Here is a 120,015-nt window from a genome sequence, read left to right on the forward strand (position 1 = left end):
TGTTCCAAGAAATCCCCAGCAGAGTCGCCAGCCTGTGGACCCCGATCCGGGAGAGAGGTGGGGGACGAGCCCCCAGCGGCCTCTTAGGATCATCCATGTGAATGGAGAGCTCTATCAAGGAACTCTCGAAACGAATGCCACCCTCATAGCATAACACGAGTGGCGATATATAAGAGATACCTTTCGATTCAGGAACAAGTCCGGATTCGAAACGTACCTAAACAAACTCAGAGTCGCCATCCACGGTATTTTAAACAAAAATATGCTTTGTATACCATGGATAACCAGAAATATATATGCGTTCGTGCCTGATTACGAATGGAGAAGGTCTGAGAGCACCCCCAATTCGTCCGAGTGCAAGCACTTGGTCTCTTATGCCATTTATTATTAAATTTAAAGAGTTTCGGGCGAAAATCATATGAAATAGGAACAATTCTCAGGAATCGTCTACCTAAGCATGCATTTCCTGAGGAAAAAGAAATAAACATACACAAAATAAAATGAAAACAATGTGTCACCTAAGCAAAGCTAGGTTATAAGTGACATGCCTAATGGGGGTCTAAATTCTGGTGGACATACACATGCAAGCTACAGCTAAAGGTATACGTCTGTACAGGAAAGGAAATCTAAAATTAGCAGTTTATCATGAATAGTAAATGAAATAAGGAACAAACAAAAATGCCAAGCAAATAATAGAAGAATGAAATAAAACCTATGGCGTGCACATAGCGCCTATCTACAATGGGGCGAATACATAGCGCCTAATATAAAATCCTAACACATCTCATCTAGAAAGCAGTAAATGACAGATAGCAATTGCAGTAATAAAAACCTACGGCGTGCACATAGCGCCTATCTACAATGGGGCGAATACATAGCGCCCAATATAAAATCGTAACACATCCCATCTAGAAAGCAGTAAATGACAGATAGCAATTGCAGTAATAAAAACATACGGCGTGCACATAGCGCCTATCTACAATGGGGCGAATACATAGCGCCTAATATAAAATCCTAACACATCCCATCTAGAAAGCAGTAAATGACAGATAGAAAATGCAGAAATAAAAACCTACGGCGTGCACATAGCGCCTATCTACAATGGGGCGAATACATAGCGCCTAATATAAAATCCTAACACATCTCATCTAGTAAGCAGTAAATGATAGATAGAAAATGCAGAAATACCGTAAAGTGTTACAGCTAAGAAGATAAACCTGCGCAATGAGCAAACATCAGTAGATGATAGTAAAGGATAATAATCAGTAACCTAATAAAGATAGAGAATTACAGCTAAACATGCGAGAACTACAGCTAAACAGGTAAGAACTATAACTAAACAACTAGGTAAAACACATAAACAGGTAAATGTTACAGCTAAGTACGTAAGTAAGGAAATGCACACACGCTACCATGATCTTACGCTAAAATCATCAACAAAATGCAAACACAAACCCTAAAGTACTATCAACAAAACTTAAGACTCTAATGTTTTAGCCCGAGTCTTTAGATGATCTGATATTCATCCAAAGAAGCCTACGTATCCCCGCCTCCACGAGAATCAAGGCAACGTAGTTCTTCGCGCCTATTCTAAGCTATGATGCCTAGGACATCTAAATCTCTATCCTAGACACGACCTAAAAGACCGGACTAGTTATTAAAGCTTCTTAAGCGATCATTTAGATTCTAATGAATTGTAGATTTTAGGACACCCTATATGCCCTAACTAAATGCAGATTAGCCCTAAGCTAATGCAGGTGGTTCCTACAACCTATGTGTAGCTAGACTGTGTTTCCTAAGGAAAACAATGGGATCACTAACGTATCCAAGACCTAGTCATCAGTCGGCGATGTGAATCGCCAACTGACCGGACGGAGGCGCTCCTATAACTCTAGGACAGACCCCTAACTCTAAAACAAGCACACAACTAACAAACAATCAAACACCCTATCAAAAAGAAACTCCTAACTCTAGAGGAAGATCTTTTGAAAACAAGGTTTTAAAGGTTTTTGAAGAAGGTTTAAAACATTATTTACAAAAAGTTTGGCTGGACTTGGGATATGGATCCCAAGCTGCACTACGTACCTCGTGAAAGAGGATCAAGCCAACGTAGTTCGGAACGAACTCTCCTAACACTTCAAATGATTTAACGGTTTTAATGTTTTTCAAATGTTTTTGAGTTTCAAATTTCTAATGTTTTTGGGATTTTAAAGCTTTTCCAATGCTTCGGACCTTTAAATATTTTCACTTTTAAAGGGAACACGCAAGTAACACCACAAACTAGGGCAAAGCCCTAAATCCAAAGGGGAAATCCCGAACAAGCAACTAACGCCTCAAAGAGACGATCCACAACAAGTAACTGGTGTCCCAAGAACAATGAAAATGATCTAAGATCCCTAGCAGGTAAAAGCATCTTTTAAAGGATAAACTCCTATCTAACAGACGAACCAAAAGGCTAAGGGGCAAACTCCTAACATATAGGATAACCAACTCTAAATGGGAAGCCAATGAGTCCAAGACTCTCTATTGCTCTATAAGGGAGGGCAAATGAGTCAAAGACTCGCTCTAAAAAGGAGGGCTCTGACATGAGGCTAGGTAAGCCTTCTAAAGGGAAAACTCTCTAAATGAGACAAGACTTGTCTCCAAGAAAGGAAAACATTCTAATGAGACAAAGTGTGTCCCCTAAAATGAGACTCATGGAATTTGGAAGGTCTGGACATGATTTGGAAGTGATCCTAGAAGTTTAGATGTCTAGGTCGACATGTAGCACGAGTTCCACTCATTTAGCATAAAAAAAAATTTGAAAGCACTCTACACAATAGGCAATTTTTGCAAATAAGGCTCTAAAATATAAAGTAAATCATGAAAATTGATCAATATATAATTTGTGACTTGCTAGCATGCCCATCATGTCTCAATACAAGCATTATAATCAATATAGGCTCAAAACAATCTAAAAAGAAAGAAAGGGTGAAAATTATTGAGATTGTTTCACCCTTTCTTTTTTTTAGATTGTTTTGAGCCTATATTGATTCTAATGCTTGTATTGAGACATGATGGGCATGCTAGCAAGTCACAAATCATATATTGATCAATTTTCATGATTTACTTTATATTTTAGAGCCTTATTTGCAAAAATTGCCTATTGTGTAGAGTGCTTTCAAATTTTTTTTTTTTTATACTAAATGAGTGGAACTCGTGCTACATGTCGACCTAGACATCTAAACTTCTAGGATCACTTCCAAATCATGTCCAGACCTTCCAAATTCCATGAGTCTCATTTTAGGGGACACACTTTGTCTCATTAGAATGTTTTCCTTTCTTGGAGACAAGTCTTGTCTCATTTAGAGAGTTTTCCCTTTAGAAGGCTTACCTAGCCTCATGTCAGAGCCCTCCTTTTTAGAGCGATTCTTTGACTCATTTGCCCTCCCTTATAGAGCAATAGAGAGTCTTGGACTCATTGGCTTACCATTTAGAGTTGGTTATCCTATATGTTAGGAGTTTGCCCCTTAGCCTTTTGGTTCGTCTGTTAGATAGGAGTTTATCCTTTAAAAGATGCTTTTACCTGCTAGGGATCTTAGATCATTTTCATTGTTCTTGGGACACCAGTTACTTGTTGTGGATCATCTCTTTGAGGCGTTAGTTGCTTGTTCGGGGTTTCTCCTTTGGATTTAGGGCTTTGCCCTAGTTTGTGGTGTTACTTGCGTGTTCCCTTTAAAAGTGAAAACATTTAAAGGTCCGAATCATTGGAAAAGCTTTAAAATCCCAAAAACATTAGAAATTTGAAACTCAAAAACATTTGAAAAACATTAAAACCGTTAAATCATTTGAAGTGTTAGGAGAGTTCGTTCCGAACTACGTTGGCTTGATCCTCTTTCACGAGGTACGTAGTGCAGCTTGGGATCCATATCCCAAGTCCAGCCAAACTTTTTGTAAATAATGTTTTAAACCTTCTTCAAAAACCTTTAAAACCTTGTTTTCAAAAGATCTTCCTCTAGAGTTAGGAGTTTCTTTTTGATAGGGTGTTTGATTGTTTGTTTGTTGTGTGCTTGTTTTAGAGTTAGGGGTCTGTCCTAGAGTTATAGGACCGCCTCCGTCCGGTCAGTTGGCGATTCACATCGCCGACTGATGACTAGGTCTTGGATACGTTAGTGATCCCATTGTTTTCCTTAGGAAACACAGTCTAGCTACACATAGGTTGTAGGAACCACCTGCATTAGCTTAGGGCTAATCTGCATTTAGTTAGGGCATATAGGGTGTCCTAAAATCTACAATTCATTGGAATCTAAATGATCGCTTAAGAAGCTTTAATAACTAGTCCGGTCTTTTAGGTCGTGTCTAGGATAGAGATTTAGATGTCCTAGGCATCATAGCTTAGAATAGGCGCGAAGAACTACGTTGCCTTGATTCTCGTGGAGGCGGGGATACGTAGGCTTCTTTGGATGAATATCAGATCATCTAAAGACTCGGGCTAAAACATTAGAGTCTTAAGTTTTGTTGATAGTACTTTAGGGTTTGTGTTTGCATTTTGTTGATGATTTTAGCGTAAGATCATGGTAGCGTGTGTGCATTTCCTTACTTACTTACGTACTTAGCTGTAACATTTACCTGTTTATGTGTTTTACCTAGTTGTTTAGTTATAGTTCTTACCTGTTTAGCTGTAGTTCTCGCATGTTTAGCTGTAATTCTCTATCTTTATTAGGTTACTGATTATTATCCTTTACTATCATCTACTGATGTTTGCTCATTGCGCAGGTTTATCTTCTTAGCTGTAACACTTTACGGTATTTCTGCATTTTCTATCTATCATTTACTGCTTACTAGATGAGATGTGTTAGGATTTTATATTAGGCGCTATGTATTCGCCCCATTGTAGATAGGCGCTATGTGCACGCCGTAGGTTTTTATTTCTGCATTTTCTATCTGTCATTTACTGCTTTCTAGATGGGATGTGTTAGGATTTTATATTAGGCGCTATGTATTCGCCCCATTGTAGATAGGCGCTATGTGCACGCCGTATGTTTTTATTACTGCAATTGCTATCTGTCATTTACTGCTTTCTAGATGGGATGTGTTACGATTTTATATTGGGCGCTATGTATTCGCCCCATTGTAGATAGGCGCTATGTGCACGCCGTAGGTTTTTATTACTGCAATTGCTATCTGTCATTTACTACTTTCTAGATGAGATGTGTTAGGATTTTATATTAGGCGCTATGTATTCGCCCCATTGTAGATAGGCGCTATGTGCACGCCATAGGTTTTATTTCATTCTTCTATTATTTGCTTGGCATTTTTGTTTGTTCCTTATTTTATTTACTATTCATGATAAACTGCTAATTTTAGATTTCCTTTCCTGTACAGACGTATACCTTTAGCTGTAGCTTGCATGTGTATGTCCACCAGAATTTAGACCCCCATTAGGCATGTCACTTATAACCTAGCTTTGCTTAGGTGACACATTGTTTTCATTTTATTTTGTGTATGTTTATTTCTTTTTCCTCAGGAAATGCATGCTTAGGTAGACGATTCCTGAGAATTGTTCCTATTTCATATGATTTTCGCCCGAAACTCTTTAAATTTAATAATAAATGGCATAAGAGACCAAGTGCTTGCACTCAGACGAATTTGGGGTGCTCTCAGACCCTCTCCATTTGTAATCAGGCACGAACCCATATATATTTCTGGTTATCCATGGTATACAGAGCATATTTTTGTTTAAAGGATCCATGGCCGTATACCGTGGATGGCGACTCTGAGTTTGTTTAGGTACGTTTCGAATCCGGACTTGTTCCCGAATCGAAAGGTATCTCTTATATATCGCCACTCGTGCTATGCTATGAGGGTGGCATTCGTTTCGAGAGTTCCTTGGTAGAGCTCTCCATTCACATGGATGATCCTAAGAGGCCGCTGGGGGCTCGTCCCCCACCTCTCTCCTGGATCGGGGTCCACAGTGAGCAAGGTTCGCCGGTTCCATCATTGAGTTGTCAACCCTTCGATGTCGGACATCACGGCAATGGTCAGGTGGTGGGCTGGTGATGGAAGCAGACCCTTGTTGACGTTGATGGGGTTTTGACTCCTAGGGTTTCGCCCTTCTGAGGATCCTTGCTCTTCTGGAATCTCGACGGGACGAAGTCCTCTGCCCGGCGTATTCACGGGCGGAGGTGGCGCCGCCGGTTGGAGGGGGATCCTTTGGAGCACTTGCTGGAGGGCGACCACAACACTTCCAAGTTGTTGTGTGAGTTGATTGAAGGCGGTCATTGTCACCGGAGTGTCGCCGGAGGTAACCATCTCTTCCATCTCCTCAAGTGGTTCGTGGTCTCGTTGGCTTGCTTGCTTCTCGTAACCATTCCACCGTTGAGTTAGGAGGTAGCTTTCGACTTTGGCATAGTCGGTCCCACGGATGCCGCCAATCTGATTACGCCCAAAATCTGACTACAAGAACTAGTTTCGCAGAACCTGTAATCCTGTGCTCACAGAAAAAGCGTTAGCGGGCCCAGAGTTGTGGCTCCGGACGGCCACTTCGACACTCAAGTCAGAGACGAGCAATCACAGACCATGGACGGGGAATGGGAGAGGGCTAAGTCAACTTACCAGACCAGTTAAGAAGAGAGAGAGAGAGTCAAATCCCCTTGCTTGAGTGCGTAGTCCCCTATTTATAGGGGTGCTGATCAATGATCTTAGAGATATCAATCGTGCCTTTGATTTCGCCCACATGGAGCGTGATGGCGAGAGAACAAGATCTTGGAGATATCAATTATACCCTAGATTTAACCCACGAGGAGCTTGGTAGCTGGCGAATAAACACGTGGAGATACGATTTTCGATGATTCTGGGTGACGATCGCGGATGGTGACTTAGGCGGGATGTTTGGAATTCAAAAGCCGCGCCTTACGTGTAACGGCTGTCCGAATTTCTCGCTTGGGGGCGAGATCCCCATGATTGTGTTTGATTCCCTTCGTATCTCGGTACCACTCAAGGGAGAAGTATCAAGAAGGTTCAATCAATGTTCGTTACCGAGTGTTGCTGCGAGGACTGTGTCGATTCAGCTGAGTAATAGAGAAGGGGTTTCAGATTCGGTGCCGGATATACCGATTTTACCCCTAACGAAACCCATCTCGGATACACGCATACTTTGGATATAAGCCCCTGGATGTGAGTTTATTCTACCACTAAAAATACGTTTTGTGGGTAGGTTTAATTTTCCACAAAGATACTCTTGCTTGGGCGCGTTTTCTAACGTGGGTTCAAGGAACAAAGAATAAGAGAAGTGTTGCGTTCCAACTGGTGTTTCTCCTTCCCCATCACAGTTTTGGATTTCTCAAGGGTTTCTGCATAGGATGAGTGCAAAGCACGTAAAAAAAATCACAAATCCAATTTAAAAACCCTTGTTGTAAATACTTTGCAGAGGAAACTTCTCGTTTTCTGGGAGTGGGTTTCTATTCCCACAAGATCGATTTGGGCGTGGCCTAAAAATTAGTTTCTGCTAGTGGGTTTCTTATCCTCTGTTTTTCGGAAACAGTGATCGAGCCCAACTCTCTCTCACAATGAGATCTTGAGTTTCTTGTGGGCTGAGATTGTGCAAATTCTTGTGGCCGAGTTCTTCGAACACTCTAAGCTTTGGTGCTACAAGTTGCTGAATTTCACGTGTGGATCTCTCGGCTACTATTTTGGTGGGTGAAATCTTTGGTCTATACGGCTTCTTTGTGGAAGCAAATTCCATTACCGTATTCTATTTTTGGGCACAAAACCCATATCGTATTCTTAGAGTTTGTCTTGGATTCGATTCTTGGAGTTGTCTTGGATTTGTTTCTTGGCGTTCGTATTGGATTCGGTTCTCGTGATTCACCAATCAGGTGCACTCTTTCCAATTTTTATTTTCCTCTAAAAATACAATGGATAAGAACACTATTCCGTTTGAGATGGTCAAACTTCAATCCTTTGGTGGGTCAGAGTTTAATTCATGGAAGCGAAAGACTCAATTCGGTCTAAAATATATGAATTATTTTTACACCGCTTTGAGTACCTTTGCTGAGACAGATGAAGAAGTTGATGAATCTTAGTGGCTTAGAGATGAGGATTTCTGCAAAGTCTATTTGTTGAATTGTCTTTCAGATCCTCTTGCAGAAACCTATAGTAAATATAACACTGCTAAAGCAATATGGGACAACTTAGATGCTCAATTCAAGAAGGTGGAGGAATTGTCCAAGACCCATCTGATGGACAAATTCATGGATTTCAAGTTTCAAGAGGACAAGGAGATCACTCCTCAAGTTACTGATCTAGAGAATTTGAGATCTAAGTTGCATAATGAAAAAATAATTGTCTGTGATTCATTTCTTGTGGGTGCAATTATATATAAGTTACCATCTGCATGGCACTCTTTCAAAACCGTGATGTATCGAAAAAAGGTGCAAGTGGGACTGGATGATCTCAAACGATTCATTCGAATTGAAGATGAGAATCGAGCTAGGAATAACTTGGAGATGGTTGGACAACAACAGTCTGCTGTTAATGCGGTAACAAATCCTAAGAAATTTTCTCGAAAATCCAACTCACCTAAAAGTGAACATCCCAAGTTGGAGGCCAAAAAGACTATCTTTCAGAAAAAGGGCAAATGCCACAACTATGGGAAATGGGGTCACTTTGCTGCAGAGTGTAAATAACCTAAGAAGGTTAAATCTGACACACCACAAAAAGAAGCTCATATGATGGTGGCAGTGCTGAGCCAAAGAGTTTTGTTGCCATGTTAGGCAATGGTATGGCCAGTACTTCTTCAGACTGGTAGTTAGATACAAGAGTCACCTGCCATGTTTGCAATTCGAAGAAACTACTTACGGATGCTATTGGCGTGAAAGAGACCGTTACAGTGGCTAGTGGAGTCGAGACAGAGGTAACTCACACTGGTACTGCGAACTTGGTCCTTTCTTCAGGTAAAATACTAACTTTAAAAAATGTTAAAGTAGTTCCTACTATTCAAAAGAATTTAATTTCTATTAGTCTTTTAGACAATGCTGGCATGTGTTCATCTTTTTTGGGTGGTAGAGTAACTTTAGCCGTTAACTCTTATTATTTTGGCTGTGCTTTCTTAATCGATGGTATGTATAAATTGAATTTAGCAAATGATTCCGTTAGTCAGGTTAGTTCCACTTTGATTGATCCTAAGTTGTTTCACACTAGATTGGGACATGTGAACTATAAGAAAATGGTCACACTTGCTAAAACTTATAATATACCTTTAGATACGTCGATTAGATTTGACAGATGTGAAGTGTGTGCACAAACCAAGATCATTAGAAAACATTTTCGTTTGGTTCCTAGGAACACACAACTTCTTGAGTTAATATATTCTGACCTCTATGACTTTAAAAGTTTCACTACTATAGGTGATCGGAAGTATTTAATCACTTTTATAGACGATTTTTTAGATATTGTCATATTTATCTCCTAAAATTAAAAGATGGAGCATTTGATAAATTTAAGATTTTTAAGAATCGTGTTGAAAATTAAGAGATTTAGGAGTGATAGAGGAAGAGAATACACTCTGACAGAGTTCAAGAAATTATGTGCCTTTATTATGACCATCCCTCATTGGTTGCCCGCGGATCCCATTATCAAGAAGTGTATCTACGGCTTCTTGTACCAATTTCTCCTGACACATTACTGATTCTCAGGGCATAATACTTGAAACTACTACTCCTTACTTGCCTCAATCTAATGGCATAGCTGAACGTAAGAATAGGACGTTAACTGAAATGTTAAACTCTATGTTATTGACAGCTGGCATGCCTAATAGCTATTAGGGAGAAGCAGTTTAAACTGCAAATCTCATCATGAATAGAGTATTACACTCTAAATTGACCTTTACTCCTTATGAGTTATGGCATAAACATCCTTGTAGATATGACACTCTTAAGACTTGGGGTTGTATTGCTTATGTGAGGATACAAGACCCTAAGAGACCTAAGGGAGGACCTAGAACCAACACTTGTGTTTATCTAGGTGGTGCAGAAGATAGTGCTACTGATCGGTTTTTGGATCTATCTACCAATTTGGTTATAGAATCTAAAGATGCCGTATTCTTTGAGAATAAATTTCTCAGAAATCATGGTTTGAACCTACCTGGCGATACTGAGATGGTTACAGAATCGCATGTAGAGTTTGAACAGAATATTTCTGACACCTGTAGTTTCTAAATCAAAACCTTTAAGAGTTTCTACAAGAGATAGAGTACCCAAGAACTTTGGTGAGGACTTTGTGACCTACCATGTAAAGAATGATCCATCAACCTATAAGAAAGCGATGAGATCTAGGGACTCTTTGTTGTGGGCAGAAGCCATTGATGATGAAATGAGCTCTCTGTTACAAAATCAAACTTGACAGCTAGTCAATTTGCCAAAGGGGCTAAGACTGTGGGCTATAAGTGGATTTTGAAGAAGAAACTTAATCCTGATGGATTCATAGCTCGGTATAAAGCACGTTTAGTAGCTAAGGGCTATCCTCAAGTAAGTGGGATAGACTACTTTGATGTTTACTCACCGGTCTGTCATTTGGCAACGATAAGAATTCTTCTTGCTTTGGCTTCTATTAAGAAGTATGTTGTGCATCAAATGAATGTAAAAACGGCTTTCCTTAATGGAGACTTCACAGAGGAAATCTAAATGAACCAACCTTAAGGGTTTCTCATGGAAGGTTTTGAGAACAAGGTTTGTAAGTTACACAAATCTTTGTATGGTCTTAAACAAGCACCTAAATTGTGGAATAAAAAATTTGACATGGTAGTAAAGAGCTTTGGTTTTCAAACCAGTTACTCAGATAAATGCCTTTACTTTCGTTCTGTGTTGAATAAGGTTGCGATTATTTGCTTGTATGTTGACGATATGTTGATTCTTGGTTACGATCTCTCTATAGTGAGTGACGTGAAATCCACTTTGGCTAAAGAATTCGACATGAAAAATCTTGGTGTGGTTGACACCATTCTTGGTATGAAAGTAAATTTTTAAAGGCAAGGGATTACTCATACCCAAACCCATTATATTGAAAAACTACTTCCTACATGGGGATACAGTGAGTGTAAACCGATTGAGACACCATTTGATTATACCAAGAAGCTGATCTTTAATGAAGGAGACAGTGTGAATCAGTTAGATTATTCTAAACTAATTACTACTCTCATGCATGCTATGAGTTGCACTAGGCCAGACATAGCTTTTACAGTTGGCATGCTGAGTCGTTTCACTAGTAATCATGGTCATGAGCACTAGGATGCCCTTATGCTGCTGATGAGATACCTTAAGGGTACTCAAGAATATGCTCTATATTATAATGGTCATCCTCCTATCCTGGAAGGATATTATCTTATAGAACAAGGTATTATTACTTTGGTTGATATGAGATCGAAGGATAATATGGCCGATGCTCTTACGAAGGGACTGAACAAAGATCGAATATTCAAAATTGTGAGGGAGATGGGGTTAAAGACTGTGTAGACGTGTCATAACCTACATCCATGTTATTTTGAATTTTTTGAATCTCCCTATCTTGGCCAAGATAAGCACGTGATATGTTTCAATGATGTTTACAGTTGTCTTTATGTCATTCCACATTTGATGACATGTCCTTCTTGGAAAAGGTTGTTTCATTCCAAACTTGATGATACAGCTTAACTCAATTTGGATATGATACCTGTAACATTCCAAATGGAAACATGGAATGATTCTTTGTAAAAGAAATTGTTCAGGTCTTGTTCTTGAAACTTGACATTGATGCTTATTGATATTGATATTTATTTTTTCAGCCATTATGAAATTGTACTAAGTTCTTCTCGTAGAACTAGAAGAACTTATTTGGTAAAATACACAAATGATTGGATTCATTTTTTAATGAAATTCATATTTGGTAATTTACAAGAATTGGTGAAAATGGAGGAGATTGCCTCAATTTGGATCTTGATGAGGATGACTTGATGAGTGGATCCTCATAGTGCAGTGGGAACTATTATTTTTTTTAGTTGATTAAATAGTTCAGCTACATGTGAAACTGCTTATGTTTTAGTTTAGATTATTTCTAAAACTCCTGGTTATTCTTTAAAGTATTTTTGTTTTCAGTTGGATTACAGATCTTTATTGATATGGTGATATGGATGATTCAATAATTTTGTCTGGACATCACATTAACTATCTATTGGATTGTGCTATATGTAGAACATAGGAGGAGATTGTTAATATAACCCTATTATGTTCTCATATAAGCCCAATAAGATAATGGACAGGTGTAGTGGGCCTATTTGGGCTAGAGCCCATTAACCTATTAAAACCCTAGTGTATCTCTATATATAGGGGCTGGAGGCAACAAACTTGGTATTCTAAATTCCTTGGGTGTAATGCTTCAAGCAACCTCTTACTTGACCTAAGTACTCTAACAGATAGTGCTCGCGCGTGCGCAGCATGGGTTGTAGGGTGTTTTTTGGCACACTTAGTGCTTCACACATTCACATCATGAAGAAAATTTTCAAAATTGAATCTGAGTTGTTGATCTTCAACTTGGATGATCAGGGTGTTTTTTGGCACACTTGGCTCTTCACACATTCACATCATGAAGAAAATTTTCAAAATTGGATCTGAGTTGTTGATCTTCGACTTGGATGATCGCTGAGATCAAAAGATGATTGGTCCGAGTGGGTGAGATCTGAACCATTGGACCACGATGGGATGTGCTCCAATGGCTAGTGCTTGATTGGGTGGGATATGGAGCATCAGATCGCGTGGTAACAACTACTGTCTGATTGGGTGCGATTGGGACCACAGATTGGCAATAAGTCGCCATCTAACGATTACGGGGGAGGACGAAGGTTTTACTTAAGCGAACAATCACTTTAGAACCGATATGGACCGAAAGAATCGTGATCTAGTAGTCAGATAAGCTCATCAAAGTACCGAAAGAATAGCGATCTAGTAGTCAGATAAGCTCATCAAAGTAATCAGGGGCTATAAAAGGGTGCTTTTCAAACAAAAAAGACACCATGTGGTCTATAAAAGGACTAGAAACCACCATTTGCAAGGACATACAAACTTCTATTGTGGTAACCTTACTTGGAGGATTCCAAAGCCTTTCTCCTTGATTTCAATGTCTCCCGAAATTCCTTCTTTCTTTATTTTGTCAATTTTCTCTTTGGTTACTATTATTTTGCAGAAATAGTAATTAGTTTCTCACAGGTTTGTTATATTCTGAAGGCATTTCAAGTTTTGTTTCCTCTTGTGCATAGCGTCGACAAACATCAGTAGAACCATTCGACTAGGCTTCATTGTAGGCCTGTTTGATTGCACGATAGGTTTAATCTGGAATAAGCTCTTGTCCCGAACTGTTGTTGTCATGGATAACTTATCCTAAGTTGGTTTTATCTTTTGTTTGTTGACATTATTTTCTAACCTTTTGTTCGCTGTTTGTTGAACATTAAACTATCAAAGGCTACAAGACATCCCTTACTCTGGCCAATGAAATTCAGATTTCATATTCCAACACAAGGAAGTTCCCACATAGTAGCCTCCTAATAAGACATGATATTTCCATCACAGCCCCATTTGATCGGCATCATGGAAATTTGAGGTTCAAAAATGATATCATGACAAGGAAATTGTCAAGATAAACTACATGAAAATGTTAATGTGCTCCTAAGCAAAAGCAAGAAAGATGCTACTTTTATGTCCATAAGATAGCATCAGCAGGACAAAGAGCATCTCAACAAGCCCTAGTAAGGACATGGTTGAGTTGGGTGTCTTGAATACAAACCTGTTTAGGGTCCGAAATATTGTGTGCGACCCGGATTAGGCCCGTTTACCCGGCATGTTTTATGTGTTTTTCGGCGCGATAAGACTAACTTAAAGCCCGCTTTATATAAAGGGGCTTTTAGGGCTTATTTTGTGAGCAAGTCTTGTAAAGAGGGTTGAGAGCTCTAAAGAAAAGGGAAAAGGGTGTGCTAGGGTTTGTAGAGGGTTTGGTGAGAGAGAGAGCGATTTTCTCTTGTAATCTCTGAATCTTATAGTGGATTTTCTCGTCGCCTCTGCCGTGGTGTAGGCTTTTGCCAAACCACGTAAATCTTTTTGTCTTTGTGTGATTGCTTGTGTTTATTCTTTTGTTTTACTTTGCCATTGAAATCACATATTGCTATTTGGGGTTTTTCACATCAAATTGGTATCAAAGCTCTAGGTTGTTCCGCCTTTGCCTGGGCTTCGTTCGATTAACCTCTGTTTTCGCGATTTTGGATTTCTGTCATGGCGGGTGGTGCGAAGCTTGATGTCGAGAAGTTCGATGGAAAGGGTAGCTTTAGCATCTGGAGAATGAAGATGTGTGCCCTATTAGTAACGTAAGGGTTGTTAAAGACGCTAAAAGGTAAAGGGGCTTTGGCGGAGAAAATGTCGGACGATGAGAAGGATGATTTGTTGGAGAAGGCCTTTGGGTATATCCATCTGTATTTATCAGATGAGGTATTGCGAGAAGTTGCAGAAGAGACTGAGGTTGTTGGATTGTGGAAGAAGCTAGAGTCTCTGTATATGTGCAAGTCTCTCACCAATCGTCTGTATTTGAAGCAAAAACTCTACGCGCTGCGTATGAGGGAAGGTACACCTATTTTCGAACACCTTGATGAGTTCAATAAAATCATTATAGACCTGAGGAATATTGATGTCAAAGTTGAAGATGAGGATCAAGCTCTTATTTTACTGTGTTCTTTACCTCCTTCATATGAGCATCTTGTTGCTACATTATTGTATGGAAATAATACGATCTCCATGGAGGATATTAAGGCAGCCTTGAACTCTAAGGAGTTGCAGAGAAAGGTGTCTGGTAATAGAAAAGAGGGCTCAGGTGAGGGGTTGGTTGTAAGGGGTAGAAGTGAGAAAAAGGGCTTCAGTAAAAGAGACAAGTCTAGATCAAAATCTAAGGGTAGAAAGTTGAAGTGTTTCCAGTGTCATAAGGAAGGGCACTTTCGAAAGGATTGTCCAGAGAGAAGAGGTAAAGGGAAGAAGGAGGATAACTCTTCTGGTGCTGCAGATGCAATTGTAGCCGAGAGTTCTGATGATGGTGATAATGTTCTTTCAGTCACAGTTGACCCTTCGGGGAATGAATGGTTGCTTGATTCGGCTTGCTCCTTCCACATAAGTCCAAGGAGAGATTGGTATTCATCTTACCGGTCAGTGGATGGTGGAAATGTGTTGATGGGAAACAACATTGTTTGTAAAATTGTGGGGATTGGAACAGTTCGAATTAAGATGCATGATGGTGTGGTGAGGACATTGACTGATGTCAGGCATGCTCCAGATTTGAAGAAGAACCTTATCTCTTTGGGTACATTAGACTCCAGTGGGTACAAGTTCTCAGCTGAAAGTGGAGTTTTGAAAGTTCGTAAAGGTGCTTTGATTGTGATGAAGGGAAAGCTGCTACATGGTCTCTATCATCTTCAGAGAAGCACAGTTACGGGTGCAACTTCGGTAACATCAGGAGATGATACAGATAGAGATACTACTCAATTGTGGCATATGCGTTTGGGTTACATGAGTGAGAGAGGTATGACAGTGTTGAGCAAACAGGGGCTGCTATGTGGGCAAAGTACTGGGAAGCCGGACTTTTGTGAGCACTATGTGTTTGGAAAACAGTGTAGGGTGAAGTTCAGTAAAGTTGTTCATAGAACCAAGGGTACATTGGATTATATTCACTCAGATCTTTGGGGTCCTTCTCCTGTGCAGTCAAAGGGTGGTTATCGTTATCTTCTCACATTTATTGATGACTATTCTAGGAAGGTCTGGGTGTATTTTCTGAAACACAAGAATGATGTATTTGTCACCTTTAAACAGTGGAAAGCCTTGATTGAGAAACAAATAGGCAAGATGGTAAAGAGGTTCAGAACTGATAATGGCTTGGAGTTTTGTGAGGGTGACTTTAATGAGTTCTGCAAGAATGAAGGCATTGTGAGGCACCGCACAGTTATGAAAACAACTTAGCAGAATGGGGTTGCAGAACGGATGAATAGAACTCTCTTGGAAATGGCTCGTTGCATGCTGTCTAATGCTGGGATGTCTAAAGATTTTTGGGCTGAAGCAGTTAACACGGCTTGCTACTTGGTGAATAGGTCTCCATCCACAACAATTGACTGTAAAACTCCACAAGAGGTATGGTCTGGTACTCATGCAGATTACTCTAATTTAAAAATATTTGGTTGTCCTACATATGCTCATGTTAATGATGGTAAGCTTGAGGCAAGGGCAAAGAAATGTTTATTTCTTGGATATGGATCTGGGGTGAAAGGATACAGATTGTGGTGTATTAAATCATCCAAATTCATGCATAGTAGAGATGTGAAATTTGATGAATCTGCTATGTTGAAGCCGAGAAAGGAGGTTGTTAGTGCAGGAAAAGATCAGAAAGTCAGGAAGCAAGTGGAGCAGGTGAAGTTTGAGGTTGAACCTTCACAGTTAGTACCACAAGTAACCTCATTACCGCCTATTCATGATGAGGTGGGGAATCCTACAGAGGATGACGGTGCAGTACATGATGTTGCCGATGAGCAACAGTATAGCATTGCTGCTGGGAGAGAGAGGAGGCAGATTAGGCCGCCTCAAAAGTATGGCTATGCAGAGTTAGTGGCCTATCCATTGACTGTGGCAAAGACTATAGAAGTTCAAGAACCTGTTACTTACCATGAAGCTGTCACAGGTAGCCATTCAGCTCAGTGGAGTATTGATATGAGTGAGGAGATTGAATCTCTTCATAAAAACTAGACTTGGGAGCTTGTGAAATTACCTAAAGGTAAAAGAGTTGTTGGTTGCAAGTGAGTCTTCAAGAAAAAGGAGGGAAACCCAGGGACTGATGATGTGAAGTTTAAAGCTCGTTTAGTGGCAAAGGGCTATAGTCAGAAAGAAGGTGTGGACTTCAATGAAGTGTTCTCACCTGTTGTGAAACATAGTTCTATTCGAGTGTTGCTTGCTATGGTTAGTTTGTTTGACTTAGAGTTAGAGCAACTTGATGTCAAGACAGCCTTCCTGCATGGTGAGCTTGAGGAGCAGATTTACATGCGTCAGCCAGAGGGGCTTGTTATCCAGGGAAAGGAGGACCATGTTTGCAGTTTGAAGAATCCTTGTATGGCCTGAAGCAATCGCCTAGGCAGTGGTACAAGCGATTTGATACTTTCATGCTTAGTAACGGTTACACCAGAAGTGATCATGACAGTTGTGTATATTTGAGGAGGCTATCAAATGAGACATTTGTATACGTGTTGTTGTATGTTGATGACATGCTCATTGCTGCTAGAGACATGTCAGAAATCAACAAGTTGAAAGCCAAGCTTAGTGATGAGTTTGAGATGAAAGATTTGGGTGCAGCAAAGAAGATTTTGGGGTTGGAAATCTTGAGAGATAGAAAAGCAGGCAAGTTGTATTTGTCACAGAAGAAATACATTGAAAAAGTGCTGGAGCGTTTTGCTATGCAGAAGTGCAAGCCTGTGAGTACGCCACTTGCTGCCCATTTTAGACTTTCATCAGCTTTGTCACCACAGACCGAGGAGGAGGTGGAGCACATGTCGCGTGTTCCATATGCGAGTGCAGTTGGTAGTATCATGTATGCTATGTTTGCAGTCGCCCGGACATTTCACATGCAGTTAGTGTTGTTAGCAGGTTCATGGGGAACCCGGGAAAAGAGCATTGGCAGGCAGTGAAGTGGATCCTCTGGTATCTACGTGGAACTTCATATATTGGTTTGGTGTTTGACAGGAGCAGTAGTATTGGCAGAAATGTTTGTGGATATTCAGATTCAGATTATGCTGGTGATCTTGATCAGAGGAGGTCGTTGACAGGGTATGTGTTTACTCTTTGTGGTAGTGCTGTTAGTTGGAAGGCAATATTGCAGTCTACAGTTGCGTTGTCTACCACAGAGGCTGAGTACATGGCAGCGACTGAGGCAGTGAAGGAAGCCATTTGGAAGAGAGGGCTACTTGGTGACCTGCGATTGCCACAGGAGTCTACAGTTGTATATTGTGACAGCCAGAGTGCTATCCATCTGACTAGAGATCAAATGTATCATGAGAGGACGAAGCATATAGATGTCAGGTACCACTTTGTTCGAAGAGTTGTGTCTAAGAGAGATATTGCTGTAAAGAAGATTGGTACTGCAGAGAATCTAGCAGACATGATGACCAAGCCTATTCCTGTGGCCAAGTTCAAGCATTGCTTGGACTTGGTTGGTGTTAGCAGCTTGTGAGTGCCCCGAGGGGGCTGTTGCAGAGGTGATTGGAGAGAATTCAAGCCAAGGTGGAGATTTGTTGAGTTGGGTGTCTTGAATACAAACCCGTTTAGGGTCCGAAATATTGTGTGCGACCCGGACTAGGCCCGTTTACCCGTCCCGTTTTATGTGTTTTTTCGGCCCGATAAGACTAATTTAAAGCCCGCTTTATATAAAGGGGCTTTTAGGGCTTATTTTGTGAGCAAGTCTTGTAAAGAGGGTTGAGAGCTCTAAAGAAAAGGGAAAAGGGTGTGCTAGGGTTTCTAGAGGGTTTGGTGAGAGAGAGACCGATCTTCTCTTGTAATCTCTGAATCTTCTAGTGGATTTTCTCGTCGCCTCTGCCGTGGAGTAGGCTTTTGCCAAACCACGTAAATCTTTGTGTCTTTGTGTGATTGCTTGTGTTTATTCTTTTGTTTTACTTTGCCATTGAAATCACATATTGCTATTTGGGGTTTTTCACAACAGACATTAAACACATTCATTGACAAGGTTCATCTTTGAGCACATGAATAACTAACTTGTAAAAACATGACTTCTATAATTAAAGAAAAAATACAAGAGAGTCAGAGGACCCTGAACCTGATTGGATGATTTTTAGAGATGAAGACAAATGTAAAGAATAAGAACTAGAGATTCAGATAGGGGTGAATCATAAAATATGTGAGGTGCTGAAAATCCGATTGCGATAAATCCTCAAAACACATTCGAACATTGGAGTTGAAGGAAAATAAAATAAAAAATAATTAAAAAAAAACCATTTGCATTGAAATGCCCTTGTTTCTTAGATGACCATCATCAAGAAGCATTTGAAATTTGGAAAACTTCTTTTTGGAACAAATGTTTGATACATCTGTCAAGCATAGCTGTTGAAGATGAAAGATTTCTAGATGGACACTCCTACTCTCTGGATCTACAATAAAGTGGATGATTGAATAAGGAGAGGTTTCTGTTCCAAGCAGAAATAAAGGTCTTCTCTCTGTTCTCTATGATGAAAAATGATAGTTTGGAAGAAAAAATGGGGATACAATGATAATCCCAGTCATGTCTTGCCCTGGGTAAGTGAAATCCCACCTTTCTTTAGGGTTTTCAGTTGTTCTACCTTTTAGGCTAAATCGCAACTTCGGATAGGGCATGCCCGGGATATTTGTGAGATACATACAAAATAGCAACTCGTTCTAGAACAGTTCTTATTCGGGATATCCAACCCAAGAGTGTACCGGAGCGAGGGAGATGTTTCTATGGCTAGGGGTGAGTTAACGGATCCTCTTTGCACATCAAATATTCTACTGGTGGGGGTGAATTTTGTCTCAAGGAAAGCAGCGACAAGTAACACGTCTTGAAGCAAAGTCATTTCCATTTCCCATCAACATTTTCAACAATTGTTGTTCTTTCTAGTAGATTAATCAAGCTCCATATTTGCTATTATTGAGTGCATTTCCTTGCTAATTTTAATGGTTGAGGAGTTATCTTTTTCTCTCTTAGCTTGGAGTATATAATCCACTCTTTTCTGCTCGATCCCTTGCGTTAGACCAAGGGTTCAACTTTGGTCACTTTCTCAAGGAATATTTTGATGACAACAAACACAACATGATGTTTTATTTTAGTTATTGTGCTAATGAACGAATGTTGTTTAAGTATTCTTCCTAAAGGTCAAAGTGGAAAACATAGAAGCATAGATCAAGGCATGAATATTGGAGCTTAGAGCCAAATGTAGAAGAAGAAGATCCATGGAGCATGAAGGACAGGAGTGAAGAGTTGACGAGGTTCATGAAGAGTTTGAATGTCCAGTCAAGTCTAGAATTTATAAACTAGTCCCTCTATGTACACGTGAGTAATAGCACTAGGGTAGACATAAAAAAATGGTAATTGAACTTGAACAAAAAATAGTTTTCATGCAGGTATGGAAAGTAAGAATGGAGTCTTGACACTTGAAGGTACATTCTAAACTTTGGACGGACGACCGTGAGAATGCACAGCCGACATGGAAGTGAGATGTGCAAAACATGGAAACAAAAGAACCCTTCCTTACAAGTAGACCTGGCAAACGGGTACCCCACGCGGGTACGGGTACAACCCATGCGGGTACGGGTACCGGTGGGTACGGGTAAGAAATACAAGCGCGGGTACCGGTAGCTTTTCATGAACTTGGAACCCACCCAGGCAGGTACGGGTATACCCGTGGGTAACCTGGCAAATTTAAAGAAGAAATTATATATATATATCTACCAAAAGAAATTATATGATGAATGAGTGTATGAACACATAAAGGTCATACGATGGATGTACAAGCCTTGATATTTAATCCAACAGCAGCTTCTTAACAAGTCAGCTGCTATTGGATCAAATATCAAGGATGGGATGATGAGTACATGTTTATACGCCCATTCATCAAACAATTTTTCATTTACTTTAACGAGTGATTGTTTTGGTACGTACAACCAAAGATACCAATCACAAAGTCTGATTGCTTTGACTTGTTTTGTTGGCCCACCCACATAGTCTATTTTTTACTGTTTAGTGTTTAGGCCTTAAGAATAAAAAGTTAAGCTTGAAGAAGCACGGATCTGAGAGAGTCCACTAGGGCAAGTAGGATCCCAATGCTCCCTGCTAGAGCAGATCTCGCATGCCACTGATGAACCTGAAGCATTGGAGAAAAGAGGAGATGCCTATTTGAATCTTGGAAGGTGCCATTTTAGGTTTGTCTTTCCCAACGCTCTCTTGGAGAAAAGAGGGGGTTTGGAAAGACAAGCCTAAAAGTCAAATGTATGCTCATTTGGGGCTAGAGGGTCTTTTAGCTATATATAAGCATAAGAAGATCCAAGGCGCTTGCAAAATAGGGAAAACCAACATGGTGGGACACACTTTTGGTTGATTGGGGCCGACCTACTAATCAGCTTTTGATTTCGTTTCAATTTGAATCACGAAAAATCAACTGAATCAGATAATCCTTTTTTTAAAAAAAATGGGAAATCAATCAGATCATCCTAACATTCAATAATATGTATTTTGGGTCACATTTTCCAGATGGATGTGATTGGAACCATTGATCTGAAAGACAACCAAAGTCCAGCAAAATTACATCTTTGTATTCCCTTTATCTAACGCATGGGGTGTCCGTTCGGCATGGGACCAAGACCAAGTGGGTCGACTCATGATGCTCTACAAGATCAATGGTCTCTATTATACATACATGTCCCCACATGGGATGCAAAAATACATGCACATATACAGTAATACAGACATGCATACATACATACACAAATGGATGTCGAGGATAGGATAAATGCTAATGCAAAGGGAAGGAATGGTTGGGTCCTTGGCATGATTAAAGAGAATAACAAAAGGTTGTGTTTCCCTTTCTTCCATTGCTTTTTGTAGACCATAAAGTGTCTTTGAAAGAGGTGGGAGTCTGCCCCCTTCCTTTTTACTTTTGCCCTGCAGATATAATGCAAAACCAAGTTTTCCCACCATGTGTTATCATCATCCAAAAGTCCTGACCACTTTCTACTTTTGACTTCTCACGCTTAGTTCGGCAACAAATAAACCCAACACCTATTTGCCATGAAAAGACAGTGTAGCCTCATGTGCTTTTCTTCTCTAGGACTTATGGTTAATCAACCAAACAAATGGACTTATGGTTTCTGTGATCAATTTGGCCCGATAGCACATGGTAAAGTAAACATCTCAACTCTGATATTACAGGAAAGAACAATACTACTCCTTTATCTTTTAAGATATCAAAGGCCTATAATTTTCAAATTAACAAGCAGGTTTCAAAATATAATTGCAAAATGACAAGCGACAAAAATGAAAAGAAAAAAGAGAATACCAATTCTCTCACTCATCTACAACATTTATTTCAAAGGCTGAAACAAGAAAAAAAAACTGATAACAATTATCAGACTAAATTGGATAAAATAAAATAAAAATGAGTAGAAAAACTCAACAGTCTCCCATTTACTAAAACTGAATTACAGAATAGAAAATTAGAAGGAAAAAGAAGACAATATAAAATTCAGTTTACCACCCCAATCAAAATTGATGAAAGAAAAAAGTTTTTTTTTTTTTTTTTGTTCTAACCCATAGAATAATCCAGCGTTTCAAAACACGGTTGAAGAAAATCCTAGTCGACTCGGCACGACACGGTCGAGTACTCGGTTGATGCATCTGAGTGCTTAGTTGAAGCAGACATAACTTGGAAGAGTCAAAGGAGTTTTTATTGACTCTGTATGGCAAAATGCGGAATGCAGCGGCAAAACGAGGAACACGGGCAAGGGAAAAGGGAGTCCACGATGATGCGGGGAAAAATCAACAGAGAGAGAGAGAGAGAGAGAGAGAGAGAGAGAGAGAGAGAGAGAGAGAGAGAGGAGAAGAGGAAGAATGGTGAGGAGAAGAGGAAGAATGGTCAGTGTGCCATAGCAACAGGAGGTGAGAAACCTATGCTCCTCTGAGTTGGGAGTGCAAGCATGGCAGTGTGATCCAAGAAATCCTTCAGTGCAACAACAGACTGCAAAATTGTCCTAAGATCTTCTCCACAAGAGAACCCTTTGACACCAACACCCCTCACAGCATAGAGATAGAAGGTTATACAACCCTTTCTGAACTTAAACCGCGCCATTTCACACCCAGACAGTCCCCGTATGAGCTTCTTGTTTACTTCTCCTAGCGGAATTGCTGACGGCCATAGGTGTTCTACGGCCGATTTCATGCTTTCAGATTCAAAGATGAAGAGAAGAACTTTGGATTTCTTCGTGCCGAAGCCAAGGGTGAGGGTGTGCCAAGCATGGTGGGCCAAAATGGTGAAGTTGGTAGGCAAAAAGGCGATAGTTGAAGGGAAGGGATGCGAGGTGTTGAGGTGAGTGTAATGAGGAAGAGGGAGGGAGAGGAGGGGTAAGAGTTCAAGGGGAGTGGCACGTCGGACTGTGAAGGATTTCACGATGAATTGGCTTCCAAATCGGAGACCTTTGACGTCGGAGCTCGGCTTAAAAGAAGGGTCAGTTGTTGATTTGTTGGAGTGTTGTTCTTGTTTCTGCTTTGGGAGTTGGTGTTTCTGTTTCTTCTCCTCTTCTCCCATGGTGGTGTGTAGGGGTACTTGTTTTGTTTTGTTTTGTTTGATGATCAATCTATGGGGTCTGGAGACAAGGGGCTTCCTTTTTTCTATTTTGTAACCATATAATACAGTCAAAAGGAAATGGTCCTCAACTTTACAGAGATTGTTCTTTTTCTTTTCTTTTTTTTGCCTTTGTGATGCAAAGTTCGGTGTAAATGTTGGGTGTTGGGACGGTTACCTATCTGGGAGGGAGTGGTTTTTTCCTTTTTTAGAATGTAGTCTGTACCTTCACATATTACCTTAGTCTAGCATGTTAGTTTTATTAATCAAACTTAATGCAGAAACCGATCGTACCTCCAGGCATGGTGATCAGATGGTGATGCTGTGCAATCCATGCAATTCGGCTGTTGAAGATGCTCCTGATGAACACCGTCCGTCGAGCATGGGAGGATCTTCCAATCTAACTAAGTATAGATGTTGTCCTTAATAGATCAGGGACCACCTAAAGAAAATCCTAAATCACACTTACGTAACTTTATGTGTGCTGCTCCCTCTAAGCAACCAGTCTTATTTATAATTGAGGATTAGGATTAGATCTCCCCATGCATCACATCTTTTTCTAATTATGGACTCTTAAGACAGATTAACTTTAATTGCCTTAACCCTTGTTTAGGAAATCACTAAAGGTGTCAATGTGGGCCTCCATTGTGGAACATTTTTAACGTTGCATTCTTAGAACTCATTTGATTTTATTGTAAGAGCCTTGATGCTTTCTTCTTTCTCATGCATGCTATAGATCTTTGTATGTATCTGTATACATGCACATGCATATATCCATGGGTATGCGAAAAAGTGGAAGAAAGAAATACACTCAAGATTTATCCATGAATTATAAATTTCATGTAAGGTTATGAATGTGTTGATAATATTATGAAAATGAAACCCATGAAAATTTTCATCATCTATTTGCGCTAAACCACCACACACCACCCCCCCCCCCCCCCCCCCGTGGCTCTCTCAGTTACCCGCCTCATTATACATTCATGAAGAACACTAGGTTAAGTGTGGTGGTAGTTTCCATTGTGTTGTAAGCAATGTCCCTTAACTAGACTGAGCAACGGCATACTGACCACTAAGCTTTCTCTTGGTTCAACAAACCATGTCATACCTATGAAAGTAATACTGACTACTAAGGTTTTTCTTGATTTAATCCATGTCATGCCTATGAAAGTAAATACAATGCAATGCAGGCGTGTATGAGTGTACTCAAGAAATGGGTGTGCCCCAAGCCTTTTGGAAATGCCCTCATTCATTCATTCATGACGAAAGAAAAGATTCCATAGCAAAACATAGTTCACTTATATTCTATTAAAGAACGAAAATAATGATTCTAACAACAACAAAAAACATGCTAAATATGATAATTTTACACTTGAAACAATCTAATGGGGAAAGTTAGGCTGGTTGGCTTCTCGAGAGGTAAGAAAAGGCTTTGAATCCTTACCATAAGATGAAGAAATGAAAATTTTCTTAAACACTGTTGCATTTAAGAAAAGGTATAAAAATGTGATATACAAGCAACATCATTTTCCTCTATATATTTAAAGAAAATTCCTTTTTAAAATCCAAGTGCTTACAACAGACAAATTGTTAGTTTAGCACAACATGAAAAAATACATAGGTAGAATACAACCAACAAGAATAAAAAGGTAGTGACCAACCGGTGGGGGACACATTGGCATTTCCTATATATTAGTCTTTCTAAATTCCCCTTTTAAGATAGAAATCCACCTCCAGGCATGTTAGGAGGCACTTGGGATGATACTTGTCCTTGAGACATGATTTGCGACCTGGGCCCTTGAACAAATGTCTGGTTCATGCCCGTACCGACCATATGTTGTTGTTGGTGTTGCTGCGATTGTTGTTGCTGGTGCTGCTGCTGGTGCTGTTGCTGTTGCAATTGTTGCTGTTGCTGCTGCTGTTGGAGTTGTTGCTGCTGACTAGATATCTGTGGTTTGAATACAACCATGTCCTGGGTTGATAAATTTATATAACTTAGTTTCAAAATGCACGCTATAATGAAGAAATCCCTAGGTTATTAACCTACGTCACAAATATATCCCATATTTAAATGTATCTGACGTATCCCTCAGATAGTTTATCTTAGCTAGTGCTCAGAAATAGGGTAGGTACCTATGTTGCTTTGGTGATGTTTGATATTGATTCTATAGGACCTAACATACAAAGGGTGTTACTAAAAAATCAACTCCATAGGATCATGCTAACCCTTGATTTGTGGAGCTTTAAAATGGATGGCTATAAAATGGATCCATTTTGTGCCTCCACAAAGTGAATGGTTAGGATGATCCTATGGAGATGGTTTTTTATGAACACACTATCTATGTTAAGCCGTATGGAATGAATGGGTTGGATGAGTCAAACAAAATGGGTGACGGCTTATTTATAATTGTCAGCTCAAATAAGCTATCTGAGGCACCTCAGATACATCACCCACTTTCAAAATATAGCATTTTTAGCGCGACATTTTGATAAAACAACAAAATTCCAAAATAATCCCGAGATTTTAAATATATAGCGATATTTTCATTTTTATCATAAAATATACCGATAATATTACGATATTGTCCCGATATTTTTACAATATTTTTATTTTATATTTTTTTCTTAAATTTTAAGTTTTATATATTTTTCAAATAAATTTATTTTTATCATTTTCCCGATATAAACCCGAAAAAATAAAAATAAAAATAATTAATCCTGAGATTTTCTATTGCTGACAAATTCCCGAGAACGATATTTGTCACATAGTTATTAAATAATCAAATAGCTCACCCCAGGGAAGAGCATGCCTATCAAGCGGCTCGCCTTATCTGAAACGGAAAGCAGCAATGTCTGTGAAGGTAGTTGGATGACTGCACACTGAACCAAAGACAAATTACATCCGGGATTATTCATAACGGTACATATGATCCTGATTATATCAGCAAAATGGTAACATAACAATCCTCAAACAGCTCATCTAAGCCGAGATATATGGGTAATGATGAGAATGCATTGCAAGTTTCCTACAATGCATTTAATGAGTATTTAGTCGGGAACATGAACTTTTTAACAGTGAGTTCTATTGCCTTTGTGATTGCATACACAGATTTCCGAGATCCAACCCATTGATTTCATAAGGAATGAGCATGTTGAAGTCATAAATGGTCGTCCATTTACTGTCTCGTGGCGTGGCAACAGCATGAATGGCTACAAAGTTCAACCTAACCAAATTCAATTCTTTCAAAGCTTATAATGTTCCATTAATAGTGTTTAGGACTACATCTTTTTTTTCAATGGGCATGGTTAGGTATACATCGATAACTAATGATTTTAGAATAGACTAAAGCACTAAAGCTAGCTTGGCATGATTTTGAAGAAATAACCAACAAACAAAATATGCAATTGAAATGTGAGCACAACTGAACCGACCGACAAAATAAAAAACGTAAAGGAAAATTGAAGTGAAGAAATGCTTCGAATGAATCCAAGGCTAAAACTGTAATAGCCAATGCAGTATGAACCCCCTCTTTGTTACCAATAGGTTAGTATTAGGGTTGTCACCCTGCAGGATAGTTCATTAGGGTGGATAAAAGAGAGTTCCACCATAATGTTCTTTATTACCAATAAGAACACAGAGTTTCTGGGGTATTCAGCAGGGATAAAAGAAAGTTACAGATCAGGAAAGGTCTGTTAAAGATGACAAATCTATGTTGTTTCAGGTCTAGAAGGTTTCTGAATTTCATATGGTAATAGGGAATTAGTTACAGGCTGAGGGGCGGTGTAGAGGATTTACAGGATAAAATATGGAAAGACTGGACTGTTTACAGGTAAAAGAGCAGGATAGTTCATTAGGGTGGACTGTCAAAGCCTGGTTGTGTTAAAAATGTGAAAATAGAGAGCTGGATTTATATAGGAAGGCTTGAAGTAAAGTTTTATGTCTGTAAATAAACAGGGTAAGGGTTCTTGATGAGGTCTTGATTCTGTACTGATTATGGTGGTAGGGCAAATAGTTTAGGGCCTAAGCCTGATGGTTTGTAGGAGTAACAGACAGCAAAAGGTGAGATTTGGATGTCTCATCCTGGATCTGAGATGATCGCAGGTCAGATCTAAGGTTGTAAGGGTTCTAGGTATGTTTAGGCTTGGATCTGGATGGGGGAGAACGGGTGAAAGATAAAGGAAAGGTGATATGCATTGGGGCTGAGCCTCTAGCTCAATTGGTAAGAGGCTCTCTTCCTCAACCAAGAGGCCGGCGATTCAATTCCAGCATACCTACCAAAAAAAAAGGTGATATGTACATCGATAGCTGTTAGAAATATGGATAGGGTTAGAGAGGAAGAAGAAGAGGAAAAGAGAGATGGGGAGTCACTGAGGGAGCTCCTCATGTAAATGATGTATATATAGGCCCAACTAGGGCAATCGCGATACAATGATTATAATACCCTCTACAACACATGTAATGCCTAAACTACCCTTACACATTATTCAACACTCCCCCTCAAGATGGAGTGTATATATTATGGAACTCCAACTTGCTACAAAGAAAACTACAACAAACAACTAATAAAATAACAATACAACAAAAAGGACAATAATCTCATACACACAGTCAGCTTCGTACAACACTCCCCCCCCCCCCAAGTTGGTGTGGTATTTGGTACACATTATGAAAATAGCAATGGCTGAAAGAGTACAGCAGGGAAATTGGCCATAAAAAAAGAGTAGTGCCCCCTGAATCAGCATGACAGTGAGAGCGATCAGAACATGGCGAACAAAGATGCATGCCAACAACGATTAAATAGAAACGCCTTAGCAGGGACAACAACAATCCTTAAACAAAATAAGCACGCCCAAAGGGCGCACTTCGAACAATGGCGAAGTAGTAGTGACAGAGACATCAACTGAGTAGCACAACACCAATAGAAGAACTCCCACCACCAGAAGGGTAAGAGAAACCAACCAATGACGGGGGATACCGTCGCCTGGAGAAAGATAACCAACTGACGATGGGGGATACCATCGCCTGGAGAGACAACCGACCAACGACGGCGGACAGCACGTCGCCCGGAGAGACAACCAACCAACAACGGAGGGCACCGTCTCCTGGAGAGAGATAACCGACAAACGACGGGGGACACCGTCGTCCGGAGAGACAAGGTCGATGGGGGACATCGCCGCCTGGAGATATAACCGGCCAACAACGGGGTATACCGTCGTACGGAGAGACAAGGTCGACGGGGGACACCCTCACTTGAAGAGATAACCAATCAATGACGGGGGCAACCGTCTTCTGGAGACAAGGCCGGCAGCAACACGTAGCCTGAATAGATAACCAATCAACGACGGGGGACACTGTCACCTGAAGACAAGGCCGGCGACAGCACGTCGCCTGAATAGATAACCACCCAACGACGGGGGACACCAACGTCTGGAGAGATAAGGTCGACTGTGGACATCGTCCAATGATGGGGGACACCAACGTCTGGAGACAAGGCCGACGGTGGACACCGTCCAATGATGGGAGACACCATCGTTTGGAGACAAGTCCGACAGCAACACGTTGCCTGAAGAGATAACCAACCAACGATAGGGGACACCGTCGTTGGTTGGTTATCACATCAGGCGACGTGCTGTCCGATGTTAAAGTATAAAATAATAAATAACGCCTTCTCCATCAGCTTAAGCTTTTGGAGTAACTGGTTGTTTCACATGGTATCAGAGCCAAAGGTCCTGAGTTCAAACCTCCTTGATAGCAAAAATCCACATGCAATGGCCAAACCCAAAAGAGGGGCTAGATGTGCCACGTCTAGGCCAACCCAAGAATGAGGGGCCACACGTGAGGTGGAGTGTTAACATATAAAAGAATAAATAACGCCTTCTCCAGCAGCTTATGCTTTTGGAGTAACTGGTTGTTTCACAGGAAATAGAGCACTGGATTTCAGAACAGGTTTAGGGTTGCATGAGAAGAAGGGAAGGGAGTATGTGGACCGTTGGGTGCTTTTTACAGGCTTCTTGCAGTCATGGGTATTGGATTTCGCGTTTAATGATTAGGCAAAAAGCTAGGGTTGATTCGTGAGGGCAAAAAAGGATTTGGGTGGTACAGTTCAAAGACAATATTAAAGAAATCTCAAGTGAACGCCTAATAAAGCACAATAATAAAGCAGGATAAGCTATACCATCTTCATGACCATAAAGACAGCCTTCAAATTTCGCACCACCTCCTATGAAGGACCCCAAAAGATAAGAGTGTCATCAATGTATTACAATAGGCCAATATCTAGATCTGAGACGTCAACTTTAAATCCCTCCACAAAGCATCCTCTATTAGCTTTTTCCCATCATCATACTCAATTCTTTAGCCGCCCTTGAGCTTACAAAGAAGCCTATGGGGCTCCCAAAGACAGAGACAAAAAATCCATGCCGAGGATAAGAAACTCCTCATCCAAGAACACCTATAACCGAATCCCATCCTCCCAAGAATGTAATCAAGCAAATAGCAACTCTTTCTCCATTTCTACCTTGAAAAGGATACTCTCTTTCCCATTCTAATATTTTTAGGCAATTAACTCATGAAAAACAAGGGAACCAACAAGGATCCACCTCCTTAAGATAACGCCCCTTGGTGCTTAGAAATGTTCTAGTCCAAGGCCTTCCTTGATCTGCTGGCAAACTGGCAATGACCTGGCAATGACCTTGGCCAATATTTTATACATACTTCCCACCAAGCTAATCAGTCTGAAGTCACTGAGATTATCTGGACCATCCTTCCTGGGAAATACGGTAATGAAAGATGCCCCTATACTTCTGGCCATGGATTGAAATTTCGGTTTCGGCCTCAGCCGAAAACAAAATTTCGATGGAAATTTCGGTCGCAATTTTGGTTTCAGTAGAAATTTCGGTGAAAATCTTATAATTTTGGCCGAAATTAAAATTTTCGGTTTCGGTTTTAAATTTTGGTCAAGGCCGAAATCCGAAATTTCGGTATTTCGGCCAAAATTTAAAACCATGCTTCTGGCCAGATGAGCACCTTCATGAAATTCAGCAGCGAAGGCCATTCTATCGGCTTTCACAAACTCCAAACCCTTGTGAAAGAAGGCAATTAGAGTAATCTGGCCCTACTGCCCTATCCCCGTCCATGGCAAACAAAGGAAGCTCTTTCCCTCATTAGAGAACTGCGTCTCCAAATTGTCACAGCTCTCCAAGTCTAAGGAATTAAACACAAGACCATCCAGCATAGGTTTAAAGTCTTCCTTGGCCAAGCACAAGTCAATAAAACTCAATAATAGTCGATGAAATGGTATCAGCATTGTCGCATCTCACCCCATCATCAAGCTACTAAGAGACGGTCTTCTTTTGGAATTACTGATCCTTTGGACTACGGCCTGTTCTTATCGGACAACTACTTCACCTCTTTTTTAAGCTATTGCCTTTCTTGAAGCTTTATAGGGTTCAAAGGATACACTTCTCCTCTATCGAAAGTTATAATTTTTTCAAGGATCTCCCTGTTCTTAGATCCATTAGCTTTTGACCTCTCCTTGGCCCATTCTTTGAATTTCGTCATAATTTACAGTATGTCCATCCCTTCCTAGGCCATATGTCGGCAGACATATGGCACCACATTCAGATGCTCCTTGAGATGTGAGGAAAAATAATGAACATAAGCCCTCAAATCAATACTAGAAACAAAAAGTAAACACTTTAACAAGGATTCAGTCCCTGAACCCGACACATCAATCTTTGCCCATGGATCTTGTTGATGGGTTCTACTATGATGCATGAAACCCTAGCGAAAAACCGTTGTTAAGCAAATACAACATACTGGAATGAAAAATGGAAAAATAATCTAATGTATAACTTGTGAATTTCCAATTTGGCTATCTACAATTACAAAACTAATGAATGATATTGTCACCAACTATGTGTACAAAAGATGCAAAATTATGCACATCAAAAAAATTATATACTAACTTACCAAAATAATAAGGGATTTACTAGCGTCCATCGCAGAAAGCATTTCGTGCGTCTGTTGCATCTGACAACAGCCACCCAGTCTCTGCATATGATAGATTTTGTCTTCATTCACAAGGTGGCTGTTTTCAGATGCAACAGACTATCCGCGAAAACCCTTCTGCGATGGACGCTAGCAAATCCCAAGTAATAATAATATACTAGCAGAATTACTCATCTAGCATATACAACAAATGTGAACCATGGAAGAAGAAAATACAAGGCAACGCGAGACGCATAGGAACTCAACAGTCAAAAGAAACAATCACAATGTGAAACTGGAAAAAAGAAGGTGAAACTCCAAAAGACAAGCTGAAACCCCAAAAGACTCACAAGCTTCTTTTCTTGCAGTTGTCCAAGAAATCCGTGCTGATTTAATGTCCGAAAAACTAAGAATTCCGCCTTTCCCATGTATTGCCTAGTATTAAAAAGGCAAAAAAAGGAATAAGAAAAGCAGTCAAGATTTAGTACGATTAACACATGCCAAATACGCAGGTTAAGCAGACTTAAGATGGATATGCCACTAAAGAAAAAGAGAAGAACGATGATCCACAAGTTACTTGTTATTCATGTGATCCTGAGATATAAGGCGGACAATTTGCATTTTTTGCGGCCAATCTGCTGCAAGCCTGAAATGAATACCAAATATTATCCAAAAGAAAACTCAGATAGAAAAGGAACTATTAGTTACATGCAAAATATGGTAAATAGAATAAAGACGGCTAAAGAGTGCAAATGGGCAGCCCAGCATCAAATAAGACAAACCCATGTTATTTGGTAGGAACTCAAGCATAACTCATTGCATTTGCAGTTGCAAAGCCCAACATTACAAAAGAAAAACACTTGCTCTTTCGTTGGAACTCAAGAACAACTCATTGCATTAGCAGCTAAACAAGATAGCAACCACAACTCCACAAGATGTAAAATAATGCTAGAGAGAGGGGCCCAACTTTGGAATACAAAGTTGGCATGTAATGTAGACATGAATAATGATTTCACAACTAAGAGCAACATAAGTTTGATAAAAATGCAAGAAATATAGGATGTGAAAGCTGGAGCGTAGAAATGATGGTGATTGCATAGTTACCGGAAATTTCCTAGTTAGATGGGAAGCTCGCTTCCTGGAAACTCATTTTGGAAGCTAAGTTCTTCTCGCTTCCCAAAATTTGGGGAAGCACACTTCCCAAATGCTTCCTACGTGTTTCCTCCTAATTGAGAGTATGCTTTCTATTTAGGTGATTATTTCTTCCTAAAAGAATATTTTCTCCTTTTGATAAGGTTGAACGATCTTAATTATAAAAAAGAAATGCATTTAAAACTTGAAAACTCATCTTTAAGTTTCAAATGAAAATTATACGGAACTTTTCCCAAAATCTTAATATTAGATAAATATGAATAAAATATGTGAAACTCTAAATTCCTAAAACTAGTAATCCCGAGTAGTCAAAAAGTCTTCTTTTATACTTGTCATCGTTACCTATATTAACCATTCCACCCTAACCTACTACAATCCTACTTTTTATATGCTTCATGTTGACTTTCAGACACTTCCCACACATTTTCTCATTATTTTCTTTAAAATTTTTCGCTTCCCGCTTTTTCTCTTATCAACCGCTCGCTTCCTGCATCGCTTGACATACTCGCTTCCACTCTGGCAACTATGGGTGATTTCCCCTATCATTTAATGATATTTTACACTGAAATATAGCATGCATTCATTTGTAATGTTGTGAAAAATGATCTATCAGAAGCCTTTCAAACATTTCCACAATATCATAGATGAATATTTTCAATCGCATGCACAATTCCATGATTTTCTATGGAAAAGGCAAACCCACATCCCCATTGAGGTGCTCTCATCCATCATCAAATAGAAAACCTTTAAGCTCAAAAGGAAGTTATAGAGTTCATTAAACACTTCCATAAAATTATCTCTTCAACATCAATCTTCTGAACATTTTGAAGGAATTTCAGATTTCAACATCCAAAGACAAAAAACCATGAAAATAACAAGGAAGCTACATTTATGAGCAACTGCAAAGTGGATAATAGAATCTGAAACTTACGTTTCTGGCGATGATGAACTCCTATAACCCTGTCAAATAGAAAAGAAGACATCATGCTAAAAAACAAATAGCATTAAAATTAATAAAGTTGAAAGAAATTGTATTTATTAGTTAGGAAGGAATTGCCAATGTTTACGTGATAATATGATTAAGTAAAATGGAGACATTGAAGAAGAAACACACAATAGACATTTATAATTGGCAAGTTACATAGGAACTTAAGGATATGGATAATCAAGAGAACCAGTGTAGAAAAGGTAAACAAAACAAGAAGATAGATTGGAACCATTTATCAGAATCATAGGAAAAGGAAACATTCGATAAATTAAAAAAGATATTTTCAATACCAATATCAAAGAGAAAGAGGGAAAAGTGCAAAACTAAATACCATGAAAGCAAAAGAAGATGATATTTTAGAATCATTTATAAGAATCATAGGATAAGGAAACATTTGCAAATTAAAAATGATATTTACAATTACCATATCAAATAAAATGAGGGAAAAGTACAAAACTAAATACCATGAAAGCGAGAGCAATCACCATAATTCAAGAAAAAAACCTGATCAATATTTGTTTTAAAACAAGACACATGGTGCGTGTCAAAAGTATAAGAAGTGCCCTTACTTGTATAAAAAAGGGCGGCCCAGTGCACGAGGCTCCCGCCATTGCGGCCCAGTGCCCTTGCTTATATCTCAACTCAACTCAACTCAACAAAGCCTTTGTCCCAAACTAGTTGGGGTTGGCTTAATGAATCATTTAGAAAAACTTCATGAAGAAGGTGAAAGGAATCTACCCAGCTCTAATCATGGCTCTAGTTGGGTTCTTTTACGTGGATCATTTTCTTCCATTCTATACTATCCAAGGTCATGTTCTCTGTTATGTTCCTAGCTATCAAGTCTTTCCTCACTATTTCTACCCAAGTTGTTTTCGGTCTGCCCCTACCTCTTTTTACTTCATCAATTTGGCACGAGTCGCCTCTTCTCACCAGCATCCAAAGGCCTACGTTGGATGTGTCCAAACCATCTTACTATGAGTGCCCTTGCTTATATAAAGAAGAAAAATCTATCTTGGAAGAAATCAAGCACTATGTAAATGAAAGGATAAGAGAAGCAAAATAAGAAAGAGAAAAATTTAAGGGGGTTGAAAAGTAAACCCCAAGACTTCCAATGAATCATATCAACATTAAAACTTACCCAATTCTTAACACATCCCCTCTACCCATTTCTTAACACATCCCCTCAAGCTGGAGCATATGTACCATCCATGCCCAGCTTGAAGCAAATTATACTATTATAAGAAAATGACTTCAACGATGAGCCTTCATAAATCTGTGGTCAACTGATCGTATGGCCTCACAAATGGAGTAGATATTAGCTTCGCAGTAAGCTTCTCCAGAACAAAAGTGAAAATTTACTTCAATATGTTTATTTCCCATGTAAAACTAAAATACTAGGTATGAAGTGGCTGCCTGGTTATCACATAAAATCGACATTGGTCTGTTGACCATTAAAGCGATCTCTTCCATAACAGTATTCAACCACATCATCTGACACATCTCCTACTTTTCCAAGTCGCAAGATTTCTTTTTAAAAAGGCACAATTCCAAGTAGTCCAGCATCTATATCAAAGGAAGATTGTACACAGTCAGCATCAGAAAAATTGGCCACTCTTAAGTGGTTATTTTCTTTATTAAAATCTGGTGAAAAGACGGAGGTTCGCGGGTTATTCCGGAGAACCTTCTGGAGCTTAACATGTTAATCTTCTCATAAAATAGCACAAACCAGTCGCAATTTCAGATTAGGCTTTCAAAAACTTAATCAAATTGTTTTAGGAAGTTTACTTTAATTTAACCTCAGACATAGTTCAACAATGAGCTTAAAATCCGTCCAAACATGCATTGCACTAATAGATCACACCAAAAGATAAGAATATGTATATCAATATGGCAGAACAAGTTTAGGGTCTAATCACAATATGAAAATAAAGAAAATGACAGATCTGGGGCCCAAGCTAACCACCTATGATATGCCGGCCAGTGAACCAAAACAGAAATACAGTGACCCGCATTTTGAAAACAAAACATTAAGTCGTGATATTTCCTGTTTCAAGAAAGTCTTCCAACTCCCTTTGTAATTTTCTTCTGCCAAGATGTCCTATTTATTTTGCAATATTGGAAGTAAAGGGGGTATCTCACTGCATAATAAACCAAGGGAATCCAATGAACAAGAACTAAGACATAATGCATTAGTTTCAAATTGGTTACACATAAAAAATAAAACCCAGTTAGAAAAAGAACTCGATATCTAGCAAAACATAAAAATAAAATGCATTGTTGTTAGTAGCAGAAGGCTACTGATATTCACACTACCATGTTTTGATACTGGAGGCGAACTCACCTTCTCTTTTATGTTTTAATTGGCCACTGAGAGATTTTCAGGAATTGTAGAAGCTTTTGACAGCTGGTTAAACAATAAAAGAATAGATGAGTTCGCCCCATTATCAAAACATGGTAGTGTGAATATCGTTAGCCAAACAAAATCATTAATCATTATCAAAATAAAAAAAAGTTCAATTGGTATTTGAACCACTTTTCCTCAGGAAAGGACAGAATATTGTACATGTAACCAGACATAAAACCATAAATTTTATGCGAGGGAAAACTTACTTCAAGACTACAAATGAATACAGGTTGCCCTTGTCTTTGTCCTGATAAATCCCCCTGCATGTATAAGGAATCCTTCCGGTATTAAAGAGGCCCAAAAATTAACTAAATTGAGTCTAAAAAATCAATGGCTCCATGGATAAACAAACAATTTTAAAAATGACCAAACTTACATATGAAAAAGAACAACCATTATTGAGTATGAGACTCCTATGTTTACAGATGGAGAAGTGATAAAATTATCCAGTGCCAAGAAAACAATAATCTATATACTAAAAACCCAATTAGAAAGAGGAAAATCTCTAATGGATTCAGGAATATAAATTACATAAGCCAATCCTACAGCTTATACATAGATATATAGAGATATATGACCCAGAGTGCTTTCCATGCATAAAAAATACCCCAAAAGTCACATAGGACTACCATTCAAAAAAAAAAAGTCGCATAGATAGGACAAAGAGAAAACATATACTTGCTAGCAGAAGCATTCAACCTAGAACGCTCAACGGAATATTATATATTTGTTTATAAGTGAACCTCAGGCTCCCATACAGAAAAAAAATGAATAAATTGATTATTGCCAAGTAGACAATACTTTTTCTGAAGAAATGGAGAGAGGGGAATTTTTCTTTGACCGAAAAAGCAATTGTTGCATGCAACAACTTTTACCAAAATAAATAAAGAGAAACCTTTTGATTTAGGGAGTGAATAACAGGCATTTCTAAAACCCTAACAGTGCCTCTGGTAATGGTGATCTTCTTATCTCATATGGGGTCCAGTCAGGTAAGGGTGCAACTTGGGTTGGTTGGGTTGAGCATTTGCTAAAAAATGAATTGGAATCAACCCGAACCCAGCCAATTTAATGGTAAAAGCTCAACCCAAATTTCCAAAAAATCAACCCTAGTTGCATCCTTACAATTAAGTAATCTTGTCCTACATGGTGACAATCCACTAAAATGTCCTTAGTTCTCAGTCTCACATGAAGAAAAGGGTATACTACTTTGCTTCACCAAGTATAAGGCTGCAGCTCCTCTTTACAAGATGGTCCACTTGCGACACGGATGGGAATGCATGCTACGAAAGAAAGGGTCGAGTCTGATACATCAACCGTCTACTCAATATCCTTGTACGAGTCCACAATCACTACACGAGGTCAATCCGGCCCGAGACGCGTGCGTTGACAAAACCGCCATAGGAATGGAGACCTTTCAATAGAGCGGAGGCGAACTGATCAACGATAAACAGCCCTACTCAAACCAAACGAATACAAGCATCCGGATAAACACCACGAGCAAAGCCAATAAAGGACATAATGAGAAGAGCACAGGCAGACATCAAGGCTATACTTTTGGTGATTTCCGAATGTGACCTTGCTCACATCACAGAAAGTATAAACACCTGCAAGAAAAGCCACTCGATGACGTGGCCTTTAGTAGATCTCTCTCTCTCTCTCTCTCTCTCTCTCTCTCTCTGTTTTTTTTTTGTTTTGCTTCCATCAATAACCCTAATTAGATGTTGTAATCAGAGAAGTTTCTTTTTGTCTTCAAAGCAACATTATGCAAGTCGGAAATTGCTACTCACCCAAAACATGTTTTAAAATTTCCCCGAAACAACTGAAATGTTTCCATTTCCATCCACATTGAAACAAAATCTCTTCCACGTCATTATTTCCGACCAAAATTCCCGAAATTTGATCGAATTCCTGAAATTTGACCGAAATGGTCGAAAGGACAAAAAAAGATGGAAAGGTGTTATGATTTACATCGTATAAAGCTATTTACATCATATTGACATAGAGTTGGGGGTCCTTGGAGGTGAGATTTGGTCCTTGTACATTCTTATACTTCATTACATTGTATTTCTTTATTAAGTTTATGGTACCAGACATGTGCGGCAACATGTCACTAGGTGTTCGATGCGATTAAGACATTATGGATGGCTTTCTCGTTTACCTGATTGGTTTCTAAGTATGTATTTCTGCTTACTCTAGCATTCCCCAAGTTTCATCTAAAAAATGTTTCCATATGTTTACGTGATTTCACAAGATTTCCACCGAAACCAAAATGTTTCCGTTTCCGTGCCGAAACTGAAAAAGAAATTTAAAACCTTGACCCAAAATAGCACTTCAACAATGTTACGACAAATCATTACACATTGGTGGACCTTAATGGCTTCTGACACCTTTCTAGTGATAAGTTCTGTTACATGTTTCTTATTTTATGGGTTTTTTTTTAAACAATAGCAATTTTTTTAAAATAGAACAGGAATTAAATTGCGGCAAGTCCACTATCTCATTAGCATGCTTTTAAATATCCACCAGACACGAAACGAATGAACTGTTTCTGTTTCTCTCCCCACCGAAACTGGTACAAAAATTGAAAGGCATATCAAAACCAAAATTGCAAATGTACTAGTGGTATACCATATCAGAACGTTTTACATATTTATATTTATATGAATTGCATGTGAAATGTAATATATGTATTATGTATACAAATTTATATGAATTACATGTAAAATGTAGTATGTACTGAATATCAGACGTGCGATAACACGTCTCTAAGTGTTAGATGTTGTTAAACTGCTGAATTTTGGAGAACACAAGGTCCTATTATCTAAATAGCGTCATCGTTCTGCCGAAATCTTGGCAAACCCGAAGACCCTTTGTCCATATAGCACCCTTACGCTGCTGAATTTCGGAGAACACAAGGTCCTATTATCTAAAGAGCCCCGTTGTTCTGCCGAAATCTCGGCAAATCCGGAGCCCTTTTGTCAAATCAGCGTCGTTACGCTGCCGGTTTCTCAACAAACCTTCACGCTCCTTTGGTAAATTTACATTTATTTTCCAGTTTTCTGCACTTACATTACAAAACTCGGTGCAGGGTAGTTACGGAGTTTAGGGCTTCTTTTGCCCTAAATCCTGTAACGTAAACCTCTCTCCTCACTATAAATAGGGCTACGTTCCCTCTTCTTATCCCACCACTCTGTCTCCGGTCCTACCATAGACAAACGAGACAGAGACGAGAGCCTTGGCGCTCCACGGTGTTGGACAAACGGAGGGAATCATAAACCCAGAGTTTCTTTTCCTTCACGTACTGTCTTTTCCGTTTGATTTAAGTTAACCTGATTGTGGTCAGCTGCGAGATCTTTCGGGACTTATATACAGAATACGACCTCAATCAAGATAACTACCGCTTATTTTCGTTCTTTTTGTAAATTTATTTTATTTACATTCTAGAATTAAGCATAATCGAAATAAAGGATAAAAGGATAAGTTATCCTGATTAAATTCTTCAAAAATGCCAAATCAAGTGAAGAGACCGGATTCATCCGGGCAAGAGGGGTGCCTAACACCTTCCCCAATTGTAACCATAACCCTTACCCAGATATCTGTAAGGACCACGCCTAAACAAACAGAGCAAAATTACAAGGTTCTAGGCCTAGAGCAAAAGAACCCCTTTGGTTACTGTTCCTCCAATGAAATTCGGATACCTATCCTATTTTCATCGAAAGAACAGGCACGGGTCCTAGGCCCTAACCTAGGTGGCGACTTTGAGTTTCTCTTTCTTGCGGAGTCGGGATCACGGTCCCGAGTCCGCAAGAAATGCAGATCAACTAACACTCCCAGGAGTACCCGATGTGGTGATCCCCCGACGCCCTCGCACGCGGTGGGAAAGAACCGGCCTCCACAAACTGGCGACTTTGCTGGGGATTTGAATTGAAAATCAAAAGGTTATAGCTCTATATTGACTTGACTTGGCATTTTCGGAAAATTTAATCAAATAACTTGGCTTTTCTACCTTTATTAGGGTTATCCTTAACCCGATGTAGCTTTCAGGGGCACCCGCAAGTTGCGAACACTTAGCAAGTTACGGATGCTCCTCACAAGCGAAAATAAAAGTGTTAGATTTACTTTCAATAGCATACACTTGTTCTGCAGGAATTGCTTAAGCCAATGCTCTAAATTGCAGCCAAATTGCGCAAAAATGCCCGGGAGGCACCTAGGCTTACCCCTTTATTTTATGTCAAACACTACACACACCATGTTTTGCATACCTATTACCCTCGGGAGTGACTAGCGCTTGGGACGGATGGGTGGCGTCTGGGATTTCATCACCCGGGTTGCAGTTTGTCACGGCTCCATTTGATGTGAAAGCACCACCTCTTTGCACGTCGCCCTTGTGGTGGTGTTAAAACGGGGCTGTATTGAACTTTCCCCTGCGATAGAGATCCTGGTACGGGTTGTTCGATACGCTTCGGCGAGAGGGACCTTCAAGCTTTCATCACAATGCATAAGCCCAGCATAGGCATGTAGATGTATACCATGCCCACATAAGGCATGCTGAGCTTAGAGTTAGGCAAAACCAAAACCAGTTACTCTCGAGAGATGTGAGCATATTCCCAAATAGGAATACACTAAACCTCTGGCCCACTTAGGGCATGTCGAGCGAGTCTAGAAAGGTGTCCCCGGGTTGCCTTAATTCTTGCTAGGGATGTTATTACCTTAGCCCGATGCGCAAACGGTCGCAGCTCATTTTTTTACCCAAAACTAGGGGTTATTCCAAACCTTTTGTTTTGTCCAGAGTCATGGTTGCAAACCCATACCATTACCTTCTTTGGATAAGCAACTATTGTACCCTGGAGGAATGTCCATCTTGCGGTTATCACGCTTAACCAAAAAACCCTCATTCTGGCTCCATCTTTCATAAATAAAGGTTACTATTTCTTTTTGAAATCTTAACCCCTCGTTCATCTCCCATCTTGACCATCATTATGGTCAAAGCAGCATAGCTCTGCCCAAATTAATCTATCTTCCCATTTGAAGATAGACCAGTCCTGACCATAATTATGATCGGGACGGCAGAGCTCTGCCCAAATCTATCTTTCCACATAAAGGTAGAAATGTCCAGACCGTCCTGGTCACAGCCTTATCAGGCTCTACTGTTTAAAGAGTTTAGACCCGTCCTGACCATCGTTATGGTCAAAGCGGCGGAGCTCTGCTCAAATAAATCTATCTTTCCATATAAAGATAGGCATGTCCTGACCGTCCTGGTCACAGCCTTATCAGGCTCTACTGTTTAAAGAGTCTAAGACCCGTCCTGACCATCGTTATGGTCAAAGCGGCGGAGCTCTGCTCAAATAAATCTATCTTTCCATATAAAGATAGACCTGTCCTGACCGTCCTGGTCACAGCCTCTTTCGGCTCTACTTTTCAAGAGAGTCTAGATCCGTCCTAACCATCGTTATGGTCAAAGCGGCGGAGCTCTGTTCAAATAAATCTATCTTTTCACATGAAGATAGACTTGTCCTGACCGTCGTGGTCACAGCCTCTTTCGGCTCTACCTTTTGAAAAGAGTTTAGACCCGTCTTGACCATTGTTATGGTCACAGAGTCCGAACTCTGCTCAAATCAGTCTATCTTCCCGTATGAAGATAAACTCTTCATGACCATCATCATGGTCAAAGCATTCGAGCCCTACTCAAACAATCATGTCCTCAGGTGAGGATATACCCATCTCGATCATTGTCTTGGTTACAGTATCGGACCTCTGTCCGACCGTCATCTCAAACAGAGTTAGATCGTCTTCTAAACCCTCACTCAATCTGTTCAAGGGTGTTTCCCAGTCAGTGACTGCAGGGGTAAACCTCGCTCTCAGCTCCTCGAATGTCCAGGTTCTATCAAAGTCCTGTCAAAATTTGAGAAAATTGTAAAAATTACAAAAAAAACTTTTGAAATCAGGCTAGCACAGGCCTCTTGTACAAATTGTAAAAGTTAATCAGACATGTAAAAAATAAGATAATTCCATGAAAAAACTTGTTTGAACTCTTAAATGTCTATTTGATTCATTCTCCTTGCGTGAAAAAGCTCTGAAACTAGTGTATGAATATTTTCATCTGCCATTGCACCTAGGAAAGAGAAAATCTGGTCCCGGACCGATTCTCATTTGATGAGAACCTCAGAACTACCTAATTCCCTAGTTCCTACTCATTCAGTAGAAATTTCTGAACCACCCAGTCTTTCAAATCCTCACGCCATCATAGCAGAACCAGGGGATCAGTCTCAAGTCATTCAGAATCTACAACAGACAATAGCAGGCCTCTCACAGCAGGTGTAACAACCACTATTTTGCACTATTTTTATATTATGATAAGGACACCCTAATTTAAACCACTTACATATATTGATAATGGCACCATATTAAAATTACTTAAACAAGTTGATAAAGACACCCTTTGTTTGAGATTTGTAGGACCAAATTAGGCTTAGATTTAAAATAAAGTCTCTAATAAAACAAGGGCCCATATGTAATCTCATGTTTGAGATTAAATAGGAAGTGATGAGGATTAGTTTTTAGAATACCAAAACCCAATTTCACATCGTAGTATGCACGACCCTTTTTAGGGAGTGTGCGCACGCATTTAAGTGGGTCCCATCACTGTCTAAAATTTAAAACCTTGCTAATTTGCTTTTTTAGGTTGATATTTACACCCCTTTGCCTTGTTTTGGAAATATTAGAGTAACTAATGTATTTTGGTAATGACACCCTTTCTCAAATACTAAAAGTAGAAGGACTTCTATTATAGAGTAGGGTTAGAATAGGAAACCCATACTCAAATATACCTCACGATTGGGGTTTTCATAGAAACCCAAAATCGTGGGTTTTATTTCCATTCTTAGGCGTGAATAAGAGAGAGAGACCTAAACAATTAAGAAAGCAAATAAAAAAAGGGGGAAATTAGGCTTTATAAAAAAACCCAAACGAGTGAGGTTTTCAACCCACTGTTCACGTATTTTTTCTTCCCCCTCACCAAATCAAAAAAAAGGGGGGAGAGAGAGAGAGAGAGAGAGAGAGAGAGAGAGAGAGAGAGAGAAGGAAGAAGAAGAAGAAGAAGAGAAGAGGAAACTAGGGTTTAATCTTTTAACTTCAATTCCAAGTAAGTATAAGGAAGAAGAAGAAGAAGAAGAAGAGAAGAGGAAACTAGGGTTTAATCTTTTAACTTCAATTCCAAGTAAGTATATCTCTACTTATGTAAGTTTAGACATGTTAGGGTTTTAAATCCTCATGATTTGTGGGTAGGCGAGTGGATTTTTACTAATGAAAGTCATAGATTTGCATTTGTATTACCAATTTTTTTTTCGCTTGACCTAATCAATAAAATCATAAAGGGTTTTCATTTCTTTTATTATTAAAATTTTACAGTTTATTTTAGGGTTTTTGGCATCGCTATATGTTTTTTAGTTTTGCAACTGATTTAGTTAAAAAAGATCATAAGGGTTCACATGTATTTTTTCTCAGTTGAATTAGTTAGTAAATCATAGGGTTTCAAATCAAAATCAAGAATTTTATCTATATGTAATTAATGCTTGAGTCCCTGCTGATCTGGAAAAAAAAATTAAAGAACTAAGGTTTTTGCTTTCTTTGGAAAATATATGCATGTATAATGATATATTAAATCTGAAGCTTTCAATCAGTTATGCTATATATATATATGAGGAAATGGTTTGTGTGCAGCTGCACAGATAGCTTATCTGTGCATGGTTGCCACAAACCATGGGGGGCCCACATTTTTGGAGGGATTCAAAGCATTCATTTGGAAGGCCCTTCCATGGATAGGGTTTGTACCAAAAATCAGCCCTATAGTATCATCCAAACCCAATCAAAGTTGGAGGGGAAAATGGACAGACACTGTTTCTGCCCACTTTTTCCCTCCACAAATGGCAGGGTTAGGATGATCATATAGGGCTGATTTTTGGTACACACCCTATCCATGGAAGGGCCTTCCAAATGAATGCTTTAGATCCCTCCAAAAATGTGGCCCCCCCATGGTTTGTGGCAGCCATGCATAGATAAGCTATCTGTGCAGCTGCACACAAACCATTTCCTATATATATATATATATATATATATATATATATATATATACAGGAAATAGATAAATATCATTGAAGGATTTAAACCTACAAGATTTCGAATAAAGTTGTGTGTGCAATCAAAGTAGTAAATCAGGAACTTCGACTGACCGTGTTTATATATTTAAGGTATTAAATCTGGAAATTTTGGGTCAATATTGTACACGTATATTAGCACATTTGAAGAATCTAATTTTTTTTTTTTATCAGTCCTTACATGAACACCCTCGTGTACATCAAAAGTGTTTAATCTGAAAAATTTTAGCCTTTACAAATATGTTGAAAACTTAAAGCTGATATGTGAGGTCAGTCGTGTTGTTTTACAAACTTAAGGAACGATCAAAACTCATAATGGGAGTATGATTTCATAGGCAAAGAAATTTGTTAGGTCATGTGTGTATGCTTGTGTCACATAAGTGGTCGGTGTTGGTTATGCATGAAGGTTAATTCTCACATGCAGACATGATCAATTCGAGTCTTTTGTGAGCAATTTCTCTCATGTGAAATAGTCCTAACAACAACAACAACAACAACAACAACAACAATAATAATAAATAGATAAATAAATAAATCAGGGCATCAACCTAAAGTGGTTGTATACACACACACACATATATTATTTGGGTCCCACCATGGGACAGATTTTTGGTCTGTTAGTGTGTGTGTTTAGAAATTGATACTTAAACTAAATTGACACTAGTTGCACTATTATTTGACCTCAGGACTACCACACTCTCTTCCCTAGTTGGACCTTTCCTTCTACATTCAAGAAATCAAGGCAAGTGATGACTGACTTTTATAATATTAGTTACAATTATGATTTCTGTGATTATATTTTTGTTTCCTATGATTATTTGCATTCTTTTTGCACATATGTCATTGAATTAACTGATTATCCCCGTAGAATTTCCTGTGGTAGGATTTTTTATTTTTAGGCCATAATCTATACACGGTGTTTTTATTATTATTAATATTACGCCTCGTGCTATAGTACGAGAAGGCCATAGAGCTACGTGTGGCCACTTACCGACGGGTTTATGATGATTTCATCGTGTATATACTTATGAGGAGATAGATATGACCCATATGCCTCGTCGAGATGACATGATACTTCTCGTAGTTTACTTGTCTCTATATGTACTCTGTATGATTAAGTTTCTCTTATATGATTCCATGATTTGCCACATTTAATATATTCTCTTGACAGTCTCACATGCTCATTGATATTCTTTATCCTTAGCAATAAATCTTGATATTCTTATTGCTTTTCCTTACCATATGTGAATGCCATGAGAAACATCTTCATAATGTAGATTTTCATTCTTGTCACTTTTATTATCTAAGCCAGTCACATGAGCTTGTTGTTTGACTTAGGTTATTTTCCAGATTTTGCAGACGAGAAAATTCAGGAGCCTTTGCAAATGAACAAGTCTAGGTGGCATTTAGGTGGGTGAGAGCACTCATAGCATTTCTTTTCGGGGCGACTTGTTGTCATGCCCGACGGAAGTTTAGTTGTTTTTATTTAGTTCATAGTTTGATAATAGCAGTTGAGATAAATCATGTAATAGACATTCAGTTAATGGAATATAATTGTTTAGTTGTTGTTTCACTTTTTGGGGTAGTGATTCGGATTTTGGCATTTTAGAATTTGAAAAAAAAATCATGTCTAAAATTTTTGCCCCAAATCCAGGTTGTTACAGCAGGTCGAACACATCTCTGAGAAGAATGCCTTGTTAAAATCTCACCTTCAGTCTGCAAGATCTGGGCCGTCCCGAGAACCCCATCCTCCTACTGTTCAGGAAGTTTGACTTGCTCACCAAGACTCAAAGTACCTCAAAGTCACCAAGGTTAAGCAATGGGAAGGTAAGTTTGCCAAGGTTAATGACGACCTCAAAGTCATTAAGGTTCAGGGATCATCAGGACTCACCATGCAGGAGGTCTCTCTATTCCCCGATGTACAACTTCCCACCAGCTTCAAGTAGCCAGATATTAACAAGTACGATGGAACAGGCTGTCCTCGGATGCATCTCGCAGTGTTTGAAGGCATGCTCTGATCACAGAAACTGTCCTCAGAGCAGTTAACATTGGTCTTTCAGATGTCTCTGAAAGGCGTGGCACAAAAATAGCTTTTGAATTTGCCTGAGTTACCGACTATGGGTTGGGACCTCATAATGAATGAATATATCAAGCAATTCTCTCATGATGACAGAACAGAAACCTCTCGCCGGGATCTCCAGTCCACTAAGCAAGAACCTATGGAGTCTTTCTCAAACTTCATAAAATGTTGGCGTCAAAAGACAGCTCAGATGCTCAAACAACCTTCTGAGAAAAAGCAGATCGACATGATGCAACAGGACCTAACCCTTTCCTTCCAGCGTCCTATGGCCGTCCAGAGTTTCTCAAGTCCCAAACATTTCATTGACACGGGCAACAAGATAGAAGATTCAATGGCAAGAGGGTGGATACCAAGATCAGTACCAAAGTTCAAGTGTGCATACTCTAAGAATCCTGAATCAGGGACAGAAGTAATCAACACTTCAGCCAAAGTAGGAAAACTGGAAGAAAAACCATCGCCACGGCCCCACAAGGAATTCTCCACATTACCATCTGACCCGGTCACGGTTATGAGGTTTTTGATCAAAAAAAACAAGCTCACTGCTCGTGCACCTCGCCCTCCCCCAAATCCACGACCAATAAACTACAGTGAGTGGGAATTCTGTGAATATCATCAAGAAAATAGCCACTCGACCGAAAAGTCTCTTTGAAGCACGCCATCCAGAAACTCATCGACAGTGGTAACTTCATCATCCCATCAGGGGCGAATATTACCCTCTAACGGTCACAGCTACAAGCGGAAAAGTATGGGCATTTGCATTTTTCCCCACAAAGTATGATTACCGATGCTGGCAACGCAAAACTCTCCAACTGGTTTGATACCTTCGTCCCATTGCTCACTTCGAGTATCCCTTCAGAGACAGACTTCTCGTCTTTTGAATCAGAATACATCTCCGATTTTGGTTCTTCTTTTGAAACAACGTCAAATGTAAGTGGGCCCGACGAGGGCGCGTCAGTCAGTTCTTCCTCTGTATCTCGCAAATCAATGAAAGAACTTTCTCTATACTCGCCTTTGTCTCTCGATTTTTCTAAAATAAATGCTTTAAAATATAATGAACAACCCTCCTCGGACGAGGATGCAGACGAAACCCCCCTCGAAATTAAGGAATTAATCAAACAAGAGGAGGAGCGTCGAGCATAACCCTTCGAAGATGAAATTGAAACTATCAACATCGGCAGTGAATCCCTGCTTCAGGAGATAAAGATTGGCAAAACCTTATCCCCTGAAGAACGTGCGGAATTAATCAAATTGTTAAAAGAATTCAAAGAGGTCTTCGCTTGGTCATACGAAGATATACCAGGATTAAGCGAGGAAATTATCCGGCACCATATCCCTCTCTTCCCAGAAGCCAAGCCAAAGAAGAAGCTCAGAAGAATAAGACTTGAATGGGTCCTCAAAATCAAAGATGAAGTGATTAATCAATTGAAAGCAGGATTTCTAGAGGTTGTCACATATCCCGAATAGTTAGCAAACATCGTTCCAGTTCCTAAGGAGGGCGAAAGAATACGGTGTTGCGTTGATTTCAGAGATCTGAACAAAACTAGTCCAAAGGATGACTATCCAAACAGTGGAACCCTGAATGTCAAGAAGCCTTCGAAAAAATCAAGGATTGTTTGTCATCTCCCCCGGTGTTATTACCAGCAGTCGCCTAACGACCATTCCTCTTTCAACAACAGACAATGCTCTCGGATGTATGTTGGCACAAGAAGATCCTAAAACAATAAAAATGCAGGTATACGATCTCAGCAAGGATATGTTGGAATACGTGCTGAATTACACTCCATTGGAAAAAACCTGTTTAGCATTAGTATGGGCTACTGAGAGGCTTATCCACTATTTGCTATCACAGAAAATCCTTCTCATATCTCGAATGGATCCACTGAAATATCTGTTCAAGAAACCAACCCTGGTTGGCAGAACCATCCGTTGGATCCTGTTGTTATCAGAATCCGACATCATGAACGTTACTCAAAGGCAGAGTTGTCGCAGATAATGGTGCAACTTGGGTCGGGCTCAATCCGATTTCTGCTCGGGTTGTGTTGGCCTTTGGTTAACTCGGGTTGGGTTAGGGTTGGAAAAAGCCAACCTGATTTTAATTTGGGTTGGGTTAGGGTTGAACATCAGTAACCCGACCCGCTCGAAACCCTATTGTTTGTTTCCAAATACCCAAAAATCAATGCTTTTCAACAAGAGGCAACATTTGTTTTCAAAATCATTTAAATTTTACACGTACCCAATGCCTTGCCTCTTTTCATGTGTAAGTAAATGAAGCTGATGTGACAATGGGCGGCTACTTTAGTTAATGCATTGCCTGTTACCAATGCTTTACATGTTTCCAACGCAACCCAGTTACCTAGGTGTGCACACCCTCCAAGAGGTCAATGGAGTTTGAATTCTAAACAAATTTAATTTCAAGAGGGTGAATGTATGAGCATTTCATTTACCTCTCTATGAGTCTGTGGGTTTCCTTCCCTATCCTTCCTCTACGCCTTTTCTGGAACCCTCTCGCTAACACCGGATAGAGAAGATGAAGGAGAAGCTTAAGAAAAGCAGCTCCATCTCCACTATCACTTTCCGTTCTTGTTGAAGTCATGGATCAAAACCATGACTTGTTTTCAAAAGCCTGTTGCTTTTCTTTTCAATAGATTTTCTTCTCTTTTGAATAACATAAACCAAGTATGTTTTCCCTGCCCTAAAAATCTCCATTGGCTATTTTTCTTCATTCTCTTATTAAAGCTTTTTTCATCTCCAATTTCTTGTCTTATGCATATTTTGATGATTTCAAAGAATGGAAACCTATTTTACTATCATATTCTATTATTGAAGCTTTTTCTGTTTTGTTCTTGTTCTTTTTTTCTGCAACTCGGGTCGGGTTCGGGTTGGGTTCGGGTTAAGAAAAATAGCATGCGGGTTGGGTCGGGTTGGCACTCTTCAGGTTGAGAGTCGGGTCGAGTCAGGTTAGGGTTGGACAAAGTATCCCTCGGGTTGGGTTCGGGTTGGCCTCAACTCGACCCGAGTTACACCCCTAGTCGCAGAACAGTTAGCTGATGCACCTACTGAATATGCAGAGCTGAGCCGTGAATTTCTAGAGAGGGGGATATGATGCTTAGAGAATTTCGAGCTCCTGTCTTCGATCCTAGGGGAAAGCTTAGACCTAACTGGTCTGGCCCCTACATCGCTGACGAAATCCTGTCCGGAAAAGCTGTCAGACTTCTTGACCAAAATAGAGATAGAATGTCAAAACCTACCAACCTCGATCAAATAAAAAGATATTACTCATAAATATTGAAGGCCTCCATGAGCCGATCAGAGCCTAAAATGACTCACCTACAAATTCAAAACCCTTTTGAAGATGCCTTCAAACCCTCGAACTACGCGGACCTGATCCCAACCTCTTTGGGGTACGTAGGCAACCTGACAAACTCAGGTTCGGTAACCTTTTGGCGAAGCCAACAGAATCCTTCGCGTTATCCCATTCGACCATTTTCCACACGGAAAAGCCTCGAACTACGAGAACCTAATCCTAACCTTCCTTGGGGTACGTAGGCAGCCTGATCAGTCCAAGTTCGGTCACGTTCTGGAAAACAACCTTAAGTCATCAAGACTTCACAAGCAACTCTTCCCAATATTCAAAACAAGAAGATCTGAAGACCCGCTAGGTCGAAAACCTGAAAAGACGACTTAGGCAAAATTTAGGGTCATTGCGCCCGTAGAAACGGAAACCCGAAAGGACATTTTTGGCAAAACGCAGGGCAAAACGGTCAGCCAAGTCGAAAACCTGCAAAAGGCGACTTGGTTGTTGGCAACACATGCCTTCAATAAAGACAGGGCGAAGCACTCTTTGGTCTAAAACAAAATGCTTTAACTTGGAACAATCTAAAGGGTCTTCGAACCATGATTGAAAAACCGGGCAGCGAATACTGCCCATGTACAAATACATCCAAACTCATCTTCTAAGGTTCGACCTACCTAAAATAAATCGAAAGCATTTGTTTCAGTAAGAGTCGAGTCTTCTTCCTTTCTTCTAAACTTCACAGGAAACGTAAGAGAAAAGGTCAACTTTCCCCCAGCAAGCCGTTACCCAGCAAAGGTAATCATATGTTGAAGGAAAAACACGTCAGATCTCTCTCTCAGAGAAAGTCTGAGAAAAGATAACCTTTCCCCCAGTAAGCCGTTTGAAGCCCAATGGTTCCCACCTTGGCATTCCCATCTTCTTTTGATGATTCCAAAACACAAGTGATTTTATTTCACTAATGAGTTTAAATGTCTTAGTTGTAGATCATGATAGTTTGATATCAAGGTTACTTAGATCGAGGCCAAGAAGCTCTCATTTGACCACATTCGGAAGGCCAAAGACATTGGAGATCCAAGAAGCAAGAAAACTTGAAGCAGTGCAAAGTGAAGATCATTTTATTTAAGTCTTTTTAGATTGTAAAAATCCAATCCTAGTTTAGGTTTTAAGAAGCATAAAATGGAGTAAATCACACACCCCTAAATAGACTTATAATGGTAGAGTGATTGCCCTTGTGGTGTTCCAAGACTTTGGAACCCTCATATCAATCCCATCTATGTGTGAATAAGAAGTCCAAAAGGCCCAAAATCAAATCAGCACAAAATCTAGAAAATCTGCTGAAAATAGGCTTCTCGAAACTCCGAGAGAATTCTCGGAACTCCGAGAGAATTCTCGGAACTCCGAGAATGTCCTCGGAGCTCCGAGAAATGGTCCAGGGATGAAATATTCAATCCCTGTTTGTTTTCTCGGAACTCCGAGAAATTGTCTCTGAACTCTGAGAATTTTCTCGGAACTCCGAGACATTCTCTCGGAACTCCGAGAATGGTCTGAAAGCAAAAAAAAATATAGCCGTTGGGACTTCTGCGAAATTACCACTATGCCCCTGTAACGGTCATATTTGGTTCTTTCCTACTTATATGGGTTCTAAACTTCACCAAACTTAATCCTTACACTCTAAAATATTATTGGAACATCCTAAGAGTGATTCAAGCTTATTTTTGTGCCTCTCAACCTCTAGATTAAGGATTTGGATTATGGGCCTTCATTTGTACATCGTGGAGTGGAGTAGGTCCTTGGTTTGGACCGAACCACTTAAAAATCTCCGGTGCACTCTTTCTTATCTCTTTTATTTTTTTGAACTTGTGATTTTTGTTCTTCCGTTGTGCTTAATTTTTTATTTGCCATTGTTATTTGTAGCTTCCGCATTTTGTATTTTGGCAAAAGTTTTAAAACCCTGTACACCCCCACTTTGGGTTGCCATCTCAGGCCTACTTACATTTCAATTGGTATCAGAGCCTAGGGCTCTTGATTTTTTAAGCCTTAACCGGTTTGAGTTTTAAGATCTTTTGGCAAACCCTTCTTCTTGTAAAATGGCCAGCATTGGAATTCCCTTGGGTGGTATTACGGAGGGCCATTCTACAACCCGACCTCCCTTCTTCAATGGAACAAATTATAGTTATTGGAAGCCAAGAATACGTTTCTATCTACTTTGAATCGATGTTGAACTTTGGAACATGGTTGAAATTGGATACATGCCTCTAACTAAACCATTTGAAGAATGGAGTGTGGTATAAAAGAGACAAGCCAACTTGAATTATAAGGCAGTAAACGCTCTTTATTGTGCTTTGTCTCCGGAGGAGTTTGGCAGAGTTGCTCTCTTTCGTTCCGCCAAACAAATTTGGGATACACTTGAAGTCGCCCATGAGGGAACTAGTCAAGTAAAAGATTCCAAGATAACCCTCCTTAGAAGTAAATATGAAAATTTTCAAATGTCTAAAGATGAAAATGTTTCGGAAATGTATACTCGTTTTTCCTCTATTTCTAATGAATTAGCTTTGCTGATGATGAGTTGGTGAGCAAATTGCTTAGGTCACTTCCAAAAAGTTGGGATCCGAAGGTGACCGCTGTATTGGAGTTAAAGGACATAAAAACACTCACTTTGGAGGAGCTTGTAGGATCACTCATTACCCATGAGATGATTCTCTTTAGCCGAGAAGAAGACGAGAAGAGATTTAAGGAGAAGGATAAAGGCAAATCCATTGCCCTTAAGGCCAAGGCATCATCTTCATCATCACCATCATCCAGTGCCGATAGCGACGAAGAAGCCTTGAAGAAGTTCAAAAAACTATGGAAGAAAGGAAAGAAAGATAAGAAGGAGGAAGGAAAAGGAAAAGAAATAGTGGAACCCCGGTGTTTTCAATGCAAGAAGCCCGAACACATTAGACCGGATTGTCTCCTCCTAAAATCTTCCAAGTACAAAGGAAAGAACAATTGGAAAAACAAGAAGAACTTGGTTGCTACATGGGATGACCAAGGAAGCGAGAAATCCAAAAGCTCAAGTGAAGAAGAGGATGCTCACATCCCCATCTCGAGCTACAAAGAAGATTCAAACGTTTGCTTCATGGCATTTGCACATGTAAGACATTGAATTCTCAAATTTAAAAAAACAAAGTCCTTTAAAAATCTATTTCAAAACTTGAAAAAGAACTTAATTCTTTGAAGGATGTTCATTCTTCCAAAACTCAAGTTGAGCTTGATTTGAAAAATTCAATACTTGAGAATGATACCCTAAAGGGGAGATTAGGAGAACTTGAAAACCCCAAGTCAGGCTCTAAACCTGACTTCCGATGACCCTCCTGGCTGTTGGAAACGATGTTCACCCAAGACTAGTTCCAACAGTCATATTTTCAAAACCCAAAAACCGTCAGCGAAAGGTTTCCACTCAAGGACCTGACAGCAAGTTTCATCGATGAAGGCTTTACACCTAAGGACCCGATATAAATCTTGCAAGCCTATCATTAGTCCCCAGTGACAAAATTTTCTTGTCTCCTTTGGCATTCATGTGCCTTGCACCCTCTATCAAAGAGGGGCATATGTAGACACTCAATTTTGTCAAGGTGGAGTTAATGATAGGTTGTCACGAGGAAGAGTCTCATGACGAGTCCCAGAGCATCTGAAGTTTTTCTCTCAATCTCTCTCTAGGTTATGAAACTAGGACAATTTTTCAAAAATGAACTTTACCCCAGAGGTGAAACAAAAGCCCGTCTTTACACGGTATCCCGCCTTTCACGGCATGGTCAAAAAGTCCGTTTTCACACGGCCTTTCGACCGATAAGTTAGCTTTGGGTCAAAAGCATTTTCTTTACCCAAAAACACTTTGTGTTCCTAATGCCACCAATATTAGTTTCATTGGAATCTCCTCAGAACGAGGAATCTAATGGATCTGACCACGTGTAATTCGGAGTCCAAACGGAGGAGTTACGGTCCGCCAAAACTTCTCGAAACCAGTCAAAAAGACGAAAATCACATTTTTCGAAGCCAAATGAGATGAAAAATCACATTTTTCAATACCTTGTCAACCTGACACTAACATGTCAGTGTCAGGTCCCAATTCGTAGGGTGCGAATTGGGATAACCCCCAATTCGCAGAGTGCGAAAATTTCGCACTCTGTGAATTTGGGATCCGTCCTCCTATAAATAGGATTTTATAAAAGTTTAAATCTCTCTGGTTTTCCCTCTTTTTTAGGTTTTTCATTTCAAAAATCCTTCTGAATATCAGAAAACCCTACTTCCTTTGCTTTAGAAGAGAGAGTAGAGAAATTCATGAGTTGCTCAAACTGGGCATCGGCATTCTGCCGAATTTCCAAAGATTTAGAGCGACATCTTACAAATAGCGTCGTTACTCTGCTGAATTTCGCAGAACTACAAGCTTTTTTTATAATAGCGCCGTTGTTCTGCAGAAATCTCAGCAAACCCGAAGTCCCTTCGTCCATACAGCGCCATTACCCTGCTAAATTTCGGAAAACACAAGGTCCTATTATCTAAATAGCGTCGTTGTTCTGCCGAAATTTCGGCACACCTGAAGACCCTTCGTCCATATAGTGCCGTTACGCTGCTGAATTTCGGAGAATCCTATTACCAATAGCGCCGTTGTTCTGCCAAAATCTCGGCAAATCCGGAGCCCTTGTCAAATCAGCGTCGTTACGCCGACGGTTTCTCAACAGGTCTTCACGCTCCTTTGGTAAATTTACATTTATCTGCACTTACATTACAAAACTCGGTGCAGGGTAGTTACAGGGTTTAGGGCTCCTTTTGCCCTAAATCCTGTAACGTAAATCCCTCTCCTCTCTGTAAATAAGGCTACCCTCCTTCTCCTTATCCCACCACTCTGTCTCCGGTCCTACCATAGACAAACGAGACAGAAAAGAGAGCCCTGGCGCTCCACGGTGTTGGACAAACGGAGGGAATCATAAACCCAGAGTTTCTTTTCTTTCCTGTAATGTCTTTTCTGTTTGATTTAAGTTAACCTGATTGTGGTCAGCTGCGAGATCTTTCGGGACTTACACATAGCATACGACCTCAATCAGGATAACTACCACTTATTTTTGTTCTTTTTTTAAATTCATTTTATTTACATTCTGGAATTAAGCATAATCCAAATAAAGGATAAAATGATAAGTTATCCTGATTAAATTCTTCAAAAATGCCAAATCAAGTCAAGAGACCGGATTCATCCGGGCAAGAGGGGTGCCTAACACCTTCCCCAATTGTAACCATAACCCTTACCCAGATATCTAAGGACCGCGGCTTAACAAACAGAGCAAAATTACAAGGTTCTAGGTCCAGAGCAAAAGAACCCCTTTGGTTATTGTTCCACCAATGAAATTTGGATACCTATCCCCTTTTCATCAGAAGAACAGGCACGTGTCCTAGGCCCTAACCTAGGTGGCGACTCTGAGTTTCTCTTTCTTGCGGAGTATGGATCACGGTCCCGAGTCCGCAAGAAACGCAGATCAACTAACACTCCCAGGAGTACTGGATGTGGTGATCCCCCGACGCCCTCGCGCGCGGCGGGAAAGAACCAGCCCCCACACTATCTTGTTTCAGTCAATGTACTCAATCGCAATGACCACATCATTCAAGATCTACCTCCTCTCTACAGATGCCCTATGGAAATTTTGATCATGAAGGAAATTTTTGGATTTAGAGACTTCTTTTGTGTAGGTAACAAATGCTCCTTTGCTATTAGGCATTTAATGATATGTAGAATTGTTACAGGAAATATAGGGACCAAAGCCTAACCTTTTTATTTTTTACAAGGCAAATAAGACTAAGATCTTTCGTAGTACCAAGATAATGTGATTGGGAGAATGACGACCCTTGTAAGGTTTTGAATATTTCGCACGGAGAGACGGTGCACTCGTGTTTTCCTGCCAGGTCATGGGGTTTTTGAGTGGCTTTGCATAACAAAGTTTCAAGAAGGATAAAAATATTATATTCAATTCATGTCATTGACGTAAAGAAAGATCTACCATTGGAGCAACTAACACAAAGGGAAAAAAAAGTTCACAGGAACAAAATACACTTTTCCTCAAAACATTTCATCTAACTTTTCACTACTACTTTTCTTCTGAATAAGCAATTCATCAAAATAGGAAAAAAAATAATAAAACAAAAAATAAGCAGGCTCGAGAAGATCCAAACAAAAGACATCTAACCCAAACTAGATACAAAACTAGATACAAAACTAGGTAGGAAAAGCCAAACAACAAAATCTCTACAATTCTTTCCAAACTTTGCTAAGGAAGTCACCTCAACATTCCTTGTCGATGAATACAAGAAACAAGTACATCTTATAAATAAATCACACGGGATCTGATACTTGAACCCATTTGTATTGGTACTTTCCACCTGTCACTTTTATTTAAAAAAATTTCAACCACCATCCTTGTTTTGTGCTTCCCTCTTCCCGTAACAAAGTTGGTAAGATTATTTACCTAAAAAAGTGGAATGTAATGGAACAAGTGAATGGAAACATAATTTCACTTTTTCAAATATGTTTACAGTTTTTATTTTTATAAATAATCTTTTTTTACTATATCACTTTATTATAAGTTTATCCAGTTTTTGGTTTACAAGGAAATTTATATTGGATAAATCTCATTTAACACCAAGGTAGCTGGATCAATTTTCGGAATGTTGTTTTCCGAGTTGACTGATTGAAATACCATGCTTTTTATCTGTAATAACAAATCCAAATACAAGGCAATATGGCCAGTAGCCTCATCCAATTCTGTGAAATAAAAAGCCAAACATTTATTCCTAGAAAAAAAAAAATACTTGGCTATAACAGCAAAACTAGTCTACCCTCAAACCAATCATCCTTCAAAAGAAAACATCATCTAACCTTATAACTAACTTCCTGAGTTGTGCCCCTTGGTACTTTACTACACTTTGTCGAAATTAACCGTAATGATCCCAAATGAGGAAGGAACAATTCAGGCATAGCTTTGTCTGCCCCGTGATCAAAAGACACATGATCATATAACCAGGAACAGAAACATCTGGTCGGCCAAAATCCATCATCACTCCTCAAATGATAGCCAACACCTATAAGAGAATCCCCTCAAACACCCTACAATTCCTTTGTTCTAGAACATATAAATAAACCTAAAAAAATGACATGGATCACAAAGTTTCGGATCTCTCTTATCCCATTTGCAATTGGTTAATCAATAGGGGTGCAACTCAGGTTGGGTGGACCGGGTTGAAGCCAACCCTAACCCAACCCGAGAGAGCATTCCCTCAACCCTAACCCAACCCAACCCGAGCCTTGGGCTGAGGATGGTCAACCCCAACCCAACCCACCTCTAAATCTCTCAACCCTACCGACCCATGTAACCTGAAATCGGATCGGGTTGAGTCGGGTTGGTTCGGGTTCACCTTGGGCAAATCAAGATAAAATCAGAGGACGGAGGTCGGGTTAAGGACTGATCGGGTTGCCAAGGCCTCAACACTAACCCAACCCGAAATTAAATCGGGTTGGCTTTTCCCAACCCGAGGAAATGCCAACCCAACCTAAGCCAAAATCGGGTTGAAGCCGTCGGGTTCGGGCTGAGCCCGACCCAAGTTGCAGCCCTATTAATCAATAGGACAAGCACAAGTGCATAAAGATAGTAGAGACGATGGCAAATCCAATCTGATCCAATCACTAAGATTCATTGAAGTGACCAGTTAAACCATAAATTGGAATCAATGTGAGAGCAAATACATGTACTCATAAAGTATCCAATTTGCTAAATTTAGACATTAACAGGTTGGTCACTACAAGTGGGATGAATAATTGAGAGATGGCTCGGCACTCTCTCGAACTTGAGATTTTCACAACAACATAAAGTTGCAGATGATGATTATTCTCCAACTGGGTAGAAAAAATTGATCAAAACCCACTTCAAAGTGGAAATAATAGACAGAAAATGTGAACATCACAACCGTTCAAGTGTCAAAGCCAAGGATGTCCGATAACAGACATGAAAAATGAGTTATAATTCATGAAAAAGCCCAAATGGACAGAAAAATGATTGATAAAAGTCAAGAGGTTGTTGAAGAAGATTAAGAACATACAAATAAAGATTGATGATAATCTTTCCAGAAAGAAACAAATTAATCCCCTCATCAACATGAGTCTTACAATTTTAGGAATTGTAAAATTGAAAGGTGATTGATCCAAAGTAGTGCAGTGTGTATTTCTAGAAAACATTTTACCCTAATTAAGAATATTGAACAATGAGAACATTATAAAGTTGAATGAAAATTACCTCAAGGTGTAAATTTGAGTGCATACTTCTCAAGAAATAACAGATTCTTAGGCTCAAATTACATTTGACTCTCAAATTTATGATTCTTAGTTTGATCTTAAGTCAATAAGATATTGCTGTAGGAGGTCAAATGTCAGTCCTAAACTTTGTTTAAGACTGACCCTTTGACTGAAATGTATCAAACACTTTTCATAACCATCATGCAGGTAGTTTAATTTGGAAAAGATGGGAAGTTAAAATTGAAGTTAGAGTATTAAATGACAGGCATGAGAAGTTTTCATAATTGGTCATTTAACAAGAATAACAAAATTACGAGAGAAAAAAAAAAGATTACCTCCCAAACCCTCAAATACTTAGACTGTGATTGTATGGACTGTGATTGTATGGACCCAGATGTATGTTGTGGCAAAGACATGTTAGCGGCAGAACCATTGGTCACATTATGAGACTGAATTCCTCCCTGTACTTGCTGAGACATTCCCGGAGTCGGAATCATTGTGCCGGCACCGGATGACATATTTGATGGACCAAGACCATTCATTCCATTTTGGTTCATACCAATTCCATTTTGTCCTATTTGCGCCCCAGAACCGAGATTTCCTTGGCCCATCCCAGGTACTGACTGAACCATACCAATGGCTCCCTGAAGAGCGCCCAATTGTGGAGAAATTCCAAGGTTCGAGTTTCCGGATATAGTAGAATTTGTGGACGTAAATGAACCCAGGGCCGTGTTTTGTGCAACCTGGCCGGTCCCCACTAATGACCCTGACCCAGCAATTGATGTTATACCTGACCATAGTTAGCAAAACTCCAATTTAAACGGCGTTTTTTTTTTTGAAAAATATTGTTTTTTATTGGAGTGCCGTTTAGTATTCTGTTTAAAACTTTGACAGTAAAAAAAAACTCCATTTTTTTAGGAAAACGTTTTAAACACATCTAAAACGCATTTTAAACGTCTTAAACACGTTTTTTTGGCCAACTTTCCAATTTTACCCCCACCATATTTTGTAAATGACAAAATGTTAAACACTTTTTTTGTGTTTACATTTTTTTACTACGCTTTTTTGAACTAATACCGCATTAAACTCGAATTTTTTCCGTCCCGTTTTTTTGCCGTATCACATTTTGCTAACTATGTACCTGACTGCCCTGACGAGAATACAGTTTGAGCAGGGGGCAAAGTGGATGATGACATTCCATTGGAGATCATGTTTGACATGTGCATTGCCATAGGAGTTCCACCCATCATTTGAAGCCCTAGAGAACCTGCTCCAGTCAGAGTGGCGGAGTTCATCACCTGGCGGGCTTGAGAAAGGTTGTTCAAAATGCTCACATTTGCTGCGGCAGGACCCGTAGGACGTAGTGGCTGAGGCATACCATTAACCAACGGCTTAAATTCATTCACAACGTCCCCATTTGTAGCCATCTCTTGAGAAGTGGTTGATGGTGACGAAGTCTGCAAGCTTGGGACACCTTGCGAGGTACTGTGAGTTTGTAGGTGTGAAAAGGAAGTTCCAGATACCAAGGAAGTCACAGTGTTTGGTTCCTGAACAAATTCAATAATGGGTTAATGGGTTTTGGGTAGAACAGTAGAATTCTGATGAAATAAGATATGATAAAAAGAGTTATTAATTCCCTCAGTATTATTTCAAGCAAACTACAGGAGATTTTTTTTTAAAGGTAACTATGGGAGAATATATATGGTCATACCACTTTAACAGTTGCAGTGGGAACATTTCCAACAGAAACTGGTTGCCGATTCATAATTGATCCACTCACTGAGAACAGAACAATACAACGTAAGCATTCCCCTCGGCAGAAATTTATGTGTGCATTATTATATCGCGATACATTGTACAAGAACATTTTTACTGCGTAATGAAGAAGGTAGTTATATATAACATATGCAAATGATGGACATTTAATATTAAACTCTAGGAAGTACTACATTAAGCGCAAATACATACTCAAAAACCATCACATAAGTAGAAAAAGTACTCATAACAATTGAATACCTCAAACACCTAGTGACATGCCTTGTTGCGCATGTCCAAGAAATCAAAACATACCAGATTTCAAATGTAATTCAAACAAAAATTTATATATAACAAATCAGTACATACTAGATTTCACATGTAATTCAAATAAAAAAAATTAATATATAATAAACCACATTTAATACGCAATTCATATACCTATATGTAAAACATAATGGTAAAGTATACCACTAATACACTAAAGATTGGGTTTCGGACTCGAACCCAGGTTAATGATTCTTGTCGTTCTGCATTAGTTAGTATTAAGCTAAGATTATTACAAACTTCTCCAAATACCCATTTTCACTAATTTATTTAGCCAAAAATTCATCAAATTCAAAGACGGAAAAAAATCAAGATTTGATAGCTTCAATCTGTGACTATATAACAGATAGCAACAAGGAAAGAAACACATAGTGCTTTATCAGAAACTAGACACAATTCTTTGGGCTTTCTATCAAATGTCGCCAAAGAATGAAAACACGAGAGGTTATTTCAAGCTGTATCTAAGTGATAGAAAGATAAGAATCCAACAAAATCATAAATAGTATTTGAACTTGGGTTACAAGAAGATAATAGATATTATGGCAAAGAAGAGGAATAAAATAAAGACATCAAATAGAAGACAAAAAAAAAACCTGAGGGGATCGCCGTTGGAAGAGGTCCTGAAATAGGAGGAACAGAAGCCGAATCCACCTTCAGTGGACTTTGATTTGGTGCTAAGCTTGTTATTCCAGGACGACTTAGAGCAGCACGAGCCTCCATAAAATTCTCCGAGAGTAAAACAAGGAACTGCGTGTTTTTAACATTATCTACTGCTGGGTCTGCTGCTCGAGGATTACGCTTAGCCTATATAGACAGTATTGTAATTTAGTATAATGAATTATGATTTATGATAACTGAAAGTGTTTGGATAGGTGGATAAGCATGTGCAGATGTGTTTTTGTGTGTGTACGGGAAAAGGGAACCTAAGAGTTTGCACAGGGAGCTTACCTATGCAAACTCCCGGAAAACAGCTTACCGCCCGCGACCTGAAAAGTGCCAGTGGCGTTTTGATCCTTTCCGACCGACGAGTCACCCCCTAAAATTGCAAGTCGATCCAATGGCCGGAGAATGAGAACAGAGCTTTTAAAGTTCGGTAGCAGTTTCTGTAAATTTTTTGTAACACTAAATTACAGAAACTGCCACTCAACTTTGAGAGCTTCATTCTTCCTCCCCGGCCGTTGGATCGACTTATATATATATATATATATGAGAATAGAGTTCCTAAGGTGTCACCTCATATAGCTTATATGAGGTGGCGCTTAAAAACATAAGGGGCTCACTTTGTTTGGATGATCCAAAGCATTCATATGATAGGCCCTCACATAGATAGGTTGTGCCCAAAAAATCAATTTCATAGGATCATCCTAACGCTTCCATTGGTGGAGGTTGAAATGGATGGGTATAAACCTCCATAAATCTGCCCATTTTTAACCTCCATAAATGGAAGGGTTAGGATGATCCTATGGACCTGATTTTTTGTAGGCACCATATCCATCTAAGGGCCTTTCAAATGAATGGTTTCGATCACCCCAAAAATGTGGGCCCCTTATGTTTTGTAAGCGCCACCTCATATAAGCTATATGAGGTGACACCTTAGGAACTCTATTCTCTCTCTCTCTCTCTCTCTCTCTCTCTCTCTCTCTCTCTATATATATATATATATATATATATATATATATATATATATATAGAGAGAGAGAGAGAGAGAGAGTAAAGGGTTCTTGCACTCAAGCGCAGATAGTTTATCTGCGCTTGAGTGCAGGAAACAAGCGTGGGGCCAGATTGTTGGGGTGATCCTAAGCATTCATTTGCAAGTCCCCATCATGGATGGGCTGTGTACCAAAAATCAGCTTCATTGGATCATCCTAGGGTGTCCATTTGCGGGACTGAAAATGGACAGATAGTGTTTGTCCACTAATCTGCCCATTTTTTCACCCCACAAATGGACACCCTAAGATGATCCAATTGAGCTGATTTTTGGTGGACACCCTATCCATGAAAGGGCCCATCAAATGAATGCTTTGGATCCCCTCAACAGTGTGGGCCCACCCCTGTTTCTGCACTCGAGCACAGATAAGCTTATTTGTGCTCGAGGGCAGAAACCCTTTATATATATATATATATATATATATATATATATATATATATATATATATATATATATATATATATATATAGGGAATAATGTTTCTGCTCAGTCGAACAGATAACATTATCTGCTCAGTTGGCCAAAAAACACATTGGACCCACATTGTTTGATGATCCAAAGCATTCATTTGATAGGCCCTTGCATAGATAGGGTGTGCCCAAAAAATCAACTCCATAGGATCATCGTAACCCTTTAATTTGTGGAGGTTAAAAATGGACAGATTTGTGGAGGTTTATACCCGTCCATTTTAACATCCACAAATCAAAGGGATGGGATGATCCTATTGAGCTGGTTTTTGGGCACACCCTATCTTTGTCAGGCCCATCAAATGAATGGTTCACATCACCCAAACAATGTGGGTCCCCACTGTATTTTTGGCTGACTGAGCAGATAGTGTGCCTACTCGACCGAGGAGAAACACTTTTCTCATGAAATATTAATGTATGGGAAAAAAACAGCTTATGTCCAGTATTGAAATGCAAACCATATAACAAATAAATAAAAGGAAAGAATAACGAACAAATGTAAAACAAAAATAACGGCTACATGGCAGCAGAATAATGTTTTTGGGTTCCATGAATCACATTTCAGCATTTGGGGCTTGATTCAAACGTAGATTTCGGAATGGATATGAACCCGAACATAAAATTTCTCCTTAATATATATCTATAAATAGAAGAACTTTCTAATGTAATGAAAACTGAATAACTTACTGAACTTATCTACAAATAGAAGAACTTTCTATTGTAATGAAGGAATGGATAACTTACTGAACATTCTATTGAACATATTGAACATGATGGAGAGACAAAAAATACCATTTCCAATCTTCAAAATGGTAAATATTCTTGAACTTATTGAGATATTATAATAATGCCCTCAAAAAAAGGGGGGGCCCAGTGCACAAGGCTCCCGCCATTGCGGGGTCTGGGGAGGGCTAGATGTATGCAGCCTTACCCCTGCTTTGCAGAGAGGCTGTTTCCGTGACTTGAAACCGTGACCAACAGGTCATAACAATGCCCTTAATGAAGGTTACATAGAAAATAACTCATTGGCAGCGGAAGGTCAACGGAGAGGAATTTGAAGCCAACAAAAAGAACTGAAGCTACCATAATATATATATATATATATATATATATATATATATATATATATTCAAATTTTCAAACTAATATGAGGAAAGGGTTCCTGCTAACGTTAGCAGCTAGTTTAGCTGCTAACGTTAGCGTAAAACATGGGTGGGCCACACTGTTGGGCTGATCCTAAGCATTCATTTGAAATGCCCCATCATGGATGGGGTGTGTACTATGTTGCATGGATTCTTTGCCCCCCTATGCCGAATCCGTGTCGACACGTCTTCGCATCCGAATTGGATATGGATTCACGTGGGACACACCCGGATTCTTGTCGTAGCGGTGTCCCGCACTAATCGGGCGAATCCGATTCATCTTGTCTCTTTTGAAATGTGAATCATGTATATTTTCCCTTTAAACATATGTTCTTCTTAACTTTTTTAAATATGAAAGCACAACCCGTACTCTTTTAATAAAAACCCTAGCACCTCGACCCCCTTCCTCTTTCAACTCTCTTAATACAAAACTCGCCTCAACCCTCTATCTTCAATTTTTTCATGAATATATATATATATATATATATATATATATATATATATATATATATTTAGATTTTAAATTTTGAAAATTTTATTTTATTTAAAAATTACCGAATCCGAATCCTACTTTTGGGGGTTTGCCGAATCCGACAGCTTGAATCCGTGTCGGATCCCGACACGCGAATCCGAATCCATGCAATACTGGGTGTGTACCAAAAATCAGCTTCATTGGATCATCATAGGATGTCCATTTGTGGGGGTGAAAATGGACAAATACTGTTTGTCCACTAATCTGCCCATTTTTTCACCCCACAAATGGACACCTTAAGATGATCCAATGGAGCTGATTTTTTGTGGACACCCTATCCATGAAAGAGCCTTCTACATGAATGCTTTGGATCCCCCCAACAATGTAGGCCCACCTTGTTTTACGCTAACGTTAGCAGGTAAGCTTACCTGCTAACGTTAGCAGGAATCCTTCCCTCATATATATATATATATATATATATATATATATATATATAGAGAGAGAGAGAGAGGGAGAGAGAGAGGAAATGAAGTATGTGCAGCTGGACAGATAAGCTATCTGTGCATGGCTGCACAAACCATAGTGGGGGGCACATTTTTTGGGGGATCCAAAGCATTCATTTGGAAGGCCCTTCCATGGATAGGGTGTGTACCAAAAATCAGCCCTTTAGGATCATCCTAACCCTGCCATTTGTGGAGGGAAAAATGGGCAGAAACAGTGTCTGTCCATTTTCCCCTCCAACTTTGATTGGGTTAGGATGATCCTATAGGGCTGATTTCTGGTACACACCCTATCAATGGAAGGGCCTTCCAAATGAATGCTTTGGATTCCCCCAAAAATGTGGCTCCCACTATGGTTTGTGCAGCCATGCACAGATAGCTTATCTGTGCAGCTGCACACAAACCATTTCCTCTCTCTCTCTCTCTCTCTCTCTCTCTCTCTCTCTCTCTCTCTATATATATATATATATATATATATATATATATATATATATATATATATATATATATTCAAACTATAAATCTGATAGGTAGTCACATCCATGGATACATGGAGATCTTTCTTGGCTCCCTAGCATCAAAGTAGAATGACAAGAGACCATCCATAACAAGAAAGCAGCCAAGAGAAGAACTATGGATTCAAAGTTATGTGGGGCCACCTATCCTACAACAACACTAAGAGAGAAAAACTAGTGGAAGACCATCCTCACAAAAACAATGAGGGCAAAAAGGGTCATGTCCAGGACACCCACTACCAAAGGTGTGAACCACAAGCTTAGTTAATGTTTCACTGAAGGAATGGACCCCATCAGGTAGCTCAATCAGTGGCTAGAGGGTGTTTTATGCAGTTTTCAAGAGATAAGGGCTAATACACACTTAGAAGCCATCACATAAGCAAGACAACCATCTATAATGTTTTAACAATATCGAATACCTAGTGACATGCGTTGTTGACGTGTGTCTGATAATTCAGTATTTCACATGTAATTTATATAAATATGTACAGATAATGCATAAACCATAACTGACATGTAATTTATACTAATATAATTATATAACACATACGGATATATAGTATACCACTAATAAACTTATCATTTTGAATGCTTCGGGTCAGTTTCAGTGGAAAATTAAAAATTAAAACCATGCTTATTATACCCTTTCAGGCCCTCAATCCTGGATATGAGTTTCCTCGAAATTTTGAGCCTTATTGCTTCTCTTAAACCCATCACATTTTTATGTTGTGCAATGCGAGGCAGGATTCTACCTGGAAGCATATTACGCAAGAAATGACTATGACAAGTTGGATTGTATATTTTGTGGTGTTTACGGGGACTCTCCTACACAAATTTCAATTCTTTACTCTTGATCTACCAATATTTGGGGCCATACTTTTAGGTTAATTGATCTATCATCAATAATAACAAAAAATAATCGTATTAACGATTTTTGGTCATGGTGGAGTATCTTCCCTATTAGAAATTGGCAACAAAAGGTTAAAGTGTTCGGGAAAAATTCTATTCTTTTCATAATCAAGGAAAAAAGAAATGGTCAAGTTTTTATACCAAAAGGCGCAATCTGGGTTATGTTATTAATAGAATAATTGTAGAAGTTTCTAAGTGTGCTTCCAAAGTTGGTATTTTTTATAATATTTCTCTTCTAGAAATACTAGGCCTCTATCAAAGAGAACTGCATGCCCCACGAGGGCTTTTGACCATAGTTGCCAGGGCGGAAAGCTAAAGCGGGAAGCGAGGGCTTTTCAGAAGCGAGGTCTAGGTTATATTATTAATAGAACAATTGTTGAAGTTTCTAAGTGTGCTTCCAAAGTTTGTATTTTTTATAATATTTCTCTTCTAGCAATACTAGGCCTCTATCTAAGAGAATTGCATGCCCCCACGAGGGCTCTTGACCATAGTTGCCAGGGCGGGAAGCAAAAGCGGGAGGCGAGGGCTTTTCGGAAGGGAGGAAGCAGGAAGCGTTAACATTACTTCAAAAAGAAAACAAATGAATTATTATCGACTTAATGGAAAATTTTATATAAAAAAGAATTGCAAAAAAATAAGCAAAAAAGAAAAAAAATAGAAGAGTGAAGAAAAAATATTCCAAACAAACAAAAAAAGAAAATAAAAATTTGGGAAACTCGATTCCAAAAATTGGGAAACTCACTTCCCAATAATGGGAAACTTGCTTCCAAATTTTGGGAAGAGCATTTCCCATGAATCAGAAACGTGCTTCCCCAGTTTTGGGGAAGCGCCGAGTTTCCCGCTTCAATAAAGCACTTCCCACTTTCAGGGGGAGTTTCCGGTAAACCTGCTCTTGACATTCGAACTGCCCCCACATGTGACTGGATAAGATTAAATTTTGATGGGCGTAGCAAAGTATCTCTAGTTGACAATTATGAAAATCATGGAGCAAGAATGCGTGTGTGTTGGTGTTGGTGTGGCGGGGAGGGATTTTTTTTTTTAATGGTAATGATAAATGATTATATTAATAGAAAAAACAAGGAGGTAGATCGTCGGTACAAGAAAAGAAAAGACAAAGAAATACAACTACTCCTCATGGAGGAAGGAAGTTAAAAACTAGAATACAAGACTTTGGAGTTTGGTGGAATGAAGGAGAGTTTGGTGGAATGAAGGAGAATAAAGAAGTAAGGAATACAAGATATGGCGCCTCCACGGGTGGTTACGGGCGCTAATCTGGTTCCTCTTGGTGGTGGTGGGGTCTCGGGTAGAAGAATCTTGGATGAAAACTCAGTTCTTGGTGGTGATTTGGGTTTTGCTTCTGGAGCTAATCTGGTTCCTTTAGGTGGTTATCGTGGCAATCCTGTTGGGTTCCCTGAAGAAGTTCCTAATGCTAGGAATTTGGAGACTGATTCTGCGTGGTTTATCTCAAGAGGTAAGAGGGCTAGGAGAATTGATAGGGTGATGCGGAGGCGTATGGAGAGGGGTTTGGGTGACTGGAGATGTTGTCGGTGTGGGTTTAAGAACTTCAAGAAAAGAGCGGTTTGCTGGGGTTGTAACAAACCTTGGTCTAACCTAGACTTCAATTTCCCTTACCAGGCAAGAGATGGTATAGTTGCTTCTAATAGTGTGGTGGAAAATCAGGTGGGTGTGTTATCTGGGAAGATTAGCCCGGCTGTCTCTGATGGAGCGTTGTTCAATTTGGAGGTGGTTCCTCTGCAATCTATAAGCAACGCGGATCTCAGTATCTGGGGGAGGATTAAACCGGGTTGGTCCAGTGATCTGAAGGCTATGGAGTGTTGGCTTATTCGTAAAAATAGTTCTATTTGTGAGGTGGTGGTTTATAGAATTGGCAAGCTTGAGGTGCTGATTACGCCTGCACTAGGTTTCGACCGATCACACCTTATGGCTTCATGGAAAGGTGCTATGAATTCTCCATTCTTAGAACTTCTTCTGTGGAATAAGAAATTTCCAAAAGAGGGGAATTGTAACTGGTGGAGTGTTGAAGGAGTTCCGCCTGAGGCGTGGAGCGAAGAAAACTTTAGGAGAATTGGGGAAAAAATTGGGAGAGTTGTAAAGCTTGATTCATCCTGCCTAGCTGGTGGTGGGTACTCCAAAGCTAGGTTTCAGATATCTTCTGAAGGGGTAGTGGGTAAGGAGTTATCCATCCTGGTTTCAATGGATGGGACTGTTAGATGAGTGCATGTTCAAAAGGTAGTGGAAGAGGGAGAACTCAGTTCGGATTGTGACTCTGAGGCATCAAACGAATCCGGTAGCGAGCTTGGATCTAGGAGCCTGCCTCCTTTTGAGGATCTTTTGCAAGAGGAACCTGGTATTTTGATGGTGAAGGAGAATATGGGTAGCTGTGAGAGAGGAGATTTGGAGGAGGCTATTTCCTCACCCGATGTTCATCGGCCTCCTGCCCAGTTTTGGCCTGGTAATTTATTCCAAGTAGGGGCGGAGGAGGGAGAGGTTTTTCCTATTCCGGGTATGGTAGAGGCAAGGGAGGAGGCGCACGATAGAGTGCCCTGCTTAAGCGAGCTGCATGTGGCGCATGATAGATCTAATCCAGTTGGCGAAATTTTTGAATTTCCAAATGAGGTTTCGCCTGTGGAGTACAGATGGAGCAGCTTGTCTGGTGTTAATAATACAGCATCAGAAGTTGTGGACCCCACTGAATCTATTAATTGCTACAGCGATATTTTGGCAGCGCTTTCCCCAAGGAACTATAGTATCGAGGAAAACAGCTATTCTGGAGCCTTGACTCCCAGGTCTCCTATGATAGGTAATGGGCATAGGGCCCTGGCCCACATTGATAGTGTAGCTGGACTTGGGCCTCGATCCATAAGTGAGGTTTTTGGTGGGCATTTAATCGTGTGGACCTTAACTTCCCCTTCTTATTTCTCGATTGATAATCTCTTATCTCCATAATCGGATTCTAGTTGTATCCTAAGGGAAAGGGATGTTGGAGTTATGGTAAGTCCTTCTTTCTCCTTGATCTCACCTTTGGAGGAGAGCCGATATGTTGGCTCTCTGTCTAGAGATTGCAGCACGAAGAATCATCCCTACAGATTGATTTTGTCGGAAGTGGCTGCCCATTTAGACTTCGATAATGCAGAGGAGTGGAATGATGAAGCCAAAGAAGTGATGATTAATGATGACATTAGGTTTGCCCCTAAGGAAAGAGTTGTGGTTATTGGTCCGTGTGGCCGCGGTAGTATGCATGATAATCAGACGTTCCTTCGCATCTTTTATCGTTCTAATTCGATTGGGCTTTCCTACAGAGTATGTGATTCTTTCTGTTTGGAGGTGGTTGATGGATACCCTAAAGCGGATTACGCTTTTGCTAATCTGGCCAAAATCTGCTTGGGAAGTTTTGGTTTTTGTATAGATTTAATTGATTATTTTGGAGGGTTGAATCGATTTAGGTTTGATTCTGGAGAGGTGATAAAGGGGTTGGATGGGCATCGACCTCGGAATAGTTCTCTCCGAAGTTTTGCTAAGAAGCAGATTTGTGTTCGGAGGGTTATAACCAATGGTCCTGCTACTTCAGAAAAGGACTGCGGATTTTCTTATTCTTGTGTGGATGGACAGAACCCAATCTCGGAGGATGAGGATCGATATGTCGAAAATGGCCGGAGGTAGGGCTCATATCAGTGTGACATCGATTTCTTTGCAAATCTAACGCTGGGTGTAAGCAAGGAGTTAGGGTTGGTTTATACGGGGCCGGAGGAAGATTATGTAGCTGAAATTAAGTCTGCCGAGTTAAGGGATTCTGAAGTGCAGGGTCTAGCAAAGGTGGTCGATGAGTCTTCGAAAAAGGAGCGAGAATTGCAGAAACTGAAATCGGGCATTAATTATGGTGGTGAAGTTCCTGTTATTGGAGAGTCAGTGGAGAAGAACGCAAGGAAATCTAGTGGTAGAAAGGGGAGGATTCCTGCAAAATATGTTTAATTATGAAGCTAATCTCTTGGAATGTTAATGGCCTGAATCATCAGGACAAGAGAATTCAAGTTAAGGACTTCGTGAAAAAGTGGAAGCCGGATCTCATCTAAGGACTTCGTGAAAAAGTGGAAACCGGATCTCATCTGTCTTCAAGAAACAAAAATGGAAACTATTAACAGGATTGATACTAGAAGTTTGGGTGTTAAAGCGGAATGGATCTTTCAACGGCTCGTCATTCTAATCACTGACACCTGTGATTCGTTTAGAGGTAATCTCTTCAATTCAAATTCGAGAGTTGGATCTTTCAACAGCTCTTTTTCTCTTTCTTTTCCTTCGTCAAGAAATTCTTTTCCTTTACTACCTCGGATTAACTTTTCCTTCGGCAACGGCATGCCAGACTTCCATTTGTTAGCCTCCTCTTGAAGCACGTTGATTTCCCCTGCTTTAATCGCTTCTCCAACGTGCTGCTTTTCATTAATATCTATCACCACATCTACCACCTTAATTCTTATCAAGTAGTTCTTTGTTTCTACCTCAAGGCTAATAAATGGAATCTGGTATTTCCAGTCTGAAGTGAGAACTTTTGTTGAGGCGAAAGCCATGCAATGGTCTTGATTCCCCGTGAGCTGGACCTCAATCACCTGCCCAAAGTACTTCCCCAAAGCCTTTATTGTTTAAAAATTCCATGTATGTAGCGGTATGTCATAAAATCTTATCCATATGGCTTTTGTTTCAGTGTTGAGCAATGGATTCCAAGTCTGCAACGAAGTAAGATATCCACCAAAAGCGTCATTTCCTCTACAAAGAATCCCTTTTGCTTGAAGCTCCGATTCGAAATTGAAAAGGATCAATGATGGGCTAATGTGAAACGGTTCTGCTAACTGGGGTAGACCCCAAAATCTCTTTGCCCATGACCATACCTCTTCCAGGATCCATGAGTTGTTTCTCATGCAACCCACTAAACATCTTTCAAGAGCCGATTTACGCTCCTCAACCTGCCCCAGCGGTACTAATCTCAGGTGGACCACTGCTTGTTTCATTTTTCTAGGGCATTTCATCCTTTACCTTCTTTGGGAGTCTTACCTGTTGCTCCTTCCTTTTGTTGCACAGCGCACTTCCGGCATAGATTATGACTCCCAAAATTCTTATACCCACAGCCTGGGCATTTCCAATCTGACTGTTGAGAAGAGATATTCCTCCTGCTCCTCTCCTCCCATGTCCCAAAACTTCTTCTAACTCCTTCATGGTATTTTCGTAAGAGGGCCACCGTCACATCCTCACTTTCCGGGGCTATATTGTGATTCCTTGGATGGGGTCTTAGCGAACCGATAGTACTTCCCTTGAACGATGATCGTGCTACTAAGCCGAGGCGTTGTGCCTCTTTGTAGAAGAACCCCATTTTCCCTGTTTTCAGCTACTGAAATACAGGTGTGACAATCCAAGAGGGGGGGTGAATTGGTCAATTAGAAATTTTAGGATTAATTAGGGGAAGATTAAAAATTAATCCATTTAATTAAGCACTAATTAGTCTAACCCTTGTTCAAATAAGCATATCGATCATAGCTAGGGTTTAGACATTCTAATCATGCACATTTACTAACCCTTGTTCAAATAGACATTATAATGCAATTAGGGTTTAAACATTTCAATCAAGTGCATTTACTAACCCTTATTCAATTAAAAGCACAAATACAAGTTAGGGTTAGAATTTATCAATCACCACACGTGCAAGAGAGAGGGAGAGAGAGAAAGCATCCACAAGGCACAAGATTTATAGTGGTTCGATCTATCACAAGACCTACTCCACTCTTCCAAGTTTTCCTCCTTGGGACTTCAATAAAAATGATGAAGTCGTATACCCGACTCCTCCATCTCCAAAGGGAACAAACCCTTTCTGCACGAAGCCTTGAGAGGGGACACACCCTCTTACATGATTCACCTTTGTTAACAGGCCGAATCGGAGACCCTCGTCATGTCTTTTCAATTCTTAACGGGTCGAAGTGAAAGCCCTCGTCTTCACCTTTGTTAACAGGCCGAAGAGAAGACCCTCATCTTCACAATTCTTAACGGGCCGAAGAAAAGACCCTCATGAAGAACAATAATAAAAATAAAAACTCTCAATGCCTCTTAAGAGGCGGATTACAACTTTAATAGCTCACAATCACTCCAAGAAAATACAAATGTAAAGCCCTATGGAGTGCCTCTTGAAAGAATATAGAAATGCATGCTCAAAGAGGGTTTGCTTTTAATTTTGAAAGTTTAAGCTCAAAGAAATGGGATTTGATCTTTCTCAAATGTTCAAAAGCTTGTAGAGATAGGTTTTAATCATGTATATATAGTGTATTTAAAAATATGACCGTTTGGGGTAAAACTGTAAATAACTGGCTTGAAAAAGTGAAGCAGAAAACGCCCCAACAGCTAGTTTGCCCGACCGTCGCGGTCGCCCGCCCTTATCGGGCGCCTTTTTATATTTTCAAATTTCTTACCGTCGCAGTCGACCGGCCCCATAGAGGTCGTCTGACGAGGTCAACCTGTCCGCTTGAAAACTCGGCTCAAAAACCTATCTGCGGTCGACCGACCCATTGCGGTCGTCCTCCAAGCCCAGCCTGGATGTTTTCTGGATTTCCAGAAAATCAATCCGCGGTTGATCGGATTGTCTCGGTCGACCGGAGCAATAAATTTCGAGATGTCCTAGACTTACAGGTTCTATCTCGCGGTTGCCCGGCAAAGCCCAGTTGACCAGCCCTGTGTGAAATTCCAATTTTAACTTTAAAAATCAGGGGCTTTTGGGCCATGGGATACATTTGCAACTTTTGAAGCAGATAAGTGTCTACTTGAGCAAGAATATGCTCAGATCTATGACCTAACCTTTCAAGGTCATAAGTTGCATTATGTAGGGGATCTCTTGACAGTAAGCAGACAAGTATCTTCTAGAGCATGGATATACTCTGAACTGTGATATAACTTTTGGAGATCACTTGTTGCTTGCCCTTAGAGATTTACGTATGTAAAAATGTAAGCTCCCCCTGACTATGTGCATCCAAATATACATTTGAATATTAAGCACATAGGCCATTGATTTGAAATCACCTTAACCATTCAAAATTTTGAGTTGCTCCATTCAAATGAAGATTTCAGTTTGACTAAGAATGGATGGTTATTAGACTTTTAGGATACCAAATGAAATGAATACAATCTAATAAACACATGGACAAGAGAATATAACCAATGAAGTACTGGAACACATCCATGGCAACCAAAAGAACATCTATATATAGATATAAACCATAAAGCTCAATATACATGAACAACATGGAAGATTAATACCACATTTCATTTAATACATCTTGAAATGATAAAAGTGGTATTTGAAAATCTCTCGAAAGAAGCAAAGTTTAACTTTGAATTCTTCTATCCGGAGCTCTTCTACTGATGAATGTTTAGAAGAGCTTAGATCAATGCAAGCCATTTCTTCCATGTAAGGGTAGCATCTTTAAAAGTTCTTCCCGAAATGAGAGATAGGATACTTGTTTTAAATCTTCTCCTTCATCAAAGGTCATCCTTGAGAGGATGAGCATGAAGTGCACATGCCGTCCTTTAGACATGAATCTTCAATTTCCTTAGTCTTTGTTCATCCTTCACTATGGAAGAATGTAGAGTTGGACAGAGAAAAATTGAGTACATCTACCATCTTGCATGATGGAAAGAGACAAGTACTATAGACAAGCTGCGAAGGACATATGATTTGAGTGGAGTCCTCCGAAGCTAGAATCTTGGACGAGATGATGGGACATGACAAACTCAAAAATATTTTTAAATCATCCCTCTTCCAGGACATTGTCATTGGCCTTTGATAATTCTTATAATGCAAGGCTTGACAATATACAATGGCTTAGATATGGATGTAAAAAGCATAACCATTGGATCTTATCATGATAACATATTTTCATTCAAGAATACATGATAAGAGACTACTTCATAGGCAATGGGATGATCATCTCAAGCACCATCCTATGAAGAGGAGTTCTAAAGATTTTCAAACTCTAGAACAAGATACTTATCATTGGCATAGATAGAAACATATAAGACTATCCAAAATAAGTATAAGGCCTAAAAGGATATGTCACTCACACTTATGCCAATGGATCTTGTCAAAAAATGAGGGATGATCACAAATTTAAAGAATATGACAAGACTCAGCTACAACACATATGGAGCAATGTGCCTCCACATGAGTGTACTTATCATATGTGATGCACATCAAACATCATGTGATAAGATGGATGGACAGACATTGAGCATGTATAGCTCTCCCTTTGAAAGTGACTCATGCAGTGTATGAATCCAAAAGGCTGTCCAACCAAAGGGACACCAAGGGATTTAAAGGTGAATGATTTTCAAACCACCCTTGGGCCATTAATGCATGATTTGCTATAGGTAGTCATATGATACCAAAAGAGATGACGAGAACCTAGCAAACCATGCTCCCCCTAAATATGTGCAAATAATATATAAGTATAACATACAAAGCACATATGGCTTATCATGGTTAAGATGTTGTCTAAAAGCCAAAGAAATTAGTGTTTTAATTAAAGGGTAGTGTACACTCTCCATCATACTAGGTAAGAGGACTAAGAGTACCAACTGAGTGATTTTTAAATTTAAGTTTACCATCTTTACCATGTAGGTAATACCTTACAGGAGGAAAACCCTATAGATTATATAAATATGCCAATATAGCTCAAATCTATAGAACTCAGATATAGGAAAAATAGACTATAGAGGATTATGTTTGAGAGAGACAGTCATGGCTCATGTTAGTGATAATATATCACTTATAGGTAGACATGAGCAAGATATGGTATTTTAAGCCTCCATGGATAGTCTACAAAGTTTGGACCCAAGAATCATGGTCCAAACATTTATGCCTACATCCACAAACTACCATATAAAGATAGGGCATACAAGCACAAAGTGCACAAGCCCATGGAAAACCAAAATGTGTGGGATACAAGTGTTCCCATCACAATGTGTTATATGATAACCACAACAATAAGAAGCAGCCCAATAGAGATACTAGATTCCTATGACATTTTCAATTTTACTCAATTGAGTTTCACATATTGAATCTAGACTTATTTTCAATTTTGTACAAAAAAAAATATTCATGCAGGACTGTAGAGAATAATCCAAGGACTTCTAGAGAATGTCAAGTGATGAACACCTTGGACACAGATATTTCAAAATAAACTACTATGACTAGATAGATTTATCTTAGTCATGAGAGGATATTCATTTTAAGCTTTTTGGAATACATCAATTTAACCCATCAAGATTTCTTATGCATTTAATGATAATCATTAAGCACATAAGAATGGGTTTGAAGGAAACTAGGTGCATAGTAATAAACATACTTACTCACCTAGGGCATAAGAGATGTCTAAGAAGGATTTGAGTGGATTTCCTTAGACATAACACTCAATCTTGCTAGAAATGATATTCTACCTAAGTTGAATATACCAAGATCTAGCAAATGCCAAATTGTCCTAAATAGAGTTCAAGAATGAAAGAAATGAACTTGAAAGATCAATTTGAACTCAAGGGCAAAAAGGGTGGTTGATTTTCATAAAGTCACACATATGGTTTTCACATTGAATTTTCTATTGTGGATTTACTTTGTGGATACTAAGTGCACAAGTGATGTGATTTGCACTTAGATAGGCTATTCAAAAATGATATTTAATAAAGCACATAAATATAGTTTAAGATAAAATATATCAATGAATTATTTTTAGACTATAGAAAGAAAAAGATGTGATCATTTAAGCACAATGAGCAAAGATACATTCAATTATGAACATGTATAATGATGATTATCTAAGCTCATGAAAACTAGATATGAAGAGTATTCAATAAATTAGAGTATCTAGCAAGAATGTGAATGATAAAACAATTTAGCATAGCCCCTAAACTAATTCATTCACTAATTAGTTTAGAGGGATTCTTTTGGAACCCAAATCCCTTTGGTTTCATCTAAGTTTGTTTTTGGGAGTGTACCTTTTCTTATCCAAACAAACTTGTTAGATTTCACAATCCTAAGCCTACACTCAGAATTGTGATGTCCAGATCTACTACAATGAGTACAATAGTAATGATTGGTAAATAAGGAACAAATACAATCACAAGACTTAGAAGTATGTTTATCTTTTTCTTCTTGAAGTCTTTGATTCTTATTAGAGAGTTTTTCATTTATTTGTTCTTCATTTTCACAAACATGTTTACATTTTTCAACAAGTTCAATGTTTGTGATTTAAAGGCTTTTAATGTTTTTTTCAAAGGCATTGCATCTTTGAAATAAGTCAACATTTTTATTTATCAAAAATATGCTCAATTGACTTAATTTTTCGTTTCTTTTCAAACTTTCATTTATCTCGAATTTTATATTTTCAATCTGAATCTCCAAATTGGAATTTAAATGTTTGAAAGAAACTTCTTTTGCAAAAGATTTTTCTAAAGACTCTTTTTTACTAGAAATTTTATTATTTAAAATGACACATATTTTTCTCGAAGTGTTTTCTAATGAGGACCAAATATCTTTTGCATTGATGCAATTTGAAATATTGTGAAAAATGTTTAAAGTTAAACCACAACACAATAAAATCATAGCCTTTGAGTTCAAGGAAAATAATTTCCTATCACCTTCAGTGCATTTCCTTGAAAAAGAAATTCCCTCTTTAATGACATCTAAAATGTCATGATCTATGGATTTGAGATAGACTTGCATTTGTGCTTTCCAAGCTCCATAATTTGTTCCATCAAAGAATGGAGGAATTAGAGATGATCGACCTTTCTCAAAATCCATATGGATTGTCACAGATCTTTTCTCTTGTAGATTTTTAAGATTTAAAAATCTCTTTAAGAGCCTTAGCTCTGATACCAAATGAAATACAGGTGTAACAATCCAAGAGGGGAGGTGAATTGTTCAATTAGAAATTTTAGGCTTAATTAGGGGAAGATTAAAAATTAATCCATTTAATTAAGCACTAATTAGGCTAACCCTTGTTCAAATAAGCATATTGATCATAGCTACGGTTCGGGCATTCTAGTCATGCACATTTACTAACCCTTGTTCACATAGGCATTATAATGCAATTAGGGTTTAAAGATTTCAATCAAGTGCATTTACTAATCCTTGTTCAATTAAAAGCACAAATACAAGTTAGGGTTAGAATTTACAAATCACCACACGTGCAAGAGAGAGAGAGCATCCACAAGGCACAAGATTTATAGTGGTTCGGTCTACCACAAGACCTACTCCACTCTTCCAAGTTTTCCTCCTTGGGACTTCACTAAAAATGATGAAGTTTTACACCCGACTCTCCATCTTCAAAGGCAACAAACCCTTTCTGCACGAAGCCTTGAGAGGAGACACACCCTCTTACATGATTCACCTTTGTTAACGGGCCGAATCGGAGACCCTCGCCATGTCTTCTCAATTCTTAACTGGCCAAAGTGAAAGCCCTCGTCTTCACCTTTGTTAACAGGCCGAAGAGAAGACCCTCATCTTCACAATTCTTAACGGGCCGAAGAGAAGACCCTCATGAAGAACAAGAATAAAAATAAAAACTCTAAATGCCTCTTAAGAGGCAGATTACAACTTTAATAGCTCACAATTACTCCAAGAAAATACAAATGTAAAGCCCTATGCAGTGCCTCTTGAAAGAATATAGAAATGCATGCTCAAAGAGGTTTTGCTTTTGATTTTGAAAGTTTAAGCTCAAAGAAATGGGATTTGACTTTCTCAAATGTTTAAAAGCTTGTAGAGATAGGTTTTAATCATGTATATATAGTGTATTTGAAAATATGACCGTTTGGAGTAAAACTGTAAATAACTGGCTTGAAAAGGTGAAGCAGAAAACGCTCCAACGACTAGTTTGCCCGACCGTCACGGTCGCCCGCCCCTATCGGGCACCCTTTTATATTTTCAAATTTCTTACCGTCGCAGTCGACCGGCCCCATGGCGGTCGTCTGGCGAGGTCAACCTGTCCACTTGGAAACTCGGCTCAAAAACCTATCTGCGGTCAACCGACCCATTGCTGTCGTCCGCCAAGCCCAACCTGGATGTTTTCTGGATTTCCAGAAAATCAATCCGCGGTCGATCGGATTGTCCCGGTCGACCGGCCCGATAAATTTCGAGATGTCCTGAACTTCTAGGTTCTATCTCGCGGTCGCCCGGCAAAGCCCTGTCGACCGACCCTGTGTGTAATTCCAATTTTGACTTTAAAAATTAGGGGCTTTTGAGCCATGGGCTTGGGCTTAAGTCCTAGGTTTTCAAACACATTTTTGGGTGTGTTGATGGTTTTGAAAGATGTAAAAAGTTAAGTATAAAAACCATTTGAAAACCTTTTGAAAGTGCATTTAAACATAAAATCAAGAGGACTCTAAATACATTCTAAAAATGATACAGTTGAGTTTTCTTGGAATGTACTCGCTCATTTGCACTTCCTTGGACTTCTTCTGCTTGGGTGAACACCTTGACCTTGTCTTGGCTCTTGTGACTTGTCCTCCAATCTTCAATGAATGTTGAGGTACATGAGGTGTCACCATGGCATGTTCAACTCCAAGCTCCTTCTTGACACTTGCTTAGGGAACTTGTGGGATCTTCATGTTGAGCTTCTTGACTTGATCATCTCCAAATGACGATGACTCCAATGTAGGTGCAAGCTCTTGGTTCCTTTGCTCCTTGATCCACCAGCCATGTGTTGTGAAGAGTTGTGTAATGGCGACTATGACATGAAATTCCTGTATACAACACAACACTTCAGAGCAACACATTATTCCATAAATGCTAATCAATTTGGTTTGCTAGCATCAAAACAAGGTAAGGTGAATGATTAACCTATGGGAACCCTTGGGCTTACAGCTACTTATCTACGTCTCCTCACTCCTAGCCCCTCCAACAGGTCTGGTTATTCTTCTTCCTTTTTGCATAGACTGATTGTTACCCTGACTTTAATAGGTTTGAGATCATGATCTTCAATTGAAAGATTAAAAAAGAAAAACGTCATTAGACAACTCTACGATGGAAAGAAAACAGCTTACTACAGACTGAATTTCTACCCAAGTTGTTTTCGGTCTGCCCCTACCTCTTTTTACTCCATCAACTTGGCACGAGTCACTTCTTCTCACTGGAGCATCCAAAGGCCTACGTTGAATATGCCCAAACCATCTTAAGCGGTGCTCTCTCATCTTCTCCTCAATTGGTGCCACCCCAATAGTTGGATCTATATCTGTAGAATTGAATTACAAATTCAAGCTAGGAATGCATTAGTAATATAAAGAACCATCTTCTACTAGACTACTACAAGTACTTTGATCTTTATTGTACTGGACATCAGAGTAAAATTGAATTACAAGTTCAAGCTAGGAATGCATTAGTAATATAGATAACCATCTTTTACTAGACTACTACAAGCACTTGGGATTCACATTGAATCAGTTGTGGAAGCCTCCAGGATCCTAATAGTGTTCTTCAAAGCAAAAGCAAGTAACGGCATGGCTTTAAATTTCCATTTTCCACCGACATGAAATGACCGAAATGTTTCCGTTTCCATCCCCACTGAAATGCATTACCAAAACCAAAATGCATATCGAAATCAAAACCAAGTGCATTAGTGGTATACTATATCAATGTGTTACATAATTATATTTATATGAATTGCATGAGATATGTCGTATATGTATTATGTGTGTGAAACTACCAATTACTCCAAGAGCTTAAGCTGTTGGAGATGGCGTTATTTCATCTTCTATACTTTAACACTCCCCCTCACGTGTGAACCCTCTTTTTAGGGTTGGCCTACACGTGGCACATGTGGCCCCTCTTTTGGGTTGGCCAATACATGTGGATTTTTGTTGGGGAAGGTGTAACTTAATCTTTTATAATTAACAATGTGTAAGTATTTATACGAATTGCATGTGAAACGTGGTATGTACTGAATTGCCGTTGTTGCTAAGCCAATATGGATTATTGTCTTGCTATGATGGTTGTTAAGTGTGTATTTGTGCCTATTCTAGAATTTCCTGAAGTTTCATTTTGAACTTCTATCATTTGCATATGTTTCTATACATTTCTATGATTTTACAAGATCCCTACCAAAATTTCTAACCAAATCAGACGTTTTCGCTTCTGCAGCAACGGAAACTGAAATTTAAAACCTGGAGTAATGAGTAACGGTTTCTTATGAATGTGTGGGAATATATATATATATATATATATATATATATATATATATAGAGAGAGAGAGAGAGAGAGATATATATATATATGTAGAGAGAGAGAGAGATACATAGATATATAGTCCAGTAGAAATATATGATCATGGATCAGAACTTATTTTGACACAGTGAATAGAAGTTTATGAGAAGTGGGTCTTAAGAAGAATCCAGCCAACAATAGCAGCTCCTACATTCCCACAATTTTTCCACAGATTTAATGAACAGTTTTTAAAGGAATACGCATAGGCGGTGCCGAATCAATTAAACAAAATTCTTGGTAAAAGGAAAATGAATAAAGCATTATAATAATTTCAAAATAAAAAAAGGGAAACAAATAATGAACTGGAAAAGAAACAATTCGTGCATACCGCATTATATATCGCTTTAAGTTTTGGAAGCTGTTTTGGAGAAATGACTGAAAGAGAAAGAAAGCACTGCAAGCAAAATTAAGGGTTAAGAACATTGGAGATACTGTGCCCACAAAAAGAACTGCAGCATATATATATATATATATATATATAGGGAAAAATGTTTCTACTTCGTCAGAGTAGATAGACGGCCAGAAATAGGGTGGGCACACGTTGTTTGGCTGATGCAAACCATTCATTTGATGGGCCCTGACATAGATAGGGTATGCCCAAAAAAACATCTCCATAGGATCATCCTAACCCTTCGATCACCCTAGGATGATCCAATGGAGCTGATTCTTGGGACACACCCCCAAAATGTGGGCCCACCCTTGTTTTTAAAATCCATGCTCAGATAACTAACTGAGCAGCTGTTCACAAACCATTTCCTCATATATATATATATATATATATATATATATATATATATATATATATATATATATATATACACACACACACACACACACACACACACACACACACAAAAGAATAATTGACATAACGGCCATACGGAAAAACCTAACATTAATAAATCTGAGCTACCTGAGCAAATGATTTAGCCAGTGTCTCAGCATCAGCCAGACAACTTTCTGTTTGCACTTCAGCACTATCATTCGGCTCAATACTTTGAATGGGTGACTTGGGGACTGGAGTGGGTAGGGAATAAGGGTTGCTTGCAGCAACAAGAATACAGTGCTTTTGTACATCCACATTTTGTTGAGTTTGGTTTCCATTTGGTGTTACAGGGAACATCTAAATAACAAAACAAGAAAACTATGTGCTTAGCAAGTAAATAATGAATGAGAAATTCCAATGTACAGATACAAAAAATAACAAAATAAACGCACAAGTTATACAATAGATTAGCAAAAATTCCATGACATGGCCAACAGAATGTGATGGACCATCCTTCGCAAGAATTAGGTGTTAAATACGAAGATGGGAACCAAAATTAGTGTTAAAAGAGTCTTTTATTTAGTCGTTATTTAAGTTGTTTTAAGTCATTGGGGTACATTATTTTTTTTGTTATAGAATCACCAGTCATTTAAGTGTACTCTGCCCATCAAGTATTACAAAAATTTGCAGATGATCTTTAAGTCATTTGAGGGTATTTAAGTCTATTAACTTTATTTCTAAACCAAGAGGGCTCATCTATACCTTGAACCAAGGGGGAAAGAGCAACAATGCTGCATGAGATGTCTAACAGAATGTGATGGACCATCCTTCGCAAGAATTAGGAGTTAAATAGGAAGATGTGGGGCCAAAATTAGTGTTAAAAGAGTCTTTTATTTAGTCTTAAGAGTGTTATTTTAAGTTCTTTTAAGAAGTAGAGATACATTATTCTTTTTGGAATAGAATCACTTCAGTCATTTAAGTGAATACTTCATAAAAATGGGGCCCATCAAGTATTATCAAAATTTGAGGATAGTCTTTTTAAGTCATTTGAGGATATTTATGTCTTTTACCTTTATTTCCCTTAACTCACTTAAGTGAACCAAGAGGGCTCATCTATACCTCGAACCAGGAGGAAAAGAGCAACAATTGCTGGGTTTTATAGAAGTCCTGGTAATGTTGAGTTTTTTTAAGAGTCGCTTGCCTGTGTCAATTAAGAGTTCACGTTTTAATCTATCAAGAGTCTTAGTTAGTCTCTTGACCCAGTGACAACATCTGATTTGTTTTCATGATTTAAAATCAGAGTACAAGTGGACTCCAACAAGTCAACAACCACCTGATCAAGGGACTTCACTTGATTAAGTCTATACATATAGGCCTCTGACGAATTTAATAAGAATGTATGCTTGCCTTTGCAACTAATGGATGTGATATACCCTTGTCTTAGTGTGATACCTTGACAATCCTTGGAATGATGCCCTAGGAATGCTAGGAGTGTGATGACGTATCTCTTATCCTGCATAATTTTCAACCTTCTCTTTCGATCTTAATCTTTCTATACATCTATTTTCCATAGCGTTAAACTTCCTACAATCAGTCCATTTCATGCAATTCTAGTCATTGATCTGAAGGATGGATTTGACCCTAAGTTGAGGGTTTCCTTCCTTTCCATAATCATTCTCCCATTTCAAAAATCAATGCTAATATTCCGATATACCAGTTCTCAGTTTTCAGAAGCCCCATGAGCATCATTAAGAGGATTGAGCAGATGCAAAGAAGGTTTCACTGGAGGGATCAGATGAAAAGCAGAAGATGCACTTAGTCTATTGGAAGGAGATCAGTAAGCTAATTAAAGCATAGGGTCTATGTATCAAAAGCATCAAAAGTAACAAAGCGCTACTCAGGAAGTGGTCGTGGAGATTCGGAGAGGAGAGGCAACATCCTTGGCTAAGGGTTATTGAAGGCACATACAAAGCATATCCAAGACAGTGAATCTTCGAAGACAGGTTTAGTCATGGGGGAGTGACGGTATGGAGCGATATAATAAGCCAGAGATATAGATATAGTGAAGGGATAATTTTCAGAGTCTATTCTGGGGAAAGGATAAAATTTTGTTCCAATAAATGGTGTGGAAGTCTCCCTTGAAAGAAGTCATCGGAACCTTTTTGCAGTGGCGGTGGATAAGGAGGCATTCGTATAGGATTGCTTCAAGCGAGAGGAGTATAGCACATCCTGGAAGAATAACTTCTGAAAGAAGTTTGATAGCAAGTTGGGCTGGGTTGCAAGAATGATAGAGAATACCGAATAAGTAATAAAATGTGTCTTTTTGTTAGAAAACCCATATTCAATTTAAGATTTTAAAGAAATAAGTAGACTTGCGCCAAGCTCATAACAAAAAATTCTAAAAAGCAAAGACTTGATAGAGAATTTTTTTTTTAATGATAACTACAAGGGCAGAGAAACTATAGAAGTTCAGGTATTAAAAGAGCGAAGTAGCATGACTGACCATATATGACTGCTCAAATGCATATAAATTACAGAGGGAAAGGTCAAATCATAGGGACAATTCAGAAACAAACATTGTTAAAGTATAAAAGATAAATAACGCCTTTCTCCAACAGCGTAAGCTTTTGGAGAAGTTGGTAAGTTAACATGGTATCAGAGCCAAAGGTCTCGAGTTCAAACCTCCCGGATAGCAAAATTCCACATGCGATGGTCGACCCAAAGTGGGACCACATGTGCCACGTGTTTGCCAAGTGGGACACACGTGCGGGGGAGTGTTAAAGTATAAAAGATAAATAACGCCTTTCTCCAACAGCTTAACTTTTGGAGAAGTTGGTAAGTTAACAAGCATAATATCTACCATTAATGCCTCTGCCAAGCCCTCCAAAATTGCAACTTCACTAAATCCGCCACCAATAAATGGTATTGTGGATAACCAATGGATAAAAACATCCATATCTCTTGTCCAGCCACTCCGTTGTACTAAGCAACCTGCATTAATGAAGAACAAAGAAAACTTGTTATTTAAAATTGACAAGGGCATACATTTTTTTTATAATATAAATAGGTCTTCCATAGTCCATACTTGGTTTGAAGCGCAACTTCTATAACAAAACATGAAATAAGTCAGAAGGACATCATATACCTTTCACTTTCATTGCCTTCCACGGTTAAAATCCAAGACAATATTTAAAAATTGGGAATGAAAATCAAGCCATTGAGGACCAAGCTTTTGTGTAAGGCAGGCAAAAGCTAATAATGATATACTTCATGATTGAGTTAGTAAATGGAACAAAGAAAGAATATGAGAAATATGGAGATGTTAAAGTAGACAGTATAAAAAAATATTGAGATGTGCAAGTAGACAGTATAAAACTGTGGAAAATTTAGATTTATAAAAACAAAATGTAAAAGCCATTTTATAGCATGAAAATATAATTTATTTTAAACGAGACATACTAGGAAGAACCACCCCGTTAATTGTGCATTTGCTAAATTGGTCTAGCTCTTCATACAAATGCCACTTGATATTGATCAGCACTATAGAGATCTGATTGGCCACCATTGCCTCCAGTTAGGCCATGATCGCAAGATTCTAGGTCGTAAATGGTTTATAAGCACCCCATCACAGGTGGACAGGAGGTACTAGAGGGCTATGATACCCAGATACTTGTGTGGGCCTAATATATTGTGTCTTAACAGATACGATACATATACTCGTACTTGGATTTTTCATAGATACTTTGTTGGTCAAAATAACTGTAATATTTCAAGCATGTCACTCTCTCAAAATTAAGTACCATGCTTTTTGTGTTAGTGTCACATATTCGAAATTATAATTTCCAGTATGAATCATATAGGTGCTCTTTTAAATTTACTATTAGTTCCATCTTCTAAATAACATCTAGTGAAGGTTCACGGAATTTTATTTATACACGCTTGTGTCTTATATCATGGTATGGGACCAATTCGATTCGATTTGAATCATTCAACCCTCGATTCTATTTGAATTGTAGATCCAAATCGTGAATTGTACGATTTTAACATGGTATGGAACAACATATCAATATCCATGTCCTAGATTTTGGAAAATGCCCATTTTTATCTCCATTACCATGTTTGTATAGGTGTCTATATCCGCTCCTGGGCATCATAGCTGCAGGGACTGTTACTAGTCCATCAGCACAACAGAGCCAATCACGACAAAGTTCCAAATACATAGGGACCCAAAAAGTTAACCAAACAGTCATTAACGATGGGTTTATTCATGCGATTATTCCTGGAAAAAGTGAATCCTATACTTGATAGTTTCCAAATGTGAACTAAACCCAATTCTAAATGTAACTGCTTCCATCTTGGTAAAGAAAATAAGCAAAATATAAAAAAATAAAAACCAAAAGCAAAATACTCAGCACGGCTGACTACCATCTAATCAGGAGGGACATGAGCAGGAATAGCAAGAGCAAAACTCGATGCATCAGACGTAGCAACAGAAGCAGAAGGTCTCGAAGGACGAAGCTCTGGGTGTAAGTCATAATAGTCATCAATGATATGGCCCTCTAACAGACAATGGGTACAAAATCTAGATCCACGACCACTCGAGGAGTCCCTACCACGACCGCGGTCCAGAAACATCTCAACCACGGCCACGACCCCAACCACCATGTCCACCACGGCCAGATCCACGGCCACGATCAGTACCATAAGAGGTAACAAGTGCAAACCCATCAATACGATGGTCTGTCATCGGCATAGCCCGCATACGCTGTACCCGAGCAAATGTGTCCTGAAGCGATGGCAGGGCACTAGAACTAACAATCTGCTAGCATAACTGCAGGAAATCAGGCCCTAAAGAGTCCAAATATCGAACTACGCGCAACTTCTCTTGACGGCATTTAAGAACAACAGGATCGACAGCGAAGGGCATGAGCAAATCTAGTTGCTGACAAAGAGCCTGATAAGAACTGAAATGATCTGAGAGAGACATGTCACCACGCTGGAATCCTAACCAGTTAGAGAATAGTTCACACATTCGTGTGACATTATCAGCACCAGAATATAAGGTTGCAGCATACTCCCAAACTTCCTTAGAGGAGTCAAGAAACATCATATTAGCTGCAACCTGAGTATCCATACAACTCTACATAAAAGACCTGACTACAGCAACTTCCTGTTCCCATTTCTCAAAGGTGGGATCCTCGGTGGCCGGAGGAGCACGCTCAAGAAATCGTACTTTACCACGACCAAGTAGGTAAGTACGAACGGCTCGCCTCCAAGGAGGATAATTCTTCCCATCCAGTCGAATAGAGGTCATTTGTAGAGGGGCCTCCGTATGAGAATAGCTAGTAGTCGAAGAAGAAGAAGCCCCATCAATTTTCAATGAAGCCATTGGCGGCAAAGACGTATCAATAGGTACCATAAACAATTACTGAATGGGAAAACTGCAAATAAAGGGGAGAACGCTGAAACAAGGTCAACCAAATCACCAACAATGAACTAACAGATCACCACCAATATAGCCGAATCACACCTCCAAGAAACTACGACCAACAACATAAAGGACTTCCACCAATAACACTACCACAAGCACAAATCACATCAACCATCAAGGCACTAAGAGCACCACAAGGCACCCCACTGATTAGCAGCAAGAACTACCACCAAGCAACACACAACACCAATCAATACAACCACCAGATACGTCAACCACCAATACCATCAAATCAGCAGCAAGAACTATGACCAATCAACATAAAACAACAAGCAATCCAACCACAATACCACTATGAACACAGAGCAATCAACCATCCAACAATCACCCAAACAACAACCAACTATATTGCAATATCAAGTGGCAAAAGAAAGCAAATATGAGTGAGATTTACTGCATACCAATGAAAGTTGAAAAAAAAATCCGAGAAAAATGGTGAAATAGACAGTTTCGACGCACAGAGGGTTGGGGAAGAAGACCCCGCGGCACAGATGCAAAGTGGTAGAGACCCACGGAACAACTGGAAGAGGGTTGCGGGGGTCTAGAAGGCAGATAGGGGGGGGGGTGCCTCACGGCACACAGAGAGGGTTGGGGGATTTCGCGGCACACAGGGGGGCTGGGGGATGCTGATGGCACACAAGGAGGGGCTAGTGGATGTTAGCGGCACACAAGGAGGGGTGGGGAATACACAGAAAGAAGTTAGGGTTAGGTTTTGTGGTAGGATTAGGGTATGTTAGGGTTAGGGTTTCATGTATGGTTAGGGTTAGGGTTAGGGTTTAAAGAATAAAAAAGGAGGGATGTATGGTTAGGGTTAGCTCTGATACCATGTTAGTTGATTACATGATATTGGAGAAGAAGAACATGATGGAGACGGAATATTGTGATCGCACAATGGAGAAGAAGAGAGTCGCTAATCTATCTCTCACTCCACGATAACAATATTTATATTATTATTAAATCCTACATAAGTACCCCTACTTAATCTAACATATACGAAAGCATGGGAAAAGTAAAAGGGTTTGGAACTTGAACTCCTCTGGTTCATTCAACGTAATCTATTTTTATCACCACTTAGCCTCTTGCCCTCCGGGAAAAGTAAAAGGGTTTGGAACTTGAACTCCTCTGGTTCGTTCAACGTAAAGTATTTTTATCGCCACTTAGCCTCTTGCCCTTCGAGTTAAGTGTGTTCCAGCCATGGTTTTAAATTTCGGTTTCGGTACCGGTTTCGAAACTCACCGAAACCGAAATTTCAGTCGAAATACGACGAAAAAAACAAATTTATTTATTACAAAATTTCGGTCAGTAATTTCGGTCAGTAATTTCGGACGAGAATAAAGCAACGTTTTGGCTATTTGTGATTTCGGTGTCGGTCTCGACCGAAACCCAAAATTTTGGATTTCGGTCGAAATTTAAAACCATAGTTCCAGCACCACCTAGAGCCTACACTTTTAGTTGGACAGCTTTCCAGGATAAAATCCAGACAGTTGATCATTTCCGCCTTCGCCAGATGCTCATCATCGACCATTGTGTCCTCCATGTAGAATCTGGAGACCTTGGACCAAGTGACCCTCCATTGCAGATTCTCTAGAGATGTTTGGGCTCGAATCCTCAGAAGATTTGGATTATTTTTAGCTTTCCCTTATTGAATGCGAAACCCCCTTGATTGTTGGTTCTTCGCACCTTGAAGGAAAGGAATGGTTCTCTGGAAGCCAGCACCACCTAGAGTCTGCACTTTCAAGTGGACAGCTTTCCAGGATAAAATCTAGACAGTTGATCATTTCTGCCTTCGCCAGATGCTCATAATCAACCATTGCGTCCTCCCTGTGGAATCTGGAGAGACCCTGGACCACTTGTTCCTCCATTGCACATTCTCTAAAGATGTGTGGGCTCGAATCCTCAAAAGATTTGGATTATGGTTGGTTTTCCCTACTCATATGTCAAACCCCCTTGATTGTCGGTTCTTGAAGAAAAGGAATGATTCTCTGAAGCTTGTGTTGTTGACCACTATTTGGGTCCCTTGCAAAGTAAGGAACACATGCATATTTAAGAACGACGTCAAAGGTGTCATTCTTACCAATTCGAGGATTATTTCATTGGCTATCTCTTGGGTAGGATCCTCCCTTACTAGAAAGATGCAATCAGCCACATATATAAGATGGTGCTGAAAGAGATTTCTGCTATAAAAGATAGGGTGGAGATTCCAGCCCCTAGATAGTCCCCCGCGACCCTAGCCGGCTAAAGTGAAACTCTAACAGCTCTAGTATGGGCAATCGCGGTCAGCATGGCATTGGAGGTCGCCTCAAAAACTAAACCGGCTCGAGCATATGGGCTTTCTCTAGTCCTATAAGAATCAAGGATTCAAATGAGGTAGAATTGAGGACATTATTGCAGGGCACTTGGACCACAAATAGAAGAGACTTGGATAGTCTTATTGTGGACGGAGATTCCCTCGATGTCATCAGTTGGATGGATGGGAGCGACCCTCACCAATGGAAGTTTTCGGTAAGACTCTGTACCAAGTGGAGGGTCACCCTATCCGCTTCAAACATGTTCTGAGGTTGGCCAATGGAGAGGCGGACCATCTTGCCTGAGCTGTGGGTGCTAAGAGAGTGAGAGATGGCCATTGGAGAATTTTTATTATCTTACCCCTTGAATATGTTTGTTGCTACTGTTCTTTGCACTTTTTTTCTATTGTTCTTTGCCCTTTCTCTCTGTTGGTGTACTCTCCACTACCTCAGTCACAATATTGCTTGCTATTAATAAAATATCCTCATTTCAAAAAAAAGAAAAGAAAGCAATAGAAAGCTAGAAAGGGGGAAACTAATGCCGGTACAAAGTCTTCCCTTATCAATGCCCTTGCCATGAAGGGAATTATTCATATAATTGACACTTCTATGAATATCTTTGAGGGTACAAATAAACTCTCTACAAAGATCTCTAACAGACACTCGAAAACAATAATTCTGTCTTATGGAAGAAGATGTGGGCACCGAAAGTTTGAAACCTATTTGAATAGGGTTTCCGTTGTTCTTTTATAAAGCTTCCAAAGAAGAACTAAAGAGGAAAAAAAACCCCAAGCTACCTTGGACGAAAGGGACTAAAAGCCCTACCAAATGGGAAATAAGAAGGGAAATGAAAAGATGAAGAAAAGAGAGAAGATCAGAATAAATAGTGAAATTATTGGACATCATTACCTAAAAATTGAAAAAGAACATGTCGGCATCCTTGTGACTACACATTCCTCTATGTCCATCAACCCAATTTTCATCAAACAATAATCATATGTGCTGTAAAAATTACTACCATGGCCAAAAAATGCAGTGTATGGGGATTCCAACATTTGAAATAATGGATTTATAAACATCATTCCAAATCAGAATCTTATACATCAATGATGAAGCAAAAAATAACAATAATAGCACAACACATGGATGTGGAAAATGCAACAGCGATGTATAATTTAGGGAACAATGTATCGCACAACACATCCGCATGTGGAAAAAACAACAATTGTGTACAAAGAAATGCATCACAAATATAAAATCATATGAAACATTTGGGCACAAAAAACTTGTTTCCAAAATGGAGAAACTCATTGACTACGAAGGGCCTTTGTAGAATTTTAATCATATATATATATATATATATATATATATATAGCTCACCAAACTTATGGTGAGCTAGCTTGCCCAATCACATGGGGGCCCACTTTGTTAGGATGATCCAAACCATTCATTTGAAAGTCCCTTACATAGATGGGGACAAGTCTGTCCATTTTTGCCCTCCACAAATGGAGGGGTTAGGATGATCCTATGGAGCTGATTTTTGGTACACACCCTATCTATGATAAGGCCTTGCAAATGAATGGTTTGGATCACTCCCCAAAATGTGGGACCCATGTGATTGGGCAAGCTAGCTCACCAACAGTTTCCTCTATATATATATATATATATATATATATATATATATATATATATATATATATATATATATATATATATATATATATATATCTTGGATGTGAAATCCATTTTGTTTCTTGTGAATCGGGCGAAACGGTCCATTTCTTTTGGAAAACGGAACAAAACCAATGACCGAAGTGTACTGGTCAAAATTTCGTTCCAATCTGGTATGTTTTGGTCAATTTCACCCATATTGTGCTAATCCAGATGAAATAGTCGGGTATTTTTTAAAAATTCATGATAATGCCCTTAAAAGGCTAGTTTTTGCTTTTTTTATTTTTTAGATTTATTTTATGTCGGTTTTGACTGTTTTATAGCGATTCGAAGAGCATCTTTTATTCGTCTCTGAGCCCACATTTTCTTCACTTCTTCTACACACTATCTTTCTCAATTCCTTTTACTCGTCTCTACTCTCACCATGGTTGATATTGATATACTTCAAAAAAGGGATGAGTATCATGATCCAGCTTATGACAACTGCTAGAAGGAGATGACTTGTGTTTGAGCGATGAGCTACAATTTGTAACATTCTTAGCATTTTGTATGATAAATTTTTCTTACTTCCACGGATGTTTGCAATAAATTTGATGTTTTAAGTAATAAAATGTGTCTTTTTGGTAAATTTGGTTGGTATACTGGCTTTTTATATTTTTCTAATAATTTTTCATTTTTCATTTTTTATTTTTAACTACAATAAAAATTATCCAATTGTAGCATCTTTTCCAGAACAAAACACCGAAACACCAAAACGTCTTGTTCCACTAACCAAGGCGAAACACCGAACGAAACAATATTGACAACATACATATAAATTATATAATTACAGCCTAATCTTAAATTAAAGTAAACAGGCAAAATTTTGATTCAGTGCCATAAACCGTGGGATAAGAAATGTTCACATATGGGGCTGGCAGTCTGAGAATTTAGAATTTAATATCCAGGAAGAAGGAAAAGCAAAGCAACATTTAGTAGTATAATAGTTTTATGCCCTGCACTACCATCAAATTTTGATGATTAAACAAAAGAAAACAATTAAGACGGCATGAGCATGGTAGAAGAATCACCAGAACAAATACTGCTATCAGTAGAATACAAGAAGAATGGGCTAAATATTTACCATTATAAGGTCCGTGTGCATTAAACACGACCAAGGACAGCTCAACATTTGCACCAGAATGCTTCTGTAGTTCAGGTAAATCGGATTAGTATGATGGATTATAGAATTAACTTAGTATTAGCTGGTTATTGAAAAATGACAGTTAAACAGAGAAATGCAGCTTAATGGTAATGTTCAAAATTCGAGGCAGAAATTTGGTCTATCAGTTTCCGGGCTTAAGTTGGCTGAGTCAATGAAAAACTAACCATTTTATTAAAATCGGAAAAGCCAATTGTTCACTATGATGATTTTTAATAGAAAGGATTTTGTACCAAATACTCGGGGCCCACAAACTGAGAAGGCTCACTCGAGCTCTAGTTCAATCGATGAGTTTATGGAAGATTGGAAGCTATTTCTTGGTACACCCATATAATCCTTACACCTACTAGAAACTAAGTTCTTCACCAAATAAACAAACCAGTTTAAAACTAGAAGTGCTTTGTGGTCTTCATCAATAAATCTGAACAAAAATTGGCGAAAATCAAGAGAACAAAGCCAAAGTCTATTAGCGGCACTCAAGTTAATCTTTCTATCTTTCTCCATATTCCACGGCCAATGATGGATCACAAGCATAAATCTCCCTAAACTTTGCAGTGACACTTACTAGTTGCATGTCATGGTAAATGTAAAAGTCCACTAAGGCAACCAAGTTTTACTCATACATCACCATATTATGAACATTACATTCACATTTACTAAGGTCTGTCATTCTCTATACATTTTGGAATAGAAAAAGTCTTTCAGAGACACTTAATATTCTCCTATATAGCTGTCAATAGGTTGTTTACTTTTTCTTATCTTAATACATAGAGACCATGATTGTGGTCCTCGAGGAGTAGGAATAAAATGTAGCATACTATGTGATGAAAAATTGCAAATGAATGTGATCAACTGCTTAAGTTTTCTAATATTACCATTACTCATGAATAAAGCAGTACAGTGAAATGTCTCATTCTTTAATATATTAGCTTTTGACATTCTAAAATTTTTAGACATCTATATTTTATACTTATTAGCAATGTTCAAAGTCAGAATAACTTATTCTAAATGAGTAGGGTTTTGACAACTGACGGCAGCCATAGTGCATTACAGTAGCCTGATAAGATTATATGTTTAAAAAGTTAACATGAAGAAAATTTGGAGCTCAACTATCCTTAATTATAGAAGATAAAAATAAAAAACTAAGAGATGATTCAAACAAAGTTGGATAATCAAGTTTTAATCCATCCTTTTACTTTTTCTTCTCCGGTTGAAATTTTATCATACAAAACAAAGTATTTCCTAGTGCTTTCAAAGGTGTCGAGGAGGTAAGGATGAAATGCCTCAGAAGAATGAAACCAGCAATGGTCCACCGGAGATTAGTATACCGCTGGGGCAGGTCGAGGAGAGTAAATCGGCCATTAAAAGAAGTTTGGTGTGTTGCATGAGAAACAGCTAATGGAACCTGGAAGAGGTGTAGTCATGGGCAAAAGAGAGTTCGGGTCTACCTCAGTTAGAAAAACCGTTTCACATTAGCCCAACGTTGATCCTTTTCAATTTTGAATCGGAGCTTCAAGCAGCAGGGATCCTTCGTAGAGGAGATGACGCTTTCGGGGGATACTTTACTTTGCTACAGACTTGGAATTCATCGTTCAATACTAGAATGAAAGCCATATGGATCAGATTTTATGACATTCCGCTACATGCATGGACTTTGTCAACAACAGAGGCTCTGGTGAAGCACTTTGGGCAGGTGATTGTCCAGCTCACGGGGAATCATGACCATTGCATAGCTTTCGCCTCAGCAAAGGTTCTCACCATACTGGAAATACTTGATTCCATTTATTCACCTTAAGGCAGACAAAAAGAGCTATCTGGTGAGAATTAAGGCGATAGATGTGGAGACAAATATTAATGAAAAGCAGCACGTTGGAAAAGTGATTAAAGAAGGGGAAAACAACGGGATTCGAAGGGAGGCTGATAATCGGAAGTCCGGCGTGCCATTGCCGAAGGAAAAGTTAATCCGAGATAGTAAAGGAAAAGAATTTCTTGACAAAGGAAAGGAAAAGGAAAAAGAGCCGTTGAAAGCTCTAGCTCCTGAATTTGAATTGAATAGATTACCCTTAAACAAATCACAGGTGTCAGTGATTACTGATTAGAATGACGAGCCCACAAAGTAACGAAGGAATGCTTCTCGTGAAGGATAAACAGAGTACATTAATGATTAGGACAAGTGGCATACGAGGGTTGGCCAACAGAAATCGAACAAATGGCAAAACAGATACGAAGTCAACTGGAGTCTTGACTTACACGAGAAACATTAATGTCAGCTACAAAAAGGATTTTGGGAAATCTAATAGGTAAGAAGCTGACAGGAGTCAAAACCAAAGGAAACGTGTCAAATCAGCTCAGAAGCTTAAGAGTTTCTGTATAGGGAAAGCTTCCTCCATACGAGGTGGCCTTAAACTCGAGGGTCATCATCAAGACTACAAACCGACTACTATTCAGGCTACCAAAGGCGGTTTATCTTTCCTTAAAAGAAAGCTACAAGGTCGCATTATAAGGGAAGAAAAGAAGAAAATAAATTTCGTCTCTGAGAACCAAAGGATGCTGGAAAACTTTGATAAGCCAAGCGACTCTTCCTCACCCGGTAAAGGTGATGGAGTGGACAGAAAAGGAAAAAGAAAAGTAGAAAGGGAGGATAATCCAGTAGAAGAAAACAAGAAGGTAACCAAGGACAAGGAGAAGAGGACATATCAAGGTCCACCAACGCCCAAAGAGAGAGAGATGGAGATACTGAAGCAGGGGTGGAAGGAATTTAAAAAAGCTGCTAGAAGAATGCGGAGGAGTTCTTCTGTTTGACAGGCAAGAGAAGTGTTAAAGAAGCTTGTATCCCAGGTTACAAACTACCGCACTTTAAAAAGGCCTTGGAAGAAGAACGGAGGGAAAGGAGGCAGCGCTGGGAGTCAGGACTGACGGGCTCAAAACTGGAAAAGGAGCCTATAGCTGATACTCTTGATGAGAAATCCAAAGCTTCCAGGAACGCGCTAGATGTGGATTTGAGTGGGTAAGGTCAGATGTTGTCTTGACAGGGGAGAGGAGGAAAGCAAGAAGGTCAGGAATTTTGAAGCCACGGAGGAGGACAATGCCTCTTGTGAGGTTGATGAAATGCTATCTATAGGTGATGTCTTCGGGATAGGATATGAAGAGAACTCAGAAGAGGCGAAGAAGAGGTTCTTGGTAATGGAGAAAAGGGATCTGTGCGAGAAAAAGGAAAAAAGAAAAATACAGGGTCAGGGGAAGGGAGGCTTAATGCTCCTAGGAAATAGAGAGTCATCATCCCCCATGTATATAGTTTTTTTATTAGGGGCTTTTGGGTCTTTCTTTTTCTTTTCTTTTATCGTGTCTGGGTCTCCGGGTTAAGCCTTTGGTATTGAACTAGGAGAAGGAAGGTCTGTCTGCAACAGTTAGGTGCTTGGATGGTTTATGTGTATGTTGGAATTATGGATGGAAGAGTCTGTTGTTGCTTTCAGGTTCTAGATGTTGTTAGGTGTTAAAAAAAAGAGAGGCTTGTAGTGGTGGTGGTTGTTTCATCGCGGAAGTGTTTTAAAAATGGTGGTGTGTGAGGTCAGAGTGATGTTTCCTTGTTGGAGATTAGGGGTGAAGTTGTTTGCTTACATTCTCCGCTATGGTGTAATTATTCCTCAGGCGGGATACATATATTGTCTGATTCCATCACAAATGTAAAGGAGGAGGTTCAATGTGCGTAATGGGGTTCATTCGCCAATTGGGAGAGCTCTGATGGAAGCACAACCTCTAGTCCTTGTTCAGATGTTGAGCCCTCATGTTATCTGGGCAGGGTGTAGAACATGAAGTAGATCCTCAGTAGCTTGAGAGACCATGGTCTTTCGCTTCGTGAGGCATTTTTGCCTTGAGGTTTCTCTCATCTACTTTTTTTATGGAAGTCTTGAGTTGCTAGAAAAGGAGTGTGAAGTGTTTGGAATGTGTAGCTAGTGGACGGTTCTTTTGTATAATCATAGTGGAGGTTGGACGGATCAGTATGGTTTCAAAAGGGGTTCCGTTTTGGTTTGGCGGCAATGCAAGGTCCGTGAGGATGGCTTCGTCTAGGATGGCATGACCCAGACTTTTTTCTTCCTGGCTCAGGAGTATGGCCAGGCGTTCTCGATACTATCTAATGCAAGCTGGGACGTCTGGTCCCCAAGGCCCAATGTACCTTTCATAGTATCAACGAAAATAATTGTCATCTTTCAAAACAAAAAGGTGTCCAAGGCGTAGAGGCGTGTCTCAAGGCGAGGCGCACCAAAAATGCCCCAAGGCAAACAAAAAAAATCACAGAACCACAAAAGGGTAGGTCTCAGGGTGTAAAGGCGTGCTAAAACGCATCAAGGCATACGCTTTTTACCTAAGGCGTACAGCTCCGATGCAAGGCATACGCCACACAAGCATTTCGCACCACAAGAATGATTTTGCCACCAGAGAATGCAAAAATTTTAAAAATTTTTAACAAAAACCCTTATTATAGTTTAAGTTGAGGAGTCGTATAAGATCTATGTTATAATCTAAAAATCATTTATTTGATGAATTTAGGGAGTTTGAGGTTTTAGGGAGTTTTTCCTGTAGATCATGTTTTGGTGATTTCTCTCCAAATGTTCAAGGAATAAACATCCATTACTTCCATGGATTTCTAACATCGAGACGAAGCTATTAGTGGTGGATTTGTTTGTAATTTGTTTGTGAATAGAACTATTTCGAACAATGGGTAGAAATCCCTAATTGATTGGGTTTTGTACTGTTAGTGTATGTATATGCCTATGGGCACATCCGTCTTTTGTACATTTCTCATTATATACAAATACACAAGTGAGGGAGAGTCTCCCTAACTCACAATCTCTTTCTCTCATTCTCTTCCTCAACATGGTATCAGAGCCAGGTTTGGGATCATACTGCTACTACCTTCTCCCGGAAAGGCAACCTCTCTCGAATCTGTTCCACATATTCTCAGTGGATGAATCTTCGCCGCGGAGACACTCCTCTCTCGACCTATTACAGTCAGTTTGCTTCCCATTGCCAAAAGTTAGATGTTCTTATGCCTCTTACCACTGATTTGACTGCGGCCGCGCAGCAGCGTGATCAGATACGTGTTGTTCAGTTTCTCGACACTTGGGGTCCTGAGTACATGCATCTCCGTCAGCAGATATTTGGATCTGGCACGATGCCCTCTCTTCAGGAGGTTTACTTACATGCAAAGCAGTGTACTCTTGCTGACTCTGTGTCGGGCCCTTCGGTTGATATTACTGTCACTGCTGCCTATGGCGTAGGTGATCGTGCTACTCGGGGTGGAGGCACCTTTGGTCGTGGCCGTGACTCTGGTCGTGGTGGTGGACGTGATTTTCCTGCAGGGCGTGGTGGCCGCCCACGTCCATATTGCTCGCATTGTCGTCGTGAAGGACACTATATAGAGACTTGCTATGTTTTGCACCCTGAGCTTCGTCCTTCCTCTGAGGCTCGTTTTGGCCGCTTGGCACACCTCGCTGCACTAGATTCTGCTGAGCCCTCCTCTGCTTCTATTACGCCCAGCACTGGGCCTCAGGCTGACGATGTTTTTACGTCTAGTGCTGACTATGATGAGTTACAGCGTCTCAGGTTTACCAACAATCCCCTGACTGTGACTTTTGTTCAGCCAGGTAGCTCCCCTGCATCTCTTCTTACTAGCTCCAGCTCCTAGATCATTGATTCTGGAGCCTCCAATCATATGACAGGCAAGGTTTTAAATTTTGGTTTCGGTACTGGTTTCGGAGCCTGAAATTTTGAAATTTCGAAATTTCAGTCGAAATCTGGTACAAAACCCAAAACCAATATTTTATTCAATATTATATTTCTGTCGAAATTACCGAAATTTCGGTGAAATATTTAAAAACAGATTTTTTTGGTTCAAATTTCGAAAAAACCGAAATTTCGACCGAAATTTTGAAATTTCGACCGAAATTTTGAAATTTCGGCCGAAATAAATGACTTTCAGTTTTTATCGATTTCCGTGTCGGTCTCCTCCAAAATCCGAAATTTCGGATTTCGGTCGAAATTTAAAACCATGATGACAGGTACTTCTTCGACACTTCGTTCATTTCGTCCACTTTCTAATCAGTCCATCACACTAGCTTATGGGAGCTCCACTCCTCTCTCTAGTGTTGGTGATATTCTCCTCGTGTTGGACTCACATTATCCTTTGTTCTATGTGCACCTAAGTCACCCTTTAATTTACTCTCAGTTGGTCAGCTTACTAAAAATCTCAATTGTTCTGTCTCATTTTATCCCTCTCACTGCTTGTTTCAGGATCTCTTGACTGTGAGGACGATTGGCTCGGGCCGTGAGATAGATGGGCTGTATCGTCTGGACTGTAGCCCTTCTCGTACCATTTTACACAGCTCCAGCGACACATATCAATGGCACTGCCGTCTTTGACATCCCAGCCTTGATCGTTTGCGACAAACATCTATAGTTTCTTCTTCTGTTACCCCCTTTACGTGCGAGGCCTGTGAACTTGGGAAACACCATAGGGTGTCTTTCCCGTCTAGGCCTGTTAGTCGGGCTCGCACCCTTTTCATTTAGTGCATTCCGATGTATGGGGTTCCGCGTGGACTAACTCTGTTTTTGGACATCGTTATTTTGTTATTTTTATTGATGATTATTCACGTATGTGTTGGCTTTATTTACTGAAAGATCGCTCATTCTCTGTTTTTCGTACTTTTCATTCAGAAATTACTAACCAATTTAATTGTACTCTTAAATGCCTTCGCACTGATAATGCCAAGGAATATTTCTCAAAGACCAATGGTTTTGAGCAATTTCTTTCCACTCGTAGTATACTACATCGATCTTCCTGTGCTCACACCTCTCAACAGAATGGTGTCGCTGAACGTAAAATGCGATCATTATTGAATGGAACTCGCACTCTTCTCTTCCATATGCGAGTTCCCAAATCTTATTGGGGCAATGCAGTTCTCAGTGCTAACTATCTGGCCAATCGGCTTCCATCCTCGGTCCTAGGCGGCTCATCCTTGTTAACTTACCAACTTCTCCAAAAGCTTAAGCTGTTGGAGAAAGGCGTTATTTATCTTTAATACTTTAACACTTTCCCGCACGTGTGGCCCACTTGGCAAACACGTGGCACTTGTGGTCCTACTTTGGGCCGACTATCGCATGTGGATTTTTGCTATCCGGGAGGTTTGAACTCGAGACCTTTGGCTTTGATACCATGTTAACTTACCAACTTCTCCAAAAGCTTAAGCTGTTGGAGAAAGGCGTTATTTATCTTTTATACTTTAACAATCCCCTTTCTCAATTTTATGTCCTCAACATGAGCCATTTCCTCTTACTCCTCGGATATACGGGTGTGTTTGGTCCACAACCTTGGGTCTAGTTTGGATAAATTAGATCATAAGTCTGAACGATGTATCTTCCTCGACTACTCACGCACCCAGAAAGGTTATCACTGTTATAGCCTTCGGTTGCGTCGATCCTATGTCTCGGCTGATGTTTCCTTCTTCGAGACTGAGTCCTTCTTTCTGAGCTCTCCGGATACGACCCCTCTCTCTCATTCTTCAGATATTCCTCTACCGATTCCCGTTCTTTCTGACCCGGTGGTCTGCCCATCTCCATCGCCTCCCTTACGATCTCCTTCTGTGGTTCCAGTTTCAAATACCTCTCCTCCCTTACAGGTACCTTCTCGGCCTCCGGCTCCACTAATTAAGAAGACCTATCAGCGCCGCCATACTTTTGCAGCTCATCCATCTCAAGCAGCGCCATCGCAAGCCCATCAGGAGCTCCCTCCTTCCACATCTGAGGTATCTATCGACTCTCCTATTGCCTCCCGCACTCGGTCACATAGTATTGCTCATCCTATTTCGTCTTTTGTTTCATACGATGCTCTCACGCCTGCTTTCCGCAGTTTTGTGTCCTCTCTATCTTCTGCTTCTTTGCCAGAGTCCTTGGCTGCAGCACTTGATCACCCTGGGTGGCGCACTGCTATGAACCTTGAGATGGATGCCCTTCAGGCAAATCAGACTTGGGATTTAGTTCCACTGCCTCCTGGTGCACGCCCAGTTGTGTGTCATTGGGTCTATACTATGAAATATTTGCCTGATGGCTTTGTTGAGCGCCTTAAGGCGCGCTTGGTTGCCAAAGGGTACACTCAGACATTTGGGGTGGACTATGGCAAGACATTTTCCCCAGTGGCGAAGATTCCTTCAATGCGTATTCTCATTTCCCTTGCTATCAATCAGGGCTGGCCTCTACATCAGTTGAATGTCAAGAATGCATTTCTTTATGGTGAGCTCACAGAGGAAGTTTACATGGAGCAACCTCCTGGGTATGTTGCTGAGGGGGAGATGTCATCCTCTGTGTGTCGATTAAAGAAAGCCATTTACGGTCTCAAGCAGTCTCCTCGAGCATGGTTTGGAAGGTTCAGTGATGCCATTATGCGCTTTGGTATGAAGTAGTGTGCAATTGATCATTCTGTCTTCAGCTGTCAATCTACAGTTGGGTGTGTACTCTTGATAGTCTACATCGATGACATCATCATCACTGGCAATGATACAACTGGGATCCAGAAATTGAAGACATTCTTGCAAAATGAGTTCTCTACTGAGGATTTGGGTCGTCTTAGATACTTCTTGGTTATTGAAGTTGCACATTCAACAAAGGGGATTTCTCTCTCATAGAGGAAATATGTCTTAGACTTGCTTGAGGAGACAGGTTGTCTTAGAGTAAAACCTGTCTTAGTTCCCATGGACGCAAATGTGAGGTTACTACCTGAAGAGGGAGACTTGTTAGATGACCCAGGCAGATACATGAGGCTGATTAGTAAACTTATTTACCTTACAGTCACACGCGCAGATATCTCCTTTGTTGTTGGTGTTATCAGCCAACATATGAGTTCACCTCGTACTTCACACTGAGCAATAGTTCTTCAGATTCTTCGATATTTAAAGAGTGCTCCAGGTAGAGGGTTGCTATTCAAGAAACATGGACATCAGAAGATAGAAGGGTACATGGATGCAGATTGGGCAGGATCTCCAGCTGATAGGAGGTCTACCACAGAATACTGCACATTTGTGGGAGGTAACCTTGTGTCATGGCGGAGTAAGAAACAGGACGTTATCTCCAAATCTAGTGCAGAGGCAGAATATAGAGCTATGGCACACACAAGTGGAAAGCTCATTTGGTTACGCTTTCTCTTGTCAGAAATCGGTTTCTCCCCATCATCTCCTTCTCAGTTATATTGAGACAACAAGGCAGCAATTCACATTACCACAAATCCAGTCTTTCATGAGAGAACTAAACATATCGAGGTTGATTGCCACTTCATCCAGCACCGGATTCAAAAAGGAGAAATATGCACAGTGTTCACTAGATCAGTGGACCAATTAGCAGATATGCTTACTAAGCCATTAAACAAAGCTAAATTGAATGATAATTGTAGCAAGCTAGGAATGTTTGACATATACATTCCAGCTTGAGGGGGAGTGTTAGTGTATGTATATGCCTATGGGCACATCCGTCTTTTGGACATTTCTCATTATATATAAATACATAAGTGAGGGGAAGTCTCCCTAACTCACAATCTCTTTCTCTCATTCTCTTCCTCAACATGAACATTAGTAAAATAAATGCACTAATAACTGGCTTGCAACATTTACATATTTCTACTTATGCACATAATGACGCAGGGAGTGTGAGAGGCAGCAACACAAGATGAAGATCAACACAAGAAGCAACTAAAATAAACTCATGGTTGAAAACCCATGCCACGGTTTGGAGAAAAGCTCCAATATAACAGATGACAGGAGCGAAGCTCCTTCACCAACGTGAAAGAGCCAATGCTCTCTGCACAAGAGATGTCTCACAAATAAACTTTATTCAAATCTATCTTTCTTTAATCATGCCATTACATTATATAAAAAGCCAAAACCTAAGAATAGCAACCCTAAATTCTTGCCTAACTATTATTATCAATCTTCTAACTAAAGTAACATAAATAAAAAGAAGAAACATGATTAAAACTTTCCTAAAATAGTAATCCCGCAATATAACTATACCATATCCTAAAACTACCTATAACTTAGCCAAATCAACTCCAAATAGTGTAATCTTGAGCTCTTTAGATAGGTAATCGAAAAACCTTTCTAAAAACACCAAAATCATGCTAAAAGAAGAAGATTTGACGTCCCAAAAAAATACCACAAATAAAATGACGAAAATAAGAAATAAAAAATAAAAGATTTGATCCACGCCGCACGTTCTGCATCATTCACCCCGGCTTGAAGAATACTCGACCTCGAGTTTAGGCCACCGTCCTCCAAATCTGATTTTTGGCACCGCATCAATCTTATATTCTTCATTCCCCCTTTATTTTTATTTTATTTTTCTAATCCCTTACATTACGCTTAGCCATGAAAAGGGCTCTCGAAGGCACTCTCAAATCCATGGCCGTCTTCTCATTGATGCGGGCTTCGAGTAGCGCTAACTGTGTGAAAGTCTTCACCCGTTGTTGGAGTTCTTCATTCTTCACGGCTAGATCAGGCTGGCCAACGTTAGGCGCAGCGACTTCTTCATCCCGTCGTGCATTCATCGGAGATCCCTTGAGCTCTGATACCAACTGACGCAGGGAGTGTGAGAGGCAGCAACACAAGATGAAGATCAACACAAGAAGCAACTAAAATAAACTCGTGGGGGTTTGAAAACCCATGCCACGGTTTGGAGAAAAGCTCCAATATAACAGATGACAAGAGCGAAGCTCCTTCACCCACGTGAAAGAGCCAATGCTCTCTGCACAAGAGATGTCTCAAAAATAAACTTAGCCAAATCAACTCCAAATAGTGTAATCTTGAGCTCTTTAGATAGGTAATCGAAAAACCTATCTAAAAACACCAAAATCATGCTAAAAGAACAAGATTTGACGTCCCAAAAAAATACCACAAATAAAATGACGAAAATAAGAAATAAAAAATAAAAGATTTGATCCACGCCGCACGTTCTGCATTACATAAGGTCTCAACTCAACTCAACAAAGCCTTTGTCCCAAATTAGTTGGGGTCGGCTAAATGAATCCTTTAGAAAAGAATCATGACGAAAGTAAAAGGAATCTACCCGGCTCTACTCCGGGTTCTAGTTGGGTTCTTCTACGTGGATCATTTTCTTCCATTATATCCAAGGTCATATTCTCTGTTATGTTCCTAGCTATCAAGTCTTTCCTCACTGTTTCTACCCAAGTTGTTTTCGGTCTACCCATTCCTCTTTTTATTCCATCAATTTGGCAAGAGTCGCCTCTTCTCACCGGAGCATCCAAAGGCCTACGTTGGATATGTCCAAGCCATCTTAAGCGGTGCTCTCTCATCTTCTCCTCAATTGGTGCCACCCCCACCTTTTTACGAATGTCTTCATTTTTAATTCTATTTAACCTTGTGTGACCGCACATCCATCTAAGCATTCGCATCTCCGCTACACTCATCTTATGCACATGCTACTTCTTAGTGGCCCAATATTCTGGGCCGTACAGCCATGGTTTTAAATTTCGGACCGAAATTTCGGATTTCAGTGGAGACCGACACCGAAATGACATGAACCCGAAATGGTATTTTATTTCGCCAGAAATTTTGGAATTTCGGTCGAAATTTCGATTTTTCCGAAATTTCACCCAAAAAACATGTTTTTTCTTAATTAATTTAATATTTTACAGAAATTTCGACTGAAATTTTATATTGAATAAAATATTGTTTTCCTGGTTTGGCCGGATGTCGACCGAAATTTCGATTTTCGTGGGGTCCAAAATCGGTACCGAAACCGAAATTTAAAACCTTGTGTACAACATGGCTGGCCTCATAGTTGTCTTATAAAACTTTCCCTTCAACTTGGTAGGGATTTTACGGTCACACAGAACTCCTGAGGCAAGCTTCAATTTCTTCTGCACATAAGTTATGCATGCTAAAAATTAAAATTATCCCAAGCGAACTAGACGTGTCCCCAATGGGAGAAAGAGAAAAAAAAATTACTTTCGCGGGGAGAATTGCTCATTTTCATCAAGAAAAAAAAAAAGATTACCCAATAATCCCAAACAACATGCACCTTTTTTGGCAAAATAGTTGGTATAAGATCAGGGAGAACTCAGGAGACAGAATCCTTTTTTGGCAGGACAATTGGTGTGGTAAAATTATTCTAAAAGAAAGGTCTCTAGACATGTATAACAACGCAGTGAATAAGTACAGCCCAATGGTTAATAATATGGAGAAACAAGAGCACAGAGTGATTTGGAAGCCGTTATTCAGAAGAAACTTTTTTTACCGTGAGCTTGCATCTATTGGTCGCTTTTTGTAGGTGCTAGAAGGGAGAAGGAAGGGGTTGATAAAAGGGTTCGGATCTGGAACACGGATGGTGATTTTTTTGTAAAGTCATTTTATAATCACTTAGCGACTTGCCCGGCGTCCTCCAAAATTGCAAGTGTGGACAATCCAAGCACCGCCTAGAGTATGCATCTTCGAGTGGGAGGCTACAAAAAAGAGAATCCAGATGGTGGACTTCCTTAGAAAAAGAAAGGTGTTCCTAATTGACCATTGCTCGCTTTGTTGTAAAGCGAGGAATCTGCGTATCACTTACTCATACACTGCACAGTGGCCAGGGAGATTTGGACCAAAGTTCTAGATAGATTTGGCATAAGTTGTGTATTCCCTAATCTTTAAAGGAAGAACAGAGAAAGCCTGGGGAAGCCTCTGCGACAAGCTCTCTTAGGGATGCAGGGAACCACGATGCTTCTCTGCTGGTAGTGTAATTATTTTTCTCTTTCTGTACAATACTTATTTTTTTCTATTAAGTGTTTTGTAAAACACTTCTTTTCTCATTCAAGTATTGGATCTCACCAAAGGAAAATGTCCCAATTAATAAATGATTGCTTTTAACAACAATATCTGTGTTTTTTCAAAATGTTTTTGTATATCAAACAGACCTTCCCAGAACGAAAGTATGATATTTAATCACGAACATATCAACAATAATATTTTCTTAAGTTGAAGTAAATCAACTTTATTTAATAGTAAATAATAAAAGATACTTATATCAATAAAACACTACTGTGCAAATATAAAGTTGGGGCGACGTGGAAAGGTAAAGGCAAAGTGCTTTGGAAAAAAATGTTTTCTAGCCACTTTCTGGGTGATTTGGGAGGAAAGAAATGCTAGTGTTTAAAGGGACCTCCAAAACCTCGGCAATTGTATATGAAAGTTATTGCCCTTGTGATCTCTTGGGTGAAATCAACGCCTAGCTTCAATTTTGTCTCCACCTATGACCCTTGGGAAAGGTGGAGGGAAGTATGTGGTAGCAATACTCCTAAGCAAAAAGTTATCCAGAGATGAGCTCCTCCGGAGTCGAGCTTGGTGAAACTAATTTTTGATGGTTCTAGTATGGGGAATCCAAGGCCAGCAGGAATAGAAGGAGTCCTTAGGGACGACCTAGGAGAGGATATTTGGGCCTACGTAGGACCCTTGGGTGTAGTGGATGCAACAGAAGCCGAGGTACAAGCCGTTTACCAAGGACTAAGTCTCCTTGTTAACAATCGGAAAAGCAATGTGGTAGTGCGGTAGTGGAAGGGGACTCATTTAATGTAATTTGATGGCTCAATAGGCATAACCATCCACGGAGATTTGAAAGTCTATTTGATAAGATGGCTGACTGAACAATTAAGGTCTTGTTTGTTTTCTAACATGTGCGTCGATCTGCCAATGCAGTCGCGGACCATCTCGCTAGGCTCGGAGTTTCGAAGGAATCTTTGGCTTTATTTGACTCATTTCCACCTTGAGATTGTATTAGCTTTGGTTTCGTTTCCTTCTCATGTATTGCTCCCTTTGTACTGAGTACTGACCACCTCGGTCCTCTTTGTTTTTAATAACATTTTCTCACCATTTAAAAAAAAAACATGCACCATTTTTTCTTTTTTCAAAGATAACAGAAACTTGTATTGAAAAGAAAAAAGAGCAAGATCAAAAGAGGGGAAAATATTGACAGCATGAACCACATTTAAGATGCCTAATTACCAAGTCAACAACTTTTTGTCATGATAAGTTCATACAATGAATCCATCATTGAAACGAAGAAATACCTGTCCTGTCACCTCGGTCCCATAGAAGCACCTGCACAAAACCATCACTAAGTTTGAAATTAATCGATAAAAGATAAGATGTCAGTTCTTTGCACTTAATGAAGTCAGCAGCTCATGACTCAAATATATTGATGAATAACCATAAGCAACAGATCATACTTTTTGCTGCCAAAACCAACACAGGATCTAGTAACAAGATAATGTTTGAGAGCAAATAATGATAGATAACTAGGCTATTTTTCTACATTATCCAAAAGGTCAAACAGCAAAAGTTCAAAAGGATTTGTTAACTAACCAACTTCTCCAAAAGCTTAAGTTGTTGGAGAAAGGCGTTATTTATCTTTTATACTTTAAAACTCTCCTGCACGTGTGACCCCCACTTGGCAAACACGTGGCACATGTGGTCCCACTTTGGGCCACCATCGCATGTGGATTTTTGCCTTTTGCTATCCGGGTGGTTTGAACTCAAGACCTTTGGCTCTGATACCATGTTAACTAACCAACTTCTCCAAAAGCTTACGTTGTTGGAGAAAGGCGTTATTTATCTTTTATACTTTAACAGGATTCAACCCACAGAAAGTTAATATGACATGTATCAAAGGATGAACAACAATGATCTTCATAGAAGCATAGATATCATACAGACGTATGTGGCATGTGTTAACTTACCAACTTCTCCAAAAGCTTAAGCTATTGGAGAAAGGCGTTATTTATCTTTTATACTTTGACACTCCCCCGCACGTGTGGCCCACTTGGCAAACACGTGGCACATGTGGTCCCACTTTGGGCTGACCATAGCATGTGGATTTTTGCTATCCGGGAGGTTTGAACTCGAGACCTTTGGCTCTGATACCATGTTAACTTACCAACTTCTCCAAAAGCTTAAGGTGTTGGAGAAAGGCGTTATTTATCTTTTATACTTTGACAGCATGCATGCACACCACAAACAACACATATACGCTAAAATACATGGTGGACATTGAACAACTAGCAGAGATGTTTTGAAAAAGGAAACTGCATTGTGAGTACAAGATTTCTAGAATAAAAACACTTGATTGTATGTGTGTATATTAATGTGCAAATACTCTCTCCAATGGGGCTTCAAATACGACAAACATGTTATTAGAGCTACAGGTTCTAATTAGTGTTGAAAAAAAAGTGAAGAAAAAAAAACCACCCTATTTCTTGGAGCTGCCGCCACTCCCTTTCCTCCTTCACGTAGCTGCCTCCCTCTCCCTTCCCTCCTTCCAAACCGTAGTCGTCCCCCTCCCATCTCCTTTTTGTTTCTCCTGCTCTTGACTGTTCAGGTTGCGCGCTCCATCTCCTTCGTATTCCAGGCTCGATTCTTGCTTCGTTTCTTCTTTCAAGACCTTTCCCGTTGTTGTGCACTTCAGATATGTGTGTGTTACTTGGCTAATTTGTCTTCAAGGTATTTCGTCGTGGCTGTGTTTCTCATCACTCACACCAGTTATGTGGCTCGCGTCTACCTCGTCTCTGATGGCTTTTGTCCTATCTGTTGGTAGTTGTGATTGTCGTTGGTGTGGTTTGGTTTGCTTCCTTCTTGGTGGTTTGGTTTGCTTCCTTGTTGGTTGTTCGTTTTCGTTCGTTTGTTTTATCTCTTCTTTGTGGTTTGTGTTCTCATGGCTACCGCTTTTGGTTCTACTTCGATGGAACTTCCTATGGTTCAGATGACATCCATCAAATTGGATGGGTCTAATTATCCTCCGAGACGTCGGGCATTTGAGACTTTTCTTCTGGCTCGGGGCAAAGTTGAATATGTTGAAAAGGACGCTCCTCCTGTTGATGATAAATCTTATAACAAGTGGTACCAAGAGGATGCGCATATTCAGATGCTCTTATGGAATATCATGGAACCGAAGCTCGATGATGTTTCTTCACTCTTCCAAGGATATTTGGAAATGCGCATAAACCCTTTATTCTGATGTAAACAACCTCACACGGATCTGTGATGCTTACTCGAAACTCCTACATCTGCAGTGTGGTAATAAGCCTGTTTCGGAACAATACTCCAAGTCTGTGACATTATCTGAGCAGCTCGATATTTACATACCCTTCATCACAGAGGCTACCGTGTTAGCCAAGTGCCAAAAGGATTTGTGGGTTGTGCAGTTCCTTGGACTCCTTAGGCCTGAGGTGATCCACATTCATCGACAAATTGTGGGACTTGGTTCTCTTCCCTCCCTTGACGAGGTTTTCTCTCAAGTGCAGCGCTCTATGAGGGTTGAGGTACCAGTTGATTCATCTATTGAGCACTCTGCTCTTGTTGTGTAGTCTGGTTATGGCCGTGGTGGCCGTGGCGGCCATGGTCGTGGGCACTGTGGGCATGGCGTTGGTCGGGATTCAGGGGGAGGTCGTGGCTCTAGTGGCCATGGATCCCCATTTTGCACTCATTGTGGTATGGAGGGTCATTCTGTCAACTTTTGTCATGACTTACACCCTAAGTTACAACTGCCTAGATATGCCCCTCGTGTCTCTATTGCTTCCCAGGAGAGTTCCTCCCCAATTCATGTTGTGCTGAATATGATGAATTTTTGAGGTTCAAGGAGAAAGGCATTCATCCTACAGTCACTCTCGCCAAGGAAGGTAGCACCCCATCTTGTTTTCTCAGTAGTTCTGGCTCTTGGCTCATTGACTCTGGATCCTCCAACCATATGACTGGTAAATCTGGTCTACATCATCTCGATCATATTCTTCACCCGGTACTATGTCACATTGGCTAACGGGACTACCTCTCCGGTTTCCAGACTTGCAGCTTCCTAGCCTGTCCCTTTCCTCTGTTCTTTATGTTCCTAGTTTTCCATTTAATTTGCTTGTTGTTAGTGAACTCACTAAAAATCTTCATTGTCCTGTGACATTCTTCACTTGTTTCCAATCCAGTTAGCCTGTTTCAGTATGAGTCTTGTCAGTTTGGTAAACGTCATCACGTCTCTTTCCCTTCTAAAGTTGTTAGTCGTGATCTAGTCCTTTTGAGTTAGTCTATTCAGATATATGGGATCCATGTCAAACTAAGTCTTTGTTTGGCTTTAAATATTTTGTTGTATTTGTTGATGAATTTTCAAGAATGACATGGCTTTTCTTAATCAAAGATCGTTCTGAGGCGTTTAGTGCATTTCTTTCCTTTATTGTGAAATTTCTAATCAATATAATTGTCTTACTAAATGTTTGCGGAGTGATAATGCTTGTGAATACTTCTCTACATCTAATGGCTTTAGGCAGTTCTTAAAAAGTCATGGTATTGTACTATTGTTCATCAATCCTCTTGTGCTTATACTTCTCAGCACAATGGGGTTGTCAAGAGCAAACTTCGGTATCTTCTGAATATTGCACAAACCATTATGTTTCATATGCGGGTCTTGAAGCCTTATTGGGATGATGTTGTCCTCACTGCCTGTTTCATAGCAAATCCTCCTCCATCTTCTGTTCTGAATTATCGGACCCCTTTCTCTGTTTTACACCGGTCTGGCAAGCCATTTCCTCTTCTTCCTAGAGTTTTTGGTTGTGTTTGCTTTGTACATAATCTATCTCCTAGCCTAGATCAATCCTCCTGTAGAGAAGTGCATATTTCTTGGCTACTCCAGAACCTAAAAGGGCTATCGTTGTTACAATCCTAAGCTGAGCAGATTCTGTGTCTGTCGATGTCACCTTTTTTTAGAATACCCTGCATTTCGTGCACTCTCCTGACTTGTCCACTGGTGATCCTCCACTTCCTCTTCCTTTACCATCCTTGTCTGTCTTCTTCACCTTCTCCAGTGCAGGTTTACTCTCGTGATCCTCGACTGATTGTTCTCCCTACTTGGGCGGACCACCTCCGTCTCAGTCTGGCAGATCCGACTCTGACTCTCAAGTACCTGTTCCTTCTGTTATAGCTAATGATGCACCAATTTCTTCTCGCACACGTTCTCATTCTGTTGCACATTCAGTTTCTGATGTTGTTTCTTATGCTCGTCTTTCGACCGGTTACCGTTCTTTTCTATCTGCCATGTCCTCTGTTTCTCTTCCTCATTCTGTTGCCGAAGTATTAGCTCATCCAGGTTGGCGAGCTGCAATGGATGCTAAGATAGGTGCACTTCACTCTAATAATACTTGGAAATTGGTCCCTCTTCCTTTTGGTGCCCAGGCCGTAGGTTGTCTTTGCGTATTTTCCGTGAAATACTTACTAAATGGTATAATTGGAAGACTGAAAGCACGAACCGGTTGTTAAAGGGTACACACAGACCTTTGGGGTTGATTACACAAGGACATTCTCTCTGGTTGCCAAAATTCCTTCAGTCCATATTCTAATTTCTATGGAGGTAAACATGGCCAGACGCTTTATCAATTGGACATAAAAAATGCCTTTCTACATGGTGACTTGCAGGAAGAAATTTTTATGGAGCAACACCCTCGTTTATAGCTAAAAAGATAGAGATAATCTACAAAGATTATTGTAAAACGATTATCCTCCCATTGGAAAGGTAGATCGACCTTCAATTTAGGCACTCAAAATCAAAAAATATTGGGGATATTGGGTCCAAGACCTTTGTACAAATTGCAAAAAATTAAAAAATTAAAAAAATTTAAAAAAATCATAGTGCAAAGACACCCAAAAGAGAACAGAAAAAGAAGATACCAAAGCATAATATATAAATCAAGCTATATAAACGAAGAAGGGAAGAACCTGATGATCTTATCGAGGTAATCAGCTAAGATGGACGGCCAGAAAGGACCCATGGCGGCAGTCCCTTCAACCACCACGATTAGCTGCTTTTCGGCCATTTTTTCTTCTTCAGAAAAATTGGACAAACCACAGTCCTTTGTTTTGGAACCTGGCAACGGAACATGAAGAAGTCAGAACTATAAAGTCGGGAAGATTGATAATGGCACTCTTCTTTTGCGTTACTAGAAAGTTGAGTATTTACATTTGTTGCCATTCCGTAAAAGGACAAAAGTATGTCCATGAATTTACGTCAACGTACTTATTAAAGTATTTTAGATTGAAAAGAAACAGCAGTGAAAGTTCACTTGTTGGGATCTCTTGTCTGGATACATCTTTCCTTCTATGTATCTATAACATAGTGAAATTTATATGATGAGTGTTCAGAAGTATGGTACGGACCCTTCATAGGATTAACCAAACCGTTCATTTGTTAGGCCACAGCTTAAATATGTTGAACGCCCAAAAACCATCTTCATATGATGTTCTTAACCCTCCGATCTATAGCGGGTAGAAGTTTCCATAATGTGCAATCCCTCTATAGATCGGAGGGTTAGGATAATCCTTAGAAGATGATTTTTGGGGCACGACCTATTTACGTTGTGGACCAACAAATGGATGGCTTGGAGCATTCTATGGAGTGGGTTGTACTGTAGTTTTTTGAAAAAATATAGGTTTAAAAGGCCACACATCATATAATTTCTCAAATAATATATACTAAGCATGTTTCTTTCGGTCATATAATTTCTCAGATAATAAACTAAGCATATTTCTTTCAGTTGTCATTCGCTTCTTTTCTGAGAATTTTTTTTCGAAAAGATTTTCCCCTACAAAATCAGATTTGGCCCTATTAATTTGAACTTGCCGCCCTTCAAAAAATCAAATTTGTTGCCTTGCATTTTGCATACTAAATTTTTTTTTTTTTATGGATAACAGAGAGGTACCCCACAAATTTGGTTTTAAATGAAACTACTTATTCTAGGATTTATTGCCAACCACCATATTTGATTTGATTTTGCTTGAATCTTTTTCCAGTAACTAATTAACATTTGCTCACGTTTAAATAGGTTTAGCCAATTATTAATTAGATTTTTCCCTCTCTCTCTAAATCACGTTTGCCAACTATTAATTACGTTTAAATAGGCACTCTATCTAAATCGATTTTGCCCACGGTAAAGTCGGTTTTCCCCTCTCTCTCTCTCAATCTCTCTAAATTTGTTTTTCCACTCTCTTTTCTCAAGCAAACATAAAAAAACCCACTTTTCTATTTAACTATCTCGGTCTCTCATATTGCTAATTTCTGCACTCGGCATATGGTGGGGGCTATTATTTTCACCTCACACTCGGATGGGGTGGCAATAGGGGCGGAGCCAAGGATTTGCTGCAGGGGGGAGTTTTTTTTTTTAAAAAAAAAAAAAAACAATTGCCCAAAATTTAGGAACCCGAGGTGGCACCTTAAATTTTATTTATATGAAAAAAGAGTACAAATAGGGGGACATATCACAATACTAGAGACAGTTGTTTTTATTTCTAAAATATTGTTAAATTCAATAAAAGTTTCCCTGAAAAATCCCATTTAATATATTTTTACAAATCATTGACAACAAAATAAAAATAAAAACTCAAAAATTTGTCGGAGCGTACTTAGCCACTTATGGCTTGCACAAAGACTATGGGCACGTTTGGCTGCCAGGAATTTGCTTTCATGATGAATCGGCGTATACAAGTGGAGATAGGGTCAAATCCCTAAAAATCTGGAAACCAAATCTAGGAAACTAGTGTTTCCGGTGAGCAAAAGTTGCAAAAAACCCAAAAACAGTAAACTCTCTGTGTCTCCAAGTGGAGATGAGGGTCAAATCCCTAAAAATTTAGAAACCAAATCTAGGAATCTAGTGTTTCCGGTGAACAGAAGTTGCAAAAAACCCAGAAATAGAAAACTCTACTCAAAACCGGGTCAAACTTTTCTGGATTTTTAGCAGTACCTCATTGTGTTTCCCAGATTTGGTTTCCTGATTCTTAGGGATTTCATCCTAATCTCCACTTGGAGCTGCCGATTTATCATGAAAGCAAATTCCCGGCAGCCAAACGTGCCCTACATGTTGGATTTTTTTTTCCTTTGGGCATTTTTGGCTACGATGAAATTTTTTTAAGAAAAAGAATGGTGAATAAATAAATGTAAATATGGATATCTCACCAAGAGAGGCGGTAACAAAAACTAAGTTTTTAGCATTGTTAATTTTTTCACAAGGTTTTATTACAAACTTTTTTCACCTTAAAAATTGGTTTACCAATGTTGGAAAAATCAATTGTTAAAGGGAAAAATTCCTTAAGAAAAATGCAAGATATGGAAACTAGAAACACATTAAAGGTGGGAGAGAGAGGGAGAGTGTGTGCGCGCGCGCGCATACCTTCGGAGTTTGGAAGATTGATAAAGGAGATGGAGATGGAGGCACCGATAGATGGAGACGGAGCGCCAAAATTGTGTAAATGGATACCGAGAGAGCGCCAAAATTGTGATTTTTGAGAAGCCAAAACAAGATAAAACCCTAAAAATCGTGAATATTGACTATTGAGAAAACCAAACAAAATAAATCTCTAAAACAATGAAGATTGAGCAGCCTAAAGAGATGGAGATAGAGGCAAGGAGATGGAAAGTGCCAAAATCGTGAAACGAATCAAGATAAATCCTCAAAAAATAGAATCATACCTCTTCAAATACGCAATAATTTTCTTTGGACCAAAATAGGTAAAGGTATTGCAAGAAAGACCTTTGCCTCCCTTCAGTTAAGTTGGAAAATTGAAGGGGGGCAAAGGATAATTTTGGAAGTTAGGAAGCTTTATAAAATCCTTTTGAGATTTTCTCGCCCCCCTCCCTCCCCCAATGGGTGAGGCCAAACATTTTATTACCATGCCTAGCATGGGTGGCACCCACCAAGGCCCCCTATTTTACGCCTCGTGCTATGATCGGTGGGGACAAACATTTTAGAAACATACCTATTATGGGTGGGGCCAGGGGTGGAGCTACATGTAGCTTAAGGGGGGCAGTTGCCCCTGTTGAGTTGGGCCAAACTCCTTAATAGGCCCAACTCAATTGGGCCTAGCCTTATGTATAATCTGCCCCCTTATGTATAACCCCCCCTTATGTATAACATGCCCCCTTTACGTACAAATCCTGGCTCCGCCACTAGGTGGGGCCCACCATTTTACACCTCATGTTTTGATGTAGTGGGCCCACCATCTCGAGCCAAACCCATCGATATGTTGAGGGCCTACCATTTTACACCCTTGGATAGCATGGCCCCCGAATTCTAGTGGATTTTGGAATGTAGAATTGTAAAATCCATATGTTGAGGGCCTACCATTTTACACCCTTGCATAGCATGGACTACCATTTTACGCATTTGGAATGTAGGATTGTAAAATTCTGGATTTTACAAGCTTAAACCTGGATTTTAAATCCTAAAACTAGGATTTTAAATGCGTAAATAAAGTGTGTTACCACCCCATCTTGTAAAATCCAGATTTTAGCTTTAAAAAACTACGATTTAGTGTGTAAAATCCAGATTCTCTCTCTCTCTCTCTCTCTCTCTCTCTCCGCAGTCGTCCGCTTATCTAACAACAGAAGTTTTTGAGATTTTTGGATCGTATCAAATTCCTCGATCCATCCCTAATTAGTTTCACCCACTTCACCTCTTTTCACCACCTCTTGCTCATTTTTTTTTGTTACTATTTCACACTTTTTACGCTAAATAACAGAACTCCATCATACAACAAAACCATAAAACTATAAATAACAGAAATCTGTCCCGCAACAAAACCATAAAACTATCCCATTCACTTGACTTTTTTATTAAAACAACTGAACTATATAGGTGACTCGAAGGAAAAATAGAATTAGTAGCTTGAAAATTGAAGGCCAGTGGCAAAACAAAATTAGCTGTGAGAAAACTGAAGTTTAGAGGCAAAAGAGGATTAGTAACAAGAAAATAGAATTAGTAGTGGCAAAATCGAATTTATGGGGCATCCTTGGCAACTATGAAAAAAGTCGTGCAATATTTGTTTACCTAATGTAAGAGAGAGGTAAGGAGATATGAGACAAATAGAGATTTGAGGGGCGGTGAGTGAGAAGAGCATGTTATGGGTTTGAAAAACAAGGAAAACAAAAAAAAATCCTATTTTAAGTTGGGATTTTTTTTTCTTTGTTTACTAACCCTTTCACTCTCTCTCCTCATCTCACGGCCCTCTCAAATCTCTCTCAACATTCCTCTCAATCATTCTCCAACCTTGGGTAGATAAAATATTGAATTTTTATTTTTATGGTTTCCAAACATGCCCCTGAGGAAAAAAAATTCAAATAAATTTTCTTGAAAAAGAAAACGAATGACAATTGAAAGAAACATGCGTGGTATATATTGTAAATATATGCACTAAAATGTTTTGACAATAAGGCTGTGTCGCCCCAGCCTGATCCCCGAAGCATTCACACACATGCTTCGATAGACGCGTGGTCGCGACTGTTGGGTATACATGGAGCATTTCATATAAATCCAAATTTAATCCGAAGGGGACTGGTGGTAATCTTGAACAATGGAAAACTGGAGAATTGGAAGACTGGAAAACTAGAGGATTTGATAACTTGGGAACTATAACCTAATCTAAACACCGTAGCCTGGTAATCTAGAACATGATTTTTTTGGAAATACGGTAAAACTAATCATAACCTGGTAATCTAGAATAGGAATTTTCGAGAAACTGGTAGACCTGGTCTAAACACCAAGAACTGGTAAATAGAGCATGAATTTTTCTGGAAGCTGGAAACTGGAAGACCTGATCTAGATACCATAGCTTGGTAATCTAGAATAGAATTTTTTCTTGAAACTGGAAGAACTAATTTAGACACCATAGCTTGGTAGTCTAGAAAAGGATTTTTCTGGAAACTGGTAGAACTAACCTAAACACCATAGCCTGGTAATTTAGAATATGATTTTTTGGAAACTGATAGACCTAATCTAAACACCATAGCATGGTAATCTAGAATATGATTTTTTTTGAAAACTGAAAACTGGAAGACTTAATCTAGACACCATAGCCAGGTAATCTAGAAGGATTTTTTCTGGAAACTGGTAACTGGAAGACCTAATCTAGACACCATAGCCAGGTAATCTAGAATAGAAAAATTAGAAACTGGTAGACCTAATCTAAACACCATAGCCTAGTAATTTAGAATATGATTTTTCTGAAAACTGGTGAACTTGAACTAAATACCAGGATCTGATAAATAGAATAGGAATTTTTCTAGAAGACCTAATCAAAATGCCAAGAACTGGCAATCTAGAATAGACTTTTTTTTTGGAAATTAGATAAAGGAATAACTAAGGATTTTCTGGAGATGAACAAGAAGACCTCACGTAGCATGAGACGATCTTGACCATGATTTTCTGGGTTAGATGTCAGGAGAGTATTTGAATGAAATGAGTATGGATGGTAAACTTGAAAATTCTAGGTAGCTGGAATGGTTTAGGAATGAATGATAGATTATGAATAGTAGAATAATGGATTTTTGAACTCCGGTGAAAACTGAAAAAAATGATTGGGATGGAGATGAAAATCGAGATGGATTGAGATTAGGATGGATCGAAACTGATCGAACAAAGACTAGGATGTAAGCATATTAATGAGGCTTGATGAAATTGAGACTAGGTGTTTGGAAAATCTGGGAGTGGGAAAAATTTTTTTGTAAAGGAGCTTTGCCGCTGGGGACCTGGATGTTTCATTTCTTTGACAAGAAAGAACATTCAACAAACTGGAACTGGTGAATTCATGACAACACCTTGAATATATTTGAGGAAAAGTTTCCCATCACCATTACATCTGAGATTCTTCCAAGCCTAAGGTGTCTTCCCATGGAATGAAATTCTGATAAAAACAAGTTGGATTTTCTGAGGTTTTGCTTCTGGATCCTTTTTAAATTGGCCTTTTCATTGAACGGGCTTTTTGTTTATGAAGGCTCTCTTTCAAGGTCAGTCTAGATCTGGAATATCTAGGGCGAGAAATAATATCTCATCTCTTTTACCAAGACAGTTGCAACCTCTAAACACAAGGATAGCGATTGACTTTACTTAATGGTGAGAATTAGCAAAAGACACTATTTGAAAAACTATGATTCTGAAGAATAGACTTGATGGACTGATTGAAATAAAAGACAGTGATACTTCTGACCTTTTGATATTTTTTGTTTGGTGAGTCTAGCCTTTCATAAAATAATTTATCAATTGGTAAACATTTGAACCTTTCCTTTAAAACAGTAGTACTTCATGGATTTTATTACCACTCTTAGGATTGTTTTGTTCCATGCCCCTAGTTTCAAGAATAATGAGTAGTCTTGCCTAAAATTCTGAATTATTTGCAATTGATGGATCATTACGTGAAATTTTCGAATATAGCCTTCGTGGATAATCCTTACAATAACTAAGTTGCCCTTTTAGGTTTTCAACTTGGTAGACCGTTCTCCCTAGCTGTTGTCTGAACCGCTATTTTCGGGTTATCGTTTCAGCGGACTCGCACTTTATTTTTTGCCTAAGCCGTCCTTTTGGATTTTCGACTTCGCAGGTGAATGACCTTAATTTTTGCCTAAACCGTTCTTTCGAATTTTCAGCCTATCAGGTCTTCAAACTCCGTTTTTCTTCTTCTCTTTTTTTTATTTGCCTGGAACCTTTGCATCGTGCATCGGAAGGACTTTATAGGTGGGATAGGGTTCTTTGAGGAAAAGGCTTAAGGTTTCTATAAATTTTTACCGAACCTGCGTGGACAGATTGCCTACGTATTCCAGCATAGGAATCAGGTCGTGCGTAGTTCAGGGCGGATGCCCCTAGTTTATAAACTTTCATTGATGGTTTTGCTTCTTTTTTTTAATCTCTCTTTTCACTGTTTTTTCTTATTTTGCTTTTCTCAATTTTTTTGTTTCGATCGAACCTAGCTTTGCCAGGCTACATACGTACTCCTATGTAGGGATCAGGTCATGCGCAGTTCAGGGCAGATGCCCCTAGTGTGATGGGTTTTGAAAGAAAATTTTATTCAGGCTCAAAGGGGTTTGTAAAGGGATTTGATTTTTTTTTCTTTTTTGGGTTTTAACTTTCTGGGATTTACTCGGCCAAAGAAGGCCTTCCGGTGTTCAGTGATGAAGTTGATTCAAGTTCGTTGGCATTATAACAATTTCTTTCTCTTCCTTTTTTCAGAGTTTGACGGTATTTTCATGTAAGTATCTTGTTGAAGGCTTTATCTGGTTCTCGACTCTTGTTTGAATTCGAACATCAATTCTTCAACTCCAAAGGTATCTAGATTTTATCTGGGAAGTGGACCAATAACTCTTTGTATTGATAACTGGATTGTGATATTTGATCTTGAACTCTTTTGTAAAGAATTTTGTGTCTGCGTATTAGTTCTGATGGATTTGACGATTGGAAACATAAGAGGTGGCCTTAACGATGCCCCTTGCGTATGTGTCTTCATTCTTCGATTTCTTCACTTGACCAAAACATATCTTTATAAGACCAAGCGAAGCTTTCCCCGTATTCTTGTAGTAGGTTTATTGATTCCTTGCATTCCTTAGAAGTAATGTATTTCCAATTCACATTCTTTGGATTAAAGTTTAAGTCCAAAAGTTTATAATTTCAATTTATTCTTTGAAAGGCTGGGTTCGATGCCCTTCCTCTTATTTAAGCATTTGCTGTAACTCAAGTAGAGTTTCGTCGACCTTCTTATCCTCTTCTAGGGGCATTTTTTATTATTATTTAAGTCAGAATCATACACTGGAATATACTGAGAACTTGCAAAAACGTCCAACTTGGCCTCCTTCTTAAAAAAACGTCCCATCTTGATTGGGGTGTGGAGATCATCTTCCATACTTCATCTTCTTCAAAGTTCCATAATATTTATTCCATCTTTCATCTAAATTCAATATATTGGAGATTATTGGATTGTTCTTCAGGATTTTTTCAGCTTTTATAAGGGTGTGACAAAGCAAATATCATGGATATACACACCCTAGAGACAAGGAAAGCGATCAACGGTTAATATTTGTCTCTCATGTAAACTAGGAACTAGAAAAGCATGCTAAATTAGATTTTTGGTTTTCTTTGGTTTCATGATGCATATGGATGTGTTTCTAATTGAATTTTTGATATGATCTAATATGAATAATATTCTTTTTAAATCCAAATTATTGCTGAAAAATTAGTTTTTCTTGATTTAAGATCAATTTCTTTCAAATCTCTTTCGATATGGGTTTAAACTCGATTTTCAAAGCAAGTGGTTTGAATCAATAGTTTTCCTCATACCTGATTTTTTCTAAGATTAAAACATAATTAAAATTTTCTGGAAACCTAAATTTCCAGCCGAGTTTGATTCGTTTTGACGCCGATTTCTCTCTTCGAGCAATTGTAAGCAAAAGGAGGATTTTTCGAAGAGAAAATCAAATATATAGCAAAACAAGTTGGAATTGGCTGAAATTTTGACTCTAGTAGTTTTTTTATTATTTCTAGATCACAAAATTTTTTTCGAGATTTTTCAATTTAATTTAATACCTTTAAAAATTATTTTAAAATTGAGTAAATTATTAAAAATACCAAACGAATTCGAAAAGCGACGAAACTTTTTAGATCAATATCTTAAATATATTTGGAGGTTTTCATAGAAATTTTTTTCAAAAAATCACTTTACTTCATGGTTTTCTATTCGAAGCATCGTTTTACATGCGATTAGGGTTTTCCATGTAAAACTGAGATTTTTCGAAAATTTCTTTTCAAACCAGTTACTTATGTTACTAGGATGATGTTGAAAGTTTTTAATTATTTTTCATAAAATTTTGAGATCATCTTTGAATTTGTTATGATTTTACGATTACAGTAATTATTTGTTTTGAATTTTTCTTTCAAAATAGCCAGATTTTGTTTCATTTTAAATTGGTAGCAAATCATAGTAAAATTTGATGAAAGTTTTAGAGTAGGCTTTTAATACTGTTATTAAGTTACTGTAAAATTGTGAACTGATTTTGTGGACATTTTCCATGTGATGTTTTGTAATGTTAACAACATGGCATGATTTTGATTAAATCATTAAAAATTGAATTTTCTTCTACAAATTGCAAAAAATTTCAGAATATCTTAACTTTCCAATATGTATGTAATCCTTAACATACTTAAACTGAAACCGTAAAAATCAATAACTTCCTTCACAAAGTGCTAATCTGGTCTAAATTTTGAGAAAATCATTAAAAGTTGAATTTAATGCTAAATACTATGAAAATTTCCAGAATATTATAATTTTCCAGAGAGCATGTAATTCTTAATCGGCTGAAACATAAACCTTAGGAATCACTAATCTCCTTTGTAAACTTGATATTCTAGATGCAAAGATTGTATTAATAATCGTATCCTAATTGCGATCAATCCTTAACAGTTTAAGCATTTAAATTATAAAATGTTGTTGGCTCCGAGTTCGTTGTCCACGAAAATCCTGAGAATATGCCAGGGAATAATATGTTATAACTTATGTGTCAAATTGTATAAGGATGGAAAGCACAATTTCCTTCCATGAATGCAACCCAAGTATGAGACTTGTCAGCCTTTAGAGCCTTAGATTCTCCCTGAATTTTAGGTGTTGGGAACCCTTAAAAAACAGAAAAATCATTAACTTAATAACAAATTTAGGTCGGACAAACCCAAGTTCAAGTTGATCTTGGAACGGTTGGATTGATGTCCCACCTCGTAGGAACCCTTAGAGCCCATTTAGGAACACTTAAGTCACGTTGTGTTCTAGGTCTTATGGTGTCTTAGAGTTAGGAGTCCAACCTCATCACGGCCTGTTGCTATTGATAGCAAATGAGCCCATTGTTTTAAATTTCGGACCGAAATTTCGGATTTCGGTGGAGACCGAAAC

General features: G+C 39.2%; 2 protein-coding genes and 1 long non-coding RNA gene across 5 annotated transcripts; all 3 read right to left on the bottom strand.

The window, feature by feature from the left end:
• Nucleotides 1–21,548: 21,548 nt before the first annotated feature.
• Nucleotides 21,549–23,435, bottom strand: LOC143870334 (uncharacterized). The gene has a single exon (XM_077376596.1). The coding sequence runs from the start codon at nucleotides 23,339–23,341 to the stop codon at nucleotides 22,673–22,675; it is 669 nt and encodes a 222-aa protein (XP_077232711.1). The 5' UTR covers nucleotides 23,342–23,435; the 3' UTR covers nucleotides 21,549–22,672.
• A 1,454-nt stretch (nucleotides 23,436–24,889) lies between these two features.
• Nucleotides 24,890–110,202, bottom strand: PFT1 (phytochrome and flowering time regulatory protein (PFT1)). Of its 3 annotated transcripts, none has more exons than XM_077376594.1 (16): nucleotides 110,044–110,202; nucleotides 105,366–105,396; nucleotides 91,184–91,247; nucleotides 83,474–83,604; nucleotides 80,761–80,970; nucleotides 80,176–80,241; nucleotides 60,429–60,639; nucleotides 59,465–59,532; nucleotides 58,895–59,300; nucleotides 58,089–58,519; nucleotides 36,118–36,171; nucleotides 33,451–33,479; nucleotides 31,945–32,013; nucleotides 31,718–31,802; nucleotides 26,171–26,257; nucleotides 24,890–25,349 (listed from the first exon to the last, which is right to left on the bottom strand). In XM_077376594.1, the coding sequence occupies exons 1-16, from the start codon at nucleotides 110,139–110,141 to the stop codon at nucleotides 25,092–25,094; spliced, it is 2,298 nt and encodes a 765-aa protein (XP_077232709.1). In that variant the 5' UTR covers nucleotides 110,142–110,202; the 3' UTR covers nucleotides 24,890–25,091. The 3 variants fall into 3 exon arrangements, with proteins under 3 accessions (XP_077232709.1, XP_077232710.1, XP_077232708.1); XM_077376595.1 differs by having other exon boundaries at nucleotides 24,890–25,325; nucleotides 58,089–58,543; XM_077376593.1 differs by having other exon boundaries at nucleotides 58,089–58,543.
• On the bottom strand, nucleotides 77,827–78,814 carry LOC143884261 (uncharacterized). Its single transcript, XR_013252807.1, has 3 exons — nucleotides 78,676–78,814; nucleotides 78,429–78,563; nucleotides 77,827–78,331 (listed from the first exon to the last, which is right to left on the bottom strand). It is a non-coding gene; the product is annotated as an uncharacterized LOC143884261 (long non-coding RNA).
• Nucleotides 110,203–120,015: the final 9,813 nt, after the last annotated feature.

The sequence above is a fragment of the Tasmannia lanceolata genome, unplaced genomic scaffold, assembly GCF_043159265.1.
Source record: "Tasmannia lanceolata isolate RefF3 unplaced genomic scaffold, GAP_Taslan_0.1 ptg000002l, whole genome shotgun sequence".
In the NCBI taxonomy this organism is placed as follows: domain Eukaryota; kingdom Viridiplantae; phylum Streptophyta; class Magnoliopsida; order Canellales; family Winteraceae; genus Tasmannia; species Tasmannia lanceolata.

Bases quoted from the DNA above. Each gene is read 5' to 3' on its own strand.
- LOC143870334 (XM_077376596.1), bottom strand. From the start codon at position 23,341: ATGGGAGAAGAGGAGAAGAAACAGAAACACCAACTCCCAAAGCAGAAA.
- PFT1 (XM_077376593.1), bottom strand. From the start codon at position 110,141: ATGGCCGAAAAGCAGCTAATCGTGGTGGTTGAAGGGACTGCCGCCATG. The intron at 26,258-31,717 runs GTGAGTCTTTTG...TCTTTGGTTCAG, and splicing joins AACTGCAAGAAAAGAAGCTT to TGTGCAGTCATCCAACTACC. The intron at 25,350-26,170 runs GTGAGCTATTTG...TTATCAACCCAG, and splicing joins TAGGCATGCTCTTCCCTGGG to GACATGGTTGTATTCAAACC.